Below are 116,986 nucleotides of genomic sequence, written 5' to 3' on the forward strand. Positions count from 1 at the left end.
TTAATAATTTGGAGTCTCCAACCTTTGGGAAGAAAGACAGGGCTCTAAGCTTTGCCTCGGCGAGAAAGCTCAGCTAAGCAGCGGAGCAGTAAAATCGCAGCAGAAACGGCCGGGTGATTAGGAACTTCGTCTAGGCGTATCTTTGTGGACTCGGTACCTCCTGCCTTTAAGTCGTAGCCTTAAAACCAACTAAACCACCAGCTACCCCACCCCACTTCATCTTTTCTTTCTTTGCTTGCAGATATATGCTTTGGTAGGGGTGTCTGTGCACTCAGGCAAGCTGGGCACAAGGATCCCTCTGCCCGGACTGGTCTGGGGGGCGAGTCGGGGCAGGTGGGGATCCGCTAACGTGAAGAGAAATAGGAGCCAGGCGGGCGTTTTGTGGCTTTTACTCTATATATGAAAGAAGACAAAAACATACAAAGTATATGTACAACTAAAATTCAACAATATATACAGAAAGGTTGCTCGGGGAAAGGTCCCTTTCGCTCAGTGGTTGAGGCTGCCGCCGGGCAGCGCCGAACCTTCCTTCCCCAGCCCGCGGCGGCGGGTCTGGCCGCGAATCCCTCGCTCTGTCTTTACTGCTCGTCTCCGGGAGACTGTCCGGCTGTGTGCGGGTGCGGGTCCGTGCGGATGAGGGGGCTCTTCGAGTGAGAGACGGTGGTTTCTTCTGAGCCGCAGCCCATTACATTTTGAGAAAGCATGCAGATTTTGCTCCGTGGTAATGTTCCTTCCAATCTTACAGTATATTTGCATTTTTTTCAACCAGTTCTCCTTTCCCCCCCCCAATCTTAATTTTTAAAAAATCACTTCTTCTGTCTTTTAATCCTTTCCCCAGTTTGGATTTGGTGAATAAAAATGAAGGAGCTTTGACTAGTCTCTCTTTCATCATGTAATGTCTTTAGCTCATTAAACAAGTAAAAACGGCTGCCATGGTAGATTCAGGTTCTTGTGGGCAAAGTCTGTAAAAAGTTTGTTTTGACGTATACTCCACAGAGAAAGAGGCTGGTGCCTTGGAGTCCAAAGGAAAATATCCTAAAGAGAAGTGTCTTCTGTGCGCCAGAATGAAAATTGTGTCTTTCTGTTCAAGATCAATCGCTGAGGTTACTTAAAAAAAAAAAAAAAAAAAAAAAAAAAAGCCACTCTGTCTCTTTGCCGCATCTACAAGTTCACACAGAGCCTGTTAGCTGGCACGGCTTGGCAAAGCAGGGGAACTTCTTGCCATGTCGAGACGAGGCGTTCTTGGGAGATTATTTCTCTTGGACAATTCACATCATTTGTGGTCTCTGCATTGTGTCTTGATGTGGAGAAGAATACCAGTGAGAATAGCCAGGCATGTAGCTGTTTGGAGGCATATTGACTCCCTTGGCAGAGGCTGAAACGTCCCAGACTGGAGGCAGAGCTGGAGAGCGAGGGGAGAGGGCAGCGGAGCCGGGCAGAGGGTCGCTCTCGTGGGGGTTACTGCCCTGCTTCAGCAGCTTCTTGAATTTGGAGCGCTTGTTCTGAAACCAGATCTTCACCTGTAAACCGAAACGCATTAGATATTAGGCTGCCGTCAGAGCCCAGGGCACAGCAGGGAAGACCCTGGGGGCCGGGGTTCTAATCTGGAGAAAGTCTTGAGGGCACACGCCAGTCGGGTGTGGAGCTGGGGAGAGGGGAAGGAGGGGTAGCTACGGCTGCTCTCGGGCTTTGGATGCAGCTGGAGAGAACAGTGGAGGCAGAGCAGAGTTGGAAAGCGAGAGGGATGCAGGTTTTAACCTGGGACGTTGTTTTCCCTGAGCAGGCCAGATTGTCGTTTCCCTGAGCAGACCACATGTTCTGAGGTCTCCTGTTTTAGCGCCTCATTCAGAATTTTGGAGGCCATTTGATCGTTCGGGCAAACTGTTGTCGAACATGGGCAAGCATATGATTTTGTGCCAGGAGACAAGAGCCAATAGACAAAGGGCATCTTACAAAGAAATTGTGTTTCTGAAATCCTCACGATCAGATCGAGCAGTCCATGTTGATGTGGCAGGGGAGGAGGCATAATGGAAACAGGATTGCAGCTTTATATTAAAATGGATTATTAAAGAAATAATATTTTTATTTTCTCTGTGAGTATTAGTATATCAACATTGCTTTGGGTCTCATCCTGCTCCTAACCCAGTAGAACTCCCAAAGAAGGAGCCTGCACTCGATAAGGTGTGCAAGGATCAGGTCCACTGGCAGATCAGAATTATTATAGCAATTATATATAGGTAAGACGTGTATACAGAATGTATTTTTTTTAATTAATCAGAAATAGAAAACAAATTCCCCCATGCGTGTTTGACCTCTCAAACTTTGCAATTGTAATGTTAGGGGATAAGCAGGGGCTCTTCTCTAGCTGCAAGATCAGGATTGTACCCCTAAAAAAACCTATGCATGCGAGCAAGAAAGCGAGACAACAGTGAGACAGAGCGTGCATGCTGAGGATACTAAAATCCCATTTGAAAAACCATCAGGCCCATTCCCATCATTAACCTTTGCTGAGTATTTAAAAATCGCTGTCTGGAAGAGACAGTTACCAATGACATTGATAAAACCCTGAAGTTATTTACTAGGCTCATAAATTCACATGATAACATTTTGCCGGGATTGATCCCATCTATCCATGCACTTCTCCACAAACCCCAGCCTGGTAAGCCTGTAATGCCTCATATGTCTTTCAAGCTTAAATTAGCAGAATGGCACAGCTACTCCAACCACACTTAACTATGGCTTAACCTGCCATAATTTTGTACACGGCTGTCTTTGATCTTCAGATCTATTATCACCTTCCGTACATTTTGCCCAAGGCTAACCGCTGCATTTGCGTTAGTCATCCAGGGTGAATTAACTATTGATTTAACAGGTATTTCCTAACGCGTTCCTGCTTCCCCTCTACCTATATGCGTTGCAACGAGGCAGGTTTGCTTTTAGCACTACCTCAGGCCCAGCGATTCCTTGCCTTTGTTTTGTTCTCCTTTTCACAGCTGGGCAATTGCATCTCGGTGCTGGAATTATCCGAAAATATAGGCAATTTTAAAACGTTATGTGTGGCTCGCAGACGGCTGAGGGAAGGGCGCTTTCGGCTCTTTCTGCGGCAGCCCGATCTCTGCCGCGCTTTAGGTAAGTCCTAGCGTAGAGAGATGGGAACCGTCTGCGTTACCTTTCCTACCGTTCCCGACAGAGGCCAAAATGTTTAGTGAGCATCATACTTTGCTTGGCCTTTGTTGCTCGAGCAGGATTTCAGTGATTTGGAATTCCCAGTAATTACCTGTGTCTGGGTAAGTCCTAATGAAGCTGCCAGTTCAGCTCTCTCTGGAAGTGCCAGGTACTGAGTCTGCTGAAAGCGATGATTTAAAGCCTGGAGTTGTAGACTAGAGTAAATGGTTCGTGGCTTCCGAATCTTTTTCCCTTTTCCATTAAATCTGATTTCACCGTTTTCAATCACTGTGGTTTTTTGCTGATCTGCAAGCAAAACAACACAGCTGAAATATCACCCTCCTTAGCTATTAAACGTGGGTATTTTGGCTGCCACGGCTCCTAAAAGCGCCAAAGCCTGTCCCGACGCCTGTTTAACCCCACGGCGTAGGCACAGGCTGCGTCTCCTTACAGGCACGCGCGGCACGGGCTGTCGCTTGGGAGCTACCGGGAGAGAAAAACAGCTGTCTGGGCATAGTGGGCACGCTCTCCTTCTTCCCGGGAAGAAAAAAAATGAAAACATTTTTTAAAATTTAAAGTGAAGTGCTGCACTGGCTTTGCGAAGGTATGCCTCGTTCCAGGGCCATCCAGGATTTACTTGGCTAATTGACTTCGCGTCGCCAGTTTGGTGGTCAGTGAATCACCAGTCCGAGACTTTTAACAATGTTCCCCCCTCCCCACTCCGTACCCCTCCCGTGCCCCTCTGGATGGATATGTACGTCTCCCTGCAAAAAAAGAAATACATAAATCAGACGGCCCCCGAGCGGTATGCGACCCGCTCGCCTGGAAACTTTCACTCCTCAGGTGTTAGCAGGAATTTTGCCTACAGCCGGTCCCGCCGTAACAAAGGAGCGCCGAGTGCAGCCTCTTGCCGCCGGCCGCGGGGCGAGCGGGGAAGGCGCCGGTGCGCGGCGCCGCGGTAGCGCCAGCAGCCGCCGCTGGCGCGGAGGCAGCGGACGGCCCCGCCGCCGGTACCGCAGCAGTAGGCCCGCGGAGGGGCCGCGGAAGCAGGCAACCCCCCACCTTTCCTCCCCGCCGTCCCGCACACCCGGGGCTGGCGCCTGCCTCGGCGGGAGCGGGGGGCACGGCGGGGGTCGTTATGCAGGTGCCCGGAGGGGGGGCCGGGAAGAGGCCCGGGGATGGAGGGAGCGAGGGGAGAAGCTGGCAGCAGGTTCGGGAAGCGGTGCCGGCTCACCTGCATCGTCCGCCCGCGTCTGGCTGGCCGAGCTGCTGTTGTGGTACGACTGGAGGTAAGGGCTGTGCTGCGAGTGGCTCACGTAGGGGTAGGCGGCCAGCGAGCGGTGGTTGTAGGAGCCGGCGCTGCCGGAGTAGGGCGAGCTGTGGTGGTGATGCTGGTGGTGCGGGTGCGAGCCGGCGGCGGAGTGCAGGCAGTGCAGCGGGTAGTGGGCTCCGGCCATTGCCGGCGAGCTCTGCTGGGAGTGGGGCGGCGGCGGCGGCTGCGGCGGCGGCGGCTGCTGTTGCCCGAACTCCATGAAGGCGGATTTGGAGGAGTCTTGCGCGTCCAGCCCGTCAGCCATCGTAGTCATGGTCATCATCAAAGTTTGGGAGGGAGAGCGCGGTGCTCCCCGGCTCGCCCCCCGCGCTCTGCCTCCTCTCTGCCCAGCCACCGCCGCTCCCCTTACCCGCCGCGGCACCGCTGGAGAGGCGGCGGTGATTTAATTTAATTTCTTTTCTTTTTTTTTTTTTTTCTTTTCCGCCTTTTTTTTTTTTTCCTTCCCCCCCTCCTCTCCAAGGAGCCGTTGTGCGAGGGGCCTCGTTCACTGAGGGAGGGGAGGAAGGGGAGGGCGGTGTGCGGGGTGTGTGAAGGGGGAGGGCGGGCTACTCCCGCCGCTTTTTTGCGCCGCTCTTTTCCTTCATCCCCCTGGCGCGTGGGGTGGGTGTTGTTTTTTTTTTTTTTTCTTTCTTTTTTTTTTTTTTAATCCTGGTTGGGGGGGGGGACGTGGAGGGTGGGGGCAGCTGAAGGTGGGAGCCGGGAAAGTTGGGGCTCCGGCGCTGCGACTCGAAGGGCAGGGACGCGCGCGAGTCGAATGGTTCGTCTCCGGAGGGCAGCGCCTCCCTCATTGGTCACTCGGCCCCTGACGTCATAGCCGGCAGCGCGCGCGGTGCCCGCGCCCGCCCCCCTTGCCCCCCCCACACCCGCGCGCGTTGCGCGCCCCGCGCGCGGGTGGGGAAAGGGGAGCGCCGGTCCCCATCCCCCGCACCCCTGTCCCCCAAATCACGCATTCCCCCACCGCACGACCCCCTCCGTCCCCCTCCCCCTCGCCTCCTTGCGCGGTATTTTCGCTGCGGCGAAGCGACGCGCAGCGCATTTTTCCCCGCTGAACGCAGCAGCAGCAGCAGCAGCTCCCGTAATGGCTTTCAAATATATGCAAATGGCTACGTGCGGTTGGCGGTTTTGGCAAAAAGCTTGATTAGGATATAAACGACCCAAGGAAAAAAAAAAGTGCCTGCGCCCTAAATTTGTCTTTAGATTACAATTCCAGTTGATTTTATTTTATTGTCAACATTGTTAATGATAAAAATAGAGTCGTTTTACAGTTATTTTTACTTTCTGGAAGGAGGCAATTAGACTTCTAATCAGGAATACACAAAAATCTCCCATGATTAACTGCAGTACTTTGTTCAAATTGCTGCTATAAAATTCAGAACAATTTGCCTGTAATGATTATGGACTGGGTTTATTTTGGGAGGTGGAATAAAAGTGGATATAGCATAAATTATCCTCTAATTATACACCAGTGTCGCCTCAATTATCCTCTTATCAAAATGGTTGTCTAACTGCCGCATTTAGTTTCAATTCTCTCCTTTTTTCTATAAAAAGAACTTCATACCTTGTTATTATTAATCCATTTATTATTTGCAAGGGGATTTATATCCGAACATCCAGGTGGTATTACCACTTCTCTTTCAAAGATGGACTAGGGAAAGACATTAAGTTTGATCCAGCATCGCGGAGGATCTCTCTCTCTCCTCTCTCTCCCCCCTCTCTCTCACCCCCTCTCTCTCTTTTTTTCCCCCCTTTCCCTCGCTTAAATCTCCTCGCGTCCAGCTAAGCATGAACTCCAGAGACAGACCCCACCGGAGAGGACTGAGGTAGGAAGGACCCTGCGGAACTCGCTAAGCCTAAAGAAATCCGAAAGTTGCTCTAGATGGGGAAAGGGGCTGGAGGCTTCGGGCTTTGAAAACCAACACCGGCACCAGCAGCCGCTGCTTCCAAAACCTCGCGCAGCCCAGAGACGTCCCCAGACCGATCCCAGGTCTTGACACTGCCTCTCATTGCGACATTCCCTGAGGATTGGTTTTCATATTCTGCAGATGTTTATATATATATATTTTTTATTATTATTTTTTAACGCGTCGCTTGTGGAAATACTTAGAGGGGTTTAATTTTTCTTTATGGATTTTTTCTCTTTTTCGTTTCTTCCTTTATCTTGGAGTTGTGCTTTCCCACAACCCGATCATTAGCTCTGGGAAGCCGAAGGATGCGAGCCCCCTCTTCGCATACCGTTGGGGAGGGGGGGGGGGGAAGAGGGGGAAGGAAAAGCCAAGGGATGTTGTATCGGTGGAAGGGCATAACCCGTAGTCTCTCGGCGCTTGTAGTTCATATGGTTTGTTTCGGGGGGGGAGCATGGGGGAGGGATGTCTTTTTTCCTGTGTGGCTGGGATGTTCAGAGCCCCCTTGGCCACCCTCTCATCGTTGTTTCACTTCTTGAGCCCTTGGAGTCGGTTCAGTAACTCTGAATGCAGTTGTAAGTGTCTTGCCTTGTTCTCCGGCTTTTAACAAGGGTTCCACTTTAACACGCGAAAGGGTAACCCGATCCAGGCGTTTACAAATCTACAATGAATAAAAATATAGAGAAAAGGGGAAGAGAAAGGAAAGAATTCCTACTGAGACTCTTTATTCATAGGTGTAGGTAATGTACTCAACAGGAACAGGTACATTTGGCAGTTTTATTGCTTTATACCCTCCAGCTTCCTGTTAACATCATGAAGGCGTTTTTTTCGCAGGTGCACATGCTAGCATTTTCTCCAGCAGCAAGAGCATGCATAACAAAAGATGTCAGAAAATAGGCTGGGGAGTGTTTGCAACACGTTGTTTTCTTGTTTCGAAATAATTCCTGCCGCATAATGGATGCTAACCCCGAAATGGGGGAAAGTTGGGCAGAAGAGGAGACCGCTTTGAAATAATACCTTTATGCCGCCTTGGCGGAGGGAATAAGGCGTCTGAGTCAGACAAAAAGGAGAAGAAGAAAAGACAGGGAGAATCTGCAGGATCTGCTTCCTGCGATAGACGGCAAATGGAGTTGCATATGCAACTCTCGTTCAGCCTAGCTGCCGGACGAGATGCGGTGGGGCGAGCGGGACAAGCAGCGGCTCCGGATGGGGGCCGGGGGGAGCGGCGGCGCCGCGGGGATGCGGAGCCCCCGCCGAGCCGTCAGTGGGCGCCGGCCGGAGGGAAGAGCTGGAAACCCGGCGTTGCTCTTCCCCTGCGGTGCTCAGACATCCTCGTCTGTCGTCAAGACAGTTGACTCCGTCCAACCTCACACCGATAATTTTCCTCAAATTAATTAGGCCCACCGGGGGTCGCGGGGGGCGTGAGGAGCAATAGGGGCCCGAGCCGTGTCCTGGTTGAAGCGGCAATCACAGGAATATTTCTTTTCCGAGGTTCAGGCAGGTCCCGGGCCCGCGCTCTGGAGGTGGATGCCAGGGCAGCCGGGAGGTCCCTGCCCGCTGGGGAGACTGTACTGCCGGGCACCGGTCCTCCCTGGCTCCCATTTGCGTGCAGCCGAGCTCCGTCATCGGCCTCTTTCTGGAGAAATTAGACTTGAATCAATAGCTCTGGACGCATCAGAATAGTGGAGTGCCCATTTGCCAGGGTGGGTGACTCGTGCCCGTCCCCACCCCTCCTAGTCCCCTTGCCCTGAAGTGCCTCCGAAAGTAAGCAGGCAGAAGTCACGAGTGAGGGGCGGGAGCCCACGAGGGGAGCTGCCTTGCCTCAACTGAGCTTCCCGGGAGCTGCACGGGGCCGGGCGGGCCAGGAGCCTGGCTGGATGGGGCAACGTGCCAGTTAGGGGCAGGCTGGGGACTGTCCTGAGGCGGGAGCCCCTGTACGGCCTCCTGAGAGAATACGTCCGTTCCTGGGAAAAGGCAGAAGGAATTAACTGCATGCGACCCCCCTTCCTGCCTTCCCCGCTCTTTCCGCGGCCAAGCTCGAGCTCCCGGAGGTCTGGGTTGGAGCCCTGGTCGGGGGCGATGGGGATATGCCCTGTCCACTGTTCTGCGCTCTATTCCCTCTGGACCGCGGGTGCCACCGGGCCCTAACCGCGCATCCCTGGCCTTCTTTTCTCCTTACCCCGCGGTGTAATATTCCCAGAGAATGCTCTCCCTCGCAAGTCACCCTCTCTCGTATGGAGAGCAAGGAGGCCTTTGCATCCCAAATGCGATTAGGGCCAGTATCTCTCCACGCCCGGGCTGGCTGAGAGCCGCGGGGGCAACGCTACGCTCCCTTTCCCTCTCCCCCGTCGTCCTCCCCTGCTCCGCTGACGGGCGGAGAGCGTGGCACCACGCACCGGGTTCGCTGTGCCCCAGGACTGGGTGACTTCGTGCGACCGGTCTTCGGTGTCACCTTAAACCGCGTCGCTTTAATGATGTTCGTGGGTAACACTTTCAAAGGACCAAAGCGTGTTTGCGTGGTTTAAGGTCACATTTGTGAGTCGAAAGATGTCACATAACAGACACAACAGTTAGAAGGAGCTGACAAACAACAGGAAACGGGGTTCTATTTTTAGGGTGTAATAGGAAGTTAATGTAAGTGGTCAGAAGCTTCCTATATGCCTCCGAGCACCTTCTGTTCCATTCATTCATTCATCCGTTCATTCATTCATGCGTTCAACAACAACAACAGGGGAAAACAAACATCCCCGTTCCGTTTCTTATCCCATCCTTGCCGGGAAGTCCTGCTGAGGTGTTTGCAAGGGTGGGCTCTGCAAGCGGAGTCCCTTTTTCGGGTGGTTTATCTTGTTTTTTGCTTCGTAGGGAGGGGTGCGATAGCTGACGGCGAGGGAGCTGATAGCTCCCCAGGCGAGGTTCCTCCAGAATAAGTGTGCAGGGGCTGAGGGCTGCGCTCTGGGATTATATATCCCTTCTTCCCAATTGACACGAGAGTCCGGGAGAGTGCTTTCTGTTTCACACCGGTCAGAGTAGCTGGAAAGGTCTCAGATAAACTTATTTCAGGAATTACGTTGGTTCGTAGTTTTTTGCGCGAGAAGCCCGCGTGAAGTAGATCTTGCAATAGGATTTTTTTTTTTAAGTGGCAGAGAAATGCTGGGTGGGGCGGGGGTGGGGGGGGGGGGGACGGGAGGGAGGGGAAAAGGCAAAGATTAGATTAGTGAGGGATCTCCTGTTTTCTTAGCAACAGTACGGAATCCACAAAGCATTCGAAAGGTGCTCTGGGGAGAGTGGAGATCTCCGGCAGAACAGTATATGGAAAATCTCGAGAGAAGCGGAAAGCCAGAAAATATACCCGCTGGCAGCGATCCGCTCCAGATGCGTTTTTGCGGAGAGGCTCCCTCCGCGGATGCACGGGACTTTCCCCGCTGGAGCGCGGCTGCGGCGGCCGCCAAACGCGCGCCCCCGCCCCGCGCGGCCGGCGCTCCGCGGGTGTCCGCGGCCGCACGACGCTGATGTGCGAAGCAGCTGCCCAGTACGGCTCGGCAGCCGCTGTCCTGCCCTGGCAGCGCAGCTTTGCCCGTTTTATTTACAGCTCCCAGAAGCTCAGCAGAATATCTCTCCTTGCATCTGCCGATGATATTTTTTAATCCCGGTGTCTCAAGCCTGTTTACCCCAAAACACACGTCCTCCTCTCCTTGTGGTAGTATGTGATATTACCATCGTCCTAATAGCAGCTGAACGGTGAGGAAAGGCACCCGCAAAAGGAGGTCACCTCCTCAAGCTGGAAGAGATTCTTTTTAAGGAGAGACTGCGGAATTTGAGCGCTGCCAGCGCGAGAGCAAGAGCAGAGCGAAGGCTCCTCTGGATTTCAACCCACTAACATTATAACAGACAGGCAGGCGTCAATGGCTTTCCATACCGCGAGTGTGAAGGAAGTGGCAGGGAAGCGGAGCGGGGGGGGTAAACCCCAGCCCAGCCTTGCAGATGGATCACACACGCCGCTTTCTATATTGTAGCCTGGGTCAAAATAATAGGAGTCAGAAGGGGAAAGATCCAGAGGGAACCAGCCACTGTCTCTTGTACAGATTTGTAGCGAAGCCTTGGCTGTGATTAAAACCTTACAGATAGATTCATTCAATGTGTGGCTCCGTAGAGAGTCGCAGATTGGGGCTTTTTGTTTGGTTAATGTTTTGTTGTGTTGTTGTCGTTGGTTGTTGTTCCTGATGGGGGGTATGTGTATGTGGGGGTGGGGGGGGGGTGTATACCTGCTTTAAAATGCAATTAGGTTTCAAGCGAGTGGCTGCTCAGCTGGAGGACGGAACCCCCGCGGAGGCCCTGGCTGCCCGCCTCTCCCCGCACCTGGTCAGGTGTGCACCCAAACCCCTTCAGTGAAATCCCGCGGACAGGTCTCTCCCCCTCTGCCCATACGGCAAGCCTGGTCTCGGCACACATGATCCCCGTAAAGAGACCGAGCGGGTGGCTGTACCTCCTTCGCCCCTCCGCTGGGACCCTTACGTGGCAGCGGCGTGGGGGGATCTTCCCCTCCGAGGGCCAGGGGACCTCCCCGAACGCAGCCGCAAGTTTGCAGACCGCTGCCTGTGAGGCTTTCACTTGGCAGGCGTCCCCGCCTGCCCGGGTGCTGCTGAAGCAGATGTTTGTTTTAGCGGGGACTTATGTTGTTTTGTTTTCTTTTCAAATGAAAGAAAAAAAAACCCCAACAACAATTAAATAAAAAACCTTTATCTGGCAGAACAAGATGAAATGCAATTAAAAAATAAATCCAAAACAAAACAAAAAACCCAACCCACCACCGCTCTTAAGTGCCCATCTTGGAAGGGCTCAGAGGAGAATGAAAACTCGAGGCTCTTTTAAGTCATCAGAGAAGCTGCAATTTCTCCTGCGGTAGCGGCCACTCTCACCCACGAGCCCAGACACGCCGGATTCAGTCTCGGCTCCCCACGGCCACTCGTGTGCTGAGCCGGTGACACCAGTGGGGAGCGTGTCACCCTGGCTGCGCTCTGAAAGTCTCGGATTCCGGAGAAAGAAAGCAAAGGCTTTAATTACGGCAAACGAGCGCAGTGTCCTCTCTTTCAGTCTATTTGCCTCCGTTTATTTTTAGTACACTTCAAATGTCTACACATTTCCCTTGTTGAGATCACTGCAATTATTTACTCTGCCTTTAGGGATGCATTTACCCAAGCAATGAATGGAAATGTAGTAAACACTGCACAAAGTCAATGCAGTTATTGAGGTTTATTTATTAGGAAGAGAAGTAAATATCTCGGATTTACTTGTTTCTTCGGGCAGACTCATTATCTGGAGTAGATTGCAAGGAGAGTTCTTCACTTATTCGCGTGTAATGAGCTTGCTTTATAAGTTTATCTCGTATCTGTATCTAGATACAGCCTCTTTTGTCAGGGTCTCAGCGGACTATAAAAACAAATCTAAAAGTTAATTTAGAAGGATAATCCAGAGGGATGTATTATCTGATCTCTCTATAGAAATTTAGCTAAGTAAGGTCCCGTATCTGAAAGCATAAAGAGATACAAACAAAGCATCGCCTCCAGCAACCTGGATTCTGCCCGCATCCACCGTCCGGAGCGGGAAAGCTCTTGACACTGAGCGCGGTTTCACTGGCAGAATGAAACTGCTTTGCCGGACTGACTGGTCCTAGTGTGACCACGGCGTTATCCCCCACGCTGCAAGAATTATTATTCTATTTCGCGAGTTGAGATCGCCAGCTTTCTCCACCTGTCTGCCCTGACCCCTCTCCCCCCGGCCATCTCGGTCACGGAATAAACGCAGGAGGAAGGGACTCTGGGGGACGTGGGCGGTAAGAGCACCATAGGTATCTGCGGCGTGAGGCGCGGGAGGTATTCCGGGTTTCTGACAGCTGGATCTGAAACAAATCAGATCTGGATTAACTTGCCTGTTTTGTGAATTGTCTGCATTTGAGCAAGCAGCCCTCACCCACTCCGCTTCTGGCAGGTTTTGTTACACGTGCCTCTATAAATATATTATCCCAACCCTCTTTCCTCGTTGGAGATCTCTGTTCAACAAAACAGAAAACAGAACGAGCAGAAGCGATTTTCTTTTTTAAATGAAGACATTTATAAGTAACCTAATTTCGTATCGTGGAAGTAAATTTCATGCTAGGATATATTTTGCACAACATGTAATCTTTTACAGCCGGAAGACATTTAATTAAAGCCATATTCGGAGAAGCACGGCTTCAAAGCAGTCAGACGACCACATACCTCATTCATATTCAAGATCCGTTCGCGAATTCATATTGTTCTAGCGTAGGACATCGCCCCTACGGCATAACTCTGCAAGGCCTGGGCAGCATGAGAGATAACACAAAGGAGGACAGGCACGGAACAGCACGGGCGCGCTTTACCAGGTGGAAAGGTGTCTGTTTAACCCAAACACCACCGCTTTCTGCTTTTCAGCTCTCCACATTCGGTCGGAGGAACTCCCAGCCAATTCACATGCACTAGCTGAGGGCTGGGAGGAGAGGGAAAAGTCCACCGAGGATGACCCGAGGTTAAGCATCCCGAGCTGGGTGCTCCCACTTCGTTTCCACACGCTGCTGCCCACTTCACGTCGCCTTGGGAAATACGTGTGTGGGGACAAGGTTTGATCACACGCTTTGCCATCTTCCCAGAATAAGGTCGGGGATCTTGTGGCAGCATTTTGTCATAGAGCTTGTTCCTAGCATTTTGGGCTGGTCGGGAAGCGGTCATGCAGATTCACACACCCTACAGCTAAAGGGGGATCTCTGGAGAGAGAGAGGGGATGCGCCCTGCCGGCACTGTTCACAGGCATCTGTGAACTTTTTATCGCGCTCATACCATTTGAACGTCAAACACACTTTCTCTTCAAGTTTTTGCCCCATCTCCTGCTCGACGTTGAGTTACTCAGATGAAGATCAGGGATCCTCGAAGAAATGGGGGTGAAGGAAGGGAATAGCCCAGGCCCGAGGTGAGAGTGGGGTTCAGCTAGACATCCCACAGTCTGCAGGGCTCAGGTGCCGACTGTCCCTGCCCTTCCCGGCTCCGTTGATGGGACACTAGATCTTTCGCTGAAATCACTGGTAAAACTGCCCTGAATTCGGCACCACCTTGCACTGTTTCCCTATGGTAAATTTTGCCTTAGCGGGTGCTTGGTGCCTCTTGCTTTTCCCTTGCCATTCCCCGGGCCGCTGGTGCGAAAGGTTGGTTCTCGGGGAGCCAAGGAACTTGTGTGCTCCGGGGTCGTGTCAGCAAGCACTTTTGTTTTCTTCTAGAAAAGGATGGCAAAATGCTTCCAATGAAGCGGGGAAAAGCGAAGCGAAATAAACCTACAACAAAATTTTCCCCTAAATAAATCATCTCCCTGTCCAGTCCGAAGCAAAATAAACTCGCAGCAAAACGAATCGCCCCCCGCGGCTGCCCTGCCTCCAGTCGGGGCTGCTTCGTTTCAGAGGGGATAAAATTCAGCGGCGAAATCAAATCAGAAAGGTTCTGGTTAGTTTCCTTGTAGTGGTAATTAAAAGTATTAATTGGTTGTGTCGACAGCTTAAAAAGACAGGTGTTGCTAAAAAAGCGTCATTAATCTTCCAGTCATTACCAAGCGGCGATGGGAACCGGACTGGGAAAAGGAGCCGATTGTTTATGAGGGTCTTTCAAGGTTGAAGAATGGAGATTATAATAATACTACTGCTAATCGGACGACTTTCTCCATTCCTTTGAAAAAATGAAAATAAATCAAATAGCCTGCCTGCACCCTCTGCTAGACCAGGGCAGGAAGTCTCTCATGGACTTCGACCCGTTTAAGATATTTTAACGTTAATTTTCGATGCATACGGTTAAATGTGAGGACTATTATCCATAGCTCCTGTCTTCGGATTTTATTTTTTTTGTCAGGTGACCTGTGGCCCGTGAATAAAATAAGTTTTACGCAAGTTTTCGGCACAGCAATCCAAACTTCAAAGGCTCTGAGTAGCTGCTTTGTCCATCGGGCAAAGTAAGAGGCACTGGCGTTGCAGCCTAGCTGCGTAAAAGTCAGGGAAGGAGTGAATCCAGGCCCCGGCATGAGACCCGACCCCAGCTTTTCAAGCGGGTGCGTTGGGGGTTGTTTGTTGGCTCGTTTGTGGTTCTGGGTTGCTTGGCCGCACCCGGCGACCGCACAGCCGCGGGCGGCCGGACCGAGCAAACTTCCCGAGGGGATCAGAGCAGCGGGTGCGGCAAAGGGAGCGGCACGCCCTTGTCCCTGCGCGCACGTCGGGCGCACCGGCGGCCTCCCGGAGCCGCCCTTCCAAGGCGATGCCCGGGGCTTCGGCCGGGGGCCTCCCCAGAGAGAAACCCGGCCCCTGCTGCCCCCAGGAGACTCGGGGCCCGGTCCCCTCCCTCTGCTCGGAGCAGCGTGGTCGGGCCGAGAGCCGGGGCTCCGGGCCGAGAGCCGGGGCTCCGGGCCGAGAGCCGGGGCTCGGGGCCGAGAGCCGGGGCTCCGGGCCGAGAGTCGGGGCTCGGGGCCGTGCCGGGGCTTCGGGCCGAGAGCCGGGGTTCGGGGCCGTGCCGGGGCTCGGGGCCGTGCCCCGCTCGGGGCCGTGCCGGGGCTCCGGGCCGTGCCGGGGCTCCGGGCCGAGAGCCGGGGCTCGGGGCCGAGAGTCGGGGCTCCGGGCCGAGAGCCGGGGCTCGGGGCCGTGCCGGGGCTCGGGGCCGTGCCGGGGCTCGGGGCCGTGCCGGGGCTCCGGGCCGCGCCCCCCCCGACGCTCGGCGGGCCCGGCGGCCTTCCCGCGCCGCCGCTCCCGCCGCACGTGACGCGGCACGGAGCATGCGCGGCGCCGGCCCCGACGGCCCCGAGCGGGGCACGGCCCCGAGCCCCGGCACGGCCCCGAGCCCCGGCACGGCCCGGAGCCCCGGCACGGCCCCGAGCCCCGGCACGGCCCCGAGCCCCGGCACGGCCCCGAGCCCCGGCACGGCCCGGAGCCCCGGCTCTCGGCCCCGAGCCCCGGCTCGCGGCCCGGAGCCCCGGCACGGCCCCGAGCCCCCGTTCCGCCTGCCCGCCGAGGCCTCGCGTCCCCACGCCGAGGCAAGCCCCGAGACGGCGAAGCAGGCTTTGAAGCCGTCCCGCCCGACGGGTCGTTTTAAGTCCTGCCGACGGGGCTGCCCCACCCGCCGGCCGGCGCGGCCTCGCCCCTGCCCTCCCCTCCGGTGCTGCCTCCGGCGCTCGGGCCGGGCCGGTTCGGTTCCGCCGGCCTGTGGCACCTTACGGTGCGCCCGCCTGTTACCCTGCACACTGCCCCTGCCCTGCCCGCCGAGGTGTTCCGACCACAGCTCCGTACACCGTAAACGCCCCTCCGCTCCTGCCCAAAATAATCTCCGAACGCCTCCGATCCGCTCGCACGGGCTGTTCTGCAGCCCTGTGTGTCATCCAGGGTCCTTTCGCAGCCGGGCAGCGGCGGGAACGCGGCAGCGTGTGCGGGGAGCTGCGGGGGCCGGGGGCTGCGCTCCCGCACGGGTGCGCCGGGGGAGCGCCGCTGCCCCAGCCGAGCACCCCGCTCCACTGCAGCCCTCCCGGCGGGCAAACACGGGCCTGGGGCCGGACCCCCGGGGAAAAGCAGACAGCACACACACAGCCTTTGCCTACTTCGGATCGGTAATGACTTTCCCCCCCGACTTGTTCTAAAACAACGAAACACAGACTTACCCGAAGTGGTTTTTATTTTCACAACAAGGGATATTCCCTGCATTGCACACATACACACGACGCATGCACACGCGCGAACACACACACACACATGCACACACGCACACACGCACACACACATACGCATATTAACCAATAGAAAAGCCAGATATGAGGGTTTGACGCTCTGCTGTGACATGAATAATTGTTGCATCGTGTAACTTCCTACATCTTGGTTTTAATTTGCAGTGAACCAAACAAAGATATTTGCAATTTTTAAATAAGCACTCTATGTAATAAATGGGAACATTGTGCATGAATGCTGTTTCTTCCCCTTTTCTTTAGAAGACATTATTAGCTCTGACAGCATGCAGCTCAGGTTTGGAGGAGAGGATTTTGTAAAGGGATGATAGACAGGAAGGGCAGCAATCATGGGCTTCTTGGGCTAAAGCTTTTTTTCTTTTTTATCAGAATGTTCTGTTCGATGCCATTTATCCTTGATGATAGAAAATTGCTCTGTTGCCAGGACGCTGCTGCTGAAATAGAGGGCAGGAGCCACATTTCCATTTTGCAGCTTGAAAGCTATTCAAATGAATTTGCAGAAAAGGGGAAAAATCTAGAGATAAACAAATGAGAATAAGTCGAGTTCCCTTTCCTCTATTTTCTTTCTCTCTCCTTTTTTTTTTTTTTTTTTTTTTTTTTTTTTTTTTTTTGAGGTGTGTAAGTGTGAGGAACATATTCATTTTCTACATAAGGATTTTAGTTCATCAGTGTTTGCAGCACCTACGAAAGTGCTCCAAATCAGGGAACACTTATTTTGCTGCTGTTCTAGCCGCTGAACATATAAACATATTAGAGAGATTTATGTGTGTGCCGATATGCAGGCACCCACGATTTCCTTACACGTATGTATATACAGCCAGACCCAGAAATGCAGTGCTGTGTATTCCTCTGTGTGGATACCAAAGACATGCACCATCACCTTACAGTCAATGTGACTTCTCACAACATTTATTTGTCGATTCTGGTGGAATACTTTGTAGTTTAAAAACAATTAAAATCTATGCTTAAGTTATAGCACTGTCCTCCCATCATAGCTAATTGTGTGGGAAATCTTCATTTTCCCTTCTAGTCCATTTAGATATTTCCGGAGTCCCAAGGAGAAGTAATAACGCATCTGGCTATAATCCAGGATGGAGCCCAAGGGCTAATATTTAATAATTATTTTTAAATTAAGCATTGAATAAAATAAAGCCAGAAACATTATTTATAAATTGGAATGAATATAATGACAAGTAATTATGCTCTTCCTTCGCTGGTGATTCAAGGCTCAGCTCAGCTCCTCAGTTCAAATCCAAATAAATGAAACGTGTGAAGCCTGTTAAACACTTCCATTTCATTTACTTGTTCTGTCTGTAGGCTGCTGATGTGTCAGGCTAGAAATATTGGACATACCTTGACTAGGGCTGTAAAACCTCTCAGAGGTCTGAGAGCCCGGTTACCACAAAATAACTTTAAATGAATTCTAACTTCACTTCTCTAAGTAAAAGCCGGTGCTAGTGAGTCATGGGGTTGAGAAGATTATGCAGCCTTCTCTTAAACATAGGATTTTAAGCGAGCATAATATGTTTGATGACATACTATATTTGATCACCTTGGGTTTTTTTCACTATGCCACTTCAACAGAGTTTCACCTCCTATTAATCTATAATTAGCACCTTGGCTTAAAACATGATGTATTTCAAAGTGTCATCTTGTTAGATGTGGGTTCCCTTCTGCAACGAAGAAAATTCTAGAATTAGAAAAGAAACAAACAGGATTGAAAAAGGAGAATTGATTTATTGGCCTCGGCCAACAGCTTTTCCATAAGTATCCAAGCAGTCAGGCATGTGACTTTACTATTGATTTTTAAATCTCCCTTCAACTGAAAAGTTCAGCGCGCAAATAATCACTCTAATCACTGCTGCTATTAGATTAGGCTAAACATGGGGATGCGCGGGACCAGCCGTGCCCAGCTCTTCTCCCCGCGCGGGGCAGCGCCGTGCCCCCCGTGCCGGCGGGAGGGGAGCGGGACCCTGGGGCTGCATCCGCCGCTCCTGCTGAAGCCCGTTCGGGGACGGGCGCACCGCGGGGCCCCGAGGGGCACCTCAGGGAGGGAGCGGCGAGCGCAGCGGGCGGCCTCGGGGACCCACGGCCTCCCTTCCCCGGTCCCTCGCCGCGAGCCGGGGGCGGCCAGGTTGGTGGGGCGGGCGGGAGCGGCGCACCTGGGGGGACTTCCCGGGCCCCGCGGGGCTGGCGCCGGGCAGGCGGCGGAACCCGCCCCGCCGGGGACGTGCCGCGGCCCCGCCCGCGGCCCCGGCCCGGCCCGGCCCGGCGCCTGCGGCTGCGGCTGCCCGGTGTCAGCAGCCCGCCCGGTGTCAGCCGCCCGCCCGGTGTCAGCGGCCCGCCCGGTGCCAGCGGCCCGCCCGGTGCCAGCGGCCCGCCCGGTGTCAGCCCGCCCGGTTTGCGCGGCCCCGAGCCGTGCCGTGCGGGTGCGGCGGCGGGCAGTGGCGCGAGTCCCGGCCTGATCCTGGCGGGCCGTGCCAGCCGGTCCCGGGCTGCCCCCCGCGAAACCAGCGCTTTGCAGCCGAGAGCCGGCGGCGGGGCCCGGCTCCCCCTGCCAGGTGCCTCACTGTCGGTAGAGAGGGATACAGTTTAATTCCAGGGCCGAGATTAAAGCCGGCCTGGCCTGGTCTCCTGCTATTATCTGGGAGATGAGAGCCTCTGTCTGGGCTTCCTCCTGCCATCCTTAATGTAGGGACCTGGGCTCAGGGAAGTCAGTGCCTGCACGTTGAAGTGATTGTGGGTGTCAACCCAAATATTTGTAATACCCACTGTGGTTCAGAGGGTGACAGTGCCTTTTCAGGCAGCAGGTGATTAGTTGTAACAATTATTTGTCGGCCTTTTATTTAGGAAAAGTTCAGGCCTACATGAGTCCAGGCTTGCTTAGTGACCACTTTTGAGTAATAAAAAGCAAAGATAACTAGAGCTGGGTGTAAAGTTTCAAAGGTACAAGGCTGAACAAGGAAATACGTAGACAAGAGATGACAAAAGCCATGGAACTGCCAGCAAATGCTAGAACCACAAAAAAAATCCCCAAACCAACAACAAAAAACATCAACACAAACAAACCCCCCCCCCCCTCAAAACACCAAAAAAACAGATCAAAGCACCAAACCCCCAGTAAAATCCACCACAGCTTTGCCAGTAATGTACTTGTAATGTGAACCAGACTGCCACAGAAAGCAAAATGGGCAATAGACTAGTGAACCTTGGCTGCAGCCTGCCCCTTTCACAGTAATTTCCTTGGTGTTGTGCAGCAGGCCATGTTGCTGCAGGCCCAGCCTGCTATCTCCATTTCTCCTCACATGTGTCTGCAGGGGCTTACTGGCACGGAGGAGGGACATGCTGACATGGCAGCGGGGCTTTTCACAGCCTCCCACCTCCTGTGCCCTGGGCAGGGCTGGGTCTCTCAGCCCATTCCTTGTCGTACAGACCTGGTGGTGCTCTTTTGTCACAACCGTCTAACACGGCGTATAATACTGCGCTTTGCTCCTCTAAATCGTCAGGCTTACATTGTCTTTTTCTTGGGGAAAAAAAAGTGTGTGACCATGTGATTAAAGCATGTTTAATCATGAGTTTACCTAAGGAACTGAATTTGGGTTGCATATGTAACCTCATGTCTGGCACTTTCTACCTTTTGAGTGACTAACTTCACAACCTTATTGTTCTTTTGACTTAGAGGTATAGGTGTGAGAGAAAGATCTTAGTGTAAACCAAAGCAAAACCAGCAAGCCTGACATTTTTATAAAGTTGGCTTTTTGTTGTTTTGTTTGGCTTTTTTTTTTTTTTTAATGAAGGCTGTTCACAGTTTGGTTTTATGCCCTAAAAGCAGAACTTTGTCTTCTCTTTGAATTCTAGCAGACATAGTACCTAAAAAACCCTCTACAATTTGGGTTCAAACACAGCCACAGTTTCATGAGAATGACTTTAACTCACAGCCCTGTTATCACTTGATCTGTGGCGCCTTCTCTTCCTCAAAAGAGAATTAGAATGCCACCTTTCTGATTGCACTCATTTAAGAGATTAGCTTTTGGAACATTAAAGAGATAAACATTTGAATATGCATCTGTCTCCTTATTACCACTTTCAAATGGCTAGGCCTTAATGGTTACATTCCATCAGTAAACCATTAACTTCAGTTTAAAACCATAAAGTTTTTGCTATATAAGAATCTTTTAAACAGACTTGCGTTGTTAATTAAGGGCTTAGGAATGCATGAAATCTTCGGTTTATAGATCCACAAACTTTGTGAGACTTCTGTCACTGAGAAAACTACAGAACTGATTTGGTTCTCCAAAGTAACACTGGCTTGAGCAAGCTAGATTTTAATTTCTCAACAAGTTATTTTACATTTTCAAATACCGAATAGTTATACTTTCAATCTGGTCAGATTCAATACCAGTATACTAGTTTATTTCAGCCCCTTTGCACCTTCCTTGGGGAATCCTCTTCACCAAGAAGCAGAAGTGCTTAGGGGATCAACTCTTAGCCAAATATGACATCAGGGTTAGGACAGGGCATATACATTCAGACTTCTGAGCTTGAAGAACATTCCAGATCCATCAAATATACAGTTTTTAATTTTTTAAAAAATTCTGTTGAAGCAGATTCAGAAGGTTACCTTGGCAGAGGCCCGTTGTATGAATTTACACAAACAGTAAAGCTTCTGGGCTGTAAATGTATCTATGTTCTATACTGAGTAATTCCAGAGAACTCTCTAAGGTGCTTTATTGGCCCCCCCATCATGTAACTTTCCAAACACAGCTCTGTGGTAATCAGCTATATGTGAAGACTGACATTTTACCATCAAGCCATGTATGTCTTGGATGAACCTTAAGCAAGGTCAGACAACAAAGCAAAATTCATAGTAGTTTTAGTTGAAAGCATCCATGGCAGAAAGTAGTCATATTGGCTGCTTCCAGACAGTCCAAGTTCACTTACATGTTTTTTAAGCATTTAAAAACTGTGTAGTTAAGGAAAACTAACCTAGAGTTTGTAATGAAAACTCATTTTTTTCTCTGAGTTACTCAGTAAACTGTATAATTTTTCATAGGCTGCTAGTAAAGAACTTCCCCCAGCCACTACATGAAAAAAAGGTCACCAATTTTAATGTTATTTCATATAAAAAAGAAGCACACCTATGGTTATGCTTTGCAATGGTTGGTTGTGGCACTGAACAGTTACTGCACCAGCTACACAAAAGTGAGGGCTCTTTATGAGGTTTAAAACCTGAAGATTTTTATCATCTGCTGAAGACAGTAGGAAAATGTCATCTGTATGGGTATTTTTACAGGCTTTCAGATGACTGAGCAGTTCCTACCCCACTGCTGAATATTCCCTCCCCTGGGGAAGACACATTTACTCAGCATCCAGAGTGTCCTTTTTGTGTTGCAAATGTGAAGGGAAGTGCGAGCTGGCTTTGCTCAAGCCAAGCACTGTTGACTACTGGAGGATGAATTACATCTGTTCATTCTACCGATATTATAAATTAGATACAAATTGTAATAATTATGCTTAATTGCTACTTAATTACTGATTAAAAGAAACGTTTTTATGATTCTTTATTACAATCCCATGCATTTTTTTCCAAGGATGTTTAATCAGGCAGACGTTCTGAAGAACAGCCACAAATCATATTTTAGTGGTAGGATTAGAAAGACAGTGTTGTGCACACCATTTTGAATATGAGCATTTGCATATGACCTAAACTTCAATACAGTTGGACCATTTTTGTCCAAGTGTTGCCAAAAAAATGTGTAGCTTTTCTGAACAAAGATATTGCAGATATCCAGAGCATGCTAGGACACTAAATTGCCAATGCATTCCCCCCCCCTCCCCGCTGCCCCATATCATAGCCCTTTGTTAAGCAGATGAACTTGCAGGCAGCAAAAATATACCTGGGATTTTTTTGCTCTTACCAGTAAAGTCCTCAGTTCAGTGAATCAAGAGGAAGAGGGGAAGGATTTTTTTGGTGTGTGTTTGGCTGTAGAGTAGGGAAAATAAATGGAGATTTGTGTGCTTGAATCCAAAGAGCCAGGTGAGTAATTAATCAAGATAATTTCTAGATAATTGGCCAAAGAGCAACAGCTACATTTATAGCTTAGAGAGAACAGCTCATGGATATCAAAATGATTTTGACTGTTCAACAAATGCTGATTTGGGCCCCATTCTTCGATATGCATGAATTGACTATCCTTTTTAAAGTCAGCACAGACATGCTGCTAACAACTGCTGATATTGGACTCTAGATGTCCTATTCTGTAGCTATGAAGTCTATTTAAAATAATTTTCCAAGCATTAGAGAGACTAACTGCTACTAGTGGTTTAGAGTGTTGGATTAATTATGCCCATTGCACTGCACAATATAAAGCACTTATGATTACTACATGGATTGTTTTTCTAGGGGGAAGAGGAGAGTCTTGTCATTTGGAAAGGAAAAAAAAATCACCTGTTTTCTTAATGTCTTTGCTTGTTACAGAGCCCATTGAGGTCAATGGGACTGTTGCCATTCGTGTGGGCTTCTGTCAGGTCCTGTATATACTGCTGTGAACTGGAGGGGGAAAAGGAGTATTCTTAAAGGGAAGAGAAACAAGAGGGGAGGAGTTAAACAGAGGTGAAGAATTGAGCTCTTTGTCTATTAATTAGGGTTTACATGCCTTGTGGAAAGCAGTATTCCTCCAACACTGGGTCTCTCTGCCCCCCATTTACATCTCCTGTGCTAGTTGCTCTTCAGATCAATATAGTGCTCATGAAAAATGCACTGAGTAGCACTAACCATAGCACTCCACTGCTCTGGTGCATAGGAAAGGAAGGAATTGAATTGAACAAGCTTTTTTGCAGTCAAAAATGCCTTTTGTTTCTGCAGATGATGCCCACTCTCCCTGAAACATATAGTCCAGCACATCACCTACACATACCACAAGAATTTTTCTCTGAGTTACTCAACGATATCTAATCACTTGTTGCCTATGGAGAAACAAGACTTGGTGAAACCATGGAGTCCTCCTGATGAAGTCTTGCTAATATGCTTCCGCTGAAACTGGAAGGGCTCACTGGACAGTTCTAGTTCATTCCCATGTCCATTTTCTCCTGGTTACACCCACCAGAAGACAGTGACAATTGGTTGCAATTAGAGAGGAAAAGTGCCATTGTATTTGACACTAGGCTGGACTCTGGGGATGTTCTGTTGCTGGGTGTGTCTCAAACTGCTGGGTGACCTCGGGTAAGACATTTGGGACTCAGACTTATGATCAGTTTATAACAATTTAACAAGCTATTGTGTCTCAGTTGAACAGCAGTGACTGTCCTTGTGTGCACTTTCACCCAGAGCAAATGGGCTGATGTGACCCAAAGTGTAGTTATATGAACAAATAATTAAATCAGGGTAACCAGCTCTGCTGCCATGAGATTGTATCCCTGAGAAGGCAACTAATCTGGTTTAAAATTTGTGAGGATTTTGTTTTGTTTGGCTTGGCTTTTTTTTTTTTTTTTTTTTTTTTCTGGATTATTTTTAATCTTCACCAGTTCCCCAGTGCATGTCACTGGAAGAATACAATATTGGGCATAGAGTGGCAGTGCTGATTTAACCTGTAGTGAAACAGGTCTGGTTACTTTGACATTACTGTGCAGTAAGAGGATGTGCATGGAGTGAGCTGATCAACTGGTGCTTGAAGATATTTCAAAGTTGTTGTGAGTCTGACCAATCAGATCCCAATCAGCAAAGCACCTAAATGTCTTTATGAATCACAGTATTTGTTCCTCATGTAAAAAGGGAGGAGGTTTTACCTCCCTCTTCTTTCTCTGTCCAGATTGTAAATTGCATAGTGGGAAATGTTCCCACTCCATGTTGGTACAGAGCCTAACATAGTGATGGACTGTTCTTATCAGAGGTCTGCATATAAGTATAAATAAATCACAAGATTAACGGAGGGAGAGGTGTGCTCACCTGTCAGTGGAGAAAAGCAGAAGGCAGCAATTAACCTCTGAAATTCATAGGCTTTGTTGTCTGCTAATTAGCACTAACCTCAGAGTAGTGATAAAAGTATATCCTGAGCCTCCTTTCACTAGGCAATTTCCCTCAGTAAGGTTTTTAATTATTATCTGAAGTGCTTTATTTATAATTATTTTGGTAGAGAAACATTATCTTAATAGTACAGTAACATATGAATTACCATTTTATACCACACACACACACACACACACACACACACACACACACTTCCCATTCTTGGGGCAGTATTTTACAGCAGTATTTTACAGCAGTTTTGTCTTTTGTTGGTCAGGCAAAATGATGTGCATTTGTGTGAGTTAAGGATGACATAGGACCTACTTGAGAGTACTGAAGAAGGATGAAGTCAAAAAAGAGCTCACAGAAGAAGACAGGTATCTGCTACCACAAAGAGGAACCTGCTCCTCAGGAGCTGCAAGGTTGTGTCTCAGAGAATAAGAAAGATGAAGTCACTGGGTTGTGAAAAGAAACCACTTCTTGCAGACAAGGCTGTACATAAATTTTACTGTATCAAGTTAATTTCATGTCTGTAAGTCTGCTGAATTGATATTTACTAGTTTCAAAGAAATTGTTATTTTTTTCAACTGGTTTACAGACAAAAGCAGAGTATTTACAGTTTGTTCTTAGGTGCTGAGTAATGACGATGTTGTGTTGGTTCTTATAATTATGATCACATCTTACCATGACAGTAAATACTGAAGTTTAAAAGAATGTGCAAAGAGAGGAATCTGGATGGGTCACAGTCAAGCTGTCTCCCAACTCTTCTAACAAGGGTTCACACCAACATGTTCCAGGTCTCTGAGACGATTTCTCTTCTAATGTAGTAGCTGCTAGCTAACAATTAAATTTCTGTCTATAGAAAATGAGTCCAGCTGGCTTTGCTTCCTCTCCCTTGAGAAATTCTTCAAAGTTCTAGGTTCCCACAGCAAGGCTTCCATGGCTTCAAAGGCATAATTTGGCATATGCCCACTGGGCATGCGTTTGTCAAAGTACACACACAAAATTTCACTGTTGAAGATCTGTGCCCCAGGGAAGCTTCCACTCTGAGGTGAAATTACTTCTTTCCAAATGCCATACTTGAACTATGAAAGGATACACCCTTTAACATAATAATAGTGACTTCCAAATGCAAAGACATAGCCTCTGATTTACAGCAAGCATACCCACCGCAGATTAGCTCTTGAGATATATGAAGGCAAAGTATTATAGCAAGAGCTATTTATCCTAGATTCTGCCTCATTACAAATCATCCTTGTACATTACACTGAAGGAATAATAAAACAACTGCCTATTATCCTTTACAGAGTGGCAGACAGATCAAAATGCTCTCATCTCTTGCAAGTCCTCATTCAGACAGCTGTGGCTCTGAAGTCTAACCTGAACAAGCCACACCTTTTTGAGACAGCACAAGTGCTCTTGTTTCTTCCCACTGCACACAACTTTTTATGAGAGAGGAATACTGAATGACAAGTGCTCCTTCATGCAAACAAGCCATGTGAGGTTCGTTCCTCATACTCACCCAAGCAGCCTATCTTAATGGCTCTCTTCTCTGAGAGCTCTTGTTGGATCTCCTGTTCTCATGGGTTTACTGCATTTGACAGTGTCTTTTTTGACACACCCAAGAAAGGTTACACAAGTAACCACAGATGCCCTTGACAAAGATTTTGAAGTATATCAGGGCCCAAAAACTTGTGTAGGCCTTGTCTGCTACTGTCCCAAAGTAGTGTGTCCAGACTGACTAGCTGTATAGGTTCCCACTTCAGTCAACAGAAAAAGATATCTTGTACTATTTTTCAGAGATGTCTAACTTTAAATTCTCTGTTAGGGTATGGTGATATGTTTCTGGAAGTGAACATCTGCCTCTATAACTAAAAAGAAGGCATAGGCAATTGCTTTATCCTAGATGCCAAATTGTTATCTAAATCTAGGTAGATAGGTATCATCCAAGTGGAGAGAAAGTAAAGATGTGTAAAAATTTCAACTGTAACCGGTTGTTTGCCATCCTAAAATTTTTGTTCTGTGCCTAGTTTGTGAAGGATTAGAATAGCTTCCAATCAGACCAATTTTGTTTCTCAGTTACCCCTGTCGAAGTGCAGTATAGTTTAGTGCTGGAGATCCAAATTATCTGCTCTTTAGGAGTGTGATGTGGACTGCTTGGTGGCATGGAAGAACAGAGCAGGTACACTTCAGGTTACTGCAGAGGTAATTTCTGTGCTCATCTCTCCAACTGATTTTCATCTCCTTGGCTTCTTCAGGAAGGCTGGTGCAGGCAGGGTTGAAAACAGCAGAATGGTACACCTCTCTCTGCCATTTTATGTAGCATTTGGTACATGACATCTGGTCTCATTGATTATTTCAGGGGAAGGAGTGGATGGGACCTTAAGCACCTAATTAGGGCTTAGCTGTATAAGCCAGCTTTGAGTATGAGGGTGAAGCACTTATACAGGAGCCTGGAGGGACTTTGTTCTCACAGAGGAACACTGCCCTGGATCTTGCTTCCCACTTTTGTCTCACTGAACCTGAACCTCTCTGCCTGCAGAGCAATAGCATCTTCTCAGTCTAGTTTTTGAGGGCTCATTTAAGCTTTGTGGGATCAACTTTAAGTTAAAAATGGAGTCCCAGTGCTTCTATCTGTTAAAGCATTTTGTATTTGCAATAATTTCTGTACATATGAATTTGTTTCATTACAAGAAGATTTAATTCATTATAACTTTCTCAGGACACCATAGGTTTGTCTGTAGTCTTTCCTTTAGTCTGCTTCATTATCTATGATATTTCTTCCTTTGACACAGATGGTCACACATCAGAGCTTCTTCTGGTTAGGAAGTGAAACCATTGATGGAGTCAGGCCCTTTCTTGGCTTCAGTTCTACCTATTTACAAAGAACTTCCAACTTTCTCAGCCAACTTCCCTTTCTCAGCCTGCAGATGTAATCAAAACCACCAAAGACAGTATCTTTGCTTACAGCGTCACATTTTTTTTGTGTTCAGTATTCTAAATATGTTCTCCCTTTAGGCTTTATGCCCAGATACTTTCCTTCTAGCTGCTCTGTTTAGAACTTATTTGGCCTTCTGTTTCAGCTACCTTGTTTTCTTGTACATACATACACACAAATACACCCTTACCCAAAGCAATAACCATCAGTACCATCTGCCTACATTATTCAAGATTTAGGGTGTACTTTTGCCTTGTCTCAGAAACCTGTATTACCTCATCAAAGAACTACTTAGCTCTGTTATCTCAGATGAAGGGTGGTGGTTACTTCCATCAGCTTCAATGCTTCTTCTCCCAGTCTTGAACAATAGTACATCATGTTCACCCTGTCTTTGCCCTCACAGGATTTTCTACTTGCTTATCTTTCATTTATCTCTGTATTGCTTTATTTGGCACTAAAATACAGAATGGACGTGCTGGGACTAAATTCCTCTCTCACTGACAATTCTACTATCTTCTGTCTCCACAGATAATAGATAGTGGAAATACTTTTGATGTACATCTATAAATGAAAGAAGAGATAGAGCTTTGTTTTCTTCATTTCTTTTGTAAAGTTCTGCTAGGGTTTTTGTTTGTTTGTTTGTACTCTTTTTTATTTCTCTGATACCTCAGCCTTTTTTTAGCTGGCTTTTAAAGAGAGCTTGCAACTTTAAGCAACACTAAGGGATAAGACTATTTGCAGACTGCAAGGAAATCACATCTGAATTAAGAGAATAGAGGTTAAAGCCAGTTTTTTGTCTATCAAACAACCATCTCTGGAATTAGGAAAATAATGCTCTTGCATTTAGGAAGCTATTAGCTGTTAAAGCTTTTAGATATTTCCCTTGTCAAACAACATCTGATGGCCAAAAGCCATGCTGACAGGGATTCACTTATGTCATAGGCTTTCTTTGGAGAGAAATACAAAGAAACATATGGGCCATTATGACCCACCCCTTCATTACCACTGTGGAAATGCAGGTTTTTTACAACAGAATAACATCTCTGCAATACCTTGGTTGTCAAAAACCACAATTATAGTCATTGTTTATGCATTAGGGAAACCTCATCCTAAATCTGGCACCATATGGGGGTGAAAAGAGCAGCTGCTGACATTTCAGGATAATCATTATGATCTAGATGTAGATATGACTCAGCATGATGAGCCTGACAACAAGAACACCGAAAAAAAGCAAAGCAGCATAGGCAGGTTTCAAATGTCCCTTCAAGGCACCAGCCCAATGCATTTCTAAGGGGAGAGGCTTTCAACATGCATCAAGTGGGACAGCTCCTTAGGAACTCCACATGGAAAGCCTGAGCAGGGCTCCAGGCCAACATAGCCAAAAGGGTTGTTCATATTTATGTGTGTTGTAATCCAAGGGAGAAAAATAATTATTAACTGCCCAGAAAGAGTTTTGGAATATTGTTTTTTTCCCTTATTTTTGTGAACAATGAAACCATGCCAAACAAAACTATGCAAACAGCCCCACCTCCCTGTTTTCAACCCCTCTCTGAAGCACTAGCTCATCACTTTTCAGTCACTTTGGAGTTCAACTGATTCCCTTTTAGCAGAAAATAATAGAGATACTTGGCTTCTCCTATGCAGTCCCACTGGCGTTATGCAGTGTCTCTGAATTCTTTCACCAGGCCACTATTCAGTCTACCTGTTCTCCAGCTATGATGCCTGTAGTCCTTCTGTTCTTGGCATGTTATTTCCCAAGGCAGGGATGCTTTTTTTCTGCATGCACCTGAAATACAGATGTCATGGATGAAACAGTGTGACAGAAAAGCACTACACACAACTTCAAGAAAATGCTAGACTGTTGATATGTATATCCAAAGCCTTGTTCTGGTACATTAGATCTGGCAACAAATAATTGTTGTGTTTTTAAATAAACAAATAATTGTTTTGTATTCCATAAATACACAGTCCACATTGCTTGTGTCAATCTTAGCCTTTTGGTTTGGAAGATTGTGATTTAACCTCTAACTCAATGAGTGGCATATCCACTAAAAAATTAAAGTACAAGTTCTTTCTTCAGAAAATGCTTATTTTGGTAACAGATGAGGAGTTCAAGTAGTGCCTGTAACAAGGCTGAGGTTCACTCACAGGGCTTTTACATCGCCATGTGGTGGAGACGTGCCCCAGTTAGGATGGATGTAATTCCTGGTTTGTAATGGTGTAGAGGCCAAAGAGCCTTGGGCAAAAGAAATGCAAGTTTCTAACCACTTTTTTTGTCAATTTAACAGCTTCCAATTAATCTTGTGCCTTTGATTGAAGGCCTCAGTAAAGGACAGGAGAGCAAAATATAGCTATTGGTTAGATAAGCTATTCTGGCCTCTGGAAGCTGGCCCGGAGGCTATAGGTTGGTAATTTCTCCTTTATTCTAAAAAATCTACAAAAACCAAAAAACAACCAGACAAATCAAACCCCTCAAACATGAAAAAAACCCAAACAAATAAAAGACCTCATGCAAAACCAGAAAGTCATCTATAGAATCAGTAGAATAATAATCTGAGCCCCTCAGCTGATTTTAGGTAGACACTACTTTTTTCGAAATATTGCAGGGAAATTAGATTTTTCACAACCTGCCCTGTACAGCTTTAAAATAAAGTTTCTGCTGTTTTGGTTATTTCTGGAGATTCTTCTACAGCTCAAATATTGTTTGGTTCTAATCTTATATGCATTCTCAGATTCCCATTAGCAGCCTGATTCTCCAAATTATTGCCATGCCAATTTGAAAAATACTGTTTACCAACAAATAAATATATTTCAATATTTTTTCTACCTACTTTTGGATGTGTAGGAGGGAAATGAAGCTAGAGTATATGACCTGTGCTCTTACAGTAGACAACTGAATATTTATGTGTTTATAATGGATACATGTTTAAGGTTCAGCATTGCTATCTGTACCTATTATTACTGTTGTGTTAACATCATTATTAGTTTGCACTGTTGTAGAGATCCCCCTAAAGATCAAAGTCCCTTTGTATTATGCTCTGAATGAAGAAAATTAGAGGTCCTGCTCCCATGCTAATCACCTCTGCTCATGGTTCAGCTGCACAAATGTTATATTTGTAAAGTAGCTTCTGAGTGTATAGTCTTGAACATCAGGGGTGGAAAGCACATACCAGATGAACTCCCTCTGTCATACTGTTCTTCAGCAAAAATTACTATGGCTACATCTTTACAGATGCACGTCTACTCTGGTTTTGTACAGTTTGGCTGTTTATATACTCTATTCATCACTCTATCAAATGGTTCTTTGATGATTTGGTCATTTTATCTGATGCATTCTTGCACAACATTGAGATATTTTCTCTGTAAACTCTAAGCATCACGTGACTTGGTTTTTTGGAGCATCCTCTGGAGTTCAGGAAAAGGAATGTGGTTGTCTGATAAGTGTTGAAGGTTTAGAGGTGTGTGAATAAGGAGAGTTTTCAGACATATATTTGGTATACTTCAATGAGCAGGTGCTTCACTCTTCTGGGAACCTGCTCTCCCATGGTGCTAACAGTTTTGGTGCATAGCTACAGCAAATGTAATTTTCCTTGCGGGGAAGAAATATGTGATTCTAATTTAACATGAACCATGTATATAATTCTGCTCTTTTTATTGTTGGGAACGAGATATATTTCCTTTTCATTAACATGACATCCATTGTGCAGTCAAATGAATGTTGCTTACTGGGAAGGCCATTTAGAGAAAGCTGTGCCTGACCTGTAGAACTGTGACTCAGGACAGAAACACGTTTATGACTGAGGTGTCAACACTGCTGGTTACGTTGTCTGCTCATGAATTTTGTTGCTTCATATTTTTCTTTCTCATTAGTCTGATCTGGTATAAAGAATGGGGAAAATGACAACATATTGGTTAAAAGCCAAATATATTTATATCACAGGCAGGACCTTGCATTGTGGCTGGATAACATGCTCTGTCAGACCAGTGAAACTGATGTGAATAACTCACAAGGTTTTTGCTTGCCTTCAGCAACACCTTCTAAACAGTTGCAATATCTCAACTAAAGCTGCATTCTCAATGAGCTGCTGACTCTATATCCTACAGTGGGAGAGCTGTGTTCGTGGCAACCCTGGTTAGAAAAGACAGCTGCTTTTTCAGCTATGATGTTGAAATCCTGATTTAGATGCCAAAGTAGAAAAAGTTGTTTTTTAAAAACAACAATGGTAGCAAAAACTGTCCTTCTAACAAATGTATGGTATTATTCCTCAATTCATTTTTAAGACATTTTGTTTCACTTCCCACTTAACAGTATACAGAAGGAAACAATAAAGCTTGCATCACAGATCTGAAGAGTAGCTCTTGGGCTGGTCTAGAGGAAAATAAGGAGCATGAGGCTAAGCCAAGAACATGTGTGGAGACTTGGCACCATGAAAATACTCCAAATTCCTGCTCCGATCCCCTCTGCTTTTTGTATGCCCATTCTAGGCAATGTGACAATGTGTTTTCTTACTGGGTACATCACTGCTGGAGACAGGATGTCCTCTGGGGCTCCTCCAATAGGAGGATGATTTGTTGGTTTAGCAATCATTAACTCATCCCTATTTTTTTAAACACAAATTAAAGTTGGCAGCAAAGTAACCTCACGCTGCTCAGTGGCAGCTCCTTGGCAGCTCCGTGTTCTCCCTGGTTAGGTCTCCTGTGCCAGCCCAGCCATGGACTTCAGAAATCGTTTGGAGTGCTTCAGCTGGCTTGCAATCAGACATATGTTCCCAGATCTGTACTGGCAGGTAACTGAAAGGCCTCTCAGAAAGCATCTAGGGTTTTCATTAAAACCACGAATGCATATATTAGCCAAGTTATTTAAAACTGGAAGGAAGGAGATGGACACCATGTACAAGTATCTGTCTAGTAAAAGAAGAATTTTAGGTTACCAAGCAGTTAGAACTAGGGTATTTAGGTACATGCAAATAATTTTGGGTTAGGTTGAGGTCAGCAGTCTCTGCTGGTTTCTAAGGCATTGATGGGAAGGTATCTGTAACATTCAAAAGGCTGCTGACAACATCAATCAAAACCTATTAAGTGACATGTTATTTACTTGGAGATCTGCTGTATTAAGATGCCATGTGGTTGGAATCAGATAATTTTAATTGTTATCACATGTAATTGTCAGCCACATAATCAGGTCTTACCGATCTTTAACGCTGTTTGTTTTTGAGACTTCTTTCCTGAGGCCCAAACTCTTTGTGGATTATTTCAGTGGTCTTTTTAATATCAAAAGCAAAACTAAAGTTTTCAGAGACCGGACATCACAGTGATCCTACATCTAAACAATGGACTCTCTGATGTTAAACCAACATTGTAATCCAAATTTCCCAAAAATTTCAGACCTCATTATAAAATGCTCTTTAGCTGTAAAAGCAGCAATGGAGCTTTTTGTTCTAACCATGCAAAAGCAAACAGACAGATTCTGCTTTTACTCACATTGTTTTGAATGGATTTACTCTCTGTTTTCATTAATGTCACTGGCCTAGCAAGTTTCTGGAAGATGTACATGTTACAAAATGGAAAAAGGAAGCATGCTAGCAGCTATTAATTGTTATTTGATAGAAGCAGAAAGTATCTGAAAATATATTATGATTGTAATTTTTTTTTAAATAGCACTGGGGCACACATGTATTTCAAAGCATATATGGTAGCAGTATTTTCCTGATTAATTTATTAAGATTTGAGTAATTGAGATGAAGTCCATTTCTTCACTGTATTTTACCTCAGGTTTGTATCTAAAAAATAAAGGCTGCTCTTTCCAGCAACTTGCAATGTTGCCAGACAAGTTGTATTTTACACTGTACTAAACTTTTTAAACTGTACTAAAATGTTTGATAAGCTTTTTATTTCATAATATCTCTTAAGATTAAACAATGATAATCCATCTCTTTAGAAGACAGTTCTTAAAAGGTAATTTTCTTAAAGAGACATACTACAGGCAGATTAGAAAATGTTGGCTCTGGTTAAATTTGCATATATTTATACTAATAAAGTATGATCAATTTGTTTATATCTCCACTATCTCTTCCTCTGTTACATATAGTAAAAAAAAAAATCTAGTTTTGGCAAAAGCATATATTCCTCTTGGCCTTAAGAGTTCATAAAACATATCTGGTAGTTTTTTCTCCAGCTCATAATCACCTTTATTCTTAGAAAGACACCTTACTTTCAGTCTGTCTGGCTTAAGTTTCCAGCCCTTGGTGCTCCTGCTAGATGGAGGACTCCTTTTTAACTTGGTATTTCCCTGCTGTGAATCTCTCCTGTGGATAACTAACATCTTCCCATTTTCCTCCTGATAAAATCAACATGGAATTATTTATTTTTTTAGTTTGATTTTTGTTTATTGCAAGGAATTCTTGTTTGAATAACTTTGTGGTTCTTTCCTTAACCATTCCTGGTTTCTATTGACTGCCCAGTTTTCATCATCTGCCAAACTCATGTCATTCAGAGATTGTATTTAGGGATATGTTTACAAGACCATTGGTGAAGTTATTAAAGAACATGAAGCCTTGTACAGAACTCAAAAGAACATTGGGAACATCCATTCAACTACAAATTCCAGCTGATGCCTATTTTTTTTTTGAGATCTGTCAGTTTATAATCCATTTGATATGTTTTATTGCTATTATAAAATACTAGAATCATAATAGTATGTAAATTCCTGTGGATATGTATTTAACTCCTCCTTTCTCCTTTCTCCTTTCTCCTTTCTCCTTTCTCCTTTCTCCTTTCTCCTTTCTCCTTTCTCCTTTCTCCTTTCTCCTTTCTCCTTTCTCCTTTCTCCTTTCTCCTTTCTCCTTTCTCCTCCTTTCTCCTTGTTCCTTCTGTACTACTATACTAGCAGAGTGCCTTCCATGTAGAATAATTACCAGTAAAGAAGTCCATTGAAGAGACTTGATAGACTTGACCTGGCACTTTCTGTACCTCAGGATTTAAAAGCAAATTCTTTATTTGGCTCTTGAGGACCTTTTTTTACTGACTGAATAACTACTTAACTAAGCTGATATAAGTAAATAATTTGATGGTGTAAAAGCTTAACTGCAAATATCCATTGTGAGTTACCTTTCAGTCTTCACTTTTATTTGTGCTGAATATTATAGTATATATCCAGAAAGCAGAAAGAGAAAAGCCATTAATGACAAACACACAAAGACAGTATTACATTTGAAATTGTGACTCTGAAATTCAAAGCATGATGATTTTAGTGTCTCCTGCTAAAAGCTGATCCATTGTAAGTGCTAAAACAAGCATATGCACTATTGAAATCAGGAATCTGTGTTGTTGGTATTCTTCAAGTTGCATAATTGAATGAGACGTGCGCAACCAATTTAGCTATAATGCAATGACACAGAAATTAGCTTCTACAAGCTCTGACTATTGAGTATGTTTAATGTACCTGGGGCCCCAAAATATATGTATTTATTACCAAACCTTGTGGATAAACAGAAGTAAATCACCCTGAGAAAACCTGCTGCTAACAATATTCTGTGGTTGGCATTCAAGTTAAATTGTTTCCAATGCAACTACTGTGGAGCATTTGTACCTAAGAACTGAAAGGCGTTAAATATGAGACTAAGTAATGTCCTATAGCTAATATACATTAATATTAACAGCATGCGTAACATAAACATGCCTAAGCAATTAGTATAACAGTGCAATAGGGGCTGAGGGGAGTTAGATGCTCACAAGGCAAAGGTCTGTGTATCTCCATGACCTTGCCATGGACATTACAGGTTTTCTGACCTCCAGATTCTGCAGAGGTAAGGAATCATTATGGTGTGTCTGAGCACAAGACCTGTTCATTTACATCAGATTTGATTGTTGTGGTTTGAGTTTTTTTCAACACACGTGTCTCTGGCACCTCCTCTCTAGCTAATCATCTGAAGAAGACACTTGACTTCATCAAAAATGCCAGGGTAAATTAGGACAAAGTCTACAAAAAATTGTTGTTTAGCTTAGAAGGAATTTCAGTTGTGGACAAAAATCTTCATTCTGCCTAAAAAAAAAAATTATTTTTTGATTGCAGCAACCTTAAAAGTGACCATCAGACAGATCAAATTACTCCTGAATTCTAGAGTGAATTAATGGTCTTCAGCTTTAAAAATACACAGATATATTGTTGCAATAACCTGGAGTATTGACTGCACATCAGAGGATGACTCTTGATAATTTTCTTCCAGATCACAGTTATGAAAGGGGATTCCTCATCTCCATCTCCCTCAAGCAGTAATTAAAAAACTCCAGCAAACCAAACAAGCTGTTGGCTGAATTCAGTGTTCACATACATGTGCAATTTCTTTTTTGCAATCAATGAGTAACTTCTGCATACAGCCCAGGGCAAAGTTTGGCTCATCATAGTAACACTTTAACATTAATTTAGGATGATTAATGATCAAGTCAGTAGCTGTGTAGTATTTGTGACTTCTATCCTAACACTGCTTAACTTTATATTATTTTTTAATTTACAGCTGCCATGGAAAATGACCAGAAATCTACTATCTGAGAAAACCCATCCATCATCTTCAGGCAATCTTCCAATCTGTTAACTTTAGCTGCTACTAATAAGTGTCTCAGTCCAGGAAAAGCAATTATTACGATGTTTCACAGAACAGCTTCCAGATAACATATGATGTAAGCTGCTCATGGGCAACATTTCTTCTAAGGAAATGAGCTTTTTTTTTTTTTTTTTCTTCAGTAAGCAACTTTACCAATGCAAGTGTGATAAAAACAGAGGAAAAGAGAAGAGCTGTTGGAAATGGGATTTTGACCATAGCTACTGCACCCATTTACACTTCCCAAAGACTTGAATCACAATGCTTTTAAAGCCCTTGTTATGGGTGCAGACTGTCAGTAAGGTTGAGAGATCTCACATGTGGCTGGGATAGGGTCCCTAATGTGTTACATCACATGGAGCCAAACCAGGCAACCTGGTTTGACTGCAGGTTCACACCCAGAGAGTGATATCTCATCTACGATCTAACACTCGGAACCAGCAATGCAAAACAAGCCAAGCTGTGTCTGTTGGCATCTCTATTTTGATTCCTGCTATTTCAAGGCCCTTAATGAACATGCAGCACCACAGTGGGCTGCTGCCTGCAGCCCGTAACCTGCTCAGTGTGCTCACATGTGGCAGTCACTTGCATTTTTCTCTGTCCTGTCTCCACAGCACACAGGAAGGCTGCTGTGGTGGCGGAGGTGCCACTGGGAGGCATTGCTGTGAGGGTGGTGAAGAGATGGAGGCCTCTCCAAGGTAATCATGGACCATTATTAAGTGGCTTAGATGGATATCCTGATGGAGGATGAACCCACCTGTGTGGTAGCACATTTACTATCACACATCTGAGCTCCCAGTGCAGAGAGCTTCCTATTAGAAAATGGGAAACCAAAGCAGGAGAGTGTCTAAAAAGCAGCATATGGTTTATCTGTGACTACCTTCTCTGTAGCCTGATTTCTGTAATGAGAAATGTCTCTCAAGGGATTGAGGAGGAAAATTTTGACAACTCCCCTATGACAAAAAGCATACATTGATAAAGTTTACTTTCAGATCCTGGAGCAAATACATTTAGGATCAGTCAGATAATAATATGGTGGCATCTCACCAAGCCTCTCTGATTAGTTTTGAGGGCTGGTTAATACCACACATCTTTTTAGAAAGTTCCTCATGGCTAATACCTGGCGGTTCTTCACATGTCCTTTTAAGCAGATGTTACCTTGTGACTAATTTTATGTCTGCCCTTGCTTGACTCCTTGATCTTGAAGGTTGACAGCATTTAGTATGATTTCAGACACCCCTCTACCTCATCAGACTGAATGACTTATCTTTTCAATTCCGCATCTCTGGTGTATTGTGGATTCTCTTGTTTTGTTTAGATTTCTGGTTGTAGACTTGCTTTCTGATCCCTGAAGAATTAGATACTAAAAGGAAAGCATGATCTGTAGTCCTTCCAAAAATTTCAGATTAGTGTGCTAGATCTTTCTGTGTAATATGCAATCCAAAACAAGATACCCTTTACTTGCTGAGCAAAGGTTTGGTCTTGAGTACCATCATTAAGCTGCTTGCCTTTAATTGTCAAAGATGGATAGAAACCAGCAAACAATTTGATTTTGATGTCTAACAAGAGGGTAAGATACATTGCTGAAAGGTCAGCAGTCAGTGTTTGGGAGTTCTTGGCCCCTTGGACACCCTGACAATAAGTGCCTGGAAAGGCTGATTTTGCAATACAGCATGCAAGTTCATCAGGTTTGGTTATAGGAAAGTCTACATTCTTCTTGCATTTCTTAGGTGGTTTAATGTATTCACCAATTTAGTTAAGATTCCTTTGTTCTCCTAGGCAGGAGTTCTACTGTAGTGAGATGGAAAGTGTTAATATTACTTTCCCTAGGATAGGACATATTGAGAACTTCTGCCTAGTAATTTTTTTTATTTTAATATATTTCTTATTTTCTTCATTTGAACAGTTTTTGGGCATCAATGTAACATATTAAACTATCATAATGAAATTGTGAGCAGGAGCAACTTAATGCTACCTGCTTGATTCCTGACAGCATTATGCTGTCTGTAAAGATGAGAAAGGTAAAAATAAAAATGACATTTCCAATTTGGCAGATGCCCTGTAGCATTAAGAGGGAGTCCATCGATTTCAAGGATAGAAATTCTTATATGCCTAGTGAACTGAAAAAAGTGCTACTTCTTTCTGTATATTATAGGAGGAGATTCTTAAAAAAAAAAAAGTAAATTAAGATATCAAATTTAAACTTATTCTTTGCTGTTAGTTTGAAACCAGAAATTGTCACTTCTTTCCCAGAGCCATCCATTTTCATTGAGAGTGACTCTGGCCTTTCTGGTATTACTCCTTATGTTATTTCTCAGCAAAGTGCTCAGCCTTTAAAATACAAACCATTAATGAATATATTTTTTTATCCAGATATTAATTTTCTTGTATAAAACAGTCTTATTCCCTAAATCTTTTAGGCCTATCACTCAGTTTATATGCACAACAGGTCTTTGACAGTTCTGTATTTCTTCCTAAAGCAGAAAGTTAAAAGGAAATAAAAATGAATTCTTATGCCTAAGTATTTGAAAATTACTGTGGTCTAGATGTCACTAAGGCACAAATATCATAGTACATATTCAAAAGAAATCACCAGATGCAGAATACAACATTCCAGACACACCAGATCCAATTCATACAAGCCTTTTGTCTGAGTAATTTACTCTCCTGAGAGTTAAGGGAAATTGGGTGACAATTTTTCAGTTTTGTATTTTGCAACTTATTGAGGTCCCCAAATTCATATTTCCTTACACTCTTCTTTTATACTGACTGTGTTTGTCAGAAAACATGTGTGAATGAAAATAGATCTGAAATTTGCGTTGCTTTTGGGGCTTGGTCCAAACAGGATTAGCACCCATAGAAGGATCTCACCAGAGGTTTCCATGACTTCTGGTTAGGTCATTAATGACCTTTCAAACATTTTGGTCTTCTGCCTTTCATATGAAGAGGAATAATGATCCTGCATTTGAAAAACATTTTGATATTGCTAGGGACGCAGACATTAATCACTGTTATACCTCTTTACAAGGGTAAGAAATAAAATACTGTTTAACAGAAAGACCATGCTTCATTATATTTGCAACAATGGAAACTGGAATATAACATTTTTATTTTTAAAAATCAAGCCACAGATTAAGTTTTGATTGCAGTATTTTGTACTGAAAATAAGAATAAGAAAGCAATTAAGTATTCATAGTCATGCTCTCACACAAACACCTTCCATGGTGAGCCTGTTTATGCAACTGAGTATGCCATACAATTGCTTTTATTACCTTCTTATAAAACAGCCTGTATAAACCACTTTTTTTTGATTGTTTCTTTGTGTATTGTTGAGCGTGTTTGCATTCTAAAGGGCTTTGCCTCATTAAACAATTACCATAAACTTGCTGTAGTTTGTTTTTTTTCCCCTTCTCCCTCAGAGCACTAGAAATATCCATAAAGAGCTCTTGCCCAGCTGGGATGTTCTATGTCTCCCAAGGCTAGCAGTGGGAAGCTTCATTCTGAGGACAAAAAAAATCTGCAGAGATTTTCTTTAGCTGGAGCATCAAAACAACAGTGAGCCTGGGCATAAAGGGGGTGAATGGGATTGAGCTCTGCCAGGTCTAGCAGGGCTCTGGACCTCTCTCTTTTTGACACAAGCACAAGAAGAGTGGAGACTTTAAAATACCAGTTTTGCCATGTGAGGAGAGGAAATAAAGGAAAGGTGGATGAGTTTGTTGTAGGGTAAAATTTTGATTGATTCTCTCATGGGTTTTGTGGTTTTCAAGGGGGCAGGGCCTTTTTCACCTGCCCATGATAGTCCTACCCTCTGCATGCAGTTAATCAGATGGGAAGGGACCTCCAGTTTCTCCCTCAACACCTCAGTACAACTGCTCAGCTGGTGAGATGTAAGATATGTATAACTCCTGTCAAGGATTTTAGCAATTTGTTTCCTATCAGTGTTGAGGGATGAAGCAAGAGAACTCTCTAGGGTTGCACCTGGGTGAGCATAAATAGCAGTTTACCGAAAACATTGTGAAACAAAGTCAGAGCTTATCCTATGGAAAGGCTGATGAAATAGTCTAAAAATAATTTTCCTTAAATAAGTTTAACAAAAATTTCTTAGAAAAACAAAGACTCACAGGTAGAGGAACCAGCTGAAGATAAAGGTGATAGGGAACACAGATGGCTGGAAGGTCTTTGAAATACAGTCCTCAAATCAGAAAACACTGATTTGTCAAAGACAGAACTTTCAAAGGGAAGGTGGTTATAAGTTCAATGAGTTTCTCGTCCAAGTAAAAGACTTTCATTTGTTGTCTCAGGGCAGCCAGAACTCTCTGGATCAGATATTCATATTCAAAACGTCAGACCACATGTAGGACTATAATCTCTTTAAGATGACCCAGGGACATGGAAGTCAGCACCCCACAGTCTCAGTGGGTTCTGGGCTGCATTCTGCTTCAAAATGAGAGCTTCTCCTGTTGGAGATGTTCCAATTTGCATAGGTTCCAAAGCTTTCATTAGGCAAGAGTGAAAAAGCCCGAGTTGGCAGTCCAGGAATTACATTACCATGCTGAGAAGAGCAGATGGAAGTCCAGGTCTCTTCTCAGGCTGACATGTCATTGCTTGTGTATAGTGAAACTATAATGGAAATGAGCAAAAGCATCCCGCCCTCTTCCAGCACACTGAGATCATCCTGGACTACCACAGATTTTTTTTTTCCTGTATTTTATTTTCTTTATAGAAATATTTTTTTACCCAGTTCTTCAATGGCTCCAGTGATAGTCTTACTCTCTATTGACTGCTCAGAGCAGGCCCTATTTGAAAGGACTCAGTAGCATCCTGAAGTAGAAAGCAGTGAGACCACTTGGAATTGTGAGATCTTCCACTCTGCAGGAAAACCATTTTTCCTACCTAGCTCTAATCAGGGACAGTTCGGTGAAAAATAAAAAAAGATTTTAAGGCCAGGAAAGTATATAGCACTATAGCACTCAATAAAGGTGCCCTTTTTTTCAGGAATACACAGAAGTAACTAGCATGAGTCTCTTGATATCTACAGAAATCCTAAATAGAGGTGCAGGGAGAAGAATAAGGCAGGCCTTCAGTGTGCTCAGGGACTGCCCCAGGGGAGGAAAGCCATGATAATTACTGCTGTCAAACAACATGCCATACCCACAGAGGTTCTTCTTTTCAGATTGCAGACTGAAGCAGTTGGAGATGCTAGGGCTTATTTCTCACCATTCCATAGTCTCTTCAGTCCTTCACTTCTATGTAAAGGAGTTGTAAAGGCTCAGTGGCCTTTAGAACCTTTGCCTGACCACACTGGCTGTTCTGTCCACTGTGGTGCTGTGATGAAATACATGAGAGGCAGGGTCACATCAAATGATGGGCCTTGCTAGGAAGCCAGTAGAGAACCATCTGTGTATAAATGTAAGAAAATTAATTTAATCCTGCCCTCCTGTTTCACACAAACTCCCATTTAACTGGAATATTACCATACCACATGGTCTTGGATCACTACAAACAGTAGTCTAGCTCTGCTTGCCTATTCCAGTGGTAATTGCAAAGGGTTAGTCCAAAAATCTATAATCTCCTTTCCTGCTGTTGGCTGTAATTCCTATGAGGTGCTGAACACCTACCTTTCAACATCTGACTCCAAATCTCTGTTCTTTGACTAAACCCAAACCATAAACCCATGAATAGTTCCTTTTTTCATGATCATGTAACTTCTTATACAACAGAATTCCCTCCAAGTACCCACACCAGTTCTGAGGGTTCCTTAGCATTTTTCTTTATTGCAGTTATCTTACTCCAATGCAAATTGTTCAAAACATTGCACTGTTATCAGAGCTGCTATGATAAACATGGGAGCAACAATAAGTGTATCCTGCAGCTTTAAAAGTACTCATGACAGCCTCACCTCTTCTTATCTTGACACCATCACACTGCTTCACTACATCTAACTCTTAAGAAGTGGCTTATATTTATTTGTTGGTTGTCTGAATGATTTTGGAAGCTGCCAGTGACTTTCCTAATTCAGTAATGCTGCTACTAGAGCATTAATCATTCATCATATCCTGAAAGCAAAAGCGGAGTGATTTAAGAACAAAAGGATTTAAAGAAAAATAAACACATGACCCACTGCGGCTGCTTTGGGGAAAGTAGCAATATATGCATGGCAAAGGCAGTAATGAATAGCATCTGCTTTATCTGTGGAAGAGCAAACAGTGTAGACATTGATCATTTCTCAAAAAGAGTGGCTTTGACCAAAAACATGGAGGAAAGCCATCCAGAAGCTATTTTGTGCAAATGAAGTGCAGATTTGTGTATATGAGTCGATACACCATTTGCTGTTTCCTTTCATTAAAACCACAACATTAGCACTGGAAAATTATTATAATGGTTACAGTCAAAGCCACTGTAATGCTCAATTCTCAGAGAACTCAGCGAGTGAAGGGGAGGAAAAAATCCGATCTCAAAGACGTGTGCTTAAATGTAATGAAGCTCTAGTGGAAGTGGCTTAGGTATCTTGTCTTTTCATGCTCTTACCAGCTTATTGTGTAACTCATTCATTGCATCCTCAGGGCCATGCAATGGCACAATGGGCTTTCTCAAAGCACCCTATTACCACCTTGGTTTCCTCATTGTATTTCTGCCAAATCCTGCTCCTTTCAGGACGATCTACAGTGGGCCAAAGTAGTTCATGCTGTGCCTTGTCTGGCTTTCTCTTGAGGGTTATTTTAGCCCCATGGCTCCTTAGAGGCAGAGTTCTGTAGCCCTCCCAGCAGCCACACTGGCCTGGAGTCTGACCAGAGCTTCACACTACCCGAGTTCCATGCCCCTATCAATAGACAAGCAGAAGAAGGCATTGGAGGTGTGCAAACTAATACCAGAGACAATGTCTTTGCTTTACATTCTGACATATTCTTACATTAAGGGCTTCTGCTCAGGCACAAGCATTTGCAATGTGCATTATTCGATGTCTGTGAGGGGATTGCTCTGGTGAGATGCTCACAGGAAGAAGGATGTAGGGTAGTAGCCCATGTACCCCATGACAGTGATATCCAGCTTTAGAGCAGCGAAGGAGCTCTTCTTTTTTTTTCCTTATTCAGTGTTGCCTTCTTGCTGCTATGAGGCAAATCCTTCCAAGATTGCACAAGTTTTCTGTGTTGGGCCAGAACTTTTCTCTCAACAAAACTAGGATCTAAACTTCCACTTGCCTTCATGGCAATGGACCTGGAGCCCAGGCTCCACTGTGCCTACAGCTGTCCAGTGAAATCCTCCTCAAATTGCCTTTACAAGCCATTCTTTTCCCTGGAAGTGCTCAGAACCAGATCCTGCTTGCCTCTTAAAAACCAAGCAAACCCCCTAACCAAGCCAACACAATCCTTATTATCTGGAGCAGCAACTGCAGTACAGTATTCCCTCATAACAGGAGACTTTTCACACACACAAACCTTTCATGATACTTTCAAAGCTGTAGTGTCAGAAGGCTATTAGCCAGTTTGTTACTTGAGTCATCCACCTCTTCCCTCATAAGGTGACTATAAAGGCAAAAGGGCAAGTGAAATTTCTCGGCATCACTTTCAGACCTAAGTTGGGTGAATGGCTGGTCCCATGAGCTGCCTCCCTTCTTGCCTCCTGTAAATGTGCAGCCCTGAGCCTGAGCATAGCTGGGGTTTGGCACACTTACACTCCACCTCTGCATTGCTGGGAGAGGCCACTGAAAATATACAATCCCCAGACGGGAGCGATTTAGTGAAATTAAAAACAGACAGGGGGCATTGAAACAAGGAGGTGTCAAATGTTCCCCCTGCCCCACCAAGATTTTGATGTGGCTGCTATGTATACCTGTCTGTCTCCTCTTCACTGCTGTCTAAGTTTGAAAGTTAAAATGCACAGAAGGAGTGGAATTAGAGCAAAGTAACACACCCTCTCACAGACATACACATGCGCTTTTAATTGTGTGTTATTACCAGGTAATTTCAGCTTGTCCAGAGGCAGGAAGAAAACAGCCTGTAGTGGGGCTTGGGCCTCCAGAGGTATTGTAAAACATAACATCCAAAGGCCTTCCTTGACTCCATTGCTTCCTCCAGCCCACAAAGAATGTATTAATTCACATTGTTTGATTTTTCCAGATGACGCTGCTTTCCCACTGTAGTCTTTCTACTATTATTTTTTGTTTTTTGGTTAAAAAATGCACTTTAATGCATGAGTGAGTGATAACGGTGCTGCCTTTTGGCAAAGAACAAGCAAGAGGAAAATTAAGTCAAGATAACTTTTTATAGTCCCAAGGAGCTGCATATTTCAAACAGAATAAGAATGCTTTATTTGAATATATCACAAACTTGGAGGCTTCAAGAGAATCACAGCATTGCTTGGGCTCACAGGAGTTGAAGCAGGAGCTAAGAAAGATTTTTATGATATAAGGTTTTCAAATATTATCCATTCTTCATGTCCTCTTTTGTAGTAGTAGTAATGGTACAGAATGTGAAAAAAGGTGTCACTGAAGCAAGGCAATAAATTAAAAGCAAATGACTACCATAGAGTATAAATCTGCAACTGCCAAGTAGATTTGCATTTCCTTATTACTGGTGGGAATAGGAAAAATTCTAGGAGATATAAGACATAATATTTAAAGCATTAAGATTGTGCTTAGACTAGCAATATTTAAAAACACAGGGATAATTTGGGATTTGTGAGCCAGTGGGAATCTTATCTGCACCCATTAAATTAATCAAATGGCAAGTAAAAATAAAATAGTAACAAAGATTAAGTGAGCAGGAATATGTGGGTTTGGTGCAGATATTGCCAAATCTCACTTTGCCTCGCTAATGTGAATCTTCGCTATTGTCTGCAGAAGGGTGGACAGAGGTGAACTAGAAATCCATTTCTCTAGACTTCCAATAACCTCTAAAAAATACACACATTATTCTAAGGAAAAAAAACAAAAAACAACAACCCAAAAAAACCCAACAAAAAAACCCACAGCATCATGCAAGTTAAGCTGAATATTTCTATCAATCAAAACCATCTGGAATATAGGAAGTAAAATACTCTTTATAGCTAGTGAATAAAAATTACTCACATAAAGATTAAATGGCCACCTCTTGCCCACGTAAGAGGTTTAGCATTGAGATGCTTCATTTATTAGGATCAATGTCATTACTTACTGTACTGTTATTACTATATTGTTATTACTACTGCATTTACTATGCAGCTGGGCAGTGTGATGAAAAATATTAGAACATAGCTTAGTTTTTTTTTTTTTTTTGGCTGTGTGAAAAGAGTATTTTGAAGAGGTTCATGTAGTTGCAAATGTATCACTAATTTAACAAATTGAAGAAACAGCAGTAAAATGGCAGCTAAAATTCAGTGTTGATAAAATATTTATATAGCCAAAAAAGAAAGAACCACCCACCTTTTTTTAAGGACTTCTCAAGCACTGATTTAGAGGGGAATCCTAGTTAGCAGTTCATTGAGATACTCTTAATATGAAGCTGTGGGTTAAAACCTTTGGTGAGATTTAATGGTATGGATAAGGAACAGAGCAGCAGAATTCTCTTACATAAATCACTATCACCAGTTCCTCCAGCATTGCATAGGTGGGACTGGCTGTTCTCTCTGCAGAAAGAGAGTGCACTTGGAAATGAACTCAGAAATTACTCTGATTCATTGGTAGAGAAATTGGAAAGGTGGGATTTGTTTCTCTTTGGAATGGAGAGAAAAAGAAAGGGACATGATAAAAGTAGAGAAAATAATCAATCAGTGTTCCTTGTAACACATAGCAAAAAGTGGACACTTGATAGACAGAAAAGGCAGATAAGTCCAGACCACTAGCAGGCAAGTTTCCTACTTCCTGAGGGCTCACATGGACTCTGGCTTTACCAGAGGATAGGGAATTCAACAACATGAACAAAGTCTGAAGTCTTCAACAAAGTCTTCAACAAAGTCTGAAGAAATGCTGAGCTTCTTTTTGTGTAATGATGCTATCTGCTGTTACAATAATTAATGCCAAGAAAAATAACATTAGAGAAAATACAGGAACTTGTAGTTGAAGCCAGCACTCATTGTTTTAGGGATTATTTCACAATCTTCATTGGACTGTTGTTGGGGCAGGTAATACATTGTGTTATTCTGAGCTCTATCAGATAGGGGATAGTGAGCAGATGCACCAGGTTGGTCTAGAAAAGCAATTTTCATATTATTGTCCTGTCTAAACTATAAATATGCATTTTTGTCGGGCCATCTGATAGCAATTATCAGTTTTTACAGCAATGTCTTTTCTGCTGTACTTTGTAGTTCATTTTTATAAAGAAGTAAATAAATAGGGTTTTCCAGATGGAATTTTGATCATGATTTCTCTCTGATGAGCTGCTGACAAATACATATGCATATTTTTAATTACTATCCTCATTTTAAAATCAGACTGATTCATTAAATGATGGAAAATGGCTCAGGAAAGACATTGCTCGAAGCCCGCTGCTTCTGGAAAATGGTTCAGGAATGTCAGGCAGTACTTTAAGCCCTCTGCTTCTGTTCCCTAACTTTTTACAACACACAGGATCTGTGATCCAGACAGATAGGACACTTGGTATCTTTTCTTCAAATTCTCTGTATTTAAAATACTACTCCAGTGGTTTCTGACAACTGCTTAGGACAATTTTGCTTAGCCTAGCGGAATGTCCTGGAAACTACTGGCAATGATTTAGCTCCCAAAATTGGAACACATTTAGCAGAGACAGAAAGCCTATGAACAAATAATGGACAAATGCCAGAGTAAATAAATGTGGTTCATGAGCTGTGGTCAGAAATGTCTCTCTTTCAGTATGCAGTGCAAATCTTTTGCCAACATTTACCATAAAGTTATTACACAAAGCAGTTTTTCCTCTCAGTAAGACAAACTCAATGAAAGACTGCTTCTAGTCTAGCAGCCTACCATTAGGCTGCGATAGCCTGTCATGCCACGAGGAAACCTGTGTGCAGTTGGTTTGCTTCAAGCTGTGCTTTTGATTTTGTTACTCAGGCTTCTGTACAAAAAGAGAAAGGCAGCAGGAGAGAGCCTCCCCAGAGTTCACCACTCCTTTAGGAGACCATGGAGAACCACAGGGCAAATTTTAGGCATCTTGTCTCCCAAGCCCATCTCTTGGCCTGGCTGCACAAGTCCTCTGAAAGCACTTCCTTACACTGTCATTATGGAGAGAGGCATTGCAGGCATCACCACCACCCAGCAGCATCACCTTCCTTTTCAAATGCCCCATCAATGGCTCCAAGAGAGGAAAGGGCAGGCATAAATCAATGACAAGCTACTGCTAAGGCTTCTTCCTGAAACTCCTTCACCATGTGTTGTAGGATGATTTCAGGTATTTATGTTATCAGTAAGTGATGGTTGCTGGACGTGGGTCTAAGTGGTCAGAACTTCTGCTCTCTATGTGTTTGGAGGAACTGACTGATGTCATCTTCCAAATTCTGCAGAAATAACGAAGAATTTGCAGAGCCTCTCTGTAGCCATAGGAACCCTGACTCCAAAGCTAAACAGCTAGACATGGATGGGTTTGTCTGCTCTCCCACCAAAAAGGCCCTTCCCAGCTACCAACCTCCCATGCAAGAACAGAAGAAAAAAAGCTTGGTGGAAGGGCTTGCCTCACACTCAGGCAATTTGAGGTTGACCCAACACCAAGGTGAAATAAATGAGGGAACCAAAATGACATTGCTTTGCTCTGCATAGTTTTCCTTGTACTAATCACTGAAAATGCAGAAACAGAGACTAAATTAATTTTGTGTGTTGCCTATGGATGCTAAGCCTCAGTTGAGTGTATCATCCCAGGCATAATGCCATATGGAATGATTTTCAGCTCCATCCCTTGGTGTGTGAATGAGAAAGCATCTGGTTGATAAAAAGTAATTTGAATTTTTGTTTAAAATCTGCCCCACCTCTCCTTTCACACATGAAGATGTGAAACCATGCACCGTGCCCCAATATTCAGAGAAGCATGTTGAGTCAGACCAGAACAGAAATCCCAACTGAAATAATTAGATAGGAATCCTAACTGAAAGAGTTAATGGGAATCTTGTCATTTACAACTATAAGAAATCCTTAATAAATGCTGTTCTAGCAGTTTTCTGGGTTTTCACGACTGACAGGATCCAGGCAAACAACGCTAAATTATTTTGATAATGCCAGATAGAGGCCGAACTGAAGTTACAGGGAACACTGTCCTGCTTTGAAAATGTGGAATATTTCTGGATATGAAAACGTCTAAACCCACCCAAGCATTCTCTAACAGGGGCTGAATAAATATGCTCTACTCTAACCCCATTCCTTTAATGAACGTGCATCATTCTGTGCTGTGCCCGGCAGATGCAATAATAGCAATGTCTGGTGAGCTTCTGCAAGAGCCCTGCAATGAAAGCACCTTCCCCTCCCGCCAAGTTAAAAGAGAACAGGCTGACATGTATTGGAAATGCACGGGCAATATAATGATAGCAAATTGCTTTGAAAAGAAAAAGGTTCCACAGCGCACGTGTCATTTCAATCCCCAGCTCGGAGGCAGCGCTTCAGCTCCATCCTTTGTGTCTCCCTCCAGATCTACGCCCCTCCCTCACCCCTGCCTTTGGGGAGAGCACTCCCGCACTGTAGATCAAAAGCAGCATCTTCACTACAAAGAAGGAGAGAGCTCACGAGTCTGTACTTCCCCCCTACCCCCCCCCCCCCCCCCAGAAAGTGGCAGCTTTGTTACCCTCTTCATCACTCTTTTAAGAGCATATTGGAAAAATTCTTTCCTTTTGGTCCTTCCTGATGAATTCCTCTGACTGGGACATTCCTGCTAGTGCCTGTTTCCCTGTTCAGCCCTGTCCAGGCTGTGCCATGAGGCTTTTGTCACAACAATGGTTCTTCTGAGATGGTGACAGAACATCATCTAACACCCAGGAAAATGGGGCTTAGCCATTATTTCTAGAATATATTTAAGCCCTTTGGGAGGTTGCTATTGAAAAGGCCAGGGATGCTATTGGTTTTTTTAATTCTGATGTCTAACAAAATAAAAAAGTTGTCTACTAGCCTGAGGAGGAGCTTAAGTTTTAATACATCCAGTGGGCTGCAACTGTGGGTCCAGAGCTATCAGGAATGAAGGGGAGATCATATTATCCCCTCATTTATCCCTTTGGATGCATTTCTACATCCTCCCTCTACTTGCTTGACCCTTGGGTGGTGTTTATGCAATTCCAAATGCATTTTACAAAGAGCTGGTTTTATTTTTGCTCAAAAATTTTCAGCTTTTTCAGCTCTGTGAAAAAAATCCCAATTGCGAAATGGTGTAAATCACACTCATCCACCTTTCTGATGTGCAATGCAGTCAGAGTATCTGGACATTGTCAGGGCATTGTAGCTCATATCCCAGGGTGACTTTGTTATAAGAAAGGAGTTTAATTTTTTCCTCTTTTGTAACCTTGTGAAATTTCCACATTAAAAAGCAATCACATCTTTCAAACCAGCAATGATTGTGTTTGGCATCATGGCTGCAAACCCCCAGTGTGCAGGGCTGAGCTTGTTTTCACTAAAATGAAATCAGCTTTCAAAATAAACGATCTGCAGCAACATTATATTCCCCAAATCTTATAATCCTATTAACAGAGTTGGATTTTTTTTTTTTTTTTTTTTTTTTTTTTTTTTTTTTTTTTTTTTTTTGTTCCCATTGCTACCAGACTGACAAGATTGGCCCAGTTTCAAGGGGTACAAACAGAAAGTCAGCTGAGGATGCAGCCAAGACATGCACTGCAAGCCGAGGACCAGCTCTGCCAGGGCCTGTGGTTAGAAGCTCTTAACGACTATTGTAAGCCCTTAAATATAATCATCTGTATTTCACCTCCACCTAACATAGTTCATGTGTAGCATGTTCATCTGCTTGCACAGCCTTTCAAGAGACTCAACAAGCAGCCCTGTTTGCAGAAGCGAGAGGGGAACGGGTTGCCTTGGCTCTCCCCGTGAATGAGGCTTCTATCAAAAATGACACAGCGGTGCCAATGTGGTGAAGGGAAATGTCTCCAAATTAGCCTGGGCAAAAATCTCTTTGCCAGAAGTGGAAATTACGTGGTAATATCAAAAGGCAACTTTACTTATATATAATTCCAGGTTTCTCTGCAAGTATTTTTTTTGGAAGAAAGTCAGGACTCAGTCTTATGCTGCTTTTGCTGGTCCTGCCTCCCGTGCCCTTCCCATGGAGGGACTGGGGCCCCCTCCTCTCACAGGCACAGTGCACCTTGGAGTCACTCTTGGAGACAGGGTTGTCTTAAACCCTGACTGAAAAGGTGCAATAATTGGCCCAGTGATCATGGCAGAAGTTTTATATTCATTTTGGGATCAGGAGGGAACACACAGAAAGTGCTGAGACCATACCCATGGGAGGGTCCCTATCGTCCTGCAATTCTTCTGTGACAATGTTTATTTGGGGGTTGCACGTGTTGGAAAACTGGAACCCCCTGCACAATCCATGTTTCTGAGGGGTCACAGCTCCCAAGGGCGTGGTGGGTCAGCAGCTACTGTAGCCTGCCAACTACTAGGGTGCAGAATTTGTAATGAAAAGGTGTCAGGTTGCTCCAGCTGCTCTTGGGGTGCCCATCATAGCCTAGAGAGAAACCTGGCATGCACGGGATCACCAAAGCTCAGACACCCCTGGCCCTCCCAGACAGCTTTTACTGCAATGAAATGTTGAGTGGGGAATGTAAACATTGCTTTTGTTTTGTAACCTTTTCTTTTTATTAGTTCTTCAGGACAACAGTTGTTTCCGTAGGCTGTGGATCTGAAGCTGACAGGGCCCTGCAGCTGCAGGAACATGGATCTGGGCACAGTAGGCTCTGTCAGAAGCTGCAGTTGCGATAGCATCTGCCACCTCCCTCAGAACTGCTGCTCCCTCCCTTGTTTACTAAGTGGCTTTGCAATAGCTTTATGTGAAATTCAAAACCATAAAGTAAAAACATTAGATTATGAGGTAAACGCAGTTTACTCTGTTAAAACAGAGTAACAGTTCTGTTAAAACATAAGCACCTGTTTCTCCTCTCCTCACCTCTTCGCTAACACTGCCAGCTGAAACGTATTTTTGACAAACTCTGTGATTAATAAATCACATCAGGTCAGATCTGCTGCCACTGAAAGCCAGGAGAGATGTGCTGCTGATGATGCTGGGAGCCCCTCAATCAGTATTTCAGTCCCACTTTTGTAAAAAAGCAGTGCTGAGATCCCCAGGGTAATAAGCTCGGTTTAAAAATCAGGAGATTTTTAGGTCTAGGAAACAGGGACTTTATTTTACCTGAGTTTTGATTTTTAAGCCTCTAGAAGATTACATGGCTGAGCTTTGCTGTGTAACCAAGAGGATTTGAGGCTTCAAAAAGTAAACAAAGGAAAGATGATATTCTGCCAGATGGCTTCTGCCAGGAGCTGGGGTTTCTGCAGGGCAAAATATTCCAAGATCTGTGACAAAATCTCATGAGCTACAGCAGTCCAGAGCTACAGCATAAGAAGACCCAGAGACCAGTCAAAACATTCACATGTAGCTGCAACAGTAAAATTGCTGTTTAAGCAGGTAATTTCAGGGCCAGACTCAAAAATTATTACAGTCTCTTCCACTGTTCTGGTTTTAATAACTTCACATTCCATGCAAATTGCTATTGGGATATTGTTAGCCTTCTGATAACAAATAAACATACCTGCTACAGACACAGCCAAACTGCATCTGCTCACTGTATTCATTAAATGCTCCTCAGCTGTAGAATCAGATACTGAAATTAATTACATGAATAAGGTACAGATTTGCCTACAGTTTCTCCAGTGCACTCTGTTTAGGCATGACTTCTTTTCTAATGGAATCTTTTATTAAAATATAAAGTCAGATTTGACAAGCATTCATAGGCATCTGAACAAATCTGCTGTGGACTTGTCTGCATTCCACTTACAGACATTCTGGTAAAATCAGAGTAGATTTGTTTGGAAATTACATCTAGATAGTGTCTGTTGCATAGTTCCTTTTGTTTTTACAAAAGGAATTATTCCAAAGGCTGTCTAGTTTTATGTACTGAAAGAGTTCTTCATTTCAGTAGTATCATTACAAACACCTAACACTGTGTATAAAATAGAGCAGATCCCTCCTCCATCATTGCCCTCATTTTCGGGGGATTCAGACCACCTGAAATCTGAATCTGCTAGACATTTCCACGCTTCCCTGACTCCCATAGCACCCCCTTCATCTTAATGCTGGAGTGGGCAGAGTGACTGCAGACTGCTGAGTGCAGAATTAAGCATTTGGAAAAATATCCTGCTGAACTGGAATCTTTCTGGGAAGGGCTGGATGTAAGAACCAAAGTGTGAGGCTGATGCTGGGGCTGTATAATCTTTTTATTTTCAGAGCTCTTCACCATCTAAAAATTGGAATTGTTGTAATAACGAACAAATGCAGGCAGGCAATGATTTGGGAAGAAATCTAGGTGAAATTTGGACATGAGCAAGGGAGACTGGGATGCATGAGTCTCGCTTTTTATTTGGGATTGAGTAAACTCAGATTCTTAAGCAGATATGACAACGTGAGTGTATATGCTAATTCCTAACTATCAAGATTTTACCATAAACAATGGTAGAAAAAAGTAGTGGAATAATTATGAAAAATATACTGACATTTTCCTTTTAAGAAATTTCAACTTTTTTCCTGAAGAAACAGTTTTCTAAGGCAATTTACTCAGACAATAATAGAAGTGTATTTATGTAGCTGAAAAGATTAGTAACTCTCCTGAGAGAAAACAACAGATTCCATTTACCCATTGGGAAACTACGACAACTTGCAGCTGCAGAGTGAAAAAATAAGATCTGCTGGAGCTTGTGCCAAGAGGAGCTGCCTTGTACCCCTGCTCACCGCACTGTCCTCTGCTGGCAGCCCCTCTGCAAACCTTGACTGCCATGTGCATGAGCTACAAGTCTTAAGGCTGGTGTTTGCACTGCAGAAGTGTTCAGTCAGCACAGCATAAACTTATAAAGTGCTCTCCAAACAGGCAGAGGGCTCGATGAAGTTTCCTCTCCAGTTGTTCCAAAGTCCCAGCCAAAAATCTCAGTGGGATTTCCCGGAGGAATTGCAGATCAAGCGCAGCAGAACTGCAGCCAAACACCAAGGCTGGAAGTTTGTGTATTTGCTGCTTTCTTCCTTGGCTCCTGGGTCAGGCCCTACTTGTGGGTTAACTGAGACTGTCACTAACCCTGCTTGGCCACTCTCACCTTAGCCTTTCACATGATCTCCTTTCCTCTGTCAGCTCTCTCACTGCAGTCTCACCATCTTTCATTGTTTGAAAGGGAACCTCTAAAGGGTATTTTTTTAAGGCTCAGTGCCCAGAGCAACTTAATTGCATGATAATCTCAGCTTTTGTTTAAAAAGAAATGTGCTAAACCCTCATGATGGTGGGGAGAAGATTGTACATTTGAATCTTTGGGGATTGTAGAAGGCAAATAAAATATCTAGTGTATATATATATGTTTAGTTTCATGGTTTGGAGGTGGGAGAGTAGCATTTTATAATATCACAAGATTGGCAATAGTATACTTGGTTTCTGACAGGACTGACTTTTTTTCTCTTGGTCCTTGTTTATTTCTGCAGCCTGATGTGCTTGTGGCTTGGCAAATAAGTCTCTCTGGACCATTGTAATATTTTATTGGAGCATATATAACTATTGGGACAACAGCTGTAAACCAGAAGTGAATTCTTATTTTCTTTTTTATTTCATACTCTGGCATGGTAGATATTATAGCTTTGGTATTTTCTGAAAAGGCAACAAAAAGTCTTACATTTCCTGGTATGAAAATGATGGGTACAAGAAACAAACACCTCCAATCAGTGTCCTTTTAACCTAATGGCTCTTTCCAGGGTGAGTGACATTAATACTTTTCTGTGCTTGCAAGGCCACATACTTCTTTCTGATTCTTACTCTAAAAGCAGGGGTCATGTTAGGACAAATATGATTGTCCTCAGCTAGATTTTATCTCCTTTCAGTAGTAGGAGAACAAGCTTTCAAGAACTCTGTCTGGAGGGCTCACTACCTTTCTGCAGCTTTCTCACTTATGGAGCTATGGTTTTCTCTTATTTCCTCCTTCTTTTTCCAACACATGATAGTGCTTTTAGACAATAACAAAAGTGAGTTCTTCACCACCAGCACATGCTAAACACCAACGAGTATGCAAAGATACTGAGGAGGGTGAGAAGGAGAGGCTAGGATTCCGTGCCTCACATGGGCTCCGTGCTCAAGAATGACTTTGGGAATTCAGACAGTTTTACATGTCATATTCCCACCCTACATCCGAAAGAGAGGGTTACCCTGTTCGTTGTTGTTGTTTCTGGTTTTGTGGATGTCAAGGTATTAGTACAGAGCACCTTGCTGGAATACAAAGCCTTTCTTATACTTTGTCTCATCACAGAGAAACCCCTAGGTATTGAGGCATGCTAAGAAAGGATCACAAAGTGTTCAGATGATCAAAAGGCCATTGTGCTGCAATAGCCAAGACAGGTGCCTGTTGTAATTTGCCATAGATACTTGAGGGGAGGTCAGCAATGACCAAACTTCATCAGCTACAGATATGTAAACATGAAAAAGATCCAAGACAACCAAAAGTAACACTGTATAAACCAGTAGATATCTTCTGATGAAAACATGACAGGCCCAGCTGGAGAGAGGACTGACTGCTTAACTAGAGACGATGGGGTTTCTTCAGTAGTCCTTATGGTTGCACACTCTGCTACTTAGTAGCCTTGGTCCTCTTCCTGAGGAAGCTTTTAAGGTCGCTAGCCAGGCTGAAAGCAAGGGGAAGAGTTCATCATGTTAAAACTTATAAACTGGCACCAGGGAACCAGGGATGAAAGTTATAATGGATATATTCTAAATCTTTGTTGCCCATGATTTGAATTATGCATTATAGGAATTACTATAGCAAGAACCATGTAAAGAAGTGGAGTACAAGTCTTAGGAAAGAAGAGGCAGTGTTTTGTTGAAGGGTGTCATTGGTCACCAAAACCAGCTCAGGTCAACTCACTGCTGCATTTCCACTGCTTCTCCTAAGTGACCCCCATGACAGGTGGAACCCAAAGTCACAGATAAAACTAACTCAATGGATATTTTGTGGACAGTTTATATGGGTGTTTTATGAACATATATTACAGGGAACATCCACAGACTAAGGGAATGATATCTGTGTGTTCCATCAAAGGATGGGAAGGGGAGGTGGTGGTTAGTGAGGATGTATTGAAAGGTGTGGGATCATGATGTAAATGGTATGGAATGTGCTGGTTTTGGCTAGGATAGAGTTAATTTTCTTCATAGTAGCTAGTTATACAGCTGTGTTTTTGATTTGTGCTAGAAAACAGTGTTGATAATTCAAGGATGTTTTAACTATTGCTGAGCTGGGCTTCCATAGAGTTGAGGCCTTTTCTGCTTCTCACCCCACTGCCCCAGCAAGCACAAGGAGTTAGGAAGAGACATGGCCAGAACAGCTGAGCCAGGGGATGTTCCCTAACATATGGTGTCATGCTCAGCACATGAAGCTGGGGGGAAAAAGATGGAAGAGAGGGCTGTTTGGTGTGATGGTGTTTGTCTTCCCAAGTCATCTTTGATGGAGTCCTGCTTTCCTGGGGATAGCTGAACACCTGCCTGTCCATAGGAAGCAGTAAATTGTTTTGCTCTGCTTGCATGTGCAGCTTTTGCTTTTCTCATCAAACTATCTCAGCCCGTGAGTTTTCTCACTTTTACCTTTCTGATCCTGTTTCCCATCCTGTTGGGGGATGAAGTGAGGGGGAGAGAGTGAGAAGCTGTGTGGAGCTTAGTTGCTGTTAAACCACAACACGCTCCTTCACTAAGATGGCAGTTTTGTTCTTTACATTTTTCTTGCTGTTTATTCATATAGCATGTAGTGCTACAGAGAAACAGCTCTGGTGGTTGAACAGCAGCCACAGGGGAAACACAGGATATCCATGAGGGTGACGCTGGTCTCTAAGGGAGGTGTGATTTATGGAGACAAACTCTTTTCCTGCCAGAGTGGTGGGAGGAAAGCAGACCCCAGTGTTGCTGGAAAACATTCTCAGAAATCTCAGTAAGTGGTTTCTTGGACTCAGTATGGGCTTTTTTATCCCTCTTAAAGGTACAATTTTACTCTTAAACTGTGAACTACTTTGTTCAGGAATTTCTACCTTATGCCTTAAACATTGATGGCACTTAATAAATAAAGTGCTGCCTCTCTTCTCTTCTGCTCCCCACTTCTTTTTTATTTTTTTTTCTTGTTGATCATTTGCTCTCAGTTCAGCTGCAGAACTCATACACCTTCACTCCAGGTAATCTCTGATCACCTCTCAATCTTCCTCTGTAATAACTTCTCCCTTTGAGTTCTTCATTTTCAGTTCAAAAATCTATGTGGAAAGTGACACGACAAAAGCAGGTCGACTGGAAGCAAGGTAAAGCTGAAAAGGCATGGGATCAGCTGTCTTGCTTTTGTTCAGTGCTTATTTATTAAAAAGCTCTGTATTTAAAATGTAGAAGAAGCTTCTGCAGAATGCATCACCTCCTGCACCAGATAATCTAAGGCTGCTGAAACTGTAGTTGATAAAGTCGGTTTAAATGTCATACCAAGTATGCTCAATTTTTAAGTTGTTCATTAATTTTAGATAGAACTTCTCTTCATTTAACATTTTCCTGCTTGTCATTTGTTACTACTTCGTTAAGAAATTAACTGAGATCTGACACTGAGTATGTAAGGAGGTCTCTGTCCCAAAGAGCTTCAACTCTAGATACACAAGACAGCACCAGCTGGGAACGGAAACAGAAATAAATAGATGCAGGAATTTGTCCTATGGCAGGACAGTAGCAGTGATGTGATGAGAAACTGAGTTTCTTAGCACCTAAGTCAATGCCCTTTTCTCTGGGCTACAGTTATAACAGCAATGAGCCCTTCTAACAAGGAGGTAATTTTGGTATTCATAGCAAGATTAACCAACACACCATGTCCAGTAGAGACAACTCAGAATTCATATACACAAAGGGCACATTTGTTAGAAATTCACTGAATCCTTTTAACCTTTTTCCATTTATGTCTGAATATTCGCACTTGGAAATATGCAGAACTAGGGCTTAACAAGCTCAAAGAGTTAGATTATGAATGTTACTGTGCTCCTTCAATTTCATTAAATGGCATGCAATGTAATTATGAGTCATTGAGTTTCCCCTCCTCAGAGACAAACCAAAGGTGCTCAATTATTGCTGCAAAATCAAAGAGGAAAAAAGAAGAAAGTTTAAAACCAAGAATATCAAAAGCATAGTGCAGGTGGACTGTTCCAAAGGGACCACCAAACCATGCAGTCCTGCAAGATAAGCAGTGACTCCACATGAACACGAATGAGTCTTAATGTCCAGTGATCAGAGAGAGCAGAACTTAACTCTTGAATGTGTCAGAGGGAAAAATTATTATTTCCTCACCTTCCTCCCTCTTGATGAAGGACAGCACATTGCTTGGTGGTCTTGTTCACAGAAGGACTGGGATTTATTTTCAGCTTGGTCAAGTCCATTAGTTGTATCCTCTGTAAAGACTTTGAATGCTCTATGTGGGAAAGCTGTGCCAGTGTAGAGATTCCTGTTTGTATGATCTGATTTTGTCCAGGAAAAACTGATTTGTGTTTTCAAATAGCTGCCATCTAACTGAATTACTTTTCTGCTAGTGGTAATAGCTGCTTTCTTAATCAAAAGATACATTTGAGAATAAAGCTTGGTTGGTATTTTTTGGGGGGGCACAATTAAACCATTAGAACATTTTCAGTTGATAATTGTATGAACAACAGTGTACAGAAACCATCAGATTTTGGATGTGAAATTTCAAAGAATCTCTTCACAAAGGAGAGCCATCACAATTTGCCTGTGAAGGACATGAAGGACAGGACATGGCCACCTAGTTATGGATGAAGCTCCCTTTTTTTTGTCTATTTCCTTTTCTTTTTGCAAGTCATTACTTACAATGACAAAAACATTTACCAGATAACCTTGAAACAGGCAGTATTCACAGCAATGGAGAGGAATCCAATAAGATTTCCAAATGGTGAGTCTTTTGTCTGACCTCCTGGTTTCCCAGAGCATCTGATCTGTGCTGCCTAATCTACCGGGAGAAGGCATCAGGGAAAACTGCAGTGTGGTCAGCAGGTGATCTGGATGACTCTCCAGTCTTCTTCCCTTGCATGTTTTATCATTCTGAAGCACACACCTCAGCATGCTGCAGCACTGCTAAAAGCTCAAGCACAGACAGAGCAATGCAGGGTCTGCATTTGGATGGAGCAGTCTGGAGATGTGGGATGAAGATGCATCCACTATATGGCTTCTTTTCCAGAATGAGCTGACCATCTTGTAAGACCCCAATGGCACTTGGGGTGCACATTTTGGCAGATTTTCAGAGCACAAACTTATATCTGACATGATGGAGAGATGGAGAGAAGGCTGCTAGAGCCATCTGACTAGGGAAAACAAACACAAGTAGGAGTAAACTGAAGGAAATTTTTCTTCTTACAGGTCATCTCTGTGCATGTTTTCTGTGAGACCACTTGTTCAGCTGCCTGTATAGACAGCTGATCTTGAAAATTTAGCCTGAGGATCTGAAACCGCTATTTGTACCACTTGAAACGCAGACTCTTCTTGTCATCATAGCTAGGATTAAAGCCTGTTTCCAAAGATGTGTCCTGCTGAAGTTAAAAGTGTTACACTTTTCAATGTCTCAACATAAAGTATTTTCAATGTGGAATTGGCTGAACCCATTCTATCAGTGATCATTGTACCTAACATACTTACTGTGGAAAGATGACTAGACCACTAAGAAGGGATACAGTTCAAAGGCTCAGCTGGTACATGCTCAGATATCATTGTCTAAGTATAAATAACCCTATAATAAATGCTTGAATAAAAATTGTGAAACTTAGTTGAGGGTAGTTTCAGGATCCAAACCTAGAGTTGCCTAGGAATTTCATGGCTGGTCACTCCTGTGGGTTACCCTGCCCACAGATTTAAAAAAAAAAAAAAAAAAAATAGGAGAAAAGGGCAGATTTCCAGCTCTGATGCCTGTTTCAGCCTTGCCAGAAAGAGCAGGCTTGTGGCTCAAAGATTTTGGTTACCTTTCCCAGTATTTGGAAATATTAGGACCTTGGGAAATTGATTTATCCTCAGGACAAACTAATTTTTCTCTGCAAATGGGAGATAATAGTTCTCTAAACAATAAGAATAAAGTCTGCATGATACTTCATTAGTTTATAATGACTGCTCTATTAAAACCAAATAGAGAAACAAAACCTCCAGTACAAACCTATATAGTCTTCTCAGTTTAAACAAAATTTTCTGTGTCCATACTACTTCCTTGAAGTTAGAACTCCAGAGAAACCAGCCAGGGTGGTCCTAATGTGATAATTTTGGGTTTCTGGTGGCAAAAAGTTCCTTTTCTTTTCCAAAAAAAAGTATTTTTCTTAACATATTGAATACCAGCCACACAAAAACCAACATTCCCTAGTGTTTGCATTAAAAAAAAAAAAGTACTCATAAAATGCAGATGACGGGAAGCTTTCCTGTAGTCACAGGTCAGTGTATTCAAGCACTAACATATGTTATTTTCTAAAAGTAAAGACCTATATTCAGATCAGTTTTGTCTCAACATTACTTTTATTAATGATTGAAAATATGGCAACTTCTTCATCAGCTCTCAGATCCAATTTAAAAAAGATTCAAAATAAATTTGAATGCCATGAGATCTCAATTTCTTTTGTGTTTATTTTTATCATACATTCAAATTCTTCTATAATTAAAATGCACTGTTTTTATACCCTCTATTCACATCCATGTTATTTGGACATAAATTTGTATGACTTGGGCATGTTATTTATTTGTCTCTCAGTGATCAATAGGATCTACCAGGTCAGCAGTCCCATCTTAATTGCTTGGTTTATGTCAACAGTACTCATGATCCCTAAGTGGTCTTCCATTCCCGCACTGTTCAGGGCCACAGCATTTAAACATCTAACATCAGGCAAGGATGGAGCCATTATAGCCAGTAATGCTAAGGCACAAATGAGATTAAGGTAATAAATATCAGATATCAAAGCCGCTTCAAAACAGCATATATCGGAGTCATGAAAAGAAAGAATTTTTCTGAATTATCATCAGCTCCAAAGAATAAAAAGCCCTTCTGACCACTTAAATGAAATATTCTGTTTGATCCTCAAATGAACTGTTTTATTTTGAAACGGGGATTTAAAAAAATGTTTTCAATTTTATTTCAAAGTTAGCTGAAATGCATCTCAAAACAAAAAGATGTTTTTGTGAAGAAACACCAAGTTTTTATTTTTGAAAATATTAGAACAAAAGATTTTAATTTTGAAGGAATTTCTCCTCAGTTTTATATGTGAAAATAACTTGGTGAAGTGGGACATCCTGGAAAGTTTTAGTGTTGACAAATATGCATTTTTCATCTAGCACAGTCCTGGTAAAAAAATAATTTCATAAATCAGATTCCTTCCCTTTCCCAATGAAATTTATGTTTTGAAGGCAAATGCAAAGCTCTGCTTAGGAGGAAGACAGCCCTCAGCAGGAAAGACCTCTAAATATGTCCAAACCCAGGACGAGCAATCCTGCACTCTGAGCTACTACTGACATTGCATTGATGCTGCAGGAATGATGCAACTCACACTAGAGTCTAAAGTAATGTGACAGTTTTCTGTCAATGCAAGGCCATTGAAAATGTTTCATATTCTAAAGTGAGACAGGTAAACCCTCAGCTGATGTCACTGAAGTTTAGCTAATGATGTTTGGTTTCCCACTGCCTGTAAAGACCTGCTGGTGCCACGTCACCTTGAAACTGCACTGCAGCCTTAGATTTGTGACACTCAGCCCTTCTCATGTGTCAGCTGTGGGGACCTTGCAGAGGGGTACGAACCCCAGTCTGCTCAAGAAATGCAAGGTGCTGCAGCATACCAAAGTTGTTCTATGTAATGATACCATTAACCTCTTAACTATGTCTAATGCAACTCATTTAAAAACTTCAGGATTTGCTTTTTAATTTTTTGGAATTACACTGATTACTTTCCTTGAAATGAAACTCTTTTTGAGATAGGATGAGTTCTATGTTTTTCACAGATTTGGTAGCTGGTGGAAAATTATTTTCTTCCAGTGACATGAAGAACAGAAAGATGCCTCCTAAGGATGGAGTGTAAGATACTTAACTTCAAAAGCCAAGCTGAGGGAATTAACTAAGAGTTTTGTGATTGATATGTATTGTTCTGTTTGAGACTCTGAAAGAAAAAGTCATACCTACCTCTTCTCCTCTACAGAGTTAATGCTTTCACAGAAGTGTTTCATGCCAAGCATGTGTGTAGGTGTGGATATTCTACTGGAAGGTTTAGAGGAGAAATCCTGTAGCAATCACACCGATCTTGCAGAGCAACAGCTGCTTTTCAGATTTGTTTCTTTCTCTGGTTTCACTGTGAAGTACTTTCTCTTGTAATTACTGTAACTTATTTGTATCTCATTGTGCATAAGACTTAGAGACAAATGTTTTTATCAGCTTCTTGAGTGAAAGAAATGCAGCCTGTGCCATTGGATCATTTGCTCCATTACAACCTCATCTCTTATCACCCCTCCCAAAAAGATTTGGTTTGCTGCTGGCCAGTCTGAGAAACACAGCTTTGATCTGTGATTTCTGAATGGTGCAGAATGAATCACTAAGTACTTATAGGTTACAAAATGGGTGTTTGGGATAAAATCCAAGGTCGCATGCTATGGAGCTTAATTAGTGTTCAGGTAATATTCTCCTGAGATGCTTTAGATGCTCTGGAGAGCTTACACTGGGTTTGAGCACTGAATCTTCTCAGGCTGAAGAAGGTCTGGTGTTTAGGTTTTTCCTGAGAGAATGCTAGGCTGATGCTATCAGCATTTCCTCTTTCTTCCTTGCCACCAAAAAGAGACATGTGTGCACCATCTAAGTCACTGCCTCATTTCTGAATCATGCACTGGTACAGGAGGCTGAGCTGCTGCCTTGGAGAAGGACACGGCTTTACAGTGCTTCTGTCTTTGGCAGCTTCAACTGACCACACTGAAGCCTCTCTCTGCTGTGAATTTGACCATTAGAGTCTGATTGCAGTCACACCTGCAGCCAGCTGCTTGGTTTTTCAGTGGAGCAGGACCAGCTTTCATGATGTCATTGTTGCTCTTTGGATTAAGCCTCAAGAGACTTCAGTTTCCAAGACTGAAGCTGCAATCTGTCGTTCATACTCAGCTTCTAGGTGTGTAAAAAACAAGAAGGAAAGACAGACTGAGCCTTCCCAAATCCTCATCTTGGTGTGTTCTTTTTCATCACTGAATATCAGAGTATTCAAAGTTAATCCTGCAACTCTTCCTGCAGGACAAACAAGTCTCTGAGTCAATTGCATACGCAGAAAATAACTTCTTCCCCATCAAAATAGGGAGGTGCTTTATTGCAGAAACTCTACTAAACACACACACTTCCAGCAACCCACTGAAATCAGAGAACAATGATGGCGACTATATTTATGGTTTTTTTTTTCCCCTCTTACCTCTTTGGCAAAAGGAGAGTGGGAGGAGACAGACACTTTGGCTCCACATTTACCTAAAAGCCCTTTCAAATGCCCGGCGTGTTGAGCAACACGGAGGCAGCAGTTTCTGTCTTCATTTCTGTGTGTTGACAGGGAGAGAGGAGAATTTTAACTGGATCAGCTCGTTTCCTGTGGTGAGGCAGTTTGCATGGGTGTAGCAGTAGTGAGGTGGATACATAGCCACGAACAATGGCTGCCACTACACAGGGAAACAGCAGCAAACTTGGCCATATTTTCATGCGGATGAGCTGATAGCTATTGCTCCAAATCCCAAACTGAATCCAAACCTGGGGTCACCACATTAAAGTAGTCTGAAGCTCCTGGTCTGGCTTACACCATCCTTTGATGCACAAGAGATCATCTGCACTAGTGGAAAGGTATTGGGTCTCCAAGGACTTTCCAAGGAAGGAAAAGGATTGTTTGGTGAGATTCCAGCCCAAACCACTTCCATACAGGGCCTGTCAATGAGATCTGTACCATGATGTCCTGCCGATCTCTGATTTTTGCACCATTTCTCCACTGAAAGATTGGTTTTATTTTTCTTGCTTGGACTGCACAGAGCTGACCTTGTAGTGTCCGGCTCCTGTGAAAAAAAGGTCCAAGCCCAAGAAGAGGAGCTGGTCTAGGAGGAATAGAAGAAAAAACTAGCCCTGAGTGGAAACCTGAAGCATATGCTTGCTTCCAAGACCAATTTGCCAAGACTGAAACGTTCTGGAGGCAAAGGGATTATACCAGACATGAACCTGTCCTGCTGTGTTTTGTAAAAAAATTGGGTGTGTAGAGTATAGCTGCCTCCAGGCATGTTCAGCCTGCAAAACCTGTTAATCCTGGTAGAAAATAGGATTTACTGCCCTTAAATGCACCACAAGAGCTCTGCTCCCATTCAGGGTAGTATTTGTGTTATTGAAAATAATTTCTAGCATTACTTTAAAATGCTTATAAGTGGGAAGAAATGCTTTTCCTGCCTCAGAAAACACTGAAGAAAATCTTGACAAATTTAAATACATCAACCTGCATCCTTACATGGACACTGAAATATTGCTGGTATTTATGACAATTTAATTTTTCCTTAATGACTTTCTCCATCCCTTTTAATGATGCACAAATAGCACCAACAGCAAAAGTTCACACTTCTGCTTTATGATCATATTAAACTTCTCTATTCCAATCAATGCCAGATACATATGTAGATTAAAAGCAACCTTTAAGCTTTAAATAATCTTTCCATCTCTCTTATGACAATTCAGTTATTTGCATTTTGTTCAGTCAGACATATCACATAATGTCCCAGATGTAAATTTTTATGTACCTCATCAAAGTCTGAATATCTGTCAAACTCTTCCAGCAAAGAACTACTGTTCCTTAGAAAATGCTGTGAAAGTGGATAAAACCCCAGATATGAATATCCGACCAGTTAGGCTGTAGCTTGCTTAGTCCCCAGCTCCCACATGAGGTTGCTTTTTGATGCTTCATGTTTGGTTCTATGGCTGTGAGGTCATCAGGTGCACTTCCTGCAGTGACTCATGGATCCATTTGGACCCGAGGGGAGGAGGTGAAAGGGGAGAAGGGACGTGTGTGTGCGTGGGTACAGCACGGATTGCACAGCGCAATCCGAGGCACACAGTGCAGGGGGTGCAGCAAGGCAGGCAGGCTCTGCTGCACAGTGCCTGAGGAGGGAAGGCTGCCAGCCACGGGTGCTCTGGGGAGACATTGCCAAAATGGCCATGACAACTGGTACCGCGCATTGGTCACTAGGTGAGATGCTTAGGGTTATATGCTACAAACACCCCTCGTCCCAAGAGCCCTTGTAAAAGTAAGACCAGCAAGGTCAGACATAGGCATGAGCAACTCCACGTGGTTATTTTGGGTCCTATGGTTCTGGTGTCCTCAGGAGCCTATGTCTTCCATGCCTTGCATCCCTCCTGGCAAGCTGCCTCTCAGTAGCTGCTTTGCAAAATCTGCTGCCTCGCTCAGCACACTGACAGGAACCAGTACCTTTGATATGCAGGGATGGAGGTTACCTCGGACCAGACAGCACAAAGCTGTCTCCACCCTGGATCACTCCATGCACTCCATCCTGAGTGGGAATAAACCTTTCAGGGAAAGATCTTGGGCAGAAGGCTTGGAAATGAAGTCTTAACTGGGAGAGCTGGGATGCTGAACAGAGAATTTGGTGTTGTGGAAGGGCCTGGAAAAGTGAGTTTTAAAAACTTTTAGAGGAATTTAAGATTCTGCTTCTAAATATATTAGTTCACCATAAAGGAAAACAAGAACAAGATTCTGATCTCAACAATGTAATTGTAAATATGGATAATAGCACTGACTTCAGCTAATTCTGGAGGTGATGATCTTGCATTAAATGTAATGGTAAAACTACCTGTGATTCAGTGGAACTGAGAAATCACCTCACCAAGACCCAATTGCAATGCATTTTCAAATGCTAGCGTGTCAGATGCCAGAAACACAGCTGTGTCCTTGTCTGCATCCCAGTCAGTAATCTCATCCCAAATGAGACTCCCTATAGTTGCAGCTAAATCGTACGTTTTGAAATGAGGTTGTGCTCTTGCAATTAATTGAATAGTTGTGAAAAATAAATCAATTCAGATCATTCTTGTATGCCAGTTGGCACACAGGACAAGAGGACAGAAAGATAATTCCAGGGTCACAGATTCTAACTCTGCATGGTTGTGGGCACCAAGTCAAGTTCCTTCATGAAATAGGAACATCAAAGTGATAATACAGCATTTGAGATAAATTCTCACCAGGGACTTGTAAAATGCCATTAATACACCCTTGTCTCCTTTAGCCACTAGTTCGTATGGCATCTGAAAACACAGATAGAAAACAAATCAGATCTTTGATTTGTAGTCAGCTTGCAATTTACTGTGAAATTAAGTGTAAACTCTACATAAATATTTTGGGTAAATCTGTTGCATTTGAGAATACTTAGCTTTTTGTTAACATTTCTATTTCAAAAGTACTCTTAAGATGGGTAGATGAAATCTTGTTTAAGTTACAATACACTGAACAATAACATATTTCTATTATAATTTTGATATTAAGCCTTGATCATATTTAGCATTTAAAATGATCAAATAACAATTATTAAATCAATAAAGCTTCTTGAGCAATCTATAGTCAGCAAAGCTAGTGACACCAATAATAACCTAAAAACATGAGATGAAACGTGTGTCCATAAACATCCATGCTGAAACCTTGGCTTAGTTAGCATTACTATGTTGCATGCCAGCAGAGCACTTGATAGTGAGCGAAGGTGGCAAGCCACTTTCTCATGGGCAGTGGGTGACGTCTTGGGGCGTGAGCACCTCCCTGGCCAGCAGCTCCTGTGTCCCACTGCCACACAGCCCGGGCTGGGCTGTGTCTGTGGGCCTGGGTGCAGAGGACTCAACACTGCACATGCAGCACATCCCATCACCCTGCACACAGAGGGCTGCTGCTCCATGGCCCTGCCTGGGGTTCTGAGCACTGTGCAAGGCTCTGCAAACAAGTGATCAGAAGGGCTCCAGCATTGCCTGGCGGTGCTGGTCATACTGGGAATCAAATTACTCCATACCCTGCTCACCTGAATGAGTGCTAAGTGGATGGTAAGTGTTAAGTACACATGCTTGTGTCAGGATACAAATCCATCCCATGTCATACCTCATAAATGAAGGTATACATAGCTGAGCAGTGGGACGTGCAGTGGCTGCTTCAAAACATGTCTCCTTCCTGAAGCAGGTGACTGAGTATAAAAATGCTGTGGTATGCTGTTGGCATATGTTGGAGATGACAGGGAGAAAAGGAGGGAGATAACTAATTTCTTTTTTACAACCTGCATTTCCCTTCAGTGCAGGAGCTCAGAGGTATTCATTAGAGGAAAAACCAAGCAATTTTCTCCCTTTCAAAAATTAGATGGGGATGTCCATTCTATTATTAGCGATATTCACATTCCAAGAAAAACAACAGCTGAGTGTAAACCTCAAGAACTACTGGACTGACCCAGTCATTCCAGTGGAAAATGGTTGATTTAGTGGATTGTGTTTCAAAGCCTGGAACTACATGTCTTTCAAAATTCTGTGATGTTTTTGTGCCATCTATTTATTCTTCTATAGGAAAATAATATTCAGCTAGGCTGTTACAGGCCAAATGATGCAAAAGGATTTCAGCACTATTCCCATCCACTCTCTGGGGCTGAAGTAACCCTTGAATAGCCCATAGGTCATGCACAGTTCCATCCTCCTAAAAGATCTGCTGTACCCTGCTACCCAGTGTCACATGGGCTGTGACCCACAGGAGGTAATGGAGAGGTTTGACCTGGAAAGGGCAGGTCAGCCTCTCTGGCTTGGCACTTTCTCCAGTCAGCAGAACAGGGCTGCTTTGCTGTGCTTTCTCTGATGTTCCTGATGTCAGCAATCACTCTGCTGTACAAACACAGGATAAGTGGAAAACCAGCTTGGTCAGGGATTCAGTCTGGAACTCAGTTTCTCTTCCCATGAGAGGCAAATGAACCTGTACCATGAGCTGGGCAGTGTCAAAGTACACGGAAACATAGAGCTGCACACTCTCACCAGAGCCCATCTCACCATTGTAGGCTCCATCATGCGATAAGGCATTGGGTTTTACAACTCCGTGTCTCCTACCTCTTACTGTATTAACAGTTATTTGTCTTGAAAGCGTTTGTGCCTTTCCTCCTGGGATCTAAAAGAAAGGTTACATCCCTGTGCAAAATAAGGTGAAGAGGATAAAAATAATGGAGAGAGAAGCAGTGAGGAAAGATAATGTGTCCTTTCCCTGGTGGGCTCCAGACTACTCTTTGGAGAAGAGACAAGGCTAGGAACAGTAAAACAATGTTTGGAATTTGTAAGATGTTTGTCCTTCTTTGTGATAAAACTTAACAAGGGCTTGCACCAATTGTGCTCAGAAAGATTTACAGTTTCCACACATTTCTGTTTAATTCTGTGGCTTATAGCAGGTGTTGTCAGCTTCACAAATCACACTGTTAAATTTTACAGCTATAGGTCTTTCTGATATCATCATGTTTCCATGTATTTTCATTCCCTTGCATCTCCCTATAGCATGTGACATTACCCAGGTGTGCCAACAGTGGCTGCTGACAGCTCCTCTGACCTCATTCTGGGAAGGTATCTGTAGAAAGTATCTTGGGAGACTGAGTTCCAGAGTTTGCCCTTGAATTTTTCCATCATTACAAATGGCAGTACAACTCCAGTGGCAGCAGGGGATACTGGTGGCAGCAGAAGTCTGCATTGTGTCCTGGATCCTGTGAGGTGATGAAAGAGCAGGATAGCTGAAGACCTCTTTCCACAAGCCTTCTATCAGCACTGTGGAGGCACCTCTGGCCACAGTCATGCCACATTGCAGGGAAGGAAAATAGAATGTTGGATGGAGGTTCCTAGAGGCTGCTCTGCATGTGCAAGACTGCCTGGTTGCAGGGAGGAATGTCAACATGTAGGCACTACCTGCAGTGCAAGCCCTGAAGCTGCCCATGGGGCAAAGATGTCCCTCAAGTGCTTGGGAGGGATGGTCAAATGCCTGAGTATGACCAGACTCAGCTGTGCAGTCCAGACAGGTGGGATATAAAAGTTTTCTCTGTTGGCAGATAATGTGAACTTAGCTTTGCTTGAGCTCTCTGCTTTTTGCTGGTGAGCCTGGGATAGGAGGTGTGAGCTGTCACATGCCCTCCTGGGTCCTCCATGGCAGCAAGCTGCTTCCAAACCTGCAACTTCTGCAACCCATGGCCTCCCTTCTCAACATTTGCCTAGACTCTGCCCCTAGCTTCAGTGCTCTAGGCACTTCCTTGTGCATGAAAACAGGTCCAGCTTTTCTGCTTTTCTGCTCTTTTTAGAAAGGTCCTAAAGTGAGGGAGTATCTATGTTCTGCCAGAGCATTTTCCAGGGATTGAAATGAAAGTTGAGATTTCTCTAACTTTTTACAGTCCCTGTTTTCTCAGTGCATGGGAATCATATTTTGGGAATGATGTGTATCATGGCCCTGATTATTTACATTCATTGACTGGTTATTTTTATCTGAGTCTGATTTTGCGGGCTAATTACACAGGCACACACACACACACAGAAACCACTTTGGCCCATTCCCAGAGATAAAGTAACCTAAAACATTCATTACCAGCTTGCTCAAAGGTTTGTTCTACCATTTATCTGATAGATCTTAAAAATAAAATGGCTTAATGCACCTTCAAATGAAAATACGGAACCACCATAAAAAGGATTTCCATGCTGAAGGCAAGCAAATTACAACACATCAGTCTTCCCTAGTGAAAGTCATACTATCTCTGGGTGCCCACCTGAGGCTTCAGAAACCACAGTCCTTCTCCATGTGGACACAGACACACCACATAGCATTTCTCTACCCAAAGTAGGTGTCATCCCCTCACCTTGCCATGGTCCTGATACTCTCACTCATTGGTTGAATTTAAATTGTGATGCTTTTTTTGGTTGCTTTGGAAGCTATGCACATTATTTAGGAGAGCTTTGACAGGTTTTCTTTCTTTATAAGTGAGAGGAAACTTTGTCAGAAAACCACCCTTTTTTTCACTGTATTAGTTAGTTGGAAAAGGTGACTTTCCAGAAAGGCAGAAGTGAGATTTCAGGGAAATACCGTCAGACTGGCACTCCCAAGGAAAGGTGGACAGGGGACTTGGCCCACATAGGACTGGACATGCTTCATTTCTGGCATGCCACTGATCTGGGTGCAAGCACTTTATGTGTATTCACTGAACTCAGAGAAATGCCAGAAAATTATGGAGATTTAAGAAATGTGTTTGCATTGTAACTGTGTTAAATTACTGTTTTTAAAACTTGTATTTTACCAAAAGACCAATGTCTGAGGCTGTTCTTCAGTTAGGCTATAAGGTGTGCCATGTGAGATTAAACATTTTTCTTTATAAACTGTGCTAAGAAATATGACTTAGTTTAATTTTGGTGGCATCTCCACTGATCTGTTAAGGATGTCCCAAAAAGATGGAAATTGAAATGGTGAAAAATACATAATGAAGAAGACAGTGTGCATTTTTAAAGTAAAAAATTAGATAAGAATAAGTCATAGTGACCAAGCCTCGTATAAGCAGATATGAGTGATTTTGTGTGTCTGATTCTGCAAGGGCATTTGCTGCTTGTAATGAAAAGACATCAATACTTGTGCAAGCAACTTGCTTTTGGACTGTAGTATCATACATCCACCTATATAGCCACACATATGCTAGCTGTGATAGAACAAGATATGCCAACCACACACTGGCCTATTTTGGTCATATTGCCTAAGTGTTAGCATGTTAGCATATTTTTAATTTTCTGTACCAAGAAGCTTACCATTGCTTTGACTCTGGATGCTGTTTTTGTCAATTTTGAAGGCTATATCCTCCATGGTTTTGTGTGGCATCATCCAGAGAGCAGGGCCCATTTGCTTTTCCCATTTGCCCTTCCTCCAGAGCCAGAGCATGCCTACTGTGATGGTTGTTAGGGCTCACATTTCCCCCTCTGCCTGGTTTTACCTTCAGCTTTCTTTTTTCTGGAAGTGTTCTCTTTTCCTCAGGAAACCAAACAGCTCCTGGGTGCATCCAGCTCTCCTGCTGGTGGTGTTGGAACAGAGATGCTGTCATTGCTCTGGCACAACTAAAGTGCTCCTGGAGGTCACTGCTGCAAGGAGAGCACAGCAAAAGGGAGAGGTTTGTGAGAAAACAGAGCTCAGACTGCAGTGGATCTGGTGGTCAGATAATCACTTGGGAAAGAGATTTAGGATGTTGTGATAAAACCATCTGTGTGATGTTTAAGCTGCAACATTGCAAATGCAAAGCCATACTCATGGTAAATACAAGTTCAGAGGCATCCTTGGAGAATTTGGGTATAGGAATGCTGATAATAGCAAAGGAAAAATCTCACAAATTTTAATTTGCATTATACAGTTTTTAACCCATCAAACCTGAGTAAGTTTAATAGCTCACATCAAGGTGGAAGGAGTTTGTCTTATCCCCAGTATTAGGAAATGGCAGCACAACTCAATCTCCTGACAGTGATGTGACCCTCTGAAAGCATTTTTATGGTCAGGGTTTGCTTCTACGTATAAAATTAATTTCAAAGCAACTTTTCTCATCTTCTAAAGAACTGAGGCTTTGGATTCAAAAATAAGTAACAGAAGGCAAAGTAAAGGAGACCAAATCTTAGCACTTCCTAAAGAAAATGAGATTAAGAAGTATTTATAAATCATGGACTCACAGCCTTCCCTTGATCTGTATATGCATAAAAATGAAAAATGGCATATTTATCTGTGAAGATCCCTTTTAGACGGTGAGATTCTTTAAAGAGATTTTTTAAGCCCTTTAGAGAAGGCAGGGCCTACCTTTCCCTTCCTGGGTCAGACTTAATGTACTATTGACACTTAATGCATGGTGCTAGGGACTCTGGACCTATGTTTTCATCTTTTAGTTATGGTTCATTGCCATTTATCTGTATAAATTCTGTATTTCCCAGCTATGAAACATGAGATTTGTAAAAACAGCAATGGAGACACTACAAATTATGTCTCCCCACTTTCCCTGGCATGCTCTGATACAAACAAGAATGATTGTATCATGCTATTTTGTATCATAAAATAATAAAAATTTTCATGTGAAGATGGCACTAATATATGCAATGTGATTTGAGCCAGTGGACTTTGGTAGCAGGATTCATGAAAAAAAAAGGAAAGAAAGGTGTTTTTTTTTCTCATTTGTGATACCACATAAGTCCTTTAAAAAGCTGGCCTTTAATTCCAGTGATGGGCTAAACCTCAGTAATGAACCAATCCAGGGGCCCACTTAAGGACAAGACTCCTCCCTTTCAGAGCTGCTTTTCATCCCTGTTAGACACTGGAAATAACCCTGCTGCCTATTTGTTGGATCTGCTTTCCCAGCATAGTTTGAGAAGCCGTTCTGCAAAGGCTCTATATCAAGTAAGTCCCCATGGACAAGATTCACATCCAAGCTCATCAAAAGAAAAGGCTGGAAGGGACTTAGAAGGCCAAATCAACATTTCCATGCTGTCCTTGAGACACATTTGTTCAGCTGGTCCATAAGATTTATTGCAACAGCTGCTTCACTGCTTTGCTAACAAATCTCAGTGCTCCACTACCTGCAGTGTTAGAAAGATTTCTCTGAAAGTTCTTAGCCTGAGTCTACAATCAGAATGTGTTGCTGCTTTTTGACACCACAGAAACAGTAATCAGGTGTTTTGCTTCTTGGCAAAGCCTTTTTACATATTTGATGTTGATTCCCCTTTGAAGTCCTTAGCCCATCTCTTGATACTTCTTCAGTTGCTCCTCAAAGGGTTCCTTGGATTGTTTACCTCTGAGATGTCTCTGAGAGATCCTCACTTTCCTTTATGTGCAGTAGCCAAACTTAAGTGCAGTGTTGCACCTGAAGCTGGACTAGTGCTTTGTAAAGCAGAAAGATGCCTGCAGATGCCCAGCAAGCTGTGCTCCCCAAGAGGAGCATTCTTCAGATACCCAACACGAAGTTAGACTTCTTTGCCAATGTGTGACCGGGTTGACTCACTCAGCCTGTGCTCCATTTTAATACCTGCCTCGTCTTTTGAACTGCTCCCTAATCAATTTTATTTCATTTTGTGCTTTTGCTTGGTCATGGCTACCTAAATTTAATACTTTGAACATGACTCTATTAAATCTTCTTTTTTTCAGCCAATTTCTTCAGCTTGTCAGATCAATCTGGATTCCAGCCTGTCCTCTAATTTGAAAGCAATCTCTGCAGTATCATAGAATCTGTAGCTGTAGTAAACATATTTTGTATTTTACTACCCAGCTCACTATATGGGAAAAAACCCCAATGTGTATAAGAAAGAACCTGTCAGGAGTGAGTTTTGTATTTGAGATATTTTTGGACTTAAATGTTGAAACACTGAACTCTCCCCTTGGTATGGTACCCAGTTGGTTAGGCACCTATCTTATGGTATTTCTCCATAGGAAGGTTCCTTACAAGGACATGACAAAATGCCATTGAAGTCAAGCTGGACAGTCCTGCAAGACCATGTAAACAGACCAGCCTGCTGGCAGTCCTCTGTCCTTTGCCATACCTGTATGGCTAAAGCGGGCAAGGCTTCACCCAGGCTGCCACAGAGATTTGAGTTACTCATGACTTGGAAGAGGTTTACACAAACTTTTGGAGGATGTTAGTGGCTGTTCATAATGACTTGAAAGCCACCTGCTGCAGAGAGATCCTGGTGATGGCTAGAGGTTGAGGGGTAGAGCAGAGACTATACCTACCATTACCTGAAGATACATTTTCATGGGTCATCTATTATTTGGGTTAATATCCACTTGTGGCCAATAATGAAAGTGGCCATAATTTGGTCTAGATTTATCTAAGGTGCTGAAAATCAAACACACAGTGAAGTCTGAGCAGTATCCTCAATTCAGGCATTGACAATTCGCTGCCCCATCTTTAAAGGTTCCACAGCACTTAAATAATGCATAATGTTATGTGTGAGTTGGTAGCTCTCCTTATGAAAAGGTGATACCTTGATTTCTATTATGTTTAAGAGGATTTTTCTTTTCTGTAAAACTGTAATCCAGAAACATGATTGAAAGGCCAGAGTAATGTAACAAATGTTAATCTTCTTGTATGGTATATGTCATAAGTGAAAGCCAGAAATCAGAAGCTTTTCAATTTGACACATAATGATTGCCCTTAGATATTGGCCTGCTTTATTTACAAGATGTTAAAAATTACATCGTGAATACTCATATGATCATAAAATGATTGCCTGTAGAAGTGTGAATTCCATTTAGCCTTTACAAAGAAGCACTTAGTGGGCTTTGTACTGCGTGGGCACGACCTTAGAAAAGGCCTATCATTTGACTATGAAAACATGGCTTAGTTCCAGTGCTAACAACATTGCTCTGCTAAAATAACTTTGGTGGGCACAATCACCTATAATTTTTGTAACACCATTGAAAAAAGTGTTTTCCTTACAGTAGTGTTAATTATGCACAGGATAGATTTTTTGTATATATTAATAATATTGGTTTGATTAGCTATTTTTAACAAAACTATGAATTGTGAACAAGCATCTCAGGATGCTTTTTTCAGTGAAAGGTGAAAACACTCATGTCCCACATTAGCAGAGTCATGTACTCAATTCTATTTTATCTCACCGTTTTGTTTTTTTACGTGAATCTCAACAGAGCAACCAGAGCCATATCAATAATATACTATCAAATGGTACCAAAGTATGATGATGATGAAAATATGACAGTGTGCACTCAGAATTATAGCCTGAAAAAGGCACCAACGGAATAGAAATTGTTCCTCTGACCCTGTTCCCATTCAGCCTGGTTACAGAGCAATTTAATTCTGGATACCTCAGTAGTAATTCCTGATTTTCACCAGAGTGAATATGGCCCAGGGAGTAATATATTTGCCATCAGTTCACACTGACTGTTACCTTTTCTTTACTTCAGCTGATGTGTATGATGAGACTGACTATTTTTAGACTGTATCCTCTAACTTATGTCATCACTGATGGCAATAAGAGGAAAAATGTAAAATGCAGCCATTTCAGCTGAATTGTGAGCTATGACTGCATGAGGTTGAGGGCTCATGACATGTATGCATGCTTGCTGTGAACATTACAGAAGAGGTGTTTTTGTATCAGCTCCAAAGAATTTTGTTGAGAGCAAGTGCCTTTTTCACTTTTTGGTTCTGTTTACCTTGACATAATTCTGCTATCCCAAACCCCAAGGGAAAATATTTCAACAAAGAGACAGTCGTCAGAGATTAAACTGTCATGAAACAGAGATGAAGTTGGTAGGATTGATTGGCTCTCACTGTACCTTGATGCAGCTGTGGCTTGGATGAGCAGGACTGGTTATGAGTCAATCTGACTAGGGTGGGATCATGCCAGAGGCCAGGGGAGCCAGCTACCTACAGAAGCACAGGCAGCTATTTTCTCCTTCAGGTTTTCTTATTTTAATGCTGTTGATTTGTGACATTTACTGAATGAAGAAAGTGTCCCCAGCACGGGGACACTTTCATCATGAACCCTTGTTAACTTGGAGTGATGCTGCTGGGGTCCAGCACCTCCAACCCTCACCTTAAGCAGGGCCATTGCGAGGATCTGAAAGATCTCTTTGCAAGAGACAGTCAAAGCCTGGGGAGCAACCCTGGTTTCCTAGGTTACTTGAGCAGACAGGCCAGGACCTAATTTCATGGAATTCCTACATGGCTCCATTACTGAAGCAATTGAAAATCAGGGAAAACTTGGTAAAGGTGATGTCAGTAATTTCATATTCTGGCTCTGTCCCATTTTCTTCTTTGCCCTTTATTTTATCCCTCCTGAAGTAGCAGTGTCTCAGCCTCATCAGATAGTGTCCTTGTATAATAGCAGGGGCTTCAACTGCTGACTTTGAGACATGATGTTCTGTTGAAAAGTGAGGGAACTGTATTATGGAGATAAATTTTTGTCTCAGTTCACTACACTCCATGATTTGTTGACCAGCAAATGATGTCATGAAGCCTGTTGATTCTTCCTAAGGGGCACAACATGGAAGAAGGTACTGGTGACTTCTCTTACATGGATTTGAAAGGATCTGGAAAGACTGTTGCATACTGACATGAACAGACTGCTTTGAACACAAAAATGTATCACAGCAAAGTTTAAAGAAATGTCAAACTTCTGAAATAATAAACTAAAACTGGAATGATGTGCCTATCAATAAAGGCAAGAAACTATGCCATATGGCTTGGCTTAGTGGTCTTTCTGTGTGAATCCTTAAACAGAAATGAATTCACTCTCTAGCTGGGTTTTGTTAAAGTTTAAAAAAAACTCAGCTAGGGCTGACCCAGACTGATGCTGCTTAAATTAAATCTAAGCTGTAGCTTCCATAAATCATGTTAGCAGATTAAAGTTACAATTGAAAGGTCTTGATTTGTAGGCACCAGACTGTAAATTAGCTACTGAAGTAAAGGGCTGTGAATTTAAGAACCTGACTGGGAACACCCATCCCATATTACATGTATTTGGCAATAAGCTTCCATTAAGGAACCAAAGAAAACAACACAGCCGTGACTGATCAAGTGGAAGAGAACTAATACAAAACACCCACCAGTTTTGTTGCTTCTAGAATATCCTGGAGGGATTCAAGATGTCAAAGAGAGTTTGAATTTTGCTTTTCGGTAAGTAGTCACCCTTCTGCTGGTGCAATTCCTAGGTTTTGCAGTATTCCTGAAAATATTTTCTCAAGTTTTTTGGGCAGATTCAGGCTCATACACATTTTTTCCAGCAGTGGGCCACTCCTTTGGTTCACTATGGGGGCCCAATTTGAAAGGTTAATTGTGAGTGCCACAATATAATCATCCATATCTATACCAATTAGCTTTTATGGTTGCCTGTGCTTAATATGTGGAGTTCAGCTTTGCATTTAACACACTTCTAAACTATCTGTAATTCCTCTCTAAGCTTCCTCTCTTCCCACAATTACTTGGTTTCCTTCAGTATTCCTTCAACATAACATTTATTTTGTGCTTGTTGTTTTCTTCTCACACAGTCTAATAGGCTTATAGTACACTCTCTGTTTTAGTAAAGCATGTTTCTTGTGCTTGGAAAAGCTGCAAACAAATGTCATATTTCTTATGTTGGGAAGAATGAATGTGGAATATCACATTAATCTCTAAGTCTAGAATTTCTCACATTTCCCATATTCACTGGAAATATATGTGGTATGAAAACTTTAGAGAGACTGAAGAATGTTTGAGGGTGGTTATTGAACAGCATATAAATAGCTGTTGGGAGCAAATTATGCCATGACAGCATCTTGTGATGCACAACTACTTTGTGCAGTTAAATGGCCACACTGCAATACTGGCTAAAGTTAAGGGGGACTTTCTTCTGTAAAATGAAATTTCTATTTAAAAAACCCAAGCACTTTGAATAATTGCTAACAATAACCTGGACTATAGTACTTCAATTGTACAGTTCAGGAACATTAAACCTCTTAACCTTTGAGTTGCCTACTTGATTTTAAATGAATATGGTACTTAAGATGATAACAACTGTGCAGCTTCATTCTTTATTAAGGACACACATGATTTCTCCCTTGCACATTAACACTCATTATAATAATAAAGAATGGCAAAAATACAGGTATCAAAAGATTATTAGTACCTTCTAGACACAGTCTTTTCACAGTTCCTGTTTCCAGAACTACACCACTCTAATTAGTGTAACAACTATTGCTACATTCAGAGTGTCAACAGTAACATTTGATGACACAGAAACCTTGAAGAGACTCATTGCATCCATTGTTCTGTCAAGACTTTGAAAAATCTGGTTTATGTCTGCTCTTCTCCTGTGTTTCTTCTAGAGTGTGCAGAGAAAATCAACAACAGTAGCATCCATTGTTGAGATTAAGGTGAATCCAACTATATATAATGGAGAAAATCTGCTTTCTTCCAGAACACCAATGCACAAACATACTGCATCCAACATGAACCATTCTGATGAGGACGCATGTATTTGCATGGTAAAAGATCTCCACATCAAAATGTAGATGCCACACAAAACAAAAGGCCAAGAAGAAGAAGATGTTTTGCTAGCAACAATAAAGGCAGCTTAGCTTTTAGTAATGGATAAGATGCATTTTTCCCAGATTCAGCTAACTCAAAATACAAAGTGTAACATTCCTACCACAGGATTTATAATAGATGCTGGTTGCATGAATCAAAACTCAAAGAACTTTTGAGAAGGGTGCCTAGCTGGACTGCTTCAAGCCTCAGCAAGGGGGAAAGAGGAATGGCAAGTCACAGGCATACAATGAGCTCTCAGGGCAGCCAGGCTGTGTTGTCAGGGCGGCACCACCGCAGCTGTGAGAGATGAGCTGAGCAGGGCTGAACTCCCACCAAGGGCTCTGGCTGCCCATGTCCATCTGCATGCCTGGGGCCAAGTGGGTGCAGGAAGCACTGCTTCTGGCCCTCAAATGGCAGCACTCTGCAGCAGGGTGCCTCTACCCTATCCTGTAGGATAACCCCAAATCTGAAACACAAGGCAATTTTCTCCAAAATGAAAATAATTTTAACTTAAAAAGCCTAGAGATGTTCTTACCACAAGAAAGATTTGATGAGCAGGCACAGACCAGATTAATTACCCTGCTTGCAGCAATTCTATGCATCAAGGTATGGAGGGAGGAAAAGAACCACTTGTGTTTTTACATAAACACAGTGTAAGAGTTCAGCTCACCCTCAGGACACGATCAACTCTGACAGCCACATTCTAGCCACCCTTCTCTGTAACTGAACATAGTCTACAAGCACAGAGGGTCTGATTTTTAATTAACAATTTTTTCTTCTCTTCAGTTGGATCTCTCCTGTCTTTATCAGCCTCTTTCTTTTCAAGTCCACACTTCCTTCAGATCACTGTTCCAGCATTTCAGATATTATCCTTACTTATATGCAATGGATTTGGACTACATTCACAAAAAGTTTACTCACCTAGCACCACTTACCTGACACTGTACTTCTCAGAACTACCATTTGCATTCCTATTGAGCTGCTGCAAATGCCTGGAGGTGCCTATTTCCCTGCCAGAAAAATTTCTAAATATTGCCCCTGAACTTGCCAAGGTCATAACAGTGTGAGCCTCCAAGTACCTAAATCACATCTAAGCTCTTCTGGGATTTGCAAACAAAGTGTTATCCCCTGCTTCCAGGCCTGACCTGACATGCATTTTTAGTGAACACCTTTCAGATCAGGCATCACACAAAGTACAGAGCTCAATAAGAAAAAATGATGGTGAATCTCTGTTTCAGAGTATCCATGCAGCATATGTGGAATGAGGTTCCTTCCTTTTGAGCAAGGGGAACCTGTCTGTTTCACAGGCTCTGGTCTCAAGTAATTTCTGTAGTTGAAGGTACTCCTGCTCTTGAAGATGCCCCAGTGGAAGAGCCAGTCAGCAGGTAATCGTGGGGTCAAGTGGGGAGAAAAGTAGGAGAGAAATCAAATGCAATCAGCATGGATGAAAACTCCAGCAGTGGATTTACTGAATTGGCGTGAGAGCTACCCTCTTTCTCTGGCTGTTTTGCTCTGAGGGGAGAGGCATGAGACACAATGCTTAGCAACTGCAGAAGTCTAGCAGAGGAGATGGTTGGTCTTCATTCCCTTGGGAATGGTGAAAAGGGAGAAAAAAGTTTTCTCTGTCACTTCATGACAGCTATGTAGGTTGCTGAGTACTGTCTGAAAGCATCCTCAGTGTCTGAACCATAACTCAAATTGTATTCTAAGTGGGATGAAGCAAGTTTCCGGAAGCTTAAAAACATTACAGGGCAGATGAAAGGGCCTTGTATTTGTGTTGTGACTTCCCCATTACTTTGGCTGGATAACTGTCCCACGGATTCTCTGCTTTATAGTAAGATTTGTTGTGCTGTGAAAGGCTCAAAGACCAAGCTGTATAAGAATTGATTTCTGGAATTCAAGTAATTACTATTTTAATATTTATTAAAAAACATTCCAAGACAGTTCAGATCAGTTATAGAACCAGTCAGTGTAAAACAAATTTGCACAATCAGGACAGATTTCATAATGCCCTCTGGACTCAACTAACTGGGAATAGAAATGTTTGAAAATTACTTTCAACCACATTAAAGATAATGGCATTTGCATCTGATGTGCTTGGAGAAGATGTCCCTTACAGGATGTAGGACCTGAGCCACAGTGAGCACTCCACAGCCCCAGATGAAGAACAAGAGGGCAGACACAGCCTGCATATACTGTAGATGTTGCTCTTCCTAACCACATTAGCCAAGATTTTTCCATACCCATCCACTACCACAATCAGTAGCACCTCTACTGAGGTAGAAATCTCTGCTTTGTTTGAGATTCTACCTACACTAAAGTGAACAGAAAAAATCTTACTCTTCTTAGGATATTAAACATCATTATTAGAATTACTAAAAATATCTACTCAAAAATAGCTATTCTGACTTTGGTCAGAGACAACTCAACAGGTCATGTAGTAAAATTCAAATGTAACCTAGAAAAGTGAACAGGTGAAACCATCTTACTGGTGAAACAACTATCAAAATTTTTCCAATTTCAACAAGGCTAAAATCTCCCTCTTTATTTTAGTATGGATACAACCATGTGATAGAGGCCATGAGAATTTATAATCATAGATGCTGTGACTGAAAGGTCATTCAGTCTCTTCTCCCAAATATTAAATAATTTATTCCTTAGTGATACCAGAAATGAATTGCAGTTCACACTGAATTCAATTATCTGACTAAAAAGGCAATGAGAATGTAAGGACATGCAAGCAACCTTCATCATTTATTTCCAGGTGATTTCCTGAAAGTAGTCACAGCTTGATGCTTTTGTGAGGTCCCATAACTCCCTTCTCAGAGAAGATGTATTTAAAGTAATCATCCATTTATGCCATTTATACGTGGCAGATAACTGAACACTAAGCGCCATTTTAGATAAAAAAATTTGAGAGCAGTTTCTGTGAAAATAGGATTTCAATGATATTTTGGGAGAAACTCTCTGCTTATACTGTTTCTCTAATTTAGATGAAAATTTCTACTAAAAGACCATGAAAGAGGCTTTTCTTTAAGATCCTTTAAACATCTTAAAGGATGGGGGAGGGGTATCAATTAAAGAAACCTTTTCTCTCATTTTGCACCAAGGTTCCCACACTGCCACAGAAATGAACAGGATTACAGCAGCACAACCAGGAGAGATGCAGTCGTGAATCAGACCCTGAGCTAACAGGGTATTTTAATTCATGTTCAAATTGTGTTAATTGGCAAAAGACAAAACATCCACACTGTTTGTTTTGCTGCTGTAAGGAATTTGTGTTGAAAACCGTGACTAAATAATAATTAACAGGCTTCAAGTAATCAATCAATAGTATTTCATGAAAATAAGTTGTAAACTAGAGTCTTGGACTCAGATTTAAAGTTGGTTGGTGGGGCTTTTTTTTTGTTTGGGTGGGTTTTTTGTTTTTCTTAGGAGAGAATTGGTGCAGAGCTGAAACTAAATCCAGGCTGGCACTTCATTAGCAATTCCTTATTGTGGTTTTACAATGTTAAATTTGTACAAACAGATTAAGTGTGTTTTTTAAGCTGTTCCTAAATAGCCTGGGAACTAAGAATTAAGTGCAGATTCTGCCCAACCCCTCAAAACCCAACACACCCTTCTCCAAGCCTAACACCTGCTGTTAAAAATACATCACACAATGGCTCTGATCTTACCTACCAGCAGATGTGAAGATGCCCAGAGGTCTCTCAGATGTTTGTGTTCCTGGGTCACGTGAGGGCACCAGGAAGGGGAGGGAAAATTATTCTGGAATTCCAGAGGTCACTGCTGGACAAAAATAGTGAAAATTGCACACATGTAGAGAAAAACAAAAGGTTCAGAAATCTGGAAATTTGGCCAAGAAGCCTTACTGGGGGCAATGTTTCACCCCTGAATTAAATAGAAAAGAAAGAAGAATACAGCAAAGAAATGAAAATATCAGGAGAAAGAAAGGCTCTTACAATTTTCTCTAGCCTCAAGCTGAAAATAATTAAAAAGTTCTAGCCAAGTTAAGGGAAGGCAATCCGCTCTCTCAAGGCTTCTGTGGGTGAGATACACAGCACTCAACACTTAAACACTTCTACCTGCATGAAGCTGATATACTTTTCAGGCTCTGACTAATTATTATCACTAATAATCTGCTTCATGCTTTTGTTTTCAGAAGAATTTTATTTCCAGACCACTTGACTGTTCTGTATTTTCTTTATCTGTACATTTTTAGCCAGGGAAAGAGCCTAGAATTTGGCATAACTATTTCACTTGTGTGCTCATCCACATGGTAAATTTGATTCTAGGGAGATTATTCATACCAGATGGCCATTATGCAGAAAAAGCTTTGTCCCTCACCCCACGGTGTTTTCATATCCCCATATTAGCTCTTTGTGGGTCTGCATCATTTTCCTTGTGCAGAGGAAGGTCTCATGCAGTCCCTGCAGGAGGAAGCAGTATTTGAGAGGCGCTTGTACATATGTAGAGGGGGATGAAAGCCTGGGCTATGCATGCACAACACATGGCAGCACTAACAGTGCTCAGAGCTTCTCAAAATAATCAACTGAGCTGCAGTGACACAGCAAAATACATCATAATCACATCAATTATGCAATCATTATTTTGTGAAAACAAGCTTCTGGGATTTCTTTTTAAGTAATCAAAGAAATATCAGATGTGAAAACAATGAACCTTCCTATTACAAACGAGTAAGTTTCCGCTGGGGAAGGGGAAAAAAAAAAAAAAAAAAAAGAGAGAGAGAAAATGAACCCAGTCAGGCCGTAAAAGTGTCTTATTCTGGCTTCAAGAAAATGACCAGCTTGTCGTCAGCCCTGGAAGAGGGCAGAGCTGCTCCGTGCCAGCTTGCCTATGCCCCTCCCTGTCTGTGGGTGCTGCACAGCCCCTGTCCTTGGATGCCACCAATGTGGCACTTGGGCTTGGTGGAAGGAGGGAGCAGGACTGGTTCCCACCGCCGTGGATTTCACACCCGGCCCTCCTCTCCTGCCTCTCGGCACCGCACGGGCATCGGCGGCTCGTGGCTCCAGCCGGGTGGAGAGGAGCCCGGATCCTGCACCCTGCATCCTGCACCCTGCGTCCTGTGTCCTGCACCCTGCACCCTGTGTCCTGCACCCTGCGTCCTGCACCCTGCATCCTGCACCCTGCGTCCTGCACCCTGCATCCTGCACCCTGCACCCCGCGTCCTGCACCCTGCACCCTGCACCCTGCACCCTGCACCCTGCATCCTGTGTCCTGCACCCTGCATCCTGCATCCTGCATCCTGCACCCTGCGTCCTGCACCCTGCACCCTGTGTCCTGCACCCTGCGTCCTGCACCCTGCACCCTGCGTCCTGCACCCTGCACCCTGCACCCTGCACCCTGTGTCCTGCACCCTGCACCCTGTGTCCTGCACCCTGCGTCCTGCACCCTGCATCCTGCACCCTGCACCCTGCACCCTGCATCCTGCACCCTGCACCCTGCATCCTGCACCCAGGGCACCCCGCGGGGTCTCTGCCTGTGCTGCACAGCCTCACATCCCCGTCCCGGCACCGGGATTTTGGCACGACACGTGCGTTTTGGTAACCGCGCTGGCATTTGGCGAAAGCTGTCAGCAGCCCTCACGCAATGCGCACAGCACTGTGCGCAGAGCCCTTCCCAGGTTCCCAAATCCTCCTGCCAGGCTCGCCCAAGGCTCGCAGGCCCTCCGTGTGCAGGCCTGGGGGATGGGATACAGCTGCTGGAGCCGCAGCCTGGGTCTGGCGGCAGCTTTGCTTTGGAAGGAACTATAAAGAAACACTTTGCCCTGCAGCTAAAAAGCCTGATAAAAATCTGTGAGCATGTGAATAGTGAGGGGAAAAAAGGGTCAGCTCAGTTCTCTCCCTTCGCTATTGCCTTCCTCTTGAATTGCCAGGTCCTCCCGGTGCCCGTGGCCGCTCCGTGCGGCGGCTGGGTGTTCCCTTGTCTCCATGGGGAGCAGCCGGCCGGGCGTGCCGGAGGAGCCCGCGGTGCCCGTGCGCCGCCGCAGCACCCAGGGCTCCCCCACAGCCGCCGTCCCACCTCAGGGACCAGAGGAGCGCTGTCTCCCAGGCACGGGGCAGCAGGCATGGAGCAGGAGCCATGTGGGGCCGAGGGTGCCGGCGCTGCGCTCCCGCCGCCCTGGGCGCCCCGCGAACCCCACCCGATGGTGCACGCCGGGGTAATGCGGCCCCTCGGGGAAGGGATCTGGGAGCAGGGGTAGCAGGGCCCAGCCTGGCTGACATCAAGCGTGAATAATTGGGCTTTAATGTGGCTGGAAGGTGGGAGGGGTGAAGGCGGCAAACACACCACCTTTTCGCTCGGGGCCAGGGCACGGGTGGCTGCTGGTTCCTGCTCTTTCCCTCCAGCCCTCATTTCAACCTGGCTCTGGGGAGGCGGCCCTTCCCCAACCCTTGCAAAAGACGTCGGGCTCAAAAGAATCTCATAAACTTGTTATCCTGGCGCTCCCCGGGTCTCCCCACCTTGATGTGGCTTCAGCCACATCGGCCCTGCAAAACAGCCGGGCTCCCACCTCCTTCCATCCCAGGGGGATGCTCTCCTCGGGCTCCTCAAATGCGTGACCCAGTGGGGTCTGAAGGATTCCCTCACCTACTGCCATTACGTTTCACTGGGGGATTGGGTGCTTCTGGACAGCAAATCTCCTCTCTCCCTCTGAGGAGGGGGAAATATCTATAATGCTCCTGATGGTACTTCAGGCACACGGTGTCTCTGATGGAACAGGAGATGTTCCCTACCACCATCACCTGCAGCGCCCTCACTCTGCTGGACTGCTTCAGTTTATGCTCACCAGAACAAGATCTTCATAGCAGCGTTAAAACTGGGCAAGTGAGATATCCAAGTTTTAAAAATACTAGGGGTTGGAAAAAAAATTGTCTTTTCTGTTAACTCAATTAGATAAATTAAGGTGGTGGAAAGCTGCCAAATCAGCTTTGCCATGAGAGGAAACTGCTCCATGCTACCACTTCCAGTAGAGTTCGTTCCTGTGAAGCACAAGGTTAGTAACGTGACTGTATAAGCAAGCACTTTGACTTGGTATTATGTTCCACCTGAAGAGTCTTCCACTCACGTACAAAGAAAAGATTTCATATTGCATCCCCATCAGTCCTTCCTCTCCCTCTGCTTCCAGCCTAGCTACTTCTATTCCTCCCTTTTATTCTGATTTGCTTCTCTCATTTTCTTCCACTCTGTGTATTGCCAAAGTTACTTAGGTCTCTTTTCCACAGACAAACTATGAAGACTTGGCTCTATGGATTCCAATTTATTAATGGGCTAGCCAAAGGCAGGCAAACCAATACACAGAACCCCATTCATCTCAGAGTTTTTTGCTTACACTTCCCTACAAATCCAATTATAGGACTGCTTTGTTGTGAAATATTTTCAATGTGTCTGTATTTCCCCTGCTCTGAAGCATGATGTTGGGGTGCACATGAAGAGGTGGATTACCATGTTGAGTTTTCTTGCATTTGAGTTTCAAAACTTTTCAACCTTGCTATGGAGTAGGCTACAAGAAGTCTCCCAATAATTATCTCTTTAGATTGTGTTCAAATACAATAATAAATTAAATAATAAACAAAAATAATTTAAAACAATGAATCACAATAATACATTAAATAATAAACATACTGATTAATTCTGTATGTGGAGGGTACTCCAGCTGGGTGATAAGCATAAACCACTGATGCCGCTGATCCCAGTGGAATACTATGCATACTCAAACCTGCACAGGACACATCCTAATCCCATGTAAAGTAAAAACTATTATATGTGAGGGAATCACTCCTTCCTAAACATTTCCTGTAAAAACGCACCGAAACAGCAAATCAAATGCACCTTTGACTAACACCTAATAGCAATTCAGGGCTTTTGAGTTATGGTTTTGAAGTAGAAAAAATAGAAAGCTGATTTTACAGAATGGAGGAGAAACGAGACATTGTATTGTATACAGCACACAGTGTGAAGGCCAGGTAATGAATTCAGGTAGCCTGAAAGGAAAGGAAAATGAGTACCTTGTATACAGGTGCTTCTCATTGTTATTTCATTTACTGTAATTCTGTGTATATACAGTCTTATTTATGCAGTTCAAACTTAGACTAACTCTAAGGAAAATGACAATAGGTTAAGATGCAGTTATTAGAAGAACTGGATCTACAGTTTGCAGTCAGTACTTAGTGCTCTGAAATATCTAGATATCCAAAGAAGCCAGGGGACAAACTATAATAAGTTTCAGGGAAATAGTCTAGAATTTATCTGGCAACTTCCAATTTCTGGAAATTCTTCTTCTGACTTCAATAACACTAGAAGACAAACAATATGGAAGCCCCGCTTCCCAGACTGATGCAACCTTGCAGAGCAAGGTTGAAAGAGCAGGTAGGGCATTGGATTAAGACCCAGAAGACCTAGGAGGGAATTTCAGCTCTGTACCGAACTTCTTTGCTAACAGTGAGGAAACCCTTTAACCCCACTCACTTCTGTACCAGTAACACAGTCTGGACTGCAAAATTTCTGTGGTTACCTTATTTTGTAAGCAAACTTCTCCATGTCCACTAAACATCCATCAGTATCAGAGTTGCCAGGTACTAGTGCAAGGATAGCTCAGATTTTGCATGCACACATACTTTGCATAAAGAAAATGCAAGCGCAGGTGTAAAGCATGAGAGATGCAAACATTGGGATGCAGATTCTATTGCCTTCCTAGTACATCACGTGTGCAGTCATACTACATGATCCTCTGCAGACACAGATTCAGCCTCTTCACTCTGATTCAGCCTGAAAAAGCCCTAAAAAAGAAAATTTTATGCTCAGTGTTAAAATAGTGTCAGTGATGTAATTTAAAATGTGTAAAGGCTTCAGCAGAGTCTTAACCAACAGCTTGCCAGCACAATAAAAACAGAGAGAAGAAGGAGTGGACCAGATTAAATGGATTTTTTTTTTTTTTCTGTGGTCTTTTTAGAGAAGAAAAGGGCAAGGAGGGGGAGAAAGAAAGGTCCAAGTTGAATAAATGTAAATGTATGAATGAGACAGTTCTAAGCATACCCAGGTGTCTTGCCAGCTCACTGCAGAGAGGTCACAGAGAAATAGAATGTCTAATCATTGGAATAAACACAGCTGTGCATACTTACATTTTCCATACCTACTTTGCTAGTGGGGGAAAAAGAAATCATTCCTCAGATCAGAAGATCTTTTCCCAGCCACTTCTAGGGTTTTTTTTTTTTTTTTTTTTTTTTTTTTTTTTTTGTGATTTTGTGTGTGTGTGTGTGTGTGTGTTTTAAGAAGTGTTTGGGGGTTTTAATTTTTTAATTATTTTATTTTATTTTTTGGGGAAAAAAATTGAGCTCTCCCTGCTCCAACTGGTTGTCCCCTTTCAGAAGATTATTAGCATTTGGAATGTTTTAACCTTTCATACATCTTTGGTATTAAATTATACAGAATTGTGTAAAGACAATTTTTTCAGCATGGGATTTTAAGGTAGAGAAAAAGCAGACTAAAAGGATTTTTGGACTACAAACACAAAACTGGAGTATTTTTTTTTAATAGAGCCAATGGCAAAAAGGAAGAAATCTAACTTTGCTCAACGTGAGGTACACAAAATTCAGCAGGAGAAACTGAAGGTTATAATTTTTAAAAATTTCTACAAGCTGGAGAAGAATATTTGAAAACCTTTGAATTAATCATGAATATTTTGAATAGATATGTTGTTTCAAGATTTTATACAAATCAAATATGAACCAAGAAATCTCACTGTAAAAACCAAACGTGCCTTTGGATAAATCAGCTGGTCAAATAACAGATATTAACTCTCCCTGGAAACCTTACCCCACTTGTACTTGCTTTTAAGAAATTCATTGTCACAGCATTTTGCAAAGAGAATTTATGACAGAGTAGAAAGGTTCCTTACAAATTTAATTTGAATAACTGAAACTATTCTTGAAATGTGGCCAGAAACCTGCTTTTAGCATGTCATTTGAAAACAAGGGGCTCTGCCACCAATTACTCTTGCAGTTACATGCAAAGTACATATGGATAAAACTTACACATACTGGTTTGTTGATGAGAATTATAGAAACTGCTATCTTCATTTCCATAAGTACTCCACATTTTTCTCTGATTACTTTTGTTTTATAACTTGACCAAAAATATTGCTCCAAGCTGAAAATTTATTTTAATTTATAGGATGGGGGAGCAAACTCTGTTCCTTTATTAAAACAATCTTGAGTCTGTCATGGCTCAAAAATAAATTTTGTAAAATGAGATTTTACTGTTGTTTTAAGAATATGATACATTTGCTACTTTGGCGATTGAGCGAGTGAATGCATTTTCAGGGCTTGATGGTTGTCTGAAGTCTGATGATTTTCAGCCTCCCTGAACAGCTATTTTGTCTGCAGCAGGCAAATGTTCTTCATGGGACTGCTCCCACCCAGCTGAGAAACCATCACCCCTTTCCCAGCCCACAGGATCTCCATGCAGGCTGCTTTGCAGTCACAGAGAGGCAATTGAGTAAGAGGGAAAGCTTGAAGCTGACCTGCTACCTCTTTTGGTATAGCAGACATTAATCAAGACAGCAGGATTAGATGGGAGCAATTTTGTTGATGTGGCTTTCCATCTCTGGAAGTGCCCTTAGCGCACTTTCCTGGGGCAAACGTGGTATGGCAGAGAGATGGGTTGGACACAGGAGATCCAGGCAGAAACCTCAACTGAACTTCGTAACAAAATCAAATTTTTTTTTTTTCTTGGAAAAGTGGAAACAAAAGGACAAGCGACAGAGTGAGATCATTATGGCTAATTCTCTTCTAAATATCCAGGCCAATTCAGATAATGTTATAGCAAGGGCCATATTGAAACAATTTTTAAGTAACCTTTCCCACCTGCTTCTGCACAACCTTATCAATGTTTTTCCAACACAAGAAAGCAAAACTCCTACCAGGCCTTCAAGCAGTGCACAGGGCTTGCAATGTGCTGCAACAGCAGATCCCTTGAGCACTCTGGGCAAATGAAGGGCTCTGCTTTGCCTTTTGAGGTAGAGCTTCACAGTTGTATGCTATACAGGTTTTAAAAACATTTTTTTAAACCACGCTGCTGGCAGAAAAACCACATGAAGTGAAAACATCTCTTTAAAATGTATTTTTAAACAGTTTGCTCACACAGTGAAGTCCATTGAATATACAAATAGCTAATTGTAAGTAACTGGGAGACTCGAAGCTGTAGAGCAGGTTAACTGCTCACAGGCAGGGGATATCCAAAGCCAAACTTTCATTAGATGCTTTTAAAACTCTGCAAATTTTCAAACTAGATCCAGCTTTGTTATATCAATCACCCAGTGCAGCTGGTAAATTCTGGAAGTCTTTGAATCATCTCTATAGTGAGAGCAGGTCCAAACACTTTTCCATCATATCAAGGGAGGATGAGGTGGGTGCTGAACTTCCTGAAACACTGAAACCAGGGGAGAGCTCAGCAGAGCAGCAGGAACAAGATATCTGTGCAGCCTGCCATGTGGGGAAAGCCTAAGGGACAAGGGAAGTTCAGGCTGGTGAAGAGTTGAGGGGAGTAAGAAAATATATCTAGATGTAGAAAGGAAGGGAGAGACCAATTAATCTCATTAATCTACATGCCCTGAAGAATAAGTAATAGAGTTTGAATTATAAGTGTTACTATAATATGCAAAACATATTCTGTTACAAAGACTAAGAGGAGAAAATGTTGTCAGGGCATGGGACCAAAGTGCAGAGGGCCTGATTTATTTTCAAGCTCTGCTGTAGATTTCAATCATGTCTTCAGCTCTTTCGTAACTGAAGGAGGTACCAGGAGGATCAATGAGTTAATATTGATGTATGCAAGTCTTAGTAGAAATAGAGATTTGGTTTAGGTCAAATTCAATTTTATACTCACAGCTACAAAAAAAAAAAAAAAATATCCTTGTAATTTCTTTATAGTAAAGGCCATATAAGAAAGATACATTATTAGATAAACCACTTCTTGTGTACAACCTATTCACATGTCATACCTAGAAAGGCAGCATTATCCAGGGTTATCAGATAATTTTTGGCTGCTCTGACTTAGCAGCCAAAACTAAGGAACTGTTTAAATGATGTTCTAAAATATTTAAATTCTTCTATATGAAAGAAAAAATGTTTTGCTTTGTTCAGTATGAAATGTTCCTTTTGGTCACTTCTAAAAGAAGTTCATGAGACTAAAGTTGCAGGGAGGGAGAAGGAGCCAATGTTTTTAGCTGTGGAACTCCTTATCGTCAAAGCTCCAGCATCCCAAGGCAAGGAAGCTGCCAATTTTTCTCACTGGCACAGGTCCACTTTTTATGTTTGCATTTAGATTTTTTGCTTAGGGTAAGGTGTTCCGCTTTTGGAATCAGTGTTCTCCCCACCAGCCTTAGGACACATGTCCACCTGCCGCTCCTGGCTACATGGTGTGACAGCATCCCATGCAAAAATCAGTGTCAGCAGAAAGATGTGCCAGAACCCCTACTTGGAAACGCAACACAGATATGTCAGAGACGTGCCAGGGACTGGAATGGTGTTACCCTCTCAGGCAGATATGAACTTGAGTTCAATTCAGCTCATATGAATGTGCTGGCTGTTGACTAAAAGGGGATAAAGATCACCCCCCTCTATTTAGGCTGTCTGGCAAAGCTAGCTTTCCTGCTCCCAAATGTCATTTTACTGTAATTGTTCATTGAACAGAACTATCCAGCTAGAATTAGCTAGTAGAATCAGTCCAGCCAAAGACAGCTGATTTATTTTGTCCAACAACTGAAAGTCAGCAAAAGTAAGGAATATCACAGTTCATTATCATTACAAGTTATACATGCAACTTAGAGAAAAGGCTGCAGAACAGAAAGAGGAGTTCTTTTAAAAAGGGTAATTAACTCTCAAAGCAGATCAGATAGGAATGGGGTAGTCTCAGTGACTTCTAGGCTTCAAGTCATTATTGTCTTTCTGAAATGCAGGCTATAATTCAAGCAGAAGTTAAAGGTCCCATGCCCAAACTATTGGGTAATGTTTGATGAATTGTGCTGTGCAGGTTAGAGTATGTACCCCTGGTGTTCCATTAGGGCCTTAACACTCCCGACAGCAGATGACATGAAAATCAAGAGTATGACTGTGACCATGACCAGCTTTACTCTTAGCATTGCATTTGATATGTCACACTGAAGGCTTCCTAAGAACAGGAATTCACTGGAAAAACTAGCTCTGGTTTCATTTATATATTGAATTAGTTGAAGATAATTGTATAGTTATTAATTTTCCATCCATTCTCTGGACTCTCACTATTGATTTAACTTGAGTGACTTTGAATGAGCTTCAGCTCTATTGAAATGGAACATGCAGAGATAAGAACATCAGCACACAGGCTCACACTTAAATTACAATGTGAATTAAAATCTGGTGTGTTGTTCTGCTTCCAGGATGAATGCAAACAAAATCATTTGAGGCACCACAGAACCCTGAATGGTGTACATTTTAATTGCTAATTCCCCCTGAAGTCCTGTTGGCTCCACAGGCTGTGCTCTAACTGCCAACAAGAAGTAAGTTTGAAATAAATAAAGATACATGGTTCTGGGATTTCAGCTAATTCCAGCCAGTCTGTGAGATGACAGAAGAAAGAACTTTGAAACCTCTGATAATTTAAGAAGCTGGTTATAGCCATACCTAATGGAAAAGGGACATGGGCTAATTGCTCCATGTTATGGCCCCAAACTGAGCAGGTTATTATGAAATGCCATTCACTGTTGTTCAGCTGGTGTTTCAGGGCATGACTGATCCAGAGTTTACTGGTGTGGTTTAGATAAATCTGAATGCCCTGGAGTAGCTTGATTCTACTTCCTGACCAATTTGTGCTATGAATCTGGTGCGGTGCAGAGGCTGTCTTGGCCACTTCTTGTGGCATTATCCAGTAGAGAACTGCTGGCCCCAAACTGAAGTGAGTCAGTACAGAAGTTGGCTTCACACATGTGAGCCTGACTCATCTTCCAATTACTGAGGAAAGGGTTTTATCCAGGAAATAACCTACACCATCAGGGCCTTTTCACAAAAGATGCTTTCCTTAGTGTCATTCATAGAAAACCATTCAAACATAGTTTTAAGGACAAAATGGGTTAATCTCTTAAAAATTAAGATTATGGCATTGCACTGAGAGCTTGCAAGTCCAGGAACATACATTTTCCAGTGGAGCTATCAAGATGGATGTGAAGACATGAAATGCCAAGCAGGGAATTGGAACAGAGAGCGTCCCATAGTGAGGGGTCTGAAATCCTGCCAGCTGTCAGGGAGGAGTTAGTTTAACGCAGGCTAACTATCCCCTGCAAATGACCGAGCAGAGAGAAACCTTACCACCCTGCACTCTAACCTCTGCCAGTCCCATAGCCGGAGCAGGGGGCAGCTTGTCCTCCAGTATCCTGGCACTTCCAAGACTGATTCTGTTCCCTGCCTAGAAGGCATGCAGCATTTACTGTGAAGAAGATGGACAATACAAAATAAAGGAAATTTCTCTCGGGAAAAGGAATGATCAATGAAACTGTTGCGCCTGTGGTGCAGCTGCTGGATCCCGTGGGATATCGATGAACAGCCCTTTGTAGATTAGTAGAAAGAACCAGCACTGTTGTTATCAAGATAAAACTATTCAGGTGTGAATTTACCATTCCGTTAAGATATAAAAAACTCCTGACAGCAACATCTGAGCACATCCTATTCTTCTTTCCTCCTCAGAATTGTGGTAGAAAAACAGTTTATTGATTTCTGCTAAGAAATCAAATGTTGTTATAACTCTGAAGGGTGTCCAGTTACAGAGAAAATCGGTGGTAATCGGAAGCTTCGTGCAGACCTCGCATGACCCTGCTCATTCCCGCACAGAAAACTGTTTTTGTCTCACTTCGAAAGAAACCAGACAAACCCTGTGAGGTTACTTATAATCCTGACACTGCTCTCAGATTTGCCATATGCTGGGAACATGCCTTCTTGCCTATTTACAGTATATAGCTGAAGGACTTTGTTACAGGCCTGATATTTGGCATATCTTAAGCCTATTTAGAACATCAACACCATCAATCACTTGGTACGGGGCCGAGCAGCTGGATGAACCTTGGCTATCATGTGAAGGCTATTTGTCATCTGGGCAAGTCTGTTTGGTGCATAACGCTCCAGTCCCAGAACAATTTTCCCTCTCCAAAAATATTCTCTTTGATTCAGGAAGCACGTGATTAATAACAAACAAGAGTTTAAAGATGGAGGTCAAGGCTGAAACCTTAACCAAACAAGTGCATTGCTTATTAATGTTTGCCTCAGTCTTCAGATATTCCCTTGAAGAGCACCCTTGGTGGAGCAACACAAAACTGTTTCTAAATAACAGGAGATTTGAGAGATCTGCTTGGCCATTGCCACCACAGAGTTTTTTCTCAACTGTGATAATGCTGTTTGTACAAACCAGTAGCCAGACAAGAAATCACTACCAGGAACCACATTTAGGATGAGCTGTGCACACATTACATTCCCATTCTCATTGAGACAAGTAATACTCAGCACATCTGACATTTAGGCAATTAACCTTCTCTTTAAAATAAGAAATATTAGCTGACATATCTTAACCATCTGTGTGAGCCAAAATAAGAGCAAGGGAGTTTACATAAACAGTCTTAGCATATTTACAAGCATGTAGCTAATGATTTAATTTTTTAATCCTCAACAATAGAGACTACTGGATATAAGTGCTGCATCATTTATGCCTGTGCTGTTAATGAAAGACTAGTAATTAGTGGGTGACTAAACTTCAGAAGAACATGTTGCTTCAATACATGGTGTTGTAAAAGACAGATCTCCCCAGCCATCTGCAGAGCCAGAAGGAAAAGGGAAGAGAAAAATGTTTTGAAAGTTTGCCTTATTAATTAAAGTATTTTGTTCATATCTTCAGCACCACTTTTTAACCTCTCGTCACCACTTTCTGTCTCCCCATCTTTCCTGTATTTGTAAGTTACCAAATCTGGTTTAGAATGTAAATAGAGAAGTTTTGTATCACTGTATTTTTATAAACATATTCCAGCATAAGACGGTGTAACCTAATATCTGAGCTGCTGTGACGTTTGCTGGATACAAGGCATAGGCAATGCTTGTGCTTACAGGGATGACCCTGTTGAGCAGTGACAATGCATGCAACAACCAAATTTGTTAGCACTCATTACTAAAGCAGAGTGAGTGACCTTGTCATATTTAACAGTTCTGAGCAGACACAGCAGTGGAGATCCTGAGGGCAAAAACAGAATTTCCACTAGTGATGTAACAATATACTGACATAATTAACCCCTTTTCCACTTCCAATGGCTTAAATAACTGCTTAGTCCAGCTGGAAAACTCCCAATGCCTGGAACTTGTGCAGTCCATATTTGTACAAACAAAAACCAAAACAGAAGTCATAAGAGTTCTGTCTCATTTTGAACAAGTGCAGCATTCAGAGTGGAGTGTGGCTTTAGCTCGAGAGGGGTCACGCTAGCACGGACGCCACCACCTCCATCTTCCAGCACTGCTAGAACAGCAGCAGCAGACACAAAGGGTACAAGTAATGGCAAGAAGCAACCCAAAGATTTGGCAAAAAATGCTCATTTCTAACCGCTTTTCAAATGGAGCTGAAAACCCTAGGGACTGAAGAGTGAAATATCTTGTTTACAGTTAAATTCCTGATCCACGTAACTAAGCAACACAGGACTGTGGCTCCATAAAATGGAAGCAAAGTTAATTTTTTAACAATGCCACATTACCTTTGTACATCTTGTTCCTGCTCTCCCTCAGGGTCTTACATGAATGAATCAGAAAATTGCTCCCTTATGTTAGGCTTGTGTCTGCACCTGCATTAAATTCATGTCAGAGAGGGGTGGAGGAGGCAAACATTGGGAGCACCAATAGCATGGTACTCCTGGATTTCAACTCACAGCCTGTCCAACATGACAATTGCCTTTAATAGCTATTCAAGGCACTACAAAAAATGAGCCTTGCACTAGTGGTGGTCCCTTCAGATAAAAAAAAAGAAAAAAAAAAGAAAAAAAAAAGAAAAAAGAAGAATAAAACCAATCTGGGATCTTGTTTAGTTTAATGCCTGTCTCCCATATGGCTGGTCATCTTCCTGCCACCAGTCAGGGAAGAAGAGTTCATGCAAAGGAGAATTAATTATGTTTACAACATCTTTGTAAATAGAAGCACTTTCTGTGCACCAGGCTAATATTTTTGATGGTAGAAAACTGTAGTTTCAAGCCGTTGTATCTGGGGCCTGTGGGTGTCTCAGTGCTGGATTCCTGGAACAATGCCTGTAGCCCTGGTCTGGCTTTGGGCCAAATCCAGAGCTGAAAGCGGCTGTTCTCTGGTTCTGGTTTTGGATGTCGCTTCCATGATTTTGGCACAGGCGAATCAGAATGCAAGCTCAGCCTTGAACCCCAGCATTAGGCTAAACCTAATATGAAACTTCAGCCTGCTTCACATTATTCCTGCTGGTTAATTCCAGCTGTTAAACTTCTCCCCCCACTACTGAGCCAGAGAGTGTTTTGTTGACAAATTTGCCATGCATTTCAAGGAAAGCAGAACCTGGCCAAGGCTTTGGGGTTATATCATTTTTTTCCACTGCAGGAAATGGAAGTGTTGGCAAAAATATTTGCCGTTGTTTAGGATAAGAGAGTGTTTGGACATATCCAGTTTTAAGAGGTCTGCTTAGTCTGATACTCTTGATATATGAGACAGCAAAGAAATATGTCTAGGAGTCTTGGAATGAGGCATCTTTTTTATAAGATGAGTGAAATACACACGAGGATGAAATATTACTTGCATATTACCACCAAAGCTGGTCAAAATTCACTCAATTGACTCCAGATGTGGGTTTCTTCGGCAATTTTAAAGTTAGCACTACTGTAACTAGGTGTGAGGCCAAGGCAAACTACTCTGTGCTTTATAGTACTTGGAAGCTACAGTAGTCAAATCAAAATATGTTACAAGAGAATCAGTTTCTTTAAACTTAACAGCAGGAAGGATTTAATATACTGAATACAGCCAACCCATCTTCATTTGAAGGAACATAAAATAAATCCTTACCACATTTGTGTCTTATTATTTACATAAAAGACCCAGTTCAAGAAGCAGATCCCTGACATTACTCATGCAAATAGGGTCCTCCAAGTCATCACTACCTTTTATTTGTTGTATTGTAATGTATTGTATTGTATTGTATTGTATTGTACTGTATTGTATTTCCATGAGATTACAACTGTGCTCAAGGTGAGCATGCACCTCTATGCTGTGCTGATGCAAGTCTCAGTCATCTGAATATTCAAAGCTACTTTTCAGCACTTATTAAGTGCTTAATGAGAGGTACTAATTTTTTTTTCTTTTTTCTTCTGCCTGGTTATTCTCCTTGCAATTAGATACTCTGTGTAAAAAGCTTCACAAATGAATCCATTGCAGCTCTCACTAGCAAGATGTTTGACTCATTCTGCAGTGATGGCACTGAGTCTTTTAGTATCTTATCTAGTCACTAACCACTTATAGTTGCACTGGCACAGAACATTTCAGTTACTGCCTTCACTTATTTCTTTATTAAGCTGTGAGAGTAATTCCCTCACAAAAAGTAAGGAGCCTCTTCAGTGCTTTCCTAATGAGCAGCTGATGCTGTCCTGTGCTCCAGCCTAGTTCATGTTGCTGGAGCTTAAATGGGCAATGCCCATCATCTTCAATACGTGGCAGAGAGGATTTCCATAGGAATAGACATTCAGATCATCCTTGATCCACTGACACTTCTGTGGTGATAAAACAACAACATTTCCTCTGCAGTTTCAACCAGTTTGTATTTTTCCACTGCAAGACTGGTAAGAACGTACTCTAAAACCCCTAGGTCCTGGAGCAAAGAGGTTGCTACCTTTTCTGAAGTTGATTTTGTCTGCTTTTTAATTCATTTTAATACAGGAGGGACCTTGGAAATATGACCACATGGCACCCTAAAAAAAAAAAACAAAACAAAAACTGGAAGAGAAAATGATTTAATTTAAAGTAAGAACCTTGATCTGTGCAAACCAGCATCCTGCCTTTTAATGCTGGCCATATTGCAGTCATGCACGGCTGGAATGACAGACATGCTCCACTTTTACCATGGGAAAAACTTTCCCTGATTGGAAAGGAAGAAGTAAGATTTGCCACAAAATTGCACAGCAATCTAAGTGTTTAAGACTTTCTCTAAACCACTCAAAACCATCTCCTGTCTGCCTGACATTTCTAGTGTGGGCATTTTGCAAGAGGATAATTTTAATATATAATTTAAGGTGGTCAGGTAAGTCTCTTTTACTATATGTCATATAGTAAAAGTTTTAAAAAAACCCTGAGGTCATTTAGGGGGTTTGACTGACCTTCTGTTGAAATAGTTTTATCAGAAAACTGCCTTAATATATGCTGGTGATGTAAGAACACATCTTCAGCTGTTAAAAATCTGTTTGTAGCTCCACACATGGCAGGGGGTCTTTGCCAAGACACAATAATCTCATGCAAATTTCCCCTGATGATTTTAGAACTCTTTAGTTTTTTAATAAAGCATCACTTTGATAAAAGTTTAGCAGAGATGTGACTAGCAGAGAAAAGAAAGAAATGAAACTAAAATAGGAGAAAATATTTTACACTTAAGAACCCTTGGCATGCTACACAGTACTATTTGATTAAGTGAAGTTGTAATACAAAGACAAGGATTAATCACACGAAAGAGCAACATAATTAATTGCAAAAGCTAAGGGAGAATTTCAAGAAAGAATGCATCCTTTCATTTAGCTTACAAAAATACAATTAGTAATTATTACTGATTTCCTGGAGAAAGTCCAGAGCAGAATTAAAAATATCTTGAGTCACAGGCAAGTTCATTGGTCCATGGGGACAGACATGCTGGGCTGAGGGAAGCTTATATTTGTTCAGCAAACTTCTTGTTTTTAAAATATCTGTGCTAAATTACATATCAGGACATTCATGATTGGGTCTGTGCCAAGACTGAAGAACCCTGGAGAACATTTTAAAATAAAAAGTAAACCAGATTTCTGCCTGAAAATTTTATAAGAGCTGCTGTTAAAAGTTATACTTAAAGGTCATTGTAATCCAGAAAAATCGTTACAAGCAATCAGAAAAGCCACGAGTAGATCAATTTTATCTAAATTATTTTATCTCACATGGGGCAAATTGACACATTTCAGGGGAAAAATATCCTTTAAAAATCTATCTACCTGGGATCATCTGATCAGCCTTTGCATTTGTTCCAGGCTGCATACACATGAATCTGTTCAGCCAGGGGCATCAAAGCAAAACTTGATGTTACTCATGCAGGGGGCTTGTTTCATTCCTCTTTTCCTGGGACATAAACAGGTCCTGCACAGGAGCTGCTGCCTCTTCAAGGATGTGGGAGGATGCCACATGTCTAAAACACATTCTTTTAAAGACAAAACCCTCCCACAAAAGTGTTTGGCTCTCTATCTCCATGCTTGCAGGGTTCTTGCACACTTACTTCCACAGGGTATATTCAGCAACCCCTGGAATCAGCAGAGAGTTTTCCAGTTGACTTTGATAGGAAATGAATCATACCATAATGACATGCCTGAGGATGACCAGCAAATCGTCCAGCCTAGTATCTCAGATTCATGCAAAATGCTCAGCATTAGGAATTACTGTCCATTGAAATTAGTGGGGAAAAATTAATTGACATCAGATAAGAATCTGGAGGCAGTTTCCAAGTGCATGGAGTATACCTATAGAACCACACTGGTGTAGACACCAAGAGATTCAGATAAAAAAACAATTAGTCTGGGAACACCATGATTACAGAGAAATGCAAGTCCATTGCTTGGACTTTCAAGCCAAGCTGCATGTGCATTACCTTCCAGTCTTGCTTCAGACACTGTCTATCTTCAAAGGCACTCTCAGACAATTCTGTTTCGAATGGTATATCTCTATTACACTATTAAAAAAGAAATCAGTGCCAAACTTGACCCTAAATTCATAGTGAAGCTTGGTCCACTGGTTACAAAGAGCTGGGTTATGCTCTATAGCCCTAATATTTTGCTGCTGACTGAGAGATACTCTCTTCTTGAGAGATCCCTGAGGGGAGCAGAGCCAGCACAGTCAGACATGTGTCATTGAGTCCCACACAGACCAGCAGAAGGGACAGGGTGGGGGGAGAAAGGGCAGGAAGAAAAAATTATTTTGGGGGCAATTCCCTAATGGGAGCAATCTGAGGAATACTAAGGTTTACCCTTTGGGTAAACATGGCATAGAACAATCCTCAAAACCTGGCAACCAAAAACATATCCATGTGTTTGTGGCACAAACTCCCGCTGAGTAGAGTCCATTTTGGTGTTACCCAGAATCCTTTGGCTACATTATTTTATTTCACTGTAGCCAAGTGTTTTCCTTTACTTCCTTTCTATGCTGCTGTTGAATACAAGAACAATTTGTACATCTTCTGTGGTTCATGAAAGCAAAGACAACCCATTATATTTAAAGTTCCAGGACCACAAGTCTCTCCAGAAGGATGTTGTTCTGGAAGAGCAGAATTGATGTAATTCTTTTTTTCAGGTGAAGAGCAGATGTGGTATTTGCTGTAAGTCATCTTAGCAAATGCCTGTGTGAAGCAGCACTGATGAAAACACGAAGTATTGAGCAATGAACTGCCTCATATAGAAACTGTCAGGGAGATTCCTATACTTATAGGGAGGTGGACTGGGTGTTCTAATAGGTATTTTCAATCTCAGTTTTTTATCACTATGATTCATGCTAATTGTTAGTGGCAAATCACTTTGTGTCAGTAATAAAGGTGACACATTCTTTTCTTTTTAGTCATTGCACATATATTGTATTTGTGGTGAAAGAAAGGGTTTATTTCTCTTCTCCTTTCCCCAGAAGCATGTTTGGATTTCATGCATAAATAGTCTTTCTTCCTTTAATCTGATTCACATGACAGTATGCATTTGCATAAAGCTTCTTCTTGGGTAAACCATTCAAACCTTTATCTAGAGAGAGTAGACATGTCACAGAATTATGTCCTGCTTTACAAGACAGCTTCTTTTTTTTCCTTTCCTTCTGATGCATTATTTGTAGCATATGCTAATTTATTATAATGGTTATTAAGAGCACAAGGCCTTGCCTTTCAGCTTTCCACATTTCCCCAGGCATAACCTAACATTCCTTCCCTTTCAGCTGTGCTCATCTTCTCCTGTCAGGAAGTAAAGAACAATTAATACATATGGCGCATAAAAATGTTCACACCAACCCACTCATTATTTTTTGTGGCTACATCTGCAGTGTGCTTAGTGCTTTCTAGACATCCAAGCTGGATCTGCCCCCAGCAAGAACATGAATTGTAACATATCATAAAGCTGCTCATTTTTGCCACACCACCTTTGGTTGGTCAAAGGGACAGTACTATAGTTTAGCCTAAAATCTGTTTCTGGGCCAAGTAAAGTTCAGATTTAGATCTGGCACTTTAAATTCTTCCAATCTCTGCTTCAGAGATACTCACCAGTTGAGAGAGGATAAAGAGTTAAGTTAGGATAGCAATTGCTCCCGCTGGCTTTCTGCCATCTTGAATTAAAAATCTTATACCTGGTTGCTCCACTCAGGAGCCCTCTAGACCAGGAGTGAAGAGCACTCTCCCTTTTCACATCCAACACAGCCAGTTCTGAGGCCAAGAAGGAAGGTTTCAAACTCCCATCCTACCTCCTTCCTTAATTCCATGTGGAAAAGCTCCTATGTAAGGGGGAGTCCATACTCTAAAGCTTTGAGCTGTTGTTAAGACAACAGAGCCATACTGGGATAAAACTAAGGCCTCACTCTCTCTGGCTTCTATTTTGGCCTCTTTTTAGTTCTGTAATTCATGTCAATATCGTTCTGAACTCAAAGATGTAGTGCATGTAATAACTCATATGTGTGGCTGTGTAGCTGAAGGAAAAGAGACCCAGTCTATGCAATCTCAGTTTTGAAAAAATGTAACCTAGATATATGTTCATAGTATAGATATAAATTATTATAGATTATCTATAGATTATATACATTATTATAATCTTTATAATCTATATACAGTTAATGGATTTTAATAGATTATAAAATTGCACTGGACATTTTTATGAAATCAAGTTTCTTTTGTCCCAGTCCTAAAATAAAAGTTTGAACAGATCCAGTATAATATTTTTCCTCTTGATAAAAAATGATATGTTTTAGAAAGCCAAAATCTATAAAAAATTTACTAAGATATTGTTTTCCATGGAGTCAGAAAGTCTCAAGTTGAAACACTATTTACTAATCATAACTGAATTTTAAATTATCTTCTTGAGAAAAAGAAGTATAGATAGATGTGATCTCAACATGAAATCAATAGTTAAAGTAACAATAGATTAACATCCATTCAACAGAGAGCTGGAATTGTGTCAAAGGGTTTGGTGACCCCATAAACCACAAAAGCACAAGCCAATTTTCCTTTCCTATGGCAAGATTTTGAATTTGTAGCTCAGCTGAAGTGTCTTTTGGTGAGCTAACAGAGCAATAAACATAGCAATACATCACTGTGTGCATGTTTAGATACCCACATAAAATAATTTCAGAGAAGTCAGAGGAATGCAGGCAGGTACTTTCCAATGAAATGAATGAAGGTAACACTCTAAATCAAATTGTAAGTATATTAAAATCATCGTTATTTTTACATCATTCCACTGAGAGAATTTGTAATGGCAATGGTTTCTAGAACGGGGCCCCATATTTTCAAAATGCAGCAACAGTCCCTAATTATCAGACATATTTAAAGTCCATGCAGACTAAAGAAGGTGAAGGTTACCTAGTATGTTCAAAATTTAGTAATTGGGAAATGAATCCTTTGAAGAGGTAGAAATGATTCTGTAGGAGGCAAGTATTGCCCTTCTGCTGCTCAGTGAAACCTTTCCATTCCTAATTATTCCATGCTGCAATATGCTACAAAAAGGGGAAACTATTATGTATGTGCAGATCCAATTAATTTCTTAAGGAAAGTGGTCTGTCTCATCTCCAAACAAGTGTTTTCTAAGGAAAGGAGAAGTAAGGTAAATCGGAGAATTCCTCTATTATGAACAAATAGCCATTGAAGTTTACAGTTCAGAATCACTCTGATACTCAACATACTGCAGTATTGAGTTATATCTCTTTGGCTGATGGAGATAACCATTCACAGGAAGACTTTGTTTTGCTTCTTGGATCTGAAGAGCTGTCATTACCACAAAACAGCCACAATGCTGTGCTACTTGGGCAGAGCTAATGGCCTGTCTGTAAACAAGTTATTCTGCTCAGCAAAGAGAGACACAAACACGTATTTTGAAAGAGCAAATGCTCACAGTATTTACCACACTTCCAGCTGTCTTACACTCCATGGATCTTCCATTCTCTGGTGAACCTGGGGTTTCATTTGATGCCTGCAGTGTATTCTGTCATAGACCTGCATGTACAGTGTGCACAGGTTTCAAGGAGTTCTTTCCTTCTGCATCCTCACAGTCCTGTTCTAACTTAATCCAATTCCTAAAGAGAAAATAGACAAAAGAAAGAGAGGAAAAATTCAGAAAGGGAGCTTCTGGTAAGCATACGTCAGACATATTCCTTTGTATCTCCTGTAGTGAATCAGGTACCCAGCCCTTACATATAAAGAGCACTCTTTATACTCTTTATAAGCAAGCATTTTTCCCACAGGACTAGGGGCTCCACTAAGGCTCAGGTTGGATTTCACTTCATCCATTCAAATTTCTCTTCTGTTTTTGTTATTACTGTAGCCTGCACAACAGAAGAAGAGCATGTACAGGAGTGAGAGTGCCAGTGAAGGGAAGAGCTACTGGAGGTAACCTATTTTTCTTCCAACAAGCTGGATTTGCAAAAGATCTGCACCATATCAGTTTAAGGAGTGTGTATGTCTACATGGTTTTCTCAGTCTGTCCACAATGCTTATTCCACAGGATAAGATCCTGTGGCTGAGAGTCATCTAGGAGATGGTGGCAATACCAGGCTATCCCTAATTATTTTTTTAATCACAATATATTCATCTCCATCATTTGTTATTAATTTATTGTCAAATTTGGAAAAAAAAGGAATACCTGAACCAAAACCCAAGATTCTCAGTTTGAGTTCAAACTAGTCCCTCAATGGGACTGAAATATACCACATCCTAAGACAGAAAAGTCTTGGAGAATGGCTTACACAAGGGCAAACACTGACAAAGGGATGGAGGGACCACCTTTACTCTTTGCACTTCTTGGAGAATGGCTTACACAAGGGCAAACACTGACAAAGGGATGGAGGGACCACCTTTACTCTTTGCACTGTTCTGACTTCATTGCTCCAGTTCTTCATGCAAAAATCCCTGCTGTGGAAAGATTCTGCTTTTGGTGTGTTGTGGTTATCAGAAGAAAAGTGTGGCAATGAAAGACATTTATTTCCCACTGCCCAACATGCTTTCCCCACTCTGTTTTAATATCCAAACCCACTCCAAGTTGCTTTTTTATTTCTTCTGTCAAACTGAAGATTCATTTGCAGAATGGTTTGAGTAACCACTGCTCTAAAGTATAGAGGGACCAAAACAATGGTACAGCTGTTGAGAGACTTGCCTTTTCTTTGCTAAAGGAGTACCAGGAAACAGTGTCTGCTATAGGAGAGCTGAAATGAGCAATGTGACAGAAATCTATTTGTGGATAAGCCCCTATAGCCACAGAATAATGACAACACCCTATCAATCCCTGAAGACTGACCTTCTCACAAATACAAATCTGCTATACCAAGGGAGCCTGCTGAGACTGCTTGAGCTGCAAGAGGGCACTGAACTTTAGTGTACCTATCCTAGAGGTCTTCCAAAGCTAACAAAATGAACTTGTAACTAACAAAAATTGCATAAACCAGTGTTAGTGACAAAAGTTAGGACTTGGGTTTCTGGGGTGAAAAATGGCTGCTTTTTCTTGCTAAGATCACTAACAGCTGAAGAAATCCAACAACCTTTTTTTATGAGCCCCTTAGAGCTTCTAAAATGGTATTAGCTCTTATCATAGTTAATATTGCTTGATGTGGAAATATAAACTTGGGAAAACAAGTACTAAAACATTTGTGTAAATGTAACTCCTGACATTTATGTTTATTAATTTGCTTTTGAGCAGTTTGCCATATTAAAAAAGAGATTGATTATTCTGAATGTGGAAAATACCATGTTGTCACTAATATATATTATTTAATTACAAAAGCAATTGTAAGAGGGTTTTAATATAATTTTCCTGCAAAATTCTGTATGCAAGATTTGTTAAAAATCTAACACACACTTGACAAGAAACAGATATGTTGAAAGACATCAATAAATGTACCGATTAAGAGTTTGAGACACTTTAAAAATATGGAGCAAAGGCTGACTATTCTAATTACCTGAGACATGTGACGTCAATTGTCCTTAATACTTTAAGAATGACAGATTACAAATGAATAGATATTAGGTCTTTCTGCTCTGTTGCTTGCTGAAGAATCTGTTAAAGGACAAGTACTTGGATATGTCACCTTGTGTCTGGGGAAGGGAGGGGAGTAGAGAAGAATGAAAGGATGATGATGAGAAAAGTGAGATTATCTCAGTGTTGCATTCTTTCCTAAATCCAAAGTGGGAATTGAGTCTTGAAGAAAAAACAATGCTTTGTGGTTTTCAATTAGAAATACTTAAAGGTATATGCAGCTAAGCTTCAAGCATTAGCTTCCCCTCATATCTCTGAGGAGCACTAAGAAACTGCACAGACCATATTTCCCATATAACTAAATAGAGGAATGAATTCTCTTAAGTGCTGGACATGGCCTGCTGACCAAGTTGTTTGCTGTTTTCAAAAGGCTCAAAACAAGAATTAAACTTCTAATGATGCTAATACAAACTCTCAGTTAAACTAAGATTATGTCTTTTTCCTAAGCAAGTCTGTGAGCATCTTTGCCCTCAATCAGAAAAGGCATACCCAGGATCCAACTCTGCTCATCTACAGTCAGGGAGAGTACGGATTGAGGTTAGTAAGTGTGGCGCTTCCTTAAGGTAATGGTTTTTACATGGAAGCAGACTGTGAGAATTACACTGTGACATTAACACAGACATCTCCTGCCTAAAAAAAGCCATAATTTTCTTCTTCCAGCATGTAAGCCTGGTAGGAACCCTTTGCTGTTGCATTTTATACACAGGCACAGGAGGCAACGAACACCCAGCAGAAGTCACGCCACAAACACAGTGAGTGCTATGGCCAGGAGGTCCTCTCAGGACAGCCACCAAAACCAGCTACAGCCCATTGCAGGGCACAGAGGTTGACAGCCTCCCCTGGCAGAGGATCCCATGGCAATGGGGCTGGAGTTGACCTAAATAACACAGCCTGGTCTTTGGCCCTCTGTGTGTGACAGACAAGGGGTGTGCATTCTCCCAGTGACCAGTGCTCATGCATGAACGCCTTCCTGCCACTCTTGACACAACCCCATTGAAACCGCTGACCTCGCCAGGGAGGTATTTATGACATATTCATTAACCAGAGCCTGAACACCTGGAAGAGAATAGGTTCTGGATTCTATTACCAATCCTCTAAGTTGTCCTGTTTCACTAATTACTTTTAATTCTTATTTATTACAAATAATATAGCTATTTCTCTGCCCATCTTTCTTTCTGCACAAAATGCAATGCAGAAAAATTATTTACTCTAAGTCACCAAGTAAGAAAATAAGATAATATTTCTCTTCAATTCTATTAGAAAGAAAATTGCTTTTAAAATGCTTTATGCATAAAGTAATAATGTTTATTTATGTAAATACATATTGGCATCTATTTTTTCCCAAATACAATTAACATTCCTTTTCCAGAGAATAATTCACAGGGAGTGACTGAATATAAAATGCAGCTCTTGAGAAGAAAGATTTCAACAAACACAAATAGCAATGCCCCTAAATATATCATAATGGTTAAGAAACACAGCAAAACCAATAAACCACTGATAGCCATTATAAATTCAGCAGTGGATTAGTTAATATCACAGCCCTCTGAACACATTTACCCTCCCTGGATTTTAGCAACACAGCCTCCCTTGTAGATACAGAATGCCAGTTAAATAGAGACCTGTTATTCCGTGGCTTTCCAGGAATTTAACCCAAGATTAACTCTAGCTAGTACATCTATAATGCTAACTGTCACCCACTGCATGTGAGACTGATGATAAATGTTACTCTAAGGGTTTTTTTGCAGGAAGACCAATCCCTTTAGAGTGAAGAAAATAAAATAACAGCAGACACAAGGCACAAATTTTAAAGCCTCAAAACATGGGCACCTTATTTCCCCAGTGATAGGCTTAGACAAAATTGTGGGTAGCAGCAGTGCCCAGAATTCTCAATAAAAATTTTAAGTGGTTTTGCTCAGAAATACGTCTTAGAAGTACTTAAAAAAAGAGGACTCGACATTATTTGATGGTGTTCTTCTGAAAGCATATAAGGTAAGAAAGAAAGGTAAAATGTAAAGGTAACAGGACAGTGCCCTCTGCCAGGACCAGACAATAAATTGAAAGCAGCCTTATAAAACACTTACTTATAACATGAAATCAGTGAAGAGGTAGAAATTGAGCTGGAGAATTGACTTCTCATGCTCTCACTTTACTCACTCCTTGAAAACAATCATAAAAATGTGAAGCAATTTGGTGGAATGGCCTGTTCTCCTGCAAGACTCCTTAATGCATTTCATTTCTTCTAGTTATTCTTAAGTGCTTCATTAGATAAATAATTATATGATTCATGCACATCTAGGACATAAAATGTTTTAGTGAACTTTTACAGTTCTTAACTGTACATTCTTATGGTCAAAACCGCAGGGAGACAGGACAAATTTACCTATAAAACCACACAAGGCTTTTTGTTTTTCCTAAGGTATAAGAACTAGATGTAACTACAATTAAACCTTTACTTTCATGAAAATATTTTCTTACTACTTTTGTCCAAGTGTGACAAACTCATCTCTATTTTAAGGACTTGGTGAAATAAGAGTTCTGAGACAATTGAAAGACTTTAAGAGACTGAGATTACATGAAAACAAGATAACTTCCTCCAACAAAAAGCATCACAATGTGGCTTTTCAGAAAGAAAATTTCCAGCTTGAAGATGTTCCAAAGCACATTTTCTCCCAAGAGTGCTTGCTAAAGGAAAGAAAATACAAAAGGAAGAATATTGCAAAAGAGAAGAAAATCCACCTAACTCGAACCACAGCCATTTTCTTGCCTGATAAATCCAAAGCCAGGTGGTTAGAATAAAAGATTGGTGCTTATCTGTTAGAAGATCTGGGGCTGATTCATTCTATTTACTGCAGCAAGCTCACCTGTGAGGCTTTATGCCTTGGGGAAAAAAAAGCTCAGCAGGGGTTAACTTCTTGTTGTGGGGGAAGAAAGGAGAGGTGAGATTTGAGTTTTAATTGATGCAAGGGGAAATCCCCTCTCTTTTATATACCTGGTTGAGAGAAAAACACAGGCAATAACAATAATAAAAAAAGGTCTTAGGAGCACAATTCTTTAAGTGTTTCCAGGTCATCTTGGAGGTGGGGGAAGGGAGTTATCGGTATAAAAGATTCCCCTGAGGTTCAGTAGGGAACTCAGTTGAGAGATATGTAAGAAGCTTTAACTTGTGTGAAATCTGTGAGTTTATTGCTTGAATTAACTCTGAGCTGAGGAATAAAGTATACTTAATGCACTTTTAAAGCACTGTTTTGCTTCCCCATTTGTTTCTATAAAAGGATGCTTTCCAAGCTGATCTGTGCAGTATATTTGACCCTCTGGGTTTTACCTTAATTTGCTTGCTTGATCCAGAACTAAGAGACTTGAATATCTGGTTCCAGAAGTTATTCTTTCATTGTGTACCACTGTCATTTCTGTCTTGCTTTCCATTTAAAAGATTCCAGCTTCCAAGATTGCAGTTTTCAGGTACTAGAAACCTAAAATGGCAATGCTTCTCTACAGTGTAGTAACGGCAAAGATAAAAGAAATCAGTTAAAAAACCCAGAACAGTATTTTTAGTCCAATTTGCAGTTGATGTGGGATAAAACAGCAGCCTGTTTAAAACTAAAAGTGAGAACAAAAAAACCCCTAACTTTTACATATGGCTGCAAGGCAGTTTATTTTGAGCAAAAACCCTCTAAAGTTATTCCAAACCTACTTGCTTGTAGAGGCAAGGTTTTTCTATAGCAGCAGGCATGTGGAGGTGTGTTACCCTGTGCTCTGCAGGGTTAGCAGATCTGCTCCCACCAGCCTCCTTGCCCATGAGCTGCCAAAGGCCACCTCAAATAGCACAGCAGCAGAATGTGGTGACACACCTCACCCCTTTTATATCAGAAAGATATTTTCATGCCCTCCCCATATTTCTTTACTGTCTGAAAAAATACCTGAAGAATTATATTACAGTTTCTGGACAACTTAATTAGGAAACACTGCTGGCAAATAGTAATGTTTCATATTTGTTTGCCCTTTTTTGTTGTTTTTCTGCATCTAGCTCCTTGTTAGGGTAGGCAGCCACCTACTTTGTCTACCCTTAAAGCTGGTCCTGACAAATGCTGTGTTGTATTCCAACTGAGCCTATAAAGTTTACAGAATAACAGGGCTGCTTTAATGTGGTAAATGGAAGGGCCGGAGATAGGGCAAAATTACTTTGACATTTAAAAAGTCCAGCCCCTTTTGCTTTACACTTTCACTTAGTGCTGGAGTTGAGAAACATTTTGAAAAATAAAACTTTACAGTTTCCTGTTAAATCTAACTATTTCATACTGTGTAATTAATTGTGCCCTCACTCTTTCAATCCTCTCAAACTGAAATTAATAACATTGTGGGAAGCCATGATTTTTCCAAAGATGTGTGGTTTAAAAACTGAAGAAACACTGATTCAAAGAACAAAGTGAAAGAAACATAAGAAACATTCTGTCTGGGGGAGAAATGAGCCCATTTCTTCATCTCTTGTCAGCTGGAATCTCTGAATTCCCCCACCTCGGTACATCTAATGAAGTGAGCAATTTGGAGTAGATGATGTGGGGATGTACAGCATGCCAACATGGGAATCTTCTGGCTTCACAGCACTTACGGAGCTTCATCTGCATGTGACGCAAAAAAATACCCAGTTTAACCTTCCATCCCATTTAATATCCAGGATAAATTGATGATGGAAAATTGGGGACTGAAGTTATTTGTTTCACAGAGTGGGAAAAGTAGTGTTCTGTAACTCAAAAAGGAAATAGTACTGTGGTTTTTTCTTACTATTTTCCTGCAGTCTGGCCTGACCTGAGCCACACAGCTGCTGGCAACAGCACAAGGCCAAGCAGTGGGATAAAACCAATGGCAATATTCTTGTCACTGCTTCCCACACAGGTCCTACTGCATCTCTCCTTTGGGGTCATTCTGTCTCTGGAAGCACATGTCATCCTGCCTATAAAGGAAACAAAGAAACTTCATTGCTGCAGTGTCAGACCAAAACCAGTGTAGATCCTAAAGGTCAGCAGGGTGATAACTCCACAGAGCTGGCTACGATATCTTCATCACATTGTAGAAGGATTGAACAATGCAATCCTAATTTAAATGCCTGGTGTCTGTCCCTCTTATTCTGTAGTGAAGCAAACAAGAAAACAAAGTAAAGGAGCCTGATGTTTCTGAGGAATGTGGGCATGCCAATAAAATATTCATAGAACCAAAGATAAACCTAGCATGAGGAAGGTACAGAAGAAGTCAGAAATTTTACTACCAGCTCTGGTGGTAACAGCTGTGTCTGCATAGGGGGAGGACAAGATGTAGTTGTTTTTTCCCAGGACCAACTAAGCAAGGGCTTCCTCCAAGAAGCTCCAGAGAGCTGCATCCAGTGCTTCCCACCAAGAGGACTGGAACATGGCCACTGCTTTCACGGATATGGACATCAGGTCTTTCATGTCGGCGGCTGCTTTGCGGTCCCGGTGGATTACGGCGCTGACCGGGGATGAGATCTCCTGTCACTACCTTGAGCTCTGCACCTGACTGAAGTGATTTTTCCTGGCATCTGCCTGTGTGTTGAGACAAACCCACCTGCAAACTTAAAGCAGAAAAATGTAGCTAATAATCAAACAAATCCTTTCAAAGAGACTGGAGGACAGGAAGTAGGAATAATTGCAATACGAGTAACAGAAAAGGGAAGAAAGCTTTGGCTGAGATCTAAAAAGGACTTGTGAGGTGAGTATTTGCTGTGCCTGGTAGTTCAATATCTGGCTACCTGCATGGGTTTATTACCCTGAGATAAGTACTGAGGATCTTCACAGAGGGTTGGGCCTTAATTGCTCAGAAAAATTAAAGCAATTAAAAGTATTTGCTCAGCCACTGAGAATAAAGTCCTAAAAACCACCAGTTGGAGAACTACCCAACCTAAAGTAGTAAAAGGCCAGTATTTCTAACTTGTAAAGAGAACAAATTCTATCAGAGCATTTCTCACTCTTTTCTTCATCTACTAACATACTGGACACCCTTATATCGATTTGAATGTCGCTGTGGATTACACTAGACTGGATTTAACCAAAGCTGTTCCCAAATTGCAGGTAAAAAGAAATGCAGAAAGAAATGTTGATCTGTCTCCTCCATTTGTTGTTCTTTAAATGAGGCATGAGGCTGCTTTTAATGAGTAACCTGAGAGAAAAAAGGAGAGCTCTTAGCTTAGGTGGGAAATTCCCAGGAATTCAGGAGCAAAATCCTGCTTTTCATTGAGGTGGAACTATTTTCTGAATTTTTACCCTAAGACAGAGCAACTCATACATTAAAAGTCTGTATTGCTTAGGGAATCAAATCACTTGCTGCAGCTCCTGTAGTAATTTCCCAAAACAAAACATATTTTTCTTTTCCATTAAAAAAATTTAAGATACTCAACACACATGATATGCTAAGGGAATTCTTGTTTGCAACAGTAAGAACATAGTGAGAGCCAAAATACTCCATGTGGTAACACACAGGAAAAGAAAACCTCTGTTCCTCAGATATTTCAATCTTTTGGACAGAAAAATAGCTAACACAAATCATTATGCCTTAACTCACTGATTATCTTCTCAGAGACCTCCAAAACTCCATGTTTCAGGAATCCATCTATGCACTACACCAGCTTTTGCTGTTTCCTTTATCTATGTCTTTCAGAGTGATCCCTCTTTATCTTAATTCCTACATGTTTTTTCTAAAAGTCATTGTGTGGGAATATTCTAGGGCAGGATGTACTTGTTACTTTGAACCAGATATTGAACAGACAATGCCCCATTGCTATTGTCTTGGCAATATCTCACTATCATTAAAGAAAAAATAGATTTATTGGATGTCTAACAATATTTGCTACTGTTAATAATACTATTAACATATTTTTATTATTAACTATTAGCTATTGTTATTTATACCATCTTAATAAAATCTTAAGGTGTGTAAGATGTTTATTACTTAATAAAGTAAAAATGCATACTGTTATACAGCGCTCCCTTTCAGCTTCCTTTCTCTTGGCTGCTCTTTATGTACTGGAGGGACACAGCCAAAGGAAATGACAGTGGCAAAAGGTATTTCTGAGGAGGGAAAATCCATCCCCATTGAGAGAATTCTTTGCCACAGCTGGCTGTAGTAGAAAACACCTGAACCCCAGCAGTTAGGACTTTCAAGGAAGTCCTGTATTTCAAACTTTTTCAGTAGTGTTATGGTGTTATTTTCTGACCTGCAGGACATTTATAGGCTCAAATCTGCACTCACAAGTTGTTTTAATCACAGGAGTACCATGTGAAGCATGTTCAGGAACGTTTCCATAGAGTCACTTTATACACGGACTTGTAGCTGCTCTCATTTTCTGAACAGAAGCCAGCTGAGGGTAAGCACCTTCCCATCTTACTTGTCATGAAAAAGATATTCCAAGGCAGTAAGTCTCAACTATTTTTTTTTTTTATGTGAAAACCTGAAAACCCTTTCCAGGGAAAAAGGGATCAGGCTATAATCTGTTAACAGGAAGACTGCTTTACACGGGATTTTTTGCAGTCTCTCTGTCTTCTCCTTCCAGACTGTCTCAGACCATGGGTTGAAAAACGTTCCTCTGAAGTTTGTTTCCAAATGACAACATAAAACAATGAAACAGAAATATCTCTGGCACTACTTTACTGTATTAGAATATTTTAGAACTACAGGGAAAAAGGATGTTTCATCTAAGAAGGAAAACATAAAGTTGTTTCACAGGGACATAACCTCATATATTTTCAGAAAGTGTAATTGTGTCTTAATCAATTAGGCAATTAAAAATCCTGTAATGAATTAAAGATATAGTTTCTTTGTTGCTGCATAATGGTTGGAAACTAAATTTCTTAGAGACAAGACATCAAGTGTTTAACCTGAGTTACTGTGCTGTGTTCCCTGACAATCCTCAGGTGAGATTGAGTTTCTGAAGCAATTTTACTTTTTGCTGTGTTGTTCTTTAATTAAAGTTGTGGAGTCCTAAAGTTACAGGTGTGAAGATCACACCTTGTGTCCTTTTACCCTCATAAACATGCATCAGATTGAGATGGGTTGGTGACCAGCTTTTTGTTTTGGTAATTTTTTTAACAGTCTTACAGGAAAAATGTTGGGGTTTGAAGTGTGCTTTGGGGATTTAGACACTTTCTACCTTCTGTGGTATTTAATGGGTAATTTGGTGGTATCTTGGAGCATAAAACAATTGGCTGTGGATTGGAATGAGCTGGTTATCTTATTTCCCTTTGCAAATCAAATTAAATAAACAAACTGGGAAATGCTCTGTTTGAAGGATGGGTGGTTTTTTTTTTAACAGACACGGCAGATAAAAGCTGATATTAGCATTCTTACATTTAGTTCCTGTGACTATAGACATTCTAGATATTAACCTGTTCAATATGAATACTGTCTCACAAAATGCTGGTAATAAGAGCTTAACCGTGCTGTATTTCATTTCATTCCTGCTGATAGCATTTATCAGCAAAATCTGGATTTAAAACCCCCCAAAATATGCAATTTAAGCCTCATCATAACTGGACTGCTGAGGAGGAAAGTGAGGGGATTATCTGGAGCCTGGAAGCACAAATATAAGAGTGTATTGTCAGCATGGGCTATAGGCCTTTTAGCAAATGGTAGTGTAAGCTTCAGCTGACAGGCCTTTTCACAACTGACAGATGAAAATATGAAACTTAAATTCTTCATGACAGATAGCTGTGCTGAATGAAGAGGCCAATGGGACAGTGCTGGGCTGGGAGCGAGAGTGACAAATACAGGCCCAGTGTCTACAGCGCAGGATGGCTCTTTGTAACTCACACACAATTCATTCCTCAAGTCTCCCCATTTTGTCAAGCAAACTGTTATAGCAGACTGGGGTTTTTTTCCCTCTCTTTTTCTTTCAGATCAACATTTTTTTTAGTAGATGAATGCCAAGTCTTAAAAGATGGGGGTGGAAGATTAAATTTAATGTGCAGGCATGAAAGATGTTTCCTGGATGCTTTTCCATTGGACTTTTCCACCCAATCTAACACACAGCTACTGTAGGAAGCTTATTCACTCGTTTATGCACTGTGCTTAATCCTCAGTGTTGCAGAGCTTTGTCAAAATTTTTTAAAAATTGTATTTTGAAACCACTGCTCCTCTTTGTCATCACCGCACCTCTCCAGCCCTGCCTGCTCATATGGTTGCATTCCCAACCAGGATGCTCCTCGGTGCAGGATAGGATTTCTGGCATGAGATGGAGGTCCTGGGAGTAGAGTCCAGCCCAGGCCCTGCCTCCCGATGTGGTTTTGTAGCAGGAAAAGCACAGGGCAAGGTTCTGTGCAGTCAGAGGGACCATGTACACCTGTGCTTGTGGAGCCAGCCCCAGTCCTGCTGCTGAGCTCTCTCATGGCTCCACCACTGGTGCCTGCAGCACCCGCCCACAGGGAGGTCACCCTCCCGTGGCCCCAAGAGACTCCTGAGGTGCAGCAGCCTCCTGTGGACAAGCGGCTCCTGCAGATTTTGCTACTTCATCTGCCAGCACCAGTTTCCAAGCTAGTCGCCTTCAAGCCACGCTCTGTCCAAGAGCTGGCCTGTATGGCTGCCAGATGGTTTCCAGGCAGGAAAGCTCCTTGGCTTGGTGTCCTGAAGGCATCACATCAGATGATGGCAAAGGTCTCTCCGGCCCTCAACTCTATGAAAAAGAAGAAAACACACAGGCAGGTTTTGTTGGTTTGTTTGCTTCTCCTTTGCAGAGGGAAGTGCCCAGCTATGGAGCTGTTATGGTCTCCCCTGTGTTTTCAGCCTCATTACTGGGTTGTAAAAAGGGGAGATAGGAGCCAAAAAAAACAACACACAGTATGGCCTCTGGTCAATCCCAGAGTAATTACCTCCACAGAGTTCCCTCTGAAGTCAGTGGACTGTAGGATCCAATCCTTAGTATTTGTCTTCTTTTATACAATTTGTAATCATCAATACAAAAAAAAAAAAAATTAGAAAGCCCTAAGGTAATATGTTAATTCTTACCAGATGTACTGTATGTATCCTTATATGCTAGAAGCCTGGCAGGACTGCAATGTCACAACAGACATTTACTGAAGTACCTGGGGAAATGTAACAAAAAGTGTTAGTAGAAAATGGTCTTTCAGCTAAATTACCTAATATATTTGCTAATGGTATCTGATTTAAAAGCCATAAAAATACTAAGTTAAAAGCACATTAGAAGATGTGGTATATTTATAAGTGTTTGTCACCTTGGCAACAAAAGAGAAATTCCAAATCTAACACTAGCTTTCATGGGCCAAGACCTTTGAAAATTGATAAATACCTACTCTTTATAGCAGTGATCTTCTCTCAGTGAAGAAATACCCCACTGTAAAAGGAAGTTCTTCATTGCATAAGAATATTTCTGATAGCTTTCAGCTATGGTTTTGGCCTGTCTGCCCACTGTAGCATAATTTATAATGTCTTAACAATGAAAACAATGTTTGTAAATATGGTAAAGCACTGATCTTCTTTGTTGCCTTCTTGTAACTTTGAGCCCTAATTTCCTTTCTACAAGCCAAGTTTCTTAGCACCTTTCTGAGCTCTAACCTGGCCTGGGTCAGTTTGCAGATCTATAGCTCTGCTCTGATGGCTGTAGAAAGAGCAGCCATCAGGGCAGAGCTATATTTACAAGAGTTATAGAGTCCCCCTGAGGGTGGGGGCGGCCTCCTTTTTCCTCCTATGAATAGCTGTGCCACAACCACTAAACTATGCATGCCTTGATAAATGAAGTACCAGTTTCAGCTCTGCCTTCCCACATAATATATGGTCCCATAAAACTGCACTTTAAGACTAAAAGGAAAGCTATTTGCTCACTTGTAATGCAAATGCTTCCAGTATATTACCTCTGCATACAACTGAGTATAGATCCTTATTATGTTAATTTTCTCCACTGGTTTGCCCACTGCTCATGGATGAAGATCATAGGGACAGATCTACACAAAGAAATAACAGTAACAAAAAAAAAAAATATTCTTGCTGTCCCATGGACCCCTCCAACACTGCAAAGTTCTGTTTTGTGGCAACAAGTTTCCCTGAGGAACAGGGGGTCCAATTAACTATGAAAAAGAATATGCCCAAAACTAAGCATTACCCAGCATAATTGCCCTATACTAATATTCTCACATCTGATGGAACTGATTAAAAAACTTGATTACAAAACCAAAAGTAAAATCTGTTGTATGTGGGTAATCTCTCAGCAGAAGTGAAACCCTGTGGATTTAAAGCTCCAAAATGCCTTTAAAGATTAGAAATGCCTTTAGGGACCTTTAGGTAGCCCTAGATTAGGTGTTGCTGAGCATCTCATATCCCTCTTTTTCTTCCTTCTTCGTAGATGCTTTCATTTTTCTTCTACTGTTGATTCATTATGTTGACAATTGGCTGAACTGAATTGACAGCTGAATTGTCCATGATCTCAGGAGACACTGAGCCAAACTGCACAGAAACCCTGTATTTATTCTTCACTTGAATCAAGTATCTATGGGAGAAAGGAAATTATAAATATGAATTAAAAATTTTGAGAAGTTGCTTTGGAAAGAAGAACTTTTCATTTCAGATTTGTTTAGGACATATTGGTGTATAATTCTGCTGTCCTGAGTCTAAAGGTTGGGGTTTATTTTAAAATAGGAAATTTAAAACCACATATTTCTAGTCTGATTTAGATTTCCCTGTACAAGTGGTCAAGCCTAATTTTCATCATAAGCACACCTTGCTTTTGTTAAAATTAATGAGGACTGAGAGTGTAATCAGATTGGACCTCCAGCCTTGCCAGTGTTTCAGTGGATTGAAGACCAAGCTCACAGCTCTATCCATCTCCATCCATCCATCCAGTTGTGCCCCAACACCTCCTGAGCAAACATCTCCAGTGAACCATAGAACTGACCCTTATATTATGGAAATTGCTTTTTAGCAAAATACGTGCAATTTATATGGAGCTGATAAAGCTTCTATTAAGGCACTGGTTAATAGATGTGGTTGGAGCTATTTTTCAAGTATTGATAATAGGGTGGAAAAAGGGTTTCAATTAACTGAGGTTGCAAGAATCATATGGATAGACATGTGCTCTTACACTCAAGTGCACAATTTTCACTGATTGATAAACCTAACACACCACTTGAGACTATATTCTAGTTACATCACTTCACCATTAAATTCTTCATTTACCCCCAAATGAATAGATTAACATTAAGTAAACTCTATTGAAACATTTCAGTGAAGCTTCAATATAAATTTGTACCATAAATGATTACAATTTTTCCTTTGAAAGTCATTATTTAAAATGCACATTTCAAGTTCTCTATGCAATAAGTGTTTCAGATATGCTTGTTCAATAAGTTTATGCAAATCTGCAAAAGATGAGCTACACCATGTATATAATATATATGTATATAATAGATGTGTATAACATACAAAAATATAACACCTTTTATGAAATAATTAATATTAAAATTAATATTAAAATATTACTAAATTTTATTATAAAGGTGATCACCCACATTATTTTAGCAAATCTGTATTCATAGTTTTTGCTTGCTCTTATGTATGCTTCAAATAGATTGGAATTTCATTTTGTTTAAAATAAATAAGGTAGGTCATATGATTCTATCTATAGAGTCAGCATTTTATATGCTGGAAAAAAAAGACTATTTTTGATGGAATTACCTTAAGAAGAGGTATAAAATCAGTACTGTTAAAGGACCTTCAAGACTCTGGGCCAAATTTTGAGGACCATGGAGTTGTTCTGTGAAAACCAGGTGGCTAAAACCCACATTGTAACACCTCAAAGAATCAGGACTTCAGTACTAGGTTTGTACTTCAGACACTAGGTTTGGCTGCCCACAGAACCAAAGACCAATTACTACTTGCTTTGTGTTTTTAAGAGGAGATGGTTTTCCATTATACCCAAAAGGCAGCTGTCACAAGTCCTTAATGAATATTTGGAGCCCCTTAGGATCATTAGCAGTATGAAAAGATATGATGTTTCTAAATAGTCTTGTAAACTTAGGAATTCCTAATCTCTGACATCATAGGAGAGATATGTCAGCTTCTTTCTTTTTCTTTTAGCATTAAAAATAATATACATTTTTTAAAATTCTCTGTTTAGGCTATGGTTTAAACTCTTAAAACTGAAGAGCCAGGCATTTGGGTGTATTTGGTTACACTGTACCAATAAACCATGCATGTGATAACTGGTTGGGATATATAATTCTAAAGTTAGTCATATTTTGGGAATTGAGGAGCCATTGCTTCAGTTGCCTCTCAGATCTACATGTGATTGTTTAAATTTATTTTTCTTTGTGGCTTCCATACAGCCTGCATAAACACTGAACATACAATTTCAAACCTTACTGTTTTGCTTTGGTTATACTTCAGACTGCAGCCATCTCAAACCACTTCTGAGTGAAAATACAATGGCAAAAATGGACTTTTCCCTTCAGATGACAAGGCAATGAAATACAAAGAACAAAAACCTAATTTTTTGAAGCACTGAGTTTTTATATGGCCCATGCCATTAACGTGCAAGAACTTTTGTG

The 116,986-nt window shown here is 42.3% G+C and overlaps 1 protein-coding gene and 2 long non-coding RNA genes across 3 annotated transcripts; 1 reads left to right on the forward strand and 2 right to left on the reverse strand.

Annotated features, from left to right (window-relative positions):
• Positions 1-373: 373 nt before the first annotated feature.
• On the reverse strand, positions 374-5,105 carry DLX6 (distal-less homeobox 6). The gene is made up of 3 exons (XM_021538372.3): positions 4,400-5,105; positions 3,278-3,471; positions 374-1,520 (listed from the first exon to the last, which is right to left on the reverse strand). The coding sequence occupies exons 1-3, from the start codon at positions 4,758-4,760 to the stop codon at positions 1,269-1,271; spliced, it is 807 nt and encodes a 268-aa protein (XP_021394047.1). The 5' UTR covers positions 4,761-5,105; the 3' UTR covers positions 374-1,268.
• Positions 5,106-6,041: 936 nt separating this feature from the next.
• On the forward strand, positions 6,042-39,092 carry LOC110474726 (uncharacterized). The gene is made up of 2 exons (XR_002466154.3): positions 6,042-6,318; positions 35,627-39,092. It is a non-coding gene; the product is annotated as an uncharacterized LOC110474726 (long non-coding RNA).
• Positions 28,851-80,657, reverse strand: LOC116183209 (uncharacterized). Its single transcript, XR_004147758.2, has 3 exons — positions 80,603-80,657; positions 69,860-70,004; positions 28,851-28,899 (listed from the first exon to the last, which is right to left on the reverse strand). It is a non-coding gene; the product is annotated as an uncharacterized LOC116183209 (long non-coding RNA).
• Between the last annotated feature and the right edge of the window lie 36,329 nt (positions 80,658-116,986).

Source organism: Lonchura striata, chromosome 1 (genome assembly GCF_046129695.1).
Source record: "Lonchura striata isolate bLonStr1 chromosome 1, bLonStr1.mat, whole genome shotgun sequence".
Lineage (NCBI taxonomy): Eukaryota > Metazoa > Chordata > Aves > Passeriformes > Estrildidae > Lonchura > Lonchura striata.

Excerpts from the sequence above, each read along its gene's own strand:
- DLX6 (XM_021538372.3), bottom strand. The coding sequence starts at position 4,760 with ATGATGACCATGACTACGATGGCTGACGGGCTGGACGCGCAAGACTCC. Across the intron at positions 3,472-4,399 it reads GACGCGGGCGGACGATGCAG|ATCAGCAAAAAACCACAGTG; the intron begins GTGAGCCGGCAC and ends TTTTGCTTGCAG. Across the intron at positions 1,521-3,277 it reads TAGGACTTACCCAGACACAG|GTGAAGATCTGGTTTCAGAA; the intron begins GTAATTACTGGG and ends TTCGGTTTACAG.